The following is a 115,026-nucleotide window of genomic DNA, read 5'->3' as shown; positions in this document are numbered from 1 at the left end:
ATCATCTGCAACAGTAACACATTGAATATAGGCTTAACAGTGATACAGGCTATTCACACAGTAAGCATAATCTAACTGAAACAGAAAAACAATATAGAGACACAATTTATTTGTGCACTTTCTGAAAAAAATCTGAAAAAATATTAGCAGCATATAGGCTACACATTCAAGTTCATGTTTAGATTTATTTAAAACAATCTGAAATCAAGTTTAAACATTTTTTAAATCAGTTTTTAAAATCTATTTTATTATCTTTGTTTATAAAATTCCAGTCAAAGCTGAAACAATCCACACGCAGCCACCCGGCAGTCCTGTTTGGGCCTTTCGTTATAAGTGGACACTTCCTCAAGTCTTGTAAGGACCTCTGTGCCTTCAACAACTTGCCTAAATAAGACAAAAAACTCTGGTAAGTTTAAAAGAGATTCATTCTATTCCAGAGCTTACTGCATATAAAAAATCTAGCTGTTCTAGCCAATGTTTCAATTCATTTATCCTCACTAACTGGTCTGCAACATTATAGTAGGTCCAGAGCCTATCTAGGAAAAACTAGATTTCAGTCCATTACAGGCCACTAAAATGTATGCATTTTTATGGATGGACCAATTATCAGTAGGCTACTGAAAGAAAAGGAAGGGAGGTGTTAATGCTTCTGGATGCTTTCACTTCACAACAGTGTTTTCATACATATTTACATTTACATATTTACAGTGCCTTGCAAAAGTATTCAGCCCCCTTGAACTTTTCAACCTTTTGCCACATTTCAGGCTTCAAACATAACGATATGAAATTGTAATTTTTTGTGAAGAATCAACAACAAGTGGGACACAATCGTGAAGTGGAACGAAATTTATTGGATATTTTAAACTTTTTTTAGAAATAAAAAACTGAAAAGTGGGGCGTGCAATATTATTCAGCCCCCTTGCGTTAATACTTTGTAGCGCCACCTTTTGCTGCGATTACAGCTGCAAGTCGCTTGGGGTATGTCTCTATCAGTTTTGCACATCGAGAGACAGACATTTTTGCCCATTCTTCCTTGCAAAACAGCTCGAGCTCAGTGAGGTTGGATGGAGAGCGTTTGTGAACAGCAGTTTTCAGCTCTTTCCACAGATTCTCGATGGAATTCAGGTCTGGACTTTGACTTGGCCATTCTAACACCTGGATACGTTTATTTGTGAACCATTCCATTGTAGATTTTGCTTTATGTTTTGGATCATTGTCTTGTTGGAAGATAAATCTCCGTCCCAGTCTCAGGTCTTTTGCAGACTGCAACAGGTTTTCTTCCAGAATGGTCCTGTATTTGGCTCCATCCATCTTCCCATCAATTTTAACCATCTTCCCTGTCCCTGCTGAAGAAAAGCAGGCCCAAACCATGATGCTGCCACCACCATGTTTGACAGTGGGGATGGTGTGTTCAGGGTGATGAGCTGTGTTGCTTTTACGCCAAACATAACGTTTTGCATTGTGGCCAAAAAGTTCGATTTTGGTTTCATCTGACCAGAGCACCTTATTCCACATGTTTGGTGTGTCTCCCAGGTGACTTTTTATAGATATCTTTGAGAAATGGCTTTCTTCTTGCCACTCTTCCATAAAGGCCAGATTTGTGCAGTGTACGACTGATTGTGTCCTATGGACAGAGTCTCCCACCTCAGCTGTAGATCTCTGCAGTTCATTCAGAGTGATCATGGGCCTCTTGGCTGCATCTCTGATCAGTCTTCTCCTTGTTTGAGCTGAAAGTTTAGAGGGACGGCCGGGTCTTGGTAGATTTGCAGTGGTCTGATACTCCTTCCATTTCAATATGATCGCTTGCACAGTGCTCCTTGAGATGTTTAAAGCTTGGGAAATCTTTTTGTATCCAAATCCGGCTTTAAACTTCTCCACAACAGTATCTCGGACCTGCCTGGTGTGTTCCTTGGTCTTCATGATGCTCTCTGCGCTTTAAACAGAACTCTGAGACTGTCACAGAGCAGGTGCATTTATACGGAGACTTGATTACACACAGGTGGATTCTATTTATCACCATCAGTCATTTAGGTCAACATTGGATCATTCAGAGATCCTCACTGAACTTCTGGAGTGAGTTTGCTGCACTGAAAGTAAAGGGGCTGAATAATATTGCACGCCCCACTTTTTAGTTTTTTATTTCTAAAAAAAGTTTAAAATATCCAATAAATTTCGTTCTACTTCACGATTGTGTCCCACTTGTTGTTGATTCTTCACAAAAAATTACAATTTCATATCGTTATGTTTGAAGCCTGAAATGTGGCAAAAGGTTGAAAAGTTCAAGGGGGCTGAATACTTTTGCAAGGCACTGTATATGCAACACTACATATTCAACTCTTTTTATTAATTATAAAATGCAATCAAGCTGCTCAGTGAAAACATTAAAAGTAATTTCTTTATTCCTTAGTCTGTAAAACAAAAGTTCAAGAAATCTAACAAGGCAAAATTCTTGTTTCTATTGCATTTTACTATACTGTATATATGTGATGTCCTAAAAGTGAGGAAACACCCATATAAAATCATAAAATGAAATCTATTTGGCAGATGGTAATCACATTTTAAACACAAGCTATGGGGAGAGGTGAGAAACATGTTAGGCTATGTCACCAAAGTGGCTGCCACGTTGAATGTCGTCATCTTGGCTCCAACTTCAGTCATTCAAATATGAAGGTAAGAGTGTGCTTCACGTTAATGTATCTTTGTTCGTTTTCATGTTAAAACAGTCATTTTTTTCTTCTTCAGTTCCACTTCTTCATTTTCTTTTTAGTGAATGAAGAACATTTTGCAGAACATTTTAACCAATAGAATGAATGACAATTCTTATGAATTAAAAATAAATTGCTCTAGTTGTTGTTCTAGTTGGGCAGCACAGTGGCTCGGTGGGTAGCACTGTCGCCTCACAGCAAGAAGGTCCTGGGTTCGATCCCCAGGCGGGGCGGTCTGGGTCCTTTCTGTGTGGAGTTTGCATGTTCTCCCATGTCTGCGTGGGTTTCCTCCGGGTGCTCTGGTTTCCTCCCACAGTCCAAAAACATGCAGTCAAGTTAATTGGAGACACTGAATCGCCCTATAGGTAAATGGGTGTGTGTATGTGTGTCTGCCCTTCGGTGGACTGGTGCCCCGTCCAGGGTGTTACTGTGTGCCTTGCGCCCATTGAAAAGCTGAGATAGGCTCTCCCCCCCCCCCGCAACCCTGATTGGATAAGCAGTTAAGAAAGTGAGTGAGTGAGTAAGTGTTGTTCTAGTTTTCAGATAGTTATTGTTGTAGTTTTAAATTATCATTATTTTTTATTATCCACTGCTCTATCCTGGTCAGTTTCGTGGTGTGTCCGGCAGTCCCTTGAATCACTGGGCACAATGCAGTAATACTCCTAGCATCGCAGGATTTTGACCACCCTCTTTCAGACAGAGGCAATCATGTATGTATGTAGACACCCAGTTGGATAATAGCACCACTGGGGATTCAAACCCTGGATCCCAAAGGTAGATCTAATTCTATTTAACTTAACTAAAATTTATTAGTTATTAATTTTGTTGTATTTGACACATGTAACGGCTGACAGTGTTACCAAAAAGTAGTTTCTCAAGATGTTTCTCAAGATATTCATACTAAAGTCTTTAATCAACTGTGTAAACTGTAGAAGGTAAAAAGAGTTGTTATTTTGCTATAGTGGTAATGTATGTAAGATGGTGTAAAGTTAAGTTAGGTCATTTTTAAACACCTACCCAAAAGCCACATATTTTCTGTCCATCCATGGGGCCGGCTGTAGTGTGATGTAGAACTGAGAGCCGTTACTGTGAGGACCTTGATTAGCCATTCCCAGAATACCTCGTTTGTTGTGAGACACAGAAAAACTCTCATCTAGAAAAAGAACATTGTTTCAAATGTTTAGGGCTTTAATGTTATATTCCACATATTTTAAAGTGCCTTAACACCCTACACAGTACTCCAGTCCATCGGGGGGTCCCACAGCCTATCATGTCTGTATGTAGATGCCCAACTGACCAATAGCACAGCTGGGGATTTGAATGCTGGATCCCAGCGGTAGTGGGCTAGTCTAATTTAGCACAGCGCCACCCGAGTGTATGAGACAATTTATTGGCAGTACAATTCATCATCTTACATAGATAGTTTTAATATTTAAAAATGACCTGAACAGGTCACCTCAGGTATTATTGTAGTTTAATGAGGTACTTTGATTATTTAATGAGCTACTTTGAATATACAGTAGTTGCCAAGCAAGTACATTCTGTCCAGCTGTATGTTAAACACTAAAACTTGGGCTTTGGGATTGCTTGTAACTATACATATTTTCATCTTGTTTTTTAAAGACAAATTCTATGTTTAAAAACATGTCATGTTTATTTTTAATGCTTAAAATATCTGAGTTTTTAAATTCAGCATAGATATTAGTCCTGTACCTTCAAATGTTGGACCATAGATGGATTCTCCACCATCGCCTTTGCTTAAAGAACTAATATCTGTAATATGAAAGAAAAATTAACCTGATTACAAATAGATTAATATGATTTTAATATCTCTGTATGTGTTACAGTATAGTACCTCCTCCCTGCACCCAGCCGTTAGGCACCACTCTGTGGAACAAAGACCCCTTGTAGCTAAGCGGTAGTTCATTCTGAGAGGTGTCTGCCTCTCCAGTGCACAGTGCTTTAAAGTTTTGGCATGTTTTTGGACACAGGTCTGTAAAGAGCTAGGTAAACACATGTGAAATCACACTTTTGTAAGAAGAGCTCATAATGCTGATTCTATGCAGACATTCAGGTAAGTAGACTTCACCTCAAATAGAATTCGGCCAGCTACATCTCCTCCTATCTCAACATCCATATACACAAACACATGCTGTGAAAAGAGAAATATTACATGAGAAATCACTCTAAAAAGTGTTTTATCTTATAATAGTGTTTTATTTTTATCTAATGTTTTACAATCTCTTAAGTATAGTAGTGTGTGGTTTTGAACAGGTGATGTTCTTCACTGCCCTGAACTTTACATTACTGAACCTTAATGACAAAAATTAAAAAAACATTTTAAACACTGCACAAGTACTATATTTGCTATGTTTTTCTACAACCCCAAATCAGAAAAAGTTGGGACAGTATGGAAAATGCAAATAATAAAAAAACACAGTTTCTTACATTTACTTTGACTTTTATTTGTTGCAGACAGAATGAACCTGAAATATTTCATGTTTTATCTTCTTAACTTCAATTCATTTATTAATAAACATCTATTCCTGCATTCCAAAAAAATTTGGGACGGTAAAACATTTACTACTTTGTAATGTTGCCATTCCTTTTCACCACACTTAAAATACGTTTTGGCACCGAGGATACCAAGTGATTTAGTGTTTCAGCTTTTATTTTGTCTCATTCTTCCTGCAAACATGTCTTAAGATGTGCAACAGTACGGGGTCATCGTTGTCGCATTTTTGTTTAAAAATTCTTCACACATTCTTTATTGGGGACAGGTCAGGACTGCAGGCAGGCCAGTCCAGTCCAGTACCCTCTTCTTCCGCAGCCATGCCTTTGTAATGTGTGCAGCATGTGGTTTTACATTGTCTTGTTGAAAAATGCATGGACGTCCCTGGAAAACATGACATCTTGAAGGCAGCATATGTTGCTCTAAGATCTCAATGTACTTTTCTGCATTAATGCTGCCATCACAGAAGTGTAAATGACCTTTACCACGGGCACTGACACAGTCCCATACCATGACACCCCCTGGCTTTTGGACTTGTTGCTGATAATAGTCTGGATGGTCCTTTTCGTCTTTGGTCCGGAGCACATGGCGTCCTTTTTTTTTTTTCCAAAAAAAGACCTGGAATGCTGATTCATCTGAACACAATACACATTTCCACTGTGTGATGGTTCATCCTAGACTCCCCTGAGCCCAGAGAAGTCGACGCCACTGGACATGGTTAACATAAGGCTTCTTTTTTGCACAATAAAGTTTTAAGTGACATTTGTGCATGTAACTCTGTATTGTAGTGCTTGACAAAGGTTTGCCAAAGTAATCCCTCACCCATGTGGTTATATCAGCTATTGTTGCGTGACGGTTCTTGATGCAGTGCCGTCTGAGGGATCGAAGATCACAGGCGTTCAGCTTAAGCTTGCGCACTAAAATTTTTCCCAATTCCTTGAATCCTTTAATAATATTATGCACTGTAGAGGGAGAAATATGCAAATCATTTCCAATCTTTCTTTGAGGTACATTGTTTTTTAACATTTTAATAATTTTCTTATGCATTTGTTGACAAACTGGAGATCTTCTGATCATCTTTGCTCATCAAAGACTCAGCCTTTCCTGGATGCTGCTTTTGTACCAAACCATAATTACAATCACCTGTTGACATCACCAGTTTGGAATCACATCATTATTTAGTTTTTTCACCTCATTACTAGCCCTAAATTGCCCCCATTCCAACTTTTTGTGGAATGTGTTGCAGGCCTGTAATGCAGTAATGGAGGTAAATTAACAAATGAAATGAACATATATTGGGTTCAAACCATCTGCAATCAAATAAAAGTAAATGTAAGGAACACTGCATTTTTATTTTATTTGCATTTTCCATACTGTCCCAACTTTTTTCTGATTTGGGGTTGTATTTTGAACATGGATCACTTTTCCAACTGCTGGTCCAAAAAGAACAGAGGGGAGGAAAAAACAGGAACAATGCTGTCCCATAAATGGTTAATATACTGTATATGTTATGTAGAACGGCCAGCTCCTTATTTGAAATCTAGCTAATAATATGTTTGGTAAATTGCTTTGGATTGTGTTCATACCAAGGTTTACATAGATCAATAGATACATTCATTATTGAGAAACAATCATCCTTTATAATACTCATCTACAAATACAAACTAAACTGAAAGTGGAGGTGACAATTTACAGGCACAAAGTATAGATTTTTCTTTTATAAGTGTAACAAGTAAATAAATCACAGTTAAAATGAAGTATTTTTTTAATTTGTTACTTCATACCTTGAATATGAATGTGTTAAACGTGTGTATTGGTGCACTTGCCCCTGTGCTGTGCAGGTGATTGATGTAATACTCCTCAGCCAGAGCTGCATACAGCGCCCGTGGCCTGTGGAATTTGAAGTGCCACTGCTTCTCTGCATATCTGCACAGATCCTTCTCATCTCCAAGTAAACAGCCCTCCATAAAGCACATCACATTACCAGAGTACTGCCACGTCTCCCCTCCAAGTTCCTATTAATGCAGACGCAGGTTTAATTCAGATACTTTACAGCTATTCTGTGATCTTAAATAATGGTAATGCACTGGTAAATAATCCCCATACCTTTCTTTTATTAGACACAAAGACTTTCCAGTCACACTCCAGTAAAGGCTGAATGGTTGGGTCAGCAAATGAAGATGGAAATTTAAGTTTCAGTCCCTGCATTAAATCCAGCAGTGAAGAGATATGTTAAATTGTAAGTATGATAACAGTTAAAAAAACAGACAGGCACACATCATTTAAGCTATTATTACTCATCTAGCAGTTAGTAGTACAGTACAGGTCACATTGGTATTTCCATTGGTGTTCCATACAGCTGGCGTCTATTATCCACTTCTATATTCATTACAGTGGAATGCTTCTTTTACACAGAGCCATTTGGTACAATATGTTTTTAAATCTTTGATTTCACATTTAGTGGTTGTTTCCATTGCCAAGTGAACCATACTGTACCCAAGTACCTGTGCTAAGCTTGGCTCCCCTTCTTCTTTTTTTTTCTTTATGTATTTTCTTTCTTTTTTCCTCCCTTTTTTAGCGCGTCCGATTGCCCGATTGCGCCATGCTTCCTCTCCACCAATGCCAATCCCTGCTCTGATTGAGGAGAACGAAGCTAACCCACGCCCCCTCCGACACGTGGGCAGCATGCCGTATGCATCTTATTACCTGCACTTTGACGAGTGCAGTGCAGCTCAGCGTTGTGTACGGAGAGACACACCCTGAGAGCACTCTTTTCTCATCTCTGTGCAGGCGTCATCAATCAGCCAGCAGAGGTCGTAAATGCACCAGTCATGAGTGAGAGACCCCATCCGGCTTAGCCCCGCCCATCTGAACAACAGGCCAATCGTTGTTCATGTGACCGCTCAGCCTTAGCCGGCAAGCAGAGCTGAGATTCGATACGATGTATTCGAGATCCCAGCTCTGGTTCCAGCATGTGTTCTTACCGCTGCGCCACCTGAGCGGCTCGGCTCCCCTTCTTGACAATAAACCAGGTGTACAGAAGCAGGCTGATTTTGTGGAATGAGAAACTATGCACAAGGTTGACTGGTCAAAGGTTGACTGGCCACTAGAGTGAGACAAAGTGCCATATAATAGATTTTATTATTGCAGTGCGATGACAAAAAACCTAAACAGAACTACTACAGAAGATTAAACACAACAAACACCAAATAATCTTAATTATTTATAATAATGTTATTTTTTACTAGAACATACTAGTAAAACATACCCTACCTTACCAGTAACAATGGTAAAGAGGGTATTACCAGTAAATAAGGACAACGACTATTTGCTTTACTGTCCCCACTTTTTTGAAATGTGTTGCAAGCCTGAAATGCAGGTATGGATGTATATTAACAAATAAAGTTGTACAATAAAGATGTCTGTCTGCAATTAAATAAAAGTCAAAGTAAATGTAAGAAAAACTATAGGTTTTTTATTAGCATTTTCCATGACTCATTTTTTTCTGATTTGGAGTTGTGGTTTGTGGTTTTTTAACCACAGCATTACTCTACCTTGGACTGGAGATCTGAAGACAGTGTGTTCTGTTTTATCTCAGTTGTGCGTGGATAGTGCCTCGCTTTCACTCGATCCACATTCACTCGATCCTCCCTCCTCATTACAATTTATACATTCATTTATGTGGTTTGATTTGCAGTAGGCCATCACACTATTGTTATCTGAAAGTCTTATTACTGTTATTATTCCACATGTTTATTTGTCCAACTTTACACTTTTCGAGGTATCTCTAACTCTAAAACGTCCGTCCTGTTAATGACACCATGGTTAATATACACTGATCAGCCATAACATTAAAGCCACCTCCTTGTTTCTACACTCACTGTGTCCATTTTATCAGCTCCACTTATCATATAGAAGCACTTTGTAGTTTTACAATTACTGACTGTAGTCCATCAGTTTCTCTACATACTTTTTAGCCCCCTTTCATGCTGTTTTTCAATGGTCAGGACCCCCCAAGGACCCCCACAGAGCCATGACATGACAATGACATGGTGCTGGTGTGTTAGTGTGTGTTGTGCTGGTATGAGTAGATCAGACACAGCAGCACTGCTGGAGTTTTTAAATACCGTGTCCACTCACTGTCCACTCTTTTAGACACTCCTACCTAGCTGGTCCACCCTGTAGATGTAAAGTCAGAGACAGACGCTAATCTATTGCTGCTGTTTGAGTTGGTCATCTTCTAGACCTTCATTCAGTCCAGCAGTGACAGTGAGGTGTTTAAAAACTCCAGCAGCGCTGCTGTGTCTTATCCACTCATACCAGCACAACACACACTAACACACCACCACCATGTCAGTGTCACTGCAGTGCTGAGAAGTAGGATCCACCATCCAAGTAATACCTATTTTGTGGTGGTCCTGGGAGAGTCCTGACCACTGAAGAATAAAATGAAAGGGGGCTAACAAAGCATGTAGAGAAATAGATGGACTACAGTCAGTATTTGTAGAACTACAAAGTGCTTCTATATGGTAAGTGGAGCAGATTGAATGGACAGTGAGTGTAGAAACAAGGAGGTGGTTTTAATGTTATGGCTGATCAATGTATGTAACACAATGCATGACAGTGGTGCATTAAATACTGTGAATGCTTTACAGCCTCAGAAAATGGGAAACCTGGACCCAACAGTGATAACTCAGTGGGTAGAGTTCTTGGTCCATCAATCAAAGGTTTTGAATCCCAACTCTGCCAAGCAGCCACTGTTGGGTCCTTGAGCAAGGCTTGCAAAACTCTCATCTCCAGGACTGTTGTACAATAACTGACAAATAAATACATCAATTCTACAAAAAGGTTTAGGATGTAGGTCTTAGATGTAGGCATACTGCTACTTTTAATTTCCTTTAGGAGTGAGAGTGTGTAAGTGAGTGAGAAAGTGGCACCCTGTCCAGGGTGTATGTGTACATTGTTCACATGTTCACCTACCCCGACCCTGATCAGGATAAACAGCTAACAGCACTGTAACTCTGAAAACATCTCAAAAGTATGAACTATGTAAAAGGCTATTGCAGTATATATTGAACAGTGTGTATTAAACACACTATTTGTAAGCACATTGCCAAATTAGTTTTCCAGTTAATTAAATATGCGGCAAGAACACATCTGTTGTTAAAGTTATTACCTCCGCAATGCTTTTAGCCATTTGAAAATGCTGTGTTTTCATTAAGCCGACGATTTCTAAATGTACTTGGAACGCCATGATTTCTCCTGTGTCGTCCATGTGAACTGTCTGTAAACAAGCGCGAGGTTTCTATGGTAACTGCCACCTCGCGCGCTATAATGACGTCGCGAATGAAGACGCTATTTGTGTTTTAAAGCTCTTTTAGTTTTAAACAGCATATTAAAACTTGTTCAACTGAAATTATATATAATGTATATATTCACAATTTATAAGTGAAATGATATATAATTTCAATATCGTCATTAACTATAACGAGCTATGTTCTACATAGCATAAGCTATGCTATGTAGAATAAAGTATCACAAACAAGCTGGTTTCAACCTGACCGTTCAACTTGCTATATAGACAAAAGTATTGGGACTAGGGTTGCCAACTTTCAGACCTGGAAATGGCGGGTTGGCGGAGGGCATAGGGTGGGGGGTGGCATGGCGGGTGTTTACCTGAGTGGGAGTGGGGGTAGGCGGTTAGGGTTGCACCTGTAAAAAATATAACGGGTCTTACACCATCATAGGAACATTATCAAAATGTTTTATTTAGGCTGTTTAACATATTTATTTTTATATTGTTTACATTCTTTATAATAATAAATCAGAATTTTAGGAAAAACAACATGCATAAAAAAGGGCAGTGATAGCTCAGTGGTTAAGGTACTGGACTAGTAAACAGAAGGTTGCCGGTTCAAGCCCCGCCACCACTGTTGGGTCCCTGAGCAAGGCCCTTAACCCTCAATTGCTCATTGTGTAAGTCGCTTTGGATAAAAGCGTCTGGAAAATGTAAATAAAGAACATCATGTAACATTTTCTCTCAGTAGTGCAAACAACATAATACATAATCTATCTTCATACTGACATGCAGCCCTGGTTCTGTACTGCGTTGCTTAGAGAAGCAGTGAGAAAATCTGCGCCCCCATAGCACCGGCCCTGTCTGTGTTACTTTAGTTTCGCCCTAAGCCGGATTCGAACCTAAGGCAGAAAAATATACGCGATGCGCTCTGCCCACTGTGCTATTTAAACAGCGGAGTAATTAATAGGTTGTTATGCTGATATGCCTGCTCACACACGGCGTTACTAAGACTAAAAGTAAAGACTACTTAAAATAATAACCAAACGCTTTCTAATTACCCCGGTAGCAGCAGTTTCCTTCTGTTTCATACATATCCCCCTGTCTCAGTCTAATCTGCTGCATTTCTCTCCCATTGATAAAAATACAGAACAAAGAGCGTCCCGTATCAGTTCAATACGGAACACAACGTTTAGTTTCCAAAAAAGTAACGATTCCGTATTTTACGGGATGGTTGGCAACCCTAATAGGGACACCTACACATTTCACCCACATGAGTTTTTATGACATCCAATTCTAAATCCATAGTCATTTACGTGTAGTTGGCCAGTTTCACTCCTCTGGGAGGGTGGCACGGTGGCTAAGTGGGTAGCACTGTCGCCTTACAGCAAGAAGGTCCTGGGTTCGATCCCCAGGTAGGGCAATCCGGGTCCTTTCTGTGTGGAGTTTGCATGTTCTCCCTCCCCGTGTCCACGTTGGTTTCCTCCTGGGTGATCTGGTTTCCTCCCACAGTCCAAAGACATGCAAGTGAGGTGAACTGGAGACACTAAATTGTCCATGAGTGTGTTCGATATAACCTTAAGAAGTGATGAACCTTGTGTAATGAGTAACTACCGTTCCTGTCATGAATGAAAGTGTAAAACATGACGTTAAAATCCCAATGAACAAACAAACACTCCTCTGAGAAGGCTTTCTACAAGATTTTGGAGTGTGACTGTGGGCATTTTTGCCCATCCATTCAGAAGCGGATTTGTAAGGTCAGACACTGATGTTGGATAAGAGGGCGGGTTCACAATCTCTGTTCTAGTTCATGCCAAAATGTTCAAAAGGGTTGAGGTTAGTTAGGGCTCTGTATGGGCCAAGTCAAAGTCTTACACTAAACATATCAAACCATGTTTTTGTGGACCTTGCTTTGTGCATTGGGGCACAGACATGCTGGAGCAAAAAAAGGGCCTTCCCCAGACCGTTCCCACAAAATTGAAAGCATACAATTGTCCGAAATGGTATGCTAAAGCATTAACATTTCCTTCCTTCACCACCCATCACAGGGATAAAGTATTAAAAGCAGGCAAGCTGTGTGCCACCATACGAACAGCATCATCACTGTGCACAGAATAAAAAAAACACGTTTCAAAGCTGTTATCTGACAGTTCTAAATGCACAAAAATAAGCAGAAAGAATGACTTTAATAATTTAAATTACACAGAGGAATCAAGACTGACTTACCCATTCCAGTTCAGCAAAAAAATGTTAGCAGCTCGGCTACATGCAGGAGACATCTGTACACATACAGTATTTAATATTTATAAATACACATGTACATTACTTATGCAGAATGTACATTTTTTAAATTTTGTTATTTTTCAGATAAGATTCTATACTGCTGCTACTACCTCTGTTGAAGAGATGCCATACAAAATTTCATTATACCTGTGTATAGTGACAATAAAGATTCTATTCTATTCAAATCTAACAGACCTAACAGTTACTTAGATGGTGGTCACATGGTGATGGTGACATTTCCAACTTCTGAAATTTTATAACTCGCTATCTGAGATTTGTACAGAGCTTCTCAGACTCATCATAATGCTTCACTTAATTACTGTGAGTCATAAACAGTCAACCACACACATTCTTTCTATTTTTATTTATGCATTTTTTCCCATTTTCTCCCAATTTAGCGTAGTCAATTTGTCTTTTGCTGCTGGGGGATCCCTGATTGGAGTTAAGGTGGGTATATTGCTGCTCACACCACCTCCAACCCGCGCACAGCTCTTAGCGGAACCCTTATTCACCCATGCATTCTGCACAGGCGCCTCTTTATCTGCCAATCAAGGTCCTTACACAGCGTTTAAAGACCTCATCCACATAGTCCAGTCGTCCCACCCTAGCAAAACCGTGTCTACTGCAGGCACTTCCAATTATGTCCACTAGATGGTGCCCAGCCGACCAGTGGCAACATTGAACTGAGTTTCAAACCGAGGAATTCAGAATCTCGCCGCTGCTGTGCTAGCGGAATATCCCGCTGCGCCACCCAACCACACTGCTGTGTTGTCAGTGAAACTTTTAACAAGTTTTAGGATGTCATCTGAACCTCTGTCAGTCAGGGCTGTAGATATAACACTGTTAAAAACGCTGTTGGCTTATATTTAATTTATAAACATTCATATTTTACTAGCTTGTATTTAAAATATTAACATCCTTGATTGGCAAGTCTTGGCTACACTTCTATTTATTAACCAAATAAATTTGGTTAAAATCTCCACTTCTTTTTTTCGTATACACCTCAGACTTTCGATATAACACACAAGACTATTTCCTACAAAAGTTCTCGGATGACACAGCCATTGTTGGATGTTGATCTGATGGGAACAAACTGGAATATAGGAGTATCATCAAGGACTTTGTTACCTGGTGTGAACTAAATGTGCTTCACATTAACACCAGTAAGAATAAAGAGTTGGTGATAGACTTCAGGAAAAAGTTGCATCACACCACACCTGTGAGCATCCAGGGTTTAAACAATGAGATGGTGAAGGAGTACAAATACCTGGGTGTTCACCTCAAAAATAAACTGGACTGGTCTAGCAACTCGGATGCCCTATATAGAAAGGGCCAAAGTCGCCTCCACCTACTGAGGAGACTGAGGTCTTTTGGAGTGTGCCGACCACTGCTAAGATCCTTTTATGACACTGTGGTAGCATCAGCCATCTTCTATGGAGTGGTGTGCTGGGGTGGTGCAAACAAAAAAAGACTGAACAAGCTGATCAAGAAAGCGAGCTCTGTCTTGAACTGTCCTCTCCAACCTGTAGAGGAGGTGGGAGAAGCCAATCTGTCATCCATCCTGGACAACACCGCACATCCACTACATGAGTCTGTAGGGGACCTAACAAGCTCCTTCAGTACCAGACTCCTCCACCCCATGTGTAAGAAGGAACGCTACCGCAGGGCCTTCATTCCAGCAGCCATCAGGGCTTACAACAGTAATAATATGTAATATCCCACTTATACCTATTCTTACATGTTCATGTTCATTGCGAAAAAAGGGGTGCAATATGTAATTTATTTACAATAAGTGCAATACGTAATATATATTTTGCATATCTGAATGTATATATTATTTTTTAGAGTAAATAACTACACATTATGTGTGCAATATTTTCACTTTGTTTTTCCTGTCTTCATACTGCTGTAACAGGTTAATTTCCGTAAGGGGATCAATAAAGTCTTATCTTATATTATCTTATCTTATCTTATCTTATCTTATCTTAAATTGTCATTAATAAAAAATACAAAATACAACAAGTATTAATACAAATAAAACAAATAAGAGATGTTTAGGGCATGTAGGGGGCAGAATATAGTGACTGTTTAATTAAGGACTGTTTAGTGCTAAAAATACCCAAACATAAAATATACTGAAATATTTAAAAACTCGCTGTTTGCATGCAACAAATGACACTACTTTAGCCGGTGGAAGCCTGTGTCTCAATTCACAAACAATGTCCTATATGGTGTGCTTTCAAAAATAGCCTCGCCATTAGTCTAAACCTAAATTAGCACACTATTTAGTATACAAGATGATATTTGGAACACAACCGCTCTTCTCTGCTCTACTGTACCTTATACTGCACATTTCTTTGCTATACAGGTTTGTGAATGTGATGCTCGTTTTCGGATAGCAAACAGCAGAGGGAAGCAAAGTCCACGTTTTTTTTTTTTATAACTGATTCTTTTAATTGTTAATTTTAATGTTTTACGTTATATTAAGGCCATATTAAAATGAGACACATACAAAGTATAAAAAAGCCATTGACCTAAATTATGTGGACACCCTTTTTAATCAGTGAATTTATTGATTGATTAATTTATTTTTAGTCACTGTTTCATTCAGCTCAGGGTTTAGCGGGTCAGAATCACTGGCTGCAAGTCATCAAGTAATCACACACACACACACACACACACACACACACACACACACACACACACACAAGCTGATAGTCAAACTTTTTTATGTGTAGGGATGGAGTGAGAAATCAGACTATTCATAGAAAACCCACAAACCCACATGCAGCCATGCATGGTCAAACTCCTCACAGTGACTTGAGGCAGGGATGAAACCCCTGTAGCTGTGCTGAAAACAAAGTACACCCATCATGCCACCACAGCTAGTGTACTACCCTAACTGTGTGGTTGCCTTTTTATAAAGTTTGGAATCGTTTGTATCAGTTGTAACAACATTTTTTGTTAAGAGTTTCTAAACATTGTGTCCAGCAATGTCCCATTTCTAGCTGGACTGCCCACAGCTCCTGTCGATTTCAAGTGTAAAGCTCTAGGGGTAAAGACAGCTCATGGTCAGCTCATGGCTTGCATTTTAAAGGTATGGTCCTTAAAGCAACACCATGTAATGGTGACAGAGTCTTATCATCCACCATCAGTGCCCAACCTCACAATAGCTGTTGTAGCTGTATAAAAGCAAATTTTAATAATCTGTGAAAAGCCTCTAGAGTAAAAGCAGTTATAGCATCTATAGGGGACTAAATCTATATTAATGACTCTGGTATTGAAATAAGATATTCAAAATGCTTTTGTGAATGTAATGTTTTGGCCATGTACTGTGTTTCTGTAAGATTACACTTCAGTGGAATGGAAGGGAGGGTGAAGGGAAATGTTTGCATTGCATTATAGAGGTACTTCCCATTTAAGGTGAATTTGACTTCTTACTCCTTGATAAGAAGGCTTTTTTCCTTAATGATATATTACAATGACCCTGCCAGTGGAACCATGACTAACACATCCAATGCTCCAAAAATATAATCAAACATCACTTAAACACATTATGGGTTTATTTTTACTCCCTTTTTGCTCTGCAATTCTGTAATCCCCTTATCTGAGTCAGTTAAGAATACACAAGTTGAAGTTTATGGTTTCCACATACAAAGATTAGATAAGCATTTAACTATGATGCTACTTTAAAAAGTGGTTTACATAGATAGCTAACACTGGGTAGCTGGCAGACACAAACATAGACACACACATACACACACAGCTGTCTTATGAAAACAGGAAGTGCTAAGTCTGGGTTCTCCAGATGTTTCACATTAAGGGTTAGACCGAATACTTTTAGGAGTTATGATAGAATTGTGAATACACTGTCCTTAATGTCTTTAGTAGCACATTTTCCAACATAAGCACAGCTGGTAAAGTTTGTGTCACACACCATCATGGGCATTGGTAGTTCAGTGGTAGCTCAGGGTTCAGGGCTATGAATCGTACGGTTGAAGGTTTGAATCCTGGCTCTGCTGAGCAGCTATAAGTTGGGGAAAATCCTTTTCTTGAGTTTTACATGTACAAGATTCTTCATCCCACCTTCCAAGTCATACAGAGAGTAACCTGGTGTGAGTGAAATGTCCAGGGATGGATTGGTACCCTGTCCAGGTTTTATTTTTGACTCAGATAAAGTGGATTGTAAAAATACATTATAAAAATGTGACATATTTCAGTAGGTTATATAAAGTAAATAATGGAACATTTTCAGCATTTAGCAGACACCTTTATCCAAAGCGACTTACAGTACTGGGACAGTACACAGTCTGAGCAATTGATAGTTAAGGGCCTGCAGCAACCTGGCAGTGGTGGGGCTTGAACCAGCAACCTTCTGTTTACTAGTCAAGTACCTTAACCGCTAGGCTACAACTGTTGGTAAACACTGAGACACACAAACAGGAAACAGTGACTTTGTATTCAAAACCCTGGCCACTAAATAAAAAGTTACATAATTAAACCAACTGTTGCAACTATTCACGTGATGAGCAGAGGCAACATGTGCAGGCGCCCAGGTGGTGCAGATATTCCGCTAGCACACCAGCGCCGAGATTCTAAACTCCTCGGTTCTAAACTCGGCATTGCCACTGGTCGGCTGGGTGCCATTTAGCGGGTGTAATTGGCAGTGCCTGCAGCAGACACTAATTGGCCACCGTGTCTGCTAGGGCGGGATGACCGGACTATGTGGGTGGGGTCTTCAAACGCTGTGCAAGGACCCTGATTGGCAGATAGAGGCGTCTGTGCAGAATGCATGGGCGAAAAGAAGGGGTCCGCTAGGACTGCGAACGTGTCGGAGGAGGTGTGAGCAGCAACATACCCACCTCGAATGGAATCATGGATCCCCAGCAGCATAGATAGATAGATAGATAGATAGATAGATAGATAGATAGATAGATAGATAGATAGATAGATAGATAGATAGATAGATAGATAGATAGATAGATAGATAGATAGATAGATAGATAGATAGATAGATAGATAGATAGATAGATAGATAGATAGATAGATAGATAGATAGATAGATAGATAGATAGATAGATAGATAGATAGATAGATAGATTGATCCCATAGGGAAAGTCAGTTATTACAGCAGGTCCAGGTACATTAAAGCAAAAAGTATTAAAGTACAAAGAATTAAAGTCACAAGTAATGTTTGTACACACTATGTAATTGAATAAATAGAATAAAATAAAATAAAAAAAATTTAAATAGCATAAATAAATAGAAAAAAAGTAATTAATAACATCAATAAAATTAGTCCTGGTGTCACAATTCAAACCTCGCCCCCCACTCCAGGAGCACATGTTGTTTTGTGTTCAGCCTCAAGCCAATGCCCCTCATGATGATTGGTCCCATGTTGCTGGCCGCTGCACCTCGTCTGGGAGGAGAAGCTCGGGGCATTTAAGGAGGCAGTTTTCAAACAGTTTTTATAGACTATTTTGATTGCCTCTGTTATGTTGCCTTTGCCTTTGCCTAGTTTTGTTTGCTCTTGTTTGCTTCTTGTTTAGTTCATGTCTTGTCTTAGTCCGATTCATGTTTAGCTTAGCTTAGGGTTCATGTTTAGTATTAGGGTTTAGTATAGTTTAGCCTTAGCTTTGTTCATGTGTGTTTAGTTTAGGTTAGCATTAGCATTTAGCTTAGCTTAGGTTTTGTGTTAGTTAGTCTTGTTTTGTGTGATTTGTTTTGGTAATTTTGTTAAATCATCTCTGTGTGTGTCCGCCCCTCTCTTGTCTCGTCCTAGCACATAGTGGGCTGCTCAAACTTTTTCAAACATAAAACTTAATGAGTATGCATGTCATCATGTAAATATTCTTGACGCTGTCTTTACAGAATGACCTAAATGTATCTTGTATTCTGAATGTATTATGAACACTAGACTTACTGCTCAGCCCTTTATTTGTTCTATTTTTTATATAAGCATTTTTAGAGCACAGAGGAAGTGAAACATGTAGTAATTCAGGAACACGAAACACACACTGAGAAATGTGTGTATACACACAAACAAACACAACGCTTTCATAGGATAAAACTGAACCCCACAGAGGAAAAACAAGACTCAAGCTTTGTGTGTGTACAAACAGTGAGTCAGCTATGTGAGCATGATACACATACACTTAAGTTCTTAAAAATAGTACACAATTAAGTGTCATGATAAATGCTATGGCAAACTTTACACCACTTGTTTTTATCTGTGGGTTTTGAGTCACAATTTCTGTGTCTTTGCTTCCGTGTCTGGGTGATAAAGTATGAAAATATTTGTGGGGGATGTAACATTGTGGATTCCATGAATATCATTCATGATACTAACACCATAAGGTTATTTGGCATGATGGCACGCAACGGTTTCTTTGGTGGCGTAATGGCTGTTCAGCAGTTTAACAGTTTAGAGTTCTGTCCATTGTGAGTGGTGTATTAATTTGTCATCATACTTCTATGTTGTCTAAGTATTGCTTCCTGGTAAAGTATACATTAAGAAAACATTTTGGAATATCTTAGCATGAGGCTACTTCAAATGATTACCTAGAGAACAAAAATGTTTGTGAGGGTTTCCTTTCACCACTGTAAACCATTCAAAAGATAAACTGCCTGCTCTAAATTACACCTAGATGTGAGTTCATAAATGTGATAGATTGCACCGTGTTTATAGATAGCTTTGGATCCATCATAAATTTAACCTGTGTGTAGTGCAAATATTTAATTTTATTTACATCCACTGCTTTATCCTGATCAGGGTCAAGTTCCACAGGGAAACACTGGGTCCAAGGTAGGACTACCCTGAACAGGGCGCCAATCCATTGCATGGCTTCGCTCAATCCCCATTCGCATTCCTTCCCCATGACGTAGTAAAACATGTCTGTGTGGATGCCCGGCCAGTTGACAGGCTGAACATGCATCTCAGCAGTGGTGAGCTAGCATAGTAGACCTCTGTGCCACTCGAGTGCAACAGTGAGTGAATATTTTTAAAGTCATTTAACTCTCTGGCACAGCTTCCTAATTTCTTGTTAGTAATTACGTTTGATTATAGTGGGTGGGTTATTTGTGATCATATAAATAAGAATCGTTTAACTTTACCAATTAAAATGTACATAAACAGTGGTCTTGTGTTAAAGTCAGGACCCAAACTTTGTCAAACTGCCACCCTGTGCTGAGAAAACTCTGATGGTCACAATTAAAAACAGGTTTGCCATGACTAAGAGCCTGCTGAAACATGGATGACACTGTCTGCAGTCAAACACGTTTTATATTGCTATGGGCCACTATTAACCCCATTTTCTTCTTTCTTTTCCTAAAATAAGCTTATGCGTTTCAACTCCTGTTTTTCTTTTAAACTTGTGTTATAGCTCGGGGTGCTAAGAAACATTAAGATTCAGCTTTTCCGAGAGAGTCCAAAACACTTATCGTAAAAAAAAGCTTAATGTGACTTAATGTATTAAAAGAACAACATAGGAACACTAAACCTCTTATATTTTACTGCTCATAAGATCTCTCAACTAATAACATTCCTCACTTGTTGTTTTAATACAATGTCACGTTAAATAACGGTAAATAAGGAAATAACGGTACAGCCAGCACAAACACGGTTTTGCCTCTTCTCGTGTAAATGAACTTGCTAAATAATATGGAATTTCAAGATCAAGCATCTCCACGATTTAGAAGCATAAGGAAACAATAAAGAAGTAAAAGTAAAGTGCAGGTTTATTGTATTTTTATATTGATTTTAAATTGTATTTCAGTGTTTTTTATACTATATTTATGTTATTTTTTTAGTGTATAAGTGTCTAAAACAACCCCATTATTTTACATTAGCCTAAAATATATGTTCCACGGCACCACAGAACGCATTAACAGGTTTCCAATACATCCTTATGGGAAAAAATACCTTGAAACTCAGCACCTTTTAAACTCGATGCCACTCCCAGAACCAACTTTCAAGGTTTCAAGGTACCACTGTATCTCAGAGGTTTATCTAAATATATCTAAGTATGAGTTTTCAGACATTATTCAGACCCCAGATTTTTTTTTCTATTTTATTTAATGCATTTTCTCCCATTTTCTCCCCAATTTAGCGTAGTCAATTTGTCTTTCACTGCTGGGGGATCCCTGATTGCAGTCGAGGTGGGTATATTGCTGCTCACGCCTCCTCTGACCCGCGTGCAGTCCTTAGTGAAACCCTTTTTCACCTATGCACTCTGCACAGGCACCTCTCTATCTGCTAATCAGGGTCCTTACACAGCGTTTGAAGACCCCACCCACATAGTCCGGTCATCCCGCCCTAGCAGATACATGTCTGCTGCAGGCACTGCCAGTAATGCCCGCTAGATGCCACCAGATGAGTTTCAAACGGAGAAGTTCAGAATCTTGGCGCTGGTGTTGTTAAGGTTAGTTAATAACCCACCAAAGACTAGGGGGGAACCCAAAGGCGAGTGCACAAACAACAAAACCCAGAAGTGATAATACGATATTTTATTTAAACAAATAATAAATAAACGACCAAAACAAACAACCAAAAAGATAACAGAAAACGAGAGGGGAGCGGCAGGAGCGGTACTGGAAGCGCCGGGGAACTGCAGGGCGGACTGATGACCAGGAGTGATGAACCGGAATGCAGGATGACCAGGAATGGCAGGAGAACCAGGAATGGCAGGAACGCAGGAGAACCAAGAACGGCAGGAATGCAGGATGACCAGGAACGGCGGAACGGCAGGAAAACCAGGAACGGCAGGAACACAGGAGAACCAGGAACGGCAGGAACATAGGAGAACCAGGAACGGCAGGAACACAGGAAAACCAGGAACGGCAGGAACACAGGAGAACCAGGAACGGCAGGAACGCAGGAACGGGGGGAAGGTCGTATGGCAAGCAGACAATCTGGCGACGAGTGAGAGAAAAGCCGGCGTTTAAATGCAGGAGTTGATGAGATGAGGAATGAGGCGCAGGTGTGTGTGGGGTCCGCCCTCCAGCGATCTATTGGCTGGAACCGCAGCAACCTCCGAAAACAGTACCGCTCCAGGCCGCTAGGGGGAGAAGGGAGCAAAACGGGAAAACAAACGCAAACCACCACCAAGAACAAAAGCGATCGGGGAAACTAAAGAAAACGGAGAAAAACAAAATACAAACCGGAATGAAAACAAAACGCTGGGAAACCCTGAAAATGAAAGGTAAGTGCTGGCGGATCCTAACAGTACCCCCCCCTCAACGGCCACCTCTAGGTGGCCTACCGGGTCTATCGGGATGTAGACGGTGGAACTCACGGACCAGGTTGGAGTCAAGGATGGCAACCCGGGGAACCCACGACCGCTCCTCAGGCCCATAACCCTCCCAATCTACCAGGTATTGGAGGCCCCGACCACGTCTACGGACATCCAGCAACCGGTGAACCGTGTATGCCGGATGCCCATCGATGAGCCGGGGGGGTGGTGGGGGTTCGGTCGGAGGGTTCAAGGGTGAGGAAACCACGGGCTTGAGCTGGGAGACGTGGAATGTGGGGTGGATCCGCATGTGGCGGGGAAGTTTCAGTCGTACCGACGTGGGGTTGATGATCTTCTCGACGGTGTAGGGGCCGATGAAGCGGGGGGAGAGTTTCCGAGACTCGACACGCAAGGGGATGTGAAGGGTGGACAACCAGACAGCTTGACCAGGAGCATAGGGGGGGGCCGGTCTTCTACGACGATCGGCCGACTGCTGGTTGGCGTCCCGAGTGCGCAGGAGGGTGGTCCTGGTGGAGCGCCAGAGTCTTCGGCACCTGCGAAGGTGGTGCCCAACAGAGGGGACTGCCACATCGGCTTCTTGTTCGGGGAACAGTGGTGGCTGGTAGCCTAAGGAGGCCTCGAAGGGGGACAATCCTGTGGCAGATGACACCAGAGAGTTGTGGGCATACTCGACCCAGGCCAGGTGGGAGCTCCAGGCCTTGGGGTTGCGAGCAGCCATGCACCGTAAGGCCGACTCCAGGCCCTGGTTGGTCCTCTCCGCCTGACCGTTGGACTGTGGGTGGAAGCCGGAGGACAAGCTGACTGTGGCGCCCAGTGCCCTGCAGAAGGCCTTCCAAACCTGGGAGGTGAATTGGGGTCCTCGGTCTGACACAATGTCCAATGGTATTCCATGAACGCGAAAAACTAGATTAACTAAAAGTTCTGCTGTTTGGAAGGCTGTGGGGAGCTTCGGCAGAGCAGCAAAATGTACGGCCTTGGAAAACCGGTCAACGATGGTGAGGATGACTGTGTTCCCGTTGGAATCCGGAAGGCCCGTGACGAAGTCCAAGGCAATATGGGACCATGGGCGACTCGGGATAGGGAGAGGCTGAAGTAGCCCCGCAGGAGATTGATGGGATGCTTTGCTGCGTGCACAGGTGGTACAGGCCGCCACAAATTCCCCAACATCCTTCTCCAAGGATGGCCACCAGAAATGCCTCTTTAGGAAGGATAAGGTACGACTAGTTCCGGGATGGCAGGCGACGCGGGACTCATGGGCCCATTGAAGGACCGGCGAGCGAGCTGTGGCCGGGACGAAGAGACGGGTTTGGGTTCCTGTCCTGGGGTCTGGTTCCTGGGCCTGGGCTTCGGTGACTAGACGACGAACGTCCCAAGTGAGGAGCCCAACAAGTCGACTCGGCGGGAGGATAGTCTCGGAAGAGGTGAGGGCTTCCTTCGGGGCAAACTGGCGAGAGAGGGCGTCCGGTTTGATGTTCCGGGATCCAGGCCGGTAGGTCAAAGTAAAATCAAAACGGGCGAAGAACAGTGCCCATCTGGCTTGCCTGGCGTTCAGCCTCTTTGCCGTCTGGACGTAAGACAAATTCTTGTGGTCCGTCCAGACGACAAAGGGCTGAGCGGCCCCCTCCAGCCAGTGCCTCCACTCCTCCAAGGCCAGTTTCACCGCCAGTAGCTCACGGTCCCCGACATCGTAATTGGCCTCAGCTGAAGAAAGGCGACGTGAAAAAAAAGCACAAGGGTGCAGAGGGTTCTCGGGACTCACCCGCTGGGAGAGCACAGCCCCTACCCCAGTATCGGATGCATCCACCTCCACCACGAACTGCTTGTCGGGGTCGGGCTGGATGAGGATGGGGGCGGAAGTGAACAAAGTCTTGAGCCGGAGGAAAGCTTCCTCTGCCTCCCGGGGCCAGGTGAAGGAAATCTTAGTCGAGGTGAGGCGAGTGAGGGGTGCTGCCACGTGGCTGTAGTTTCGGATGAATCGTCGGTAGAAGTTAGCGAAACCCAGGAAGCGTTGGAGCTCCTTCCGAGTGGTAGGGGTAGGCCACTCTGTGACCGCTCGGATCTTGTGGGGGTCGCCTCTAACCTGGCCGCTCTCCAGAACGACCCCGAGGAATTCCACAGAGTCGACGTGGAACTCACACTTCTCGACCTTGACGAACAATCTGTTCTCTAATAACCGAGAGAGGACCCTCCGGACATGCGCTCCGTGTTCTTCCCGGGACTTGGAAAAAATCAAAATGTCGTCAAGGTAGACGAACACGAACCGGTTGAGGAAGTCTCTGAGCACATCGTTGACCAAGGCTTGGAAGACTGCTGGGGCGTTACAAAGCCCGAAGGGCATTACGAGGTACTCGAAGTGGCCGAGCGGGGTGTTGAACGCCGTCTTCCACTCGTCGCCTTCTCGGATCCGCACCAGGTGATACGCGTTACGCAGGTCCAACTTTGTGAAGATGGTAGCACTGTGCAGGGGTTCAAAGGCCGACGACATCAACGGCAGGGGATACCGGTTCTTGACCGTGATCTGGTTGAGGCCCCGGTAGTCGATGCATGGCCGCAGGGTCTTATCCTTCTTTTCGACAAAAAAGAAACCAGCTCCTAAGGGAGATGATGAGGGGCGGATGATTCCGGCGGCCAGAGACTCCGAGATGTAGCTCTCCATCGTGCTCCTCTCAGCACGAGAGAGGTTATAGAGCCGACTGGTAGGCAGTGGGGCACCAGGCAGCAAGTCGATGGCACAATCGTAGGGTCGGTGAGGGGGTAGAGACTGGGCCCGGTACTTGCTGAACACCTCGCGGAGGAAGTGGTACTCCCGGGGCACCTTGGACAGGTCAGGGGATGCTGCAGAGGGGGTGGTGCTTGTCCCGTTCCCCGGCTGAGGGATGGCGGAGACCAGACAATTGGCGTGGCAAAAGTCGCTCCAAGCCACAACTCGTCCACGAGCCCAGTCGATGTGGGGGTTGTGACGTGCCAACCAGGGGTAGCCTAGGACCAGGGGGGTCTGAGGAGCTTTGATAACTACGAAGGAGAGGGTCTCCCGGTGGTTTCCTGAGAGGATCAGGGACAAAGGCGCGGTACGGTGGGTCACCCGGGCAATGATCCGTCCATCCAGGGCTCGCGCAGTGATAGGAGGGTCCAGGGGCTCCAGGGTCCCCCCCAGCTGACTTGCCAGCCCTTCGTCTAACAGGTTGTCCTCCGCACCCGAGTCCACCAAGGCCTGGAGAGGGACCGAGCAGCCATGGCAACAAAGGGTTGCCTGCATGCGGAGGTGGCGTTGCTGGGAGGATTGGGATAGTTGTGGGAGGGGGGATAGCTGAGAGTCGCCCGCCAGTACCCCCACGGCTACTGACGGGCGCCCTCTTTTGGCCGGACAGGGCATGCCCGGAGAATATGGCCTGCCTGACCACAATAAAGGCATTGCCCGGCCCTGAAGCGGTTAGCCCGCTCCTGGGGGGTTAACCGGGCACGCCCCAACTGCATGGGTTCAGGCATTGGTACTAAGGGTATAGGGGCAACACTGGAGGCACCTGAGGGCTCTGAGGGGCTCGAACAGGTCAAAGGGGAAGGTAGCCTGGAACCGGTTCTGGCCGCCCTTTCATGGCGGCGGCTGCGGAGGCGGTTATCCAAGCGGATGGCCAGAGCTACCAGGGAGTGGAGGTCGGGGCTCTCGTCCCTTGCCGCCAACTCATCCCTCAGGGAGTCGATGAGACCTTGCCGGAAAGCCTCCCGGAGGGCCTCGTCGTTCCACCCCGAGTCGGCGGCCAAGGTCCAGAACTCAATAGAATAATCAGCCACGGACCGGGAACCTTGGCGCAGGGAAAATAGTCGGGAAGAGGCACTCCCCGAATAATCCGGGTGGTCAAACACTGTCCTGAACCGGGCGAGGAAGTCAACAAACGAGCCCTCTCGAGGGTCCGTCTGTGACTGTACCGCTTCGGCCCAGGTCAGGGCCCTGCCTCTCAGGTGACCAATAATAAAGGCCACCTTACTGGCCTCGGTGGCAAAGGTAGTGGGACGCTGACGGAAAATGGATTCGCATTGGAACAAAAACCCTCTGCACCTCTCCAGGTCTCCACAGAAGGGCTCGGGGTTGGGGACAGGTGTTTCCACGGAGGACCCTGGAACCACGGGACCCGTCGGAGGTACGACCGGAACCTGGGAAGGAGCAAGAGGTACAGGATTAGGAGGTATTAGACGTACTACCTGCTGGGTCAAGTCAGCGAGCTGCTGGCTGAGTGTCCCCAGCATCTGGTTATGGCGGATAAGGATCCCCTCAACCGTTTGTGCACCCGTGGGTTCCATGGTGGCCAGATTGTACTGTTAAGGTTAGTTAATAACCCACCAAAGACTAGGGGGGAACCCAAAGGCGAGTGCACAAACAACAAAACCCAGAAGTGATAATACGATATTTTATTTAAACAAATAATAAATAAACGACCAAAACAAACAACCAAAAAGATAACAGAAAACGAGAGGGGAGCGGCAGGAGCGGTACTGGAAGCGCCGGGGAACTGCAGGGCGGACTGATGACCAGGAGTGATGAACCGGAATGCAGGATGACCAGGAATGGCAGGAGAACCAGGAATGGCAGGAACGCAGGAGAACCAAGAACGGCAGGAATGCAGGATGACCAGGAACGGCGGAACGGCAAGAAAACCAGGAACGGCAGGAACACAGGAGAACCAGGAACGGCAGGAACATAGCAGAAACAGGAACGGCAGGAACACAGGAAAACCAGGAACGGCAGGAACACAGGAGAACCAGGAACGGCAGGAACGCAGGAACGGGGGGAAGGTCGTATGGCAAGCAGACAATCTGGCGACGAGTGAGAGAAAAGCCGGCGTTTAAATGCAGGAGTTGATGAGATGAGGAATGAGGCGCAGGTGTGTGTGGGGTCCGCCCTCCAGCGATCTATTGGCTGGAACCGCAGCAACCTCCGAAAACAGTACCGCTCCAGGCCGCTAGGGGGAGAAGGGAGCAAAACGGGAAAACAAACGCAAACCACCACCAAGAACAAAAGCGATCGGGGAAACTAAAGAAAACGGAGAAAAACAAAATACAAACCGGAATGAAAACAAAACGCTGGGAAACCCTGAAAATGAAAGGTAAGTGCTGGCGGATCCTAACAGGTGTGCGAGCGGAAAATCCCGCTGCTTCACCTGGGCGCCAGACCTTGCATATCACTTGGCAAATACCAACCTTATGGTAAAACACGGTGGTGGCAATAAACAATTCATGCAAGATCAGTCAAAAGAATATTTGTAAGCTCAGACACAGATGAGAAGGCTTGGTTTGCAATTTACATTCTGTTTTATCCTAAGGGTGAGGGCTTCTATTGATCACTAGAGTTTTTCCACACCAAATTTGACAAACCAGGGCAGAGTCATGCTGAAACAAGAGAAGGGCGTTCCCCAAACGTTTGCCAAAAAGTTCAAAGCATAGCATTTCTTTATATTATTAATTTTTATACACCTTTTAAAAATGGGTGTGGCTAAAAAAAACCTGAACTCACCAATTAGAAGTGTTGTCCACATACTTTTGGTCAGATAGCATATTATGCATAGTAGTAGGACAGTATATTTTTAAATAACCTGTTCTGTAAATAATTACACCTGAATAATTATTTAGACTGTAACAAAAGCTTTTAGGTAATCAACAACCCACGTCAGTTTAAAATTAGATACACTGATGAAAAAGTAATACTCCTTGGTTTGAATTTCATCTGCTCTCTGTGGGAGAGAAATGAACTTTAGTAGAAACCCTATTATTTTACATATCATCAGGAAACGCTACAAAGATATAGAATTACCAAACACCTAAGCTATTTTGCTTATCAGATTACTGCTACATACCTGAGGATAATATTTCAGATGAGTCGTTAATCATTACATTTAAACATCCAAAGTGTTAAACAGTTATTCATTCATTATTATTTATTATGGTGTTTTTGATGTGTACTGTGGTCTTGATTTAAACTCAAATGATGCATCAAGCAACATCTACATTCTCTCTTGTGCTTATGAACTGACTTCTCAATCAGGGAAGTATTGTTATTATTTTAGGGTTATAAAAATGTTGTTATATTTCCTTAAAGTTCTGTGACTGTTGTCTTTAAAGTACATCCCCATTTCTGGTAAAGTTGGTACATTTTGTAAAATGCAATAAATCCAAGAATCACTAAATTGTTAATTCTCTTGAACTGACAAAGGTACCAAAAAGTTCCAATGTTTTACCGACCAACTTGATTATATTTTGTAAATACAGTGGTACCTTGAAACTCAACATCAATTGGTTCTGAGACTGGCGTTGAGTTTAAAAGGTGTTGAGTTTCAAGGTATTTTTCCCATAAGGATGTATGGGAAACCTGTTAATGTGTTCCATGGTGCCGTGGAACTGCATATATTTTAGGCTTATGTAAAATAATGGGGTTATTTTTAAAACTTATACACTGAAAATAACACAAATATAATATATAAACACTGAAATAAAAAGCTGATTTTTACAATTTCTTAGCACTGTGAGCTATAACACAAGTTTAAAAGTGAAACAATGAGGAAAATCCAGATAAACACAAATACACAAAATTATTAGCCCCCCTATGAAGAATTAATTGTTTTAAATGTATTTCCCAAGTGCTGTTAAATAGAGCAAATTACTTTTAACACAGCTTTTTCAAACATCCCAGTTTTATTTTGAATGATCACATCATTTTACTTTGCCCACAGAAATGAAATTATTTCACAAAAAACAAAAACAACCACGGTCAAAATTATTAGCCTCCCTAATGCTAATAGTCAATTGTGTATCCTTTTTGTTGTATAACAGCCTGCAGTCGTTTGCTGTAGTTTTCAACAAGTCTCTGACATCTCATGAGGAATCCCAGCCCATTCTTCTTTGGCAAATCTCTCAAGCTCCTCCATGCCTTCTGGCATGAACCTTCTTCTTCAGTTCACCCCACAGATTTTCAATGGGATTCAAGTCAGGGCTTTGTGCAGGCCAGTCAGTAATGTTCACTTTGGTCTTCTGGAGGTAGTTCTTTACCAGGAGCGATCTATGTTTTGCTGCTGACTGCTTAAGGTTTTTTTCGTTCAAAATCTTCACATATCCTTCTTTCTTCATGATTCCTTTCACCTTGACAAGATTCCCAGGTCCAGATGCACTGAAGCATCCCCACAGCATAATACTCCCACCACCGTGTTTCACTGTGGGGATGGTGTTCCTTGGGTTATAAGCCTCTCCCTTTTTCCTCCAAACATAAGCAATGTCTCTATGGCCAAAGAGCTCTAGTTTTGTCTCATCTGACCTAAGGACATGCTTCCAGTATGCATAATCTTTCTCCAGGTTGTCCTTAGCGTACTTCAGTCTGGCTTGAAGGTGTCTTTGCAGAAGTGGAGTTTTTCTTGGTCTGCAACCTCGCAGTTCATTCCTGTGCAGGGCTCTAGTGATTGTCTTTTTTGAGACAACAATTCCTGACTTGGCTAAGTCATTCACTAGTGTCTTGGCAGTTGTTCTGGGGTCTTTAGACACATCTCTCACTAGTTTTCTTTCCAGGGTCTTTGAAATCTTGCGCTTCCTACCTCTGCCAGGCTTGTTCTGTATTGTGTGGCTCTCTTTGAATTTCTTGATAATACTTCTCACTCCAGTTCTTGACACTTGGAAACGCTGTGATAACTTTGTATATCCTTCTCCTGCTTTCTAAGCATCAATGATTCTTTGTCTCAAGTCTAAACTGATTTCTTTTGTTTTTGGCATGATGCTAAAATCAGCCACATAACGAACACCAGTGTGTTTAACCGCTTGTTTATTGGAATATTTAAATTATTACTTAGATTCACGGACTTGAGTGAAGCCGGTTCAGCCAAATCATCTGAGTCCGCTGTGTTTTTAGTGACTCTGCTCACTCGCCTTGTGTACTTAACAGCAGCCATGAGGACTCATAGGATCCGGGTTAATTGAGATTTCAAACTTGTGATTACTGATTCAACCCGGGTGATTCAGGAACTGCCCAGCTCTAGTTGAAAGTAATTAACAAAATTTACACATTCAGGAATTGTTCGCATCAACATTCAATGCGTAACTGTCTTCATTGTTAGAAGAAAGATAAGTTGTTAATTAATTACTTGGTCACTGATAAAGCCCATTTGTTAGTTCCTACATCATTACACTGCTTAAATATGAACTGGAAAATGGGAGTTTCAAAACTTTTGATTGGTAATGTATTTGTCATGGATATGGGTCTCAGCAAAATGCCTAAATTTAAACTGTCAATTGGTAAAAAGAAGATTTACTGAATCTTAGTTACAACCACTTAGTAAACTTTGATATTTTAAAAGTAAAACTGTGCCGACATCTGGCCCAGCCGCTTTTAGGGCTTTTAGGGCTAGACTGGAAAAGAGGGGGTGGACACACAGAGATGATCAACAAAAAGATATTTAATAGTAACAAAAAACACAAGATAGGACAAAGGTACACAAAACCAAACACAAGACCTACTCTAACTGCTAAGCTAACTACTGAACTACAGTAGGGCCAAAAAGTATTTAGTCAGCCACTGATTGTGCAAGTTCTCCTACTTAGAAAGATGAGAGAGGTCTGTAATTTTCATCATAGGTACACTTCAAGAGAGACAAAATGAGAAAAAAAAAATCCAGGAAATCACATTGTAGGATTTTTAAATAATTTATTTGTAAATTATGGTGGAAAATAAGTATTTGGTCAATAACAAAAGTTCAACTCAATACTTTGTAACATAACCTTTGTTGGCAATGACAGAGGTCAAACGTTTCATGTAAGTCTTCACCAGGTTTGCACACACTGTAGCTGGTATTTTGGCCCATTCCTCCATGCAGATCTCCTCTAGAGCAGTGATGTTTTGGGGCTGTCGCTGGGCAACACGGACTTTCAACTCCCTCTACAAATTTTCTATGGGGTTGAGGTCTGGAGACTGGCTAGGCCAAACCAGGACCTTGAAATGCTTTTTACGGAGCCACTCCTTCGTTGCCCGAGCGGTGTGTTTGGGATCATTGTCATGCTGGAAGACCCAGCCACGTTCCATCTTCAATGCTCTCACTGATGGAAGGAGGTTTTGGCTTAAAATCTCACGATACATGGCCCCGTTCATTCTTCCCTTAACACGGATCAGTCGTCCTGTTCCCTTTGCAAAAAAACAGCCCCAAAGCATGATGTTTCCACCCCCATGCTTCACAGTAGGTATGGTGTTCTTGGGATGCAACTCAGCATTCTTCTTCCTCCAAACACGACGAGTTGAGTTTTTACCAAAAAGTTCCATTTTGGTTTCATCTGACCACATGATATTCTCCCAATCCTCTTCTGGATCATCCATATGCTCTCTAGCAAACTTCTGATGGGCCTGGACATGTACTGGCTTAAGCAGGGGGATACGCCTGGCACTGCAGGATTTGAGTCCCTCCCGGCGTAGTGTGTTACTGATGGTAGCCTTTGTTACTTTGGTCCTAGCTCTCTGCAGGTCATTCATCAGGTCCCTCCGTGTAGTTCTGGGATTTTTGCTCACCGTTCTCATGATCATTTTGACCCCACGGGATGAGATCTTGCGTGGGGCCCCAGATCGATGGAGATTATCAATGGTCTTGTATGTCTTCCATTTTCTTACAATTGCTCCCACAGTTGATTTATTCACACCAACCTGCTTGCCTATTGTAGATTCACTCTTCCCAGCCTGGTGCAGGTCTACAATTTTCTTCCTGGTGTCCTTCGACAGCTCTTTGGTCTTGGCCATGGTTGAGTTTGGAGTCTGACTGTTTGAGGCTGTGGACAGGTGTCTTTTATACAGATAACGAGGTCAAACAGGTGCCATTAATACAGGTAACGAGTGGAGGACAGAAGAGCTTCTTAAAGAAGAAGTTACAGGTCTGTGAGAGCCAGAAATCTTGCTTGTTTGTGGGTGACCAAATACTTATTTTCCACCATAATTTACAAATAAATTCTTTAAAAATCCTACAATGTGATTTCCTGGATGTTTTTTTCTTTTGTCTCTCATAGTTGAAGTGTACCTATGATGAAAATTACAGACCTCTCTCATCTTTCTAAGTAGGAGAACTTGCACAATCAGTGGCTGAACTAACTACTTTTTGGCCCCACTGTAAACACACATGAACTAAGCTTAATGCTAAACTAAATGCTAATCTAAACATGAACAAAGCTAAACATGAACAAGACTGAACTAGACTTTTAGGAATGAACAAACAAGAACATGACCTAACTGGACCAGAAACCACAAACCAAATCAAAATAGTCTCCAACGAATGGTCCCCAGCTTCTACCTTATATGCACAGAGCATCAGCCCTCAACAAGGTTCAGCTGTGGGTCCTTAACAGGAGACCAATCATACCAAGGGGGCGTTGACCCGTCACTGAAAACAAACACTCCTCCACCACGTGCTCCTGATAAGGTGGGCGTGGCAGGAGCACAGGAGGTCCAGCAGGAGCACACGGAGGCCGGATCTGTGACACAAATGTTTTCATTTGCTCTGTCAATCAGCTCAATTCATACCAGATATTTATCTTGTTAGTAAAGGCAAGGAAAATCCCAAATTTAATTGTTACAGTATTAAAAGTATTTACACCTCTTGGTTAAACCATTTTGAGAAGCTTTGTAAACACATTATTATAATATGTTTAATAAATCCAAAAACTAATCACAGAGCCCCTACAGAAGATCTTTATTATCAAATTATGAATCATTCTACTGTCAAGTGTAATGTGATTCACTCATACACATTCAGCTATGCATATACAGGTAAAATCAGAAGTTTACAAACATTTGTAAGGGTCATGTATGTCAATGGCAGACTTAAAATTAAAATGATTTTTGCAACTATTTTTTTCCTGTGACTGACAGACTGGAAATTTCTCTCTAACTCTCACTCACTCACTTTCTTAACCGCTTATCCAATTAGGGTTGCGGGTGTGTGTGTGTGTGTGTGTGCTGGAGCCTATCCCAGCTTTATAAATGGGCGCAAGGCACATAGTAACACCCTGGAGGGGGCGCCAGTCCATCGCAGGTCAGACACACATACACACAGCTATTGACCTATAGGGCAATTCAGCGTCTCCAATTAACCTAACTGCATGTTTTTAGACTGTGGGACCTTCTTGCTGTGAGGCGACAGTGCTACCCACCGAGCCACTTGGCCACCCCCCCTCTTCAAATCTGCTGGGTCAAAAAGATACAGAATATACAAAAATCTAGATTATCAATTTGGTGGTGGAGATAGTACTATAATGACAAATAATTTTGAGGCATTGCTTCTTAATTCATTTTTTGTACCTTTGACTGACGATAGCTAATGAGTTATGCAAGCAAATATAAATAGAGCTAGTTTGACTGCAGTACATGGCATAGTAGCTTCTTAAAGTCCAAGGTCAGGAAGAAAACCCACACTGTTATCTGTATGGCTGGAGAAAATTTGGACAAATACTCATAACTGAATTATGAATCCAGAAATGTTTGTACACACAGACAAATAAAAACAGAAGCTGTGACATCATTGCATTGCCATCACTATGCTCATGGTAATATAATGTTGATATGTGGCCAGTGTTGCAGATGTGTGGCATATGTCGCAGACCTGTTTTTGTTAGTACTCAAATTGCATCTGACCTCCTGGACCAATTCTTCAGCACTGTTCCATATACTCTTTATTAGTTGCAGGCAAACTACAGGTTTCTACACCACTAAATTAACAATGTAAGTTGCTTTGTTTATTTTTGCCCCATTGTGGGTTTTTTTGGAAAACCCCAATTTTTTAAACCCTTTGTTCTGATCATTCAGTCAAAGAAAAGAATAAATGCAGAAATCAGTAAAATCCCCAACCTGTAGTGTGAAAAATATCACAGCTTGCTGCTGGTATCTACACCGATCAGCCATAACATCAAAACCACCTCCTTGTTTCTACACTCATTGTCCATTTTATCAGCTCCACTTACCATATAGAAGCACTTTGTAGTTCTACAATTACTGACTGTAGTCCATCTGTTTCTCTGCATTCTTTGTTAGCCCCCTTTCATGCTATTCTTCAATGTTCAGGACTCTCCCAGGACCACTACAGAGCAGGTATTATTTGGGTTGTGGATCATTCTCAGCACACAGTGACAATGACATGGTGGTGGTGTGTTAGTGTGTGTTGTGCTGGTATGAGTGGATCAGACACACAGCGCTGATGGAGTTTTTAAATACATCGCTGTCACTGCTGGACTGAGAATAGTCCACCAACCAAAAATATCCAGCCAACAGCGCCCCATGGGCAGCGTCCTGTGACTACTGATGAAGGTCTAGAAGATGACCAACTCAAACAGCATCAATAGGTAAGCAACTGTCTTTGACTTTACATCTACAAGGTGGACCAACTAGGTAGGAGTGTCTAATAGAGTGGACAGTGAGTGGACATGGCATTTAAAAACTCCAGCAGTGCTGCTGTGTCTGATCCACTCATACCAGCACAACACACACTAACACACCACCACCATGTCAGTGTCACTGCAGTGCTGAGAATGATCCACCACCTAAATAATACCTACTCTGTGGTGGTCCTGACCAGTGAAGAACAGGGTGAAAGCAGGCTAAAAAGGTATGTAGAGAAACAGATAGACTACAGTCAGTAATTGTAGAACTACAAAGTGCTTCTATATGGTAATTTGAGCTGATAAAATGGACAGTGAGTGTAGAAACAAGGTGGTTTTAATGTTATGGCTGATCGGTGTATGTGCATCAAAAGGAAAGAATGCCATAAGCATTTTACTCCTTACACTAACAAATGAACTTAGTGAAGCATTACCAGGTAATTCCTGGGACGTCATGAAGTCAGACGATAAATAAATTGACAAGATGACATTATATTAAGGTGAATAAGCTACGTTAGTAGAGTCAAACAACAAAAGTTAAAAAAAACATTAGAAAATTGACTGAAAAATAAAGAAGCCTTCTGTCAATCAAGAAGAAGACAGTAAATTATGATGTTAATAGCACATTTGCTAACATAGTTATAGTTGTTTTACCAAATCTATTATACACTATATGGCCAAAATACAGTATGTAGACACATAGTTATAAAGTAGTTAATATGAAGTCTGGCTAAGATCACATCAAGAGCAAAATATGCAAAGCTGGGTGGCACATGTAAACATGGGTACGTTGTTGTTGAAAATTCCAGGCACTTTGAAGGGATGTTAATCCAGTCTTATGAACGTTTTTTTTAAAATATTATACTCAATGTTCAAGCACAAGTTGTAATTCTCCTGTTTTTTAAAGATGGTGTTTCTCTGAAAACAACTTGTCCTGTTAAACCAAACAAGCCAGCATCTTACATCCATTCATTTAAGTGATTGTCCTCTGGTATCCCTCTTTAAGAACTTCTTGTTCTGGATCTCACTCAGTGAGAGAGACACAGAACAGCGAGATGGATTCTCCTTCCTGTAAACAACACTGTCCTTAATGGCCTCTTTGATCACCTATGAGGGAACAAAAAAAGGTTAAATTAAAAAGATAAATATAATAACATGTTTTTGAAGAACTGGAGATGGTTGTCTGTTCAACAGATTTTCAGTTTTCTGCAATAGAACTCTGACCCTGACCAAGACATTTTAGTCAGATGCCCAATTTGACCAGACAGGCGACTTTCTTTAGGTATAATGTCATGCCAAGCTCTTTTTTCAACATTATTGAGGCCACTGTGGCCCTGGGTAAACTCAAAACAGTCTTAGCTCAGTCTTAGCTATTGTTTAATAGCCCTGCCCATATACTGTATATGCATTGGATTCATTGGACTTCATGACTTGTTTTGTGTATTGAAAATGCAGTACATAAAGTGTAAATGTTGGGTCCCAACAAAACCAGGTCTGTGCCTTGATGAAACTGATGAATTGATGAAACTTGATGAATTGATGTCTAATCAATTCAAATTGCAACAAGTGGACTTTAATTGAGTTCAAAAATTTATAGCAAACAAGGTACAATGGACCACAATTTGAAGTGCCACAGCAAAAGGTCTGAATACTTTTGTAAATAAAAGATTTTAGTTGTTGATTTTATAAGTTCTCTTCACTAATGAAATTCCTCGCTCGTTGTTTTAGTACAATACGTTTGTTTGTTTATTAGGATTTTAACGTCATGTTTTACACTTTGGTTACACTCATGACAGAAACGGTAGTCACTCATTACACAAGGTTCATCAGTTCGCAAGGTTATATCAAACAAAATCATGGGCAATTTAGTGTCTCCAATTCACCTCACTTGTATGTCTTTGGACTGTGGGAGGAAACCCATGCAGACACGGGGAGAACATGCAAACTCCACACAGAAAGGACCCGGACCGCCCCACCTGGGGATCGAACCCAGGACCTTCTTGCTGTGAAATGACAGTGCTACCCACTTTGCCACCCCTGTGCCTTTTTAAACTTGAATTGATGTATAACCAATTCAGATTGCAACAAGCAGACTTCACTTGAGTTCTAGGTTCAATTATAGCAAACAAGATACAACTGACCACAATTTGAAGTTCAACAGCAAAAGGTTTGAATACTTTTGTAAATAAAAAATGTTGATTTTATAAGATCTATCCACTATAATTCCTCGCTCGTTGTTTTAGTACAATAAGTTACATTAAGTTTTGTGCACCGGCACACTCCATAGGAAATAACGGCACAGCAGCGCAAAAATCGGTTTTGCCGCTTCTCATATGAATGTGCCTTTACTGTGCCTTTATTGTACTGCTACGGTTTCATCCCACAGTCCAAAGACATGCAAGTGAGGTGAACTGGAGATACAAAAATTGTCCAAGACGACGTGTTTGATATAACCTTGTGAACTAATAAATCTTGTGTAATGAGTAACTACTGTGCCTGTCATGAATGTAACCAAAACGTAAATCATGACGTTAAAATCCTAATAAACAAACAAACAAACAATTATTTTTTGTATTTTATTAGTGTTATTTTTAGTGTCTAAGTGTCAAAAGCAACCCCATTATTATACATTAGCCTAAAATCTATGCAGTTCCGGGACCATGGAACACATTACCAGGTTTCCCATACATCCTTACGAGAAAAAATACCTTGAAACTCAACGCCTTTTAAACTCAAAGCCACTCTCAGAACCAACTGATGTTGAGTTTTAAGGTACCACTGTATCCCATCTACATACAGCATACATGCCTTCAATGCCAGCTCTCTGTCAGTTGTGGAAAGCAGAATCTATAAGGGATGGGGGAAACAATGGGTTTCATTTAACTGGCATAGATGCAGAGGGGGACTCCAGGCCGACGCCAAATATGTAGTGTACCTCTGACATTTACATTTAAGGCATTCAGCAGTGACTTATCCAGAGTGACGTACAGAAGTGCTTTCACAGTAAACACTTCCCTACTCTAGTTCAAGCATACAACAATCCAAAGATACAAACCTGATTAAACCCTGTTATATTTATGTTTTTGGCCCATAATATAGAAAATTAATCAGTGCATGTTAGTTCTCAACTTAAATGCTTAGTAAAAAAAGTGGGTCTTTATTAATCTTTTACGGTTCGTTGCACCACTTGGGTGCTGACAACCGTCTTATCTATGGGAAAACTAAATGACAGAGGTTGGGGGTAAAAAGTAGGGCTTCAGAGAGACAGGTCTACAGAAATCCATCTCCATTGCCACACATGCAGGAACCCAGTCACTAAGGCCATAATGGCCCTCATGCCAGAACATGCGATGTACATTAGACGCCCAATAGTAGAACTGGAAATTTAGTAATGCAAGACCCCCAATGGGTTTGGGATACTGCAAAACCAATCTATGGATCCTCACTGTTTTTTTGTTCCGAATAAAGCTGGAGATCCATTGATAAAAATAAAATAAAATGTTTTGGAATAGATAGATAGATGGATGGATGGAAGGATGGATAGATAGGTAGATATACCGTATACTAATTCCAAACGAAATCAAGGCCTCAGCAGCAAGTTACATAGATCAAAAGTAATAGTACACACTATAAAGATTCACATTATACAGACAAGTACCTGCTTAATGAAATACAAATTAGGAATACATTAGTATAACATATAAAATAAGTATAACAATTTTAGTAAAACATACATTTTTACAGCATTTACTCGGCCTATTAGTGATAGTAGGAGTAAGTCCCACCTAGAGAGAGTCGCCTTGTTGTGGACCAATATATGAGTAAAATGAAATCTATTGGAAATACTATTTTGGGAGCATTGTTGTTTTAAATGAAAAGCAAGGATTTCTGTGGGTTTGTCCCAATGTTCAAAAAACATTGACCAGGACATGAGTAACATGTGTGCAGCTTGCCCAGTGTACAGCAACTTACATTCAGACTGAAGTTCAACCTTTTTTTTTTATAAATCACTGAGTCAGCTACCGTGGCGTGCCTCTGATTACAAAAGCTCACTTTGTATTTCAGAGAGTCTAGACCTCTGGAGGCGATTCAGAAAAGACATGTATTACCGGACCTCAAACATAAGCCTTCAGGGATTCCCAGATCATGGAAGGAGATATGTCAGGGTTGATAGTGATACCCAGAAAACTACTATCTTACCCAAAAGTGCCTGACTGAAATCTATTTGAAAGAAGAGGGGCGTTGAAATCGCCAAACGTTTAAACAGCAGGATTCTCAGGAAATAAAAGAGAGAAAAGGACAATAGCATGGTCTGAAATAACAATACTGCCATAAGAGAAGTCACGCACCTTAGAAAGCAGGCTATATTGAGGAAAAATTGTGTAAGAGTAGGTGTGTTATACAGGTGAAAAAAAAGAAATGGTGCCTAGTATTAGGATGTAAAAAAGCCAAACATCCACCTGACCATATGTCTCTAGAAATGATCCAAGAGCCTGGCTAAAAGATGAATGGGAAGAAGACTAGCATTAAGAAAAGCATCTTTGCATCTTGCAAAGTTTGGGTCAGAATCTCCTTAAACAGAACAGGGGTTAACTCTGCATTAACTGAATCCATGGGTACGATGATTGTAGTGTTGCTTTTGCTAGCTTGACTAGTATTGCCAGTTTCGCCAGAGTATGCTGTAATACATTTGAAGTTCAGCATTAGTTTTTCTATTTATTTATGCATTTTCTTCCTCTTTCTCTACGGATTTAGCATAGCCAATTAGTTTTCTGCTGCTAGTGATCCTGTTGCATGCAAGGAGGGTATATTTGCCTGCTCCACATCCCCTCCAACCCGTGCGCAGTCCCTCAGCCCCTTCTGCTAACCAGGGTCCTTACACTTAGTCCGGTCTTTTTCCACCCAGCAGATTCCGTGGCCAATTTTGTCTGCTGCAGGCACTGCCAATCGTGCTCGCTAGATGGCGCCCAGCTGATGGCGCCCAACATTTAAATTTAATTTAAATTTAATTTGAAATTAAAGGCTCGGGTGACTTAACAAGCGAAGTGTGAAAATTATAAGCAAGTAAACTTGAATTAAATAAGAAAATACCAGAAAGGTTTACAGAGCCGCTTCTAATGCACACCCTTCTTCAACCAAACTTAATATTATAGCTGTAACACATTTTTAAAAAGTTGTTAGAGGAATATGCTCACCACTGTTTTTTTTATATTTTTATTTATGCTTTTCTCACAATTTAGCAAATTCGATTCTCCGCTGCTGGAGACCTCGGGTGTATACAAATAAGGTGCCTCACGATCTTTTCAACGTGTGCGCAGTCCACAATCCCATCCTATTTGCCCACATTTTTCGGTGAATTTCTGCATTAGGCCAGAGCCACGCCCTGATCTTTGGGTTCCTGTAAAAGTGCCTTGAACTACTAACCAGGGTCCTTGCACAGTGTCAAAGACCCCACCCACTTTTTGGTCAGCTTTTTTCCCACCCTGCAGATTTTAATGGCCAATTTTGTCTGCTGCAGGCATTGTCAATTATGCCTGCTAGGGGGGGTGAGTTTTAAACTCGGGGAGTTCAGAATCCCAGCATTAGTGTGCCACCAGGGTGTCTTCACCACTGTTACTTTACCTTTTTTTTTTAATGTTCAGTAATTGCTGGGAACTGGGGACACTTAACTGTTGTAGTTATTAACTTTATGAATTTTTTTCTTGTTCTTGTTGATAGAACTGTTAGCTGCTGTCAATCACAAAGAAATGGGCAGCATTTCAGGATGATGTTGATATATGGCTTTTGCTTTGTGTAGTAGAGCCTTGCATTTGTAGACGCAGAGATGAACTTAATTTACTCAAGTATTCGTAAGCCTGGTTACAGTCATGATAAGTGGATTTTTAATGTAGTGTTATCTAGGAAATCACAGGCCATGGACAAATACAATAGACTGTAGATCTTCAAATTAATAATTATTTGTTCTCAGTCAAATGAAATGTTCTTAAACTCTATAATTGTGGCAGAACTTTACAGGATATGGCCAGAGTGCTGTAGAACATTTGTTGAATGTGCTCTCACCTCTATGTTGTTAAGAGTGTTAAACTCCATGAGATCATGTAGTCGAGTAAAGGCCTTGTTAGTATATTGGAAGTTAAAGGTGGAATATGGTGATTCAGGATCATCAAAGATGTCAAAGTCAGCAAACTCCTTTTCTTCTTCAGTCTCTCGAGGAACTCCTGCAGAGCAAATACAAACTAATTGGTGTCTTATGTTTTTAATTTGATCTACTATAATTTACTGGTGGAACAGCAGGTAGTGTTGGTGCTGCAAAACTCCAACACACCCGGTTTTCAATTTGGACATGCCCAAAAGTGGATTGGTTAATTTTAAGATGTGCAATTGCCTGTCCAGTGTAACTTTTTGTCTAAATAAACGTATGGGGTATGACTTTTAAACAACTTTTAAACAAGCACAAGCAGTTGTCGGCCACATCTTTTTACCAGCCAGTGGTAGATTCTCACAGAGACCCATGCTTGCCACACTATAAACTCCACAAATAACCCACAACTAGTGCAGGCACCTCAACCATACAGCAGAGGTTGCATGGAAGAGGTTGGCCCAGCTTGTAACTTCTACAGTATGTGGCCATAAAAACAGGGCTAGTAAAATAGAATTAAAGAGCCAAAAGAACCACAAATCATCTCATGAATTAGAAGCTCCTGGAACATGAGTGTCACTGCACACAGTCAAGAGAGATTTACTTTGTTATGGGCCTACAGGCGGCCACTCAAGAAAATCTGTGTATTTGTACAACCCACAATTAACTTTTTTTTATAATGTTTTGTTTAGACTAAGCAGTGCAATTGTGGTCAATATTATTGGCATCCTTCATTGTTTAGTATAAAAAACCAATATCTTCAGAAATAAGTGGATAAACGCCAACTATACGTTATTAGAATATTTTTGAGTCATTATCCTGCTGCAGGACCCATTTTGTACAACTCAACCATAATTGTGTTATACTTGGGAGCACACTATGCCCTAAAATGCTCTGATAATCTGCTGATTTAATTCTGTAACACACTTACGGCCTTCGGTTTCAGAGTCAACAAAGCAGCACCACAACATTATGAAGCCTCCGTTATGTTTCACTGTAGGTAGGAGGCACTTCTCTTTATAGGCTTCATTTTATTGTATAAAAATAACATAGGTATACATTGCCAAAAAGCTCTAGTTTGGTTTTATCTGGCCATACAGCATTTTCCCAAGAGATTTGTAGTTTGTCTATGTCAGTTTTGACAAAGTTCAGTCACTCTTTTATGTCTTTCTTTTGAGAAGTGGGTTTCTCTTTGGCCTTTACCTTTACATTCCTGTTTTGTTCAGTGTGTGGTGTATAGTACAGGTTGAAACAATCACTTCAGATATCTGTATCACGGCCTGAAGGTCTTCAGATGTTGTACATGGTTTCTTTGGCAACCTTTGGTAGAGTTTTCTCATCAATTTTCCTCCATCTATTAATTTTGAAAGGCTTTTGACTGTTCTGTAAGTAGAAACTTCTTGATAACATTTTAAACTACTGAAGCCAGGTCTTTGGAGATAGTTTTGTACCCTTTAGACTGCTTGAGCTTGGTGATAATAGAATTACGGGTCTCTCTTGTTTTTGCCATTGTGAATGTATTGTACATGTATTAAACATAAAAGCAATTTTTGGGGTGTATGGTCATTTTCATTGACAGTAGTTGCTAAAAAAGAAGCTTTTTAAAAATGTGTTTAAACCATTTGAATGGGTTAAGATGGAAACACAGCTAGAATATATGCAAATGAAATCTACAGCCTCTGACTGGAATACATGACTTTACAGCCTACAGCTGTACATGTTTGGGTGGTCTCTGGGTAATAGTGTCTCTTTTTGCTCTGGATTTTCCCACTCATAGGTTCATGTTTGCTTGCTTGGGCCTCTCAGTACACACTGTCAAAGTACTACCTTTTACATACATTTTACTACCCTATAACTCAACCCAGTACATGTCTCCTAACTGGGCCTCTATATTCTCTCTTTACAGAGATGTGTGATGTTTATATTGACCAGCAACTCTGACTGCACCTCTGAAAATGAAACGTTGCTGGTAAACGGTCATAAATAACCTTATACAATGGTTATTAATTTGCATGCACTCACACATACTTACCTGGAGCTTTAAACTTCCTGAAGTCTATATTAACCAGAACAAAATGGATAACAGTGGGGCAATTCCTGTCACCCTTTCTGGGCTTAAAGATGTAGCACTCTTTCATCCCTTCACGGTCGAACACTTTCGGATCAATTTTGGGAAATGGAAGCTTGTGCATGTGTGCCCATTTCTCAGCCAACAAAAGTTCCTGGAAAAAATTGAAAAAATGAAACCACGCTGAATAATTTTAGAATTTTTTTCACATTTAATATGACCTATAATCTGTACAATGTAATTGAAAACCAAACTCTTTTAGAGAAAGAGGGTAAAAAAAGAATAATGGGTCTATAAGCATGTCCCTTTCTGACCTGCCAATCGTTGCCCACTCAGATTGTGAGGGCATCTCCTGTGCACAGACCTCTTAAGGTTACACCACAGAAGTTCAACTGGACTCAGGTACAGGGTCTGGCTGGGCAATTCCAAAACTGTGATCTTCTTTTGTTTAAGTCTATTTTGTTAATGTGGATGTATGCTTGGGTCATTGTTGTGCTGAAAGATATAATTTCTCTTTATCTTTAGCTTTATAGCAAAGGCCTGAAGGTTTCGTGCCAAAACTGATATTTGGAAATCATAATTCCCTCCACCTAGACCAGGGGTCTGCCACCTGTCGGGCGTACAGTCCCTGAGTACATGTCCGTGAGGGCGCGAGTCCCTGTCCAGGGGCGTGGCATTACGAGATTTTTTTACTCCTAAAACTAGGGCAATTTATTTTTTACACACTCACAGGAGACATATTTGATTAGTCTTGCTGACCACACACAAACGCACGTTTAATGTTATCCAGGTCAGTCTGGAAAAAAAAAACTAGGGCAAACAGTGAAAATAAGTGACAAAAACAATGACTGCTGTTACAGGACATGTGTGTCTTTAAAAGAGGTGCATAGTGTTAGGGTGCCTGCGACGTCTGGTGACAGTACCATCAGGTCACAGCGTCGCAGGCGTTACAGAGCAACAAAGAGCTTGGCTTTATATACCAGGCCAGCTCGTGACAACGCGCGGCACCTGTGATTCCCCTATTTAAGGGGGCGTCACCAGGTTGCCGGCGTCGCACCTTTTGTCTTTTGTTTCTCATCCATGACTGCCGAAGTCGCTTCTTTTGCAGGGTCAGTACGGTACCCCGGGCGCTTTTTAGAGTGGTCGGGTGTGTAAATCGTAAGATTGAGGTAACGGTAGGGTTTTATTTCTTTTGTAGGGAAAGTCGGTGCGACTTCGTGCAGCCCTCGCGCTGTATTTGTTTGTTCAGCGTCTTTATCTGCCTGCTACAGAGTGGTTAGCCTCTTGGCTAAAGCTAGCCAAACAACCGCACCCACTGTAGTTGGTCTGAGCCTCCCGCTACGGGTCCGTAGCAACCGTTTGGCTGAGTGGGTTAAGTCACGTTTTTTTCCGCCCGCTCAGCGCCGGTTCGAATCCGCGCTTCACTAATGCGGTATTTTTCTCTCTCGCAAAACCGGTTTCTTCCCAGCGGCATAACACCGCTGGTGTCAACACCGGTCTCGATTGCCCCTCTGGTGTGGGAAAACCTTTTAGCGAGCTCGTATTGCTCCGAGTACTCGCTACCCTTCGCGCACGCTTTTAGTGCGCTTATTCTCTTATTACCAGAGCTCGCAGTTAGCGCCGCGAGTAGCGCGAACGCCCTGCGTCTGAGCGACCCGAGTTCGCGCCTCGCATTTTGTGTTTTGTTTAACCTTGTTTCTTTTCTCCTCTTTTTCAGTTTGCCAGCGGCTTCACTCTGCATTTTGCCTGAGTTGTCTTTTTGTTCTCGTTTTTGCTTTTGTTTTTAAACTAATATATATATTTATATTATTTAATAAAACTTAATATCTATACTCTGCATCCTTGGGTCCGTCTGTCTCCTTATAACAGTAAGGTGCGACCAATAATGGACCCAGCAGAGTCTCCCTCCATGTCCGACATCTTGCGTCACCAGGGGGTAACCCTGGGTAGGCACGAGCTGGCGCTCAATGAGCTCGTCAAGCGAGTGATGGAGATCGCCCAACTGCTGCCTACATTGGGCGCCAGCTCGGATCACCAGCCTCCGCCCCCTGCTCTCCCAGCCCTTACCACCGGATCGGAGACCCCTATGCCGCCTCCCGAACGCTTTTCGGGGGAGGCCAAAAAGTGTAGGGGGTTTCTCCTCCAGTGCTCCCTCATCTTCGAGCTACAGCCCGCCCGCTTCCCCTCAGAGCGCTCGAAGGTCGCTTATATTATTTCACTGCTGGCTTTGGAGTGGGCCACTGCCCTCTTGGAGCAGGACGCCCCTGAGTGTTCCTCAGAGTCTTCTTTTAGGGAGGCACTGAGGGACACGTTCTTCCACCCTGTGGGAGGAAAGGAGGCTGGCCCACGTTTACTGGAGCTGTCTCAAGGGGGGCGGTCAGTCGCGGAGTACGTGATTGAATTCCGTACCCTTGCGGCAGAGTGCGGCTGGGATGAGGGGGCGCTGCGTGCCATCTTCCACCGCGGGCTGGGGGAGAGAATAAAAGATGAGTTGGCCACTCGTGAGCTCCCCACCACACTCAAGGCCTTTTACACCTTGGCCACCACAATCGACACCAGGCTCCGACAGCGGGCCCGGGAAACAGGGTCTCACCCACCTTGCGCTCGTCTATCTAGCTCGCCCCGTCCAGTGCCCCGCGACCCGTACCCCGAGCCCATGCAACTAGGGACAACCCGAGGGTCCACCTTGCCACCTTCCGAACCCCCATCGAGAGGCCGGGCTAGGTTAAACGAGTAGGCCGCTCTCGAGGCGGGGAGTCGAGGGCGGGCCGACCCACCATCCCTGAGCACGGTTTGTTCCTGGACGCAGTGTTGCTCTGGGGCTCGGGCTCTACGGACCTCCGGGTCTGTGTCGATTCGGGGGCGGTGGAGAGCTTCATCGATCACCGCCTGGTACACAGGATGGGGATTGCGCTCCAGCCGCTACGGTTGCCCATAACGGTTCACGTTGTGGACGACCGAGCGGTAGCTGGGAGTCCAATAACTCACCAGACGCGTCCTCTCACGATGCGTCTGGGGAACCACGAGGAGCGGATCACCTTTTTGGTGACCCAAGTCCCACAGCTCCAAGTGGTCTTGGGACACTCATGGCTCAGAAAGCACAATCCCCAAATTGATTGGGTAACTGGGTCAATCTTTGCCTGGGGAACCAGGTGTCAAGACGCATGCTTGCTGCCAGCCAGTATGTCGTCGGCACCGCCATCGCCTGAGGCGATGGTCCCTGATTTGGCCCAGGTACCTCCTGTGTACCATGACCTACGTGAGGTCTTTAGCAAGTTCCGGGCGTGGGACTTGCCCCCCCACAGACCCTTCGATTGTGCCATCAACCTGCTGCCTGGCACGACTACTCCTAGGGGGCGCCTTTTTTCCCTGTCGGCTCCCGAAAGGCGAGCCATGGAGGAGTATGTCAAGGAGGCACTCGATCAGGGGTTCATTCGTCCGTCGTCCTCCCCAGCTGGGGCAGGCTTCTTCTTCGTTGGGAAGAAGGACGGATCGTTGCGCCCCTGTATCGATTATCGGGGTCTGAACGCTATCACGATCAAGGATCGGTATCCGCTGCCGCTGATGGCCACGGCTTTTGAAGCCCTTCAGCGAGCTTCTATTTTTACTAAGCTCGATTTACGCAGTGTGTATAACCTGATCCGGATCAGGCGGGGGGACGAATGGAAGACTGCGTTCATTACACCCACGGGACACTACGAGTACCGGGTGATGCCCTTTGGATTAATGAATGCCCCCGCGGTCTTCCAACGCTTCATCAATGAGGCTTTGCGGGAAGCCCTTGATAGATACGTCTATGTATACTTAGACGATATCTTGATCTTTAGCCGGTCCATTGAGGAACACGTCAGGCACGTCCGTCGGGTTCTCCAGCTTTTGCTCGAGCATCGTTTGTTTGTCAAGCTGGAGAAATCCGTTTTTCATGCCCCATCTATTTCGTTTTTGGGGTTTATTATTTTCCAAGGTGCCATACGTATGGATCCGGCCAAAGTGAAATCTGTGGAGGATTGGCCAACTCCTAGTTCCGTACGCCAAGTGCAGAGATTTTTAGGCTTTGCAAATTTTTTCAGGCGATTCATTCGGAACTTTAGTACAGTCGCCGCTCCTTTGACGGTCCTGACGGGTAAGGGACCGTTCAAATGGACGATGCAGGCCCAGCAAGCCTTCACCAGGCTAAAAACTCTCCTAACCACTGCTCCGGTTTTGCAGTTGCCCGACCCAGAGGAACCTTTCGTGGTAAAAGTGGATGCCTCTGACGTCGGAGTTGGGGCAGTGTTGTCCCAGAGAGTGGGTCCCGAAAGGAAGCTCCACCCTTGCGCTTTCTTTTCGCATCGTCTAACTCAGCGTAACTACCCGGTAGGAGATAAGGAGCTTTTGGTTATCAAGCTAGCGCTTGATGAGTGGCGACATTGGCTCGAGGGGGCGAAGCATCCCTTCCTGATCTGGACAGACCACAAAAATCTGTCGTTTATCCAGCAGGCCAAGAGGATGAACTCCCGGCAGGCTCGGTGGTCTTTATTTTTCAGTCGCTTCCACTTCACCCTGTCTTACAGACCAGGGTCAAAGAACGGTAAGCCTGATGCTTTATCCAGGCAGTGGGAGACGACCGGACCCAAGACCGAGCCTGAGCCTATCATCCCCCCGAGCCAGATTGCTGCCCCTATTACCTGGGGCATTTCAAAGGTAATCAGGGACGCCCAAGCTGTGGAGCCCGACCCCGGTGGAGGTCCACCTGTTTGTTCCGACTACAGTCCGTCGTCAGGTGTTGGAATGGGTCCACGCGTCCCCATTTGCGGCTCATCCAGGAGTTTCAAAGACTCTGGAGTTACTGCGCCGAAGGTTTTGGTGGCCGGGAATGGAGAGTCAGGTCAAGGATTTCTGCACTGTCTGTGCGACTAATAAAAGCACTAGAGAGCGTCCTAGGGGACTTCTCCACCCATTGCCAGTACCGTCAAGACCGTGGTCCCATCTGGCACTGGATTTTGTTACGGGCTTGCCCAAATCCAGGGGATTCACGGTGGTACTGGTGATTGTAGACCAGTTCACTCAATCTTGCCTGTTCGTTCCGCTGCCTAAGCTACCGTCAGCCATGGCGACCGCCCAGGCTATACTGCAACATGTGGTGAGAGCACATGGGGTCCCATCCGACATTGTGTCGGATCGGGGCCCGCAGTTTATCAGTCAGACCTGGCGGTCCTTCTGCCAACTCCTTGGGGCAACGGCAAGCTTATCCTCGGGGTATCACCCCGAGTCCAACGGGCAGTCGGAACGAGTAATTCAAGATCTGGGCAAGATGCTTCGGTGCCTCACTGCAGGTAATCCAGCCACCTGGGCGGATAAACTTTTGTGGGCTGAATTCGCCCACAATACCCTGCACCACGCCGCACTCGGAATGTCACCGTTTGAGGCACAGTTTGGGTACCCTCCTCCGCTGTTTCCGGAGCAGGAACAAGAGGTGGCGGTCCCAACTGTGCAGCATCACGTCCGTCGCTGCCGTGCCGCTTGGCGAAAAACAAGGCAGGCTCCTTTAGTCTCGCAATGCTCCATGAAGCGTGTTGCCGATCGCAAGCGACAGCCGGCTCTCACGTTCCGGCCGGGCCAACGAGTTCTCCTGTCGACGAGGGATCTCCCCGTCAAAGGTGCCCCTCACAAGCTGGCACCCAGGTACATTGGCCCGTTCAAGGTGGTTAAACGGATAAATCCGGTGACATACAGGTTGGAGTTGCCCCCCAGGATGAGGGCACACCCAACCTTCCATGTCTCCCAACTTCGCCCATTTGCGTGCGAGGGAGCTAGACCCCCCCCCCCCCCCCAACCTCCCGCCCCTCGTATCATCCAGGGTGCCCCTGCATTCACGGTCCGCCGCCTCCTGGATAGCAGGAAGGTGCAGGGTAGCACCCAATACTTGGTGGATTGGGAAGGTTACGGCCCCGAGGAGCGTTCATGGGTACCGGCTCGCCAGATCCTGGACCCTGAACTGATCCGTGAGTTCAGGAGGAACCGAACCGCGGGTTTTGGGACCTCGGGAGCTGTCCCTAGAAGGGGGGGTACTGTTAGGGTGCCTGCGACGTCTGGTGACAGTACCATCAGGTCACAGCGTCGCAGGCGTTACAGAGCAACAAAGAGCTCGGCTTTATATACCAGGCCAGCTCGTTAGGTGCAAACGCGCGGCACCTGTGATTCCCCTATTTAAGGGGGCGTCACCAGGTTGCCGGCGTCGCACCTTTTGTCTTTTGTTTCTCATCCATGACTGCCGAAGTCGCTTCTTTTGCAGGGTCAGTACGGTACCCCGGGCGCTTTTTAGAGTGGTCGGGTGTGTAAATCGTAAGATTGAGGTAACGGTAGGGTTTTATTTCTTTTGTAGGGAAAGTCGGTGCGACTTCGTGCAGCCCTCGCGCTGTATTTGTTTGTTCAGCGTCTTTATCTGCCTGCTACAGAGCGGTTAGCCTCTTGGCTAAAGCTAGCCAAACAACCGCACCCACTGTAGTTGGTCTGAGCCTCCCGCTACGGGTCCGTAGCAACCGTTTGGCACGTTTTTTTCCGCCCGCTCAGCGCCAGTTCGAATCCGCGCTTCACTAACGTGGTATTTTTCTCTCTCGCAAAACCGGTTTCTTCCCAGCGGCATAACACCGCTGGTGACAACACCGGTCTCGATTGCCCCTCTGGTGTGGGAAAACCTTTTAGCGAGCTCGTATTGCTCCGAGTACTCGCTACCCTTCGCGCACGCTTTTAGTGCGCTTATTCTCTTATTACCAGCGCTCGCAGTTAGCGCCGCGAGTAGCGCGAACGCCCTGCGTCTGAGCGACCAGGGTTCGCGCCTCGCATTTTGTGTTTTGTTTAACCTTGTTTCTTTTCTCCTCTTTTTCAGTTTGCCAGCGGCGCCAGCGGCTTCACTCGGCATTTTGCCTGAGTTGTCTTTTTGTTCTCGTTTTTGCTTTTGTTTTTAAACTAATATATATATTTATATTATTTAATAAAACTTAATATCTATACTCTGCATCCTTGGGTCCGTCTGTCTCCTTATAACACATAGTATCGCTATAAGTGAGTCATGAGTCGTTTTATTTGAACCGAATCGTAAGTTTCTTTTCTCAGTCATCCCTCCGTTTTTACTGTTATTAATGAATGCTCCGGTTTTAAATAAACACAAGCTACTGGAACATTTTGTGTGACTTGCTTACCTTAAAAAGCTCAGGCTTAATTAAACTGAGTATTACCACAGAGCGGTAACCGGGTCAGACTCGTTCTGCCTGTGGAGCTTAAAGTTTTCTGTCAGTCAGAGCAGATGATCCTGAACTAAACAACTTTTTGATGTACTTTTGCCTCTGCTTGACTCTGTGAAGTAAGGTTTTCTGTTCATATCTACCAAAATATCTATCAAAAGCAAGAACCGCTTACGAATTACAAAAGTGAACCACGAATTTATATAATGTTGAAAACCCCTGATATAAGAGGTGGAAAAAAATCAGAAATTATTTATTAGTCTAAATTCATCACAAAAACCTGGATTTCAAAAAGGGGTGTAAGCAAGGAACAGTCTTGTTGGAACAGGAATAGAACTTTCCCAATGTGTTGCCACATTGTTAAAAGTATCAGCTATATAAACTTAAACGACATTTTAAAGAATGTTGTACAGTTAGGCCATTTGCTTTCTTTTTTTTCAAGTTTTATGTAGCATACACAGAAAACTAAAAGAACACCATCTAATACTTCAGAGATTCATTAAAACATGACTGAGTCTTCTCAGGTGGCGCAGCGGTAAAAAGACACGCTGCAACCAGAGCTGGATTCTGAGTACATCGTATCGAATCCAGCTCTGCCTCCCCGGTTCGAGGCTGAGTGGCTGTATGAGCAACGATTGGCCAGTTGCTCAGTTGGGGGGCGGGACAAAGAACCAGATGTGGGTCTCTCTCTGTCAGAATGCGATTACGACCTCTGCTGGCTGATTAGAGGTGCCTGCACAGAGATGAGGAAGAGTGCCCTTAGGGTGTGTCTCTCCGCATGCAACGCTAGGTGGCGCCACACTCAAAAATGCATCTGGCTGCTGCCCATGTTTTGGAGGAGATATGGGTTAGCTTCGATCTCCTCGGCCAGGGCAGGGTTCGGCATAGACAGAGAGGAAGCACGATGCAAATTGAACATTTGAATGCGCTAAAAGGGGGAGAGAAAAAAAAAACATGACTGTGAGCCAGGACTAATTGCCCAATTTCAATACCAGCTAGTTAGCAATTAATAACAAGGTATGTCTTCCGTATCTGTCTCATTATCAAAAAGATGCCCAATGTGAATATGCCCTCAACTTTATCTTTTTTATCAATATTCATCGATGTCATAAAATATGACATATTTGATCTATATCATCCAGCCTTAGTGAAAAGCCTTTCCAGAAAAGTGAAGGCTGGTATTTTAGCAGGGGAATCATCTAAATAATAATACCCATGGTTCTGAATGTAATGCTTATTTGTCAAAGACTTCATTCTGCTCTGTTTGTGTTAGACAGGATGTAAGCTTGTATTGATTAAAGTACATCTGCCGGAGGTTATAAAGCATTTTCAGTGTGTGTCATGTTTATTGCTTTATTGCCAAGGCAGAAAGTCACTTTCACATCATAAACAATACCACATAAACATGGGCGGACAAAATACAATACACACTCCTTTAGAATAATTCACGTAGGATCTTGCATCAACTCCTTTTGATCTACAAACCGCATTACAAAAGCTATTGATTTAAATGCCCTGTAGCTGAGGTCAAAAGTTCACAAAAGTTTTGAATAAAGACAACACTTGAATCATTGGAACACAGCCTTTGTTAAAAACCTATTCCAATTATAAATGGTTAATAAATTATATACACTAATCAGCCATAACATTAAAACCACCTCCGTGTTTCTACACTCACTGTCTATTTTATCAGCTACACTTACCATATAGGAGCACTTTGTAGTTCTACAATTACTGACTGTAGTCCATCTGTTTCTCAGCATGCTTTGTTAGCCCCCTTTCATACTGTTCTTCAATGGTCAGGGCTCTCCCAGGACCACTACAGAGTAGGTATTATTTGGGTGTTGGATCATTCTCAGCACTGCAGTGACACTGACATGGTGGTGGTGTGTTAGTGTGTGTTGTGCTGCTTTGAGTGGATAAGACACAGCAATGCTGATGGAGTTTTTAAACACCTCACTGTCGGACTGAGAACAGCACCCCATGGGCAGCGTCTTGTGACCACTGATGAAGGTCTAGAAGATGACCAATAGATGAGTGATCGTCTCTGACTTTACATCTACAAGGTGGACCAACTAGGTAGGAGTGTCTAATAGAGTGGACAGTGAGTAAACACGGTATTTAAAAACTCCAGCAGCGCTGCTGTGTCTGATCCACTCATACCAGCACAAAACACACTAACACACCACCACCATGTCAGTGTCACCGCAGTGCTGAGAATGATCCACCACCTAAATAATACCTACTCTGTATTGGTCCTGTAGGGGTCTTGACCATTGAAGAACAGCATGACAGTAGGCTAAAAGTATGTAGAGAAACAGATGGACTACAGTCAGTAATTGTAGAACTACAAAGTGCTCCCATATGGTAAGTGGAGCTGATAAAAAGGACAGTGAGTGTAGAAACAAGGAGGTGGTTTTAATGTTATGGCTGTTCGGTGTATATTTACTTCCCCTAAATCTGAAAATGTACTGTTACACCTGTGTATAGTCTGATACACAATAATTGGAAAAGTAATATTGTGGCTTAATTTTGCCAATAATCATAAAACAACTTTAGGAAAATAGAAATTCTTTAAAAAGGATATATCAAAATTGCTGACACTACTCCATCTAATAGTTTGTTCAACCTAAGCATCATGTAAAATCATATAAAATTCAAAAAATCTACTGGCACATCAGTTAAAACGCTAACTTTAATTACTGAAAAACTATGAATGTTTGGTTTGATAATCAGTTGGCCTGAAAATCAGTCGGCCCTTAAAAGGTGAAGGTGTGTGGTATGAGTGAGATATAATATAATAATAACCTTGAATGGTGGACTGGAGTCACTGGGTCGAGCAGAGAAGTCAAAGGATATAATGAGGTCGATGCCCCTTTGAGGTCTCAAGATCAAAGGATAGGGCAGGTTAAAGGTCAGACCACTGTCCACAATATGGATCTTCTTGCTTTTCACGTCTAGTGGCTCGTAGATGCGGTCAAACTCGTCTGGGTCTGATCGTTTCACATGCGAAGACAAAAAGTGACAAATAAGAAATGTGAGAGATTGTAGCCAATGTAACCCACACTACCAAAGTCCAATTAGAAATTGAACTGTCCTATTAAATTACTAGTAAATTATAAATAAATTAGTATCCGAAATTCACATAGTACATGTTGTCAAGTGTCACGCAAAAATCAAAAGTCAATCCACACCAAACTCATCTATGCTGGGCTGCATACACCTCCTTGTTTCTACACTCACTGTCCATTTTATCAGCTCCACTTACCATATAGAAGCACTTTGTAGTTCTACAATTACTGACTGTAGTCCATCTGTTTCTCTGCATGCTTTATTAGCCCCCTTTCATGCTGTTCTTCAATGGTCAGGACCCCCACAGGACCACCACAGAGTAGGTATTATTTGGGTGGTGGATCATTTTCAGCACTACAGTGACACTGACATGGTGGTGGTGTGTTAGTGTGAGTTGTGCTGGTATGAGTGGATCAGACACAGCAGCGCTGCTGGAGTTTTTAAACACCTCACTGTCACTGCTGGACTGAGAATAGTCCACCAACCAAAAATATCCAGCCAACAGCGCCCCGTAGGCAGCGTCCTGTGACCACTGATGAAGGTCTAGAAGATGAACAACTCAAACAGCAGCAATAGATGAGCGATCGTCTCTGACTTTACATCTACAAGGTGGACCAACTAGGTAGGAGTGTCTAATAGAGTTTACAGTGAGTGGACACGGTATTTAAAACTCCAGCAGCGCTGCTGTGTCTGATCCACTCATACCAGCACAACACACACTAACACACCACCACCATGTCAGTGTCACCGCAGTGCAGAGAATGATCCACCACCTAAATAATACCTGCTCTGTGGTGGTCCTGACCATTGAAGAACAGCATGAAAGGGGGCTAACAAAGCATGCAGAGAAACAGATGGACTACAGTCAGTAATTGTAGAACTACAAAGTGCTTCTATATGGTAAGTGGAGCTGATAAAATGGAAAGTAAGTGTAGAAACAAGGAGGTGGTTTTAATGTTATGGCTGATCGGTTGACCACACCATACAAACACAGATTATAATTTTAAATAAAGGTTCACAGCATATAAAAATAAGAATGCTATGTTAATGTATTTTCATACAGCCACATTTCAGTCTGTGGCTCATTTTCAATGGTCACGTTACTTAAAGTGCACTAAAGCAATTGGATATTCTATTCTGTGTACTGTGGATCTAAATGGTAGTAAACACACCTGAAGAGATCACAGTGTTTAAGTTTTTTGGTCTTAACGAGTATACAAAAACACTCCTGACCGGGTTTCATTCCAGATGGGGCGGTCCAGGTTCTTTCTGTGTGGAGTTTGCATGTTCTCCCCATGTTTGTGCAGTTTTTCGCTGGGTGCTCTGGTTTCCTCCCACAGTCCAAAGAGGTTAATTGTAGCTACTAAATTGCCACACATGTGACATGTGTGTGTTCTCTGTGTGCCAGCAGAGGTCAAAATTGCAGCAGTTAAGAGTAATCCCTTTGGTCCCTGGACATGCCAATTATGTCCTTGTAAGCGACCAGTTGTTCGGGTACACAAGGAATTTAACTAAAGATTACTAAAGAAACTATTTATTTATATATTTATTAGGATTTTAACACTTCGGTTACATTCATTACACAACAGGTAATTAATGGTTACACAAGATTCATCAGTTCACACGTTTAATGTCAAACACAGTCAATTTTGTGTCTCCAATTCACCTCACTTGCATGTTTTTGGACTCTGGGAGGAAACCCAAGCAGACACAGGGAGAACATGCAAACTCCACACAGAAAGGACCCGGACCGCCCCACCTGGGGATCAAACCCAGGACCTTCTTGCTGAGAGGCGACAGTGCTAAAACAAGAGCAAGCTATAATAGTTGATGATAAAATGTCTTTTAAAATAAAATGTTTTATTTATTTATTTATTTTTACATTTAGTAGCATTACAGGTACTATTCACTGTATGGTTATATTTATTACTCAAATGCATTTAGATACTTAATCTACATTATACTAATCTATTATTACTTATTAATTATATTATTCAAATGGCAGCTAAAGGGAACTAAAACAGAAATGAGTAAAACAAGCATAGTGCAAGAATAGGGTTGTGTGTTACATGCAGCTGGTGTGCGTCAAGGCAGCTGGTGTAAATTGAAATTCTTGTTTAAATAAAAGGGACATCTGCATCCTATGCACAAGAAATACAGTATCTGGTGTAAATTGACCTTAACCTGTAAGCATTGCTTAGGTTAATGTAAATTGTCTGAACTGTAAAACAGTATAGAAATAGTATGGTTTTAGTTTATTTGGCAAGGATTATGTAAGGACAAGCTACTCATACTTTTATGTTGGTTACTTAAATACCTGACTTTAGTCTTTAAAACAGACAGCTTTTAAAACTAATATAATGTATTTTTGGTGTATTTGGTACTGTGGTAAATCTGTAGAAGGTTTTTAGGTTTGTGGTAGTAGGCTTTTGCGCTTCGTTTTCCCCAAAATGCAGACCACATACTAAATAGTCTGTCCAAACAGTAAGGACAAATATGTGATGTACTTATTCCACATGCTATACAACATAGCAGCAATAAATCTCTAATACTGTCCTAGTTGTTGGCTCCTGGTTCTTTTTTGGTGTAATTATCCTTTATTTGCAGATGCATGAAGAAAAAAAATGTGTTTTGCACATTGTTTAAACTTTAAGAGGCTTTAGGAGAACTCTAAAGATTTATACATAATAAGCGAGACAATGGTCAGCATAAGTAAACCCAATTAGATTTTAGCGTCAATAACTGCACTGAGGCCACCATGTAATTACCACAGTGAGCCTAGTTTCTACAGTTTATATCATGCTATATATATCTAATGCTTTATTCAATATTTCCAACATAAAACATAATTCAATATTTCCAACATAATACTTCCAAGTAATACTGGTTCTGGTTATTCTGATACATTGTATACCTGCAACAATGTGTTCCTCCTCCTCAGGATTACATGAGTTCAGGACCTCGCTAAAGGGCGAAAAAGGGATGTTAGCATTCAGGTTGAGGCCCAGCATGAAGTTGTGTACTTTTCCAGCTCTTCCTTCACGAGTGTTAAGCAGGACTGAGTCGCTAAAGAGGGAGGTGACCATGCGCTGCATCCAGCTTTCTTGGGCCTTTGTTTGTTGGTCATCCTGCGTTCCAGCTGAAATAAACACAATGGAATAAAGAGAGCGATTATGTATTGGGTTGGTTTGGGTGGGTTGATTGGTTGTTTTGGGTTGAGGGACCCTTTTTGCATTGTCTTAATCTGGATATATTTAATCCTGTTGTATTCTGGAGTAAGGGGGGGCTTCAGGCTACTACGCACCTCCTATGACAAAGATTGGAAATTCCAGTCGGATTGCCTAATCTAACGTTTCCTGGTATGAGTGTGAATAGTCTGTGCTCTGCTATGAACTGGCACCTTGCCCTGGCATCTCTGCTTTTTGTCCATGGCTGCACTATCCATGAGGGTTTCTTTCTTCTGCCAGCTCCTGCCTTTCTCTTGAAACTGTGAATGCCTGGATTAATATAAATAATTACAAATCTCTCCTCCATAACTATTGCCATTTCTGCACAAAGGCAAGTTAATGTTTTTATTTTAATGTTTTTACCACCACTTTATACTGGTCAGGGTTGTGGTTGATCAGGTAACTCTAAAATCTCTGTGTGCAATGCAGTAACACACCCCACACATGACACCAATCCATCTTTGGCCACCACCCCAGACATAGCCAATCAGGTCTGTACATAGACGTCTGACAGGCCAATAGGACTGCTGGGGATTCAAACCATGGACCCTAGTAGTAGTGGGCTTATGTAATTTACATACATTTGGCCATACAGTGTATAAAACTTGCCTTTGGGTACTCGGGTAGTGGAGTGGTATACACCTAACCACTAGCATGGATAGTTTAGTCTCTCACCTTTGCGTGGCTCTTCATCGTTGTCTAGGCTGTCCTCTCCCACAATGTGCTGTGGCTTGATGTGCTCTGTAAGGCAAATACATTTATGCAGTTAGTTTTTGTTATACACAGTGGTCTGGTAAGAGCTGTTTGATTTATGCAAATGCATTTATCCAGCTGTTGACAATATAATTCAAGTATTTTAATGCAGTTTTCCCTTATTTTTCTCCAAATCTGTTGTATCCAATTACCTGACCGAAGAAAGACAGAGAAGAGAGAAACAAACGCCCCCTACAACAGGTGTGAAATAGCCGACTGCTTAATTTCATCTGCATGAGGCGTTCACATAGGGATCAGTATACACTGATCAGGCATAACATTATGATCACCTTCCTAATATTGTGTTGATCCCCCTTTTGCTGCCAAAACAGCCTTGACCCGTCGAGGCATGGACTCCACTAGTCCCCTGAAGGTGTGCTGTGGTATCTGGCACCAAGATGTTAAAGCGTGTTAAAATGTTAAAAGATGTTCGCTCCCCACATGCATCAATAAGCCTTGGCCGCCCATGACCCCTAGATACTGACCACTGCAGACTGGGAACACCCCACAAGAGCTGCAGTTTTTGGAGATGCTCTGACCCAGTCATCTAGCCATCACAATTTGGCCCTTGTCAAACTCACTTTGAGGATAAAATGTTCACTTGCCGCCTAATATATCCCACCCACTAACAGGTGCATTGATATCAGTGAAGAGATAATCAGTGTTATTCACCTCACCTGTCAGTGGTCATAATGTTATGCCTAGTCGGTGTATATAGCAAACTGAGAGAGTCATGCACTGATCTCCATTATGCCCCATGTGCAGGCACCATCGACAACCAGCAGACGTCTTCATCGGAGCAGTTATGAGGCAATCTTACCTGCGGACAAGCCACTCATTGTTCATACAGGCGCCCAACCTTCTGGTAGCAGAGCCGAGATTTAAACTCACAGGTTCAAGATGTGAGCTCTGATGTTCTAACCCGTAATTGAAGTATATAAATGCAACTAACTCAGCAAAACTTGTTTTTTACTGTCTCATTACAGTAAGTTAAAAGTGTTCAGGATCTTATGAAACATCTGCACCAATTCTTTTTTTTTCGGTTAATAAGCTAATACGATGTTTAGCTGGTACAGGAAATGTGTGGTGACACTTTATTTGACTTCACAAACCCACAGCTACTTAGACATCGACACAGCAATCTGATAATTATCATACAGGAAGCAGAGCTCATATCTCCCTCAATGAAAACGCAATGCTCTCAGTGTTTGGTTAACAAAAAGTAATTACAGTTGTTAGAAAACATTAAGAGTATTACAGTGTCTCTGTATATGTGTTTCATGGTTATTCTGCTGTGGATTTTCTCTGCAGCTTCTAAATAATACTGGTTATAAAATACTTCAGTTTTTTATACCAACATTTTTGTTAACTCTGATGCTACAAATACTACACGAAAGATGTAGAGTGAAGATTCGGTAAAGATTAGATGTAGGATAATGGTTTTACTCTCATCAGTGACAGAATGAACAGATCTGCTTGCATCATACCCAGCTCTTCCTCCATGGTGCATCCCCCAGGTGAATCCTTTATTCCCAGGACTCTGTTAATGAGAATAGAGAAGGCACTACCCCAGACCCCTAAAAACACAGACACAGGACATCACATTAAAAACAACAAATGGCAATTAATAATGAACTTGATAAGCAATCAGATATTTGCTGATTTACTGTAAGATTTCATGTGTGAATTAAAAAAATACATTAATAACACTCCCCAAAATGTTTAATATTCAGATTTGTAATCAGGGTTTACTGACAAATCTTTCAAATGACTGAATACCACATAGTATGCTTTACATAAGAGAACGTCCAGTCTAAAACACTTCTGATTTTAATTAGACTGAAACTCAGGGACATCTGTGCCCATAATGTTGTGTGTGTACATGCACTATACGGCCATAACCATGAGATTGTTGGATATCCCAATCCAAAACCATTGGGCATAAATATAGTATTGGCTCCCACTTTGCTGATGTCACAGCCTACTTTATTCTGGGAAGGCTTTCCACGACATTTCGAAATGTGTCTGTAGGAATTTGTGCCCGTGAGGTGAAAAAACATCTGTGAGGTCAGCTTTTGATGCTGGACAAAAAAAGGTTTGGTCCACAGTTGATGTTCTGATTTCTTTCTAAAGTTCACAGTAGTAATAAGATCAAGGCTTTATGCAATCCACCAGAGTTCCTTTACACCAAACTTAGTCAACTATTATTAAGTTTTATTACAACCACAAATCAGAAAAGGTTGGGACAGTATGGAAAATGCAAATAAAAATTTAAATGCAGAATTGCAAAAAAAGAATTGTAATCATGGTTTGGTACAAAAGCAGCATCCAGGAAGTCTTTGATGAGAAAAGATGATCAGAGGATCTCCAGTTTGTCAACAAATGCATGAAAAAATTATTGAAATGTTTAAAAACAATGAACCTCAAAGAAAGATCTGAAGGGATTTGCATATTTCTCCCTCTACAGTGCATAATATCATTAAACAATTCAAGAAATCGGGAGGAATTTCAGTGCGTAAAGGCCAAGGGCACAAGCTTAAGCTGAACTCCCGTGATCTTTGATCTCTCAGACTGCACTGCATCAAGAACCGCCACTCAACAATAGCTGATATAATCACATGGGTGAGGGATTACTTTGGCAAACCTTTGCCAAGCACTACAATACAGAGTTACATGCACAAATGTCGCTTAAAACTTTACTGTGAAGAAGAAGCCTTATGTTAACCATGTCCAGAAGCGACGTCGATTTCTCTGGGCTCGGAGGCATCTAGGATGGACCATCACATAGTGGAAATGTGTATTGTGGTCAGATGAAACAAAAAATGTGGCAACGACGACCCCGTACTGTTGCACATCTTAAGACGTGTTTGCAGGAAGAATGGGACAAAATAAAAGCTGAAACACTAAATCACTTGGTCTCCTCTGTGCCAAAACATCTCTTAAGTGTAAAAAGGAATGGCAACATTACAAAGTGGTAAATGCTTTACTGTCATAACTCTTTTTGGAATGTGTTGCAGGCCTGAAGTGCAGGAATGGATGTTTATTAATAAATGAAATGAAGTTGTTCAGACAAAACATGAAATATCTTGGGATCATCCTGTGTGCAATCAAATAAAAGTCAATGTAAGTTTAATTATTTGCATTTTCCATGCTGTCCCAACTTTTTCTGATTTGAGGTTGTAATTTATTAGTAAAACTGGAGCATCTTAAAGCGTAAAATACATTTTCTGCCGATAATTTCTATACATCTATTAGCAAGGGGTACTAACCTAAATAGTCTAAATAGAAATTAGACTCACCTGTCCTCACCTTGTCTGTGCTCTCATGACTTTAATTAGCCTATGAATTATGGCTTTAATGCTTAATAAGGGCTAGTTTTACTCGCAGTTCCTTGTACACAATAGAAAAGACAAGAGAACTCTCTGTGCACACCATAATTGCTATTATAACCAAGTACAAGCAAAAAGCACAAGTCTGTTAACAAAAACTTTGGCATCCAGGCTTCAACAGTTTGAAATGTTATCAAAAAGTTTGCTACTCAAGAAAAGTCAAGAACCCTCCAGAACATGGTGGAAGGAGGAAAATTGGTGGTTTAAAATGTAGCAAAGAAACCACAAGTAACAAAAAAACTTCAAGCTAAGCTGGAGATACCTGGAGTGATGCTTTTAACCTGTACCATATGCAGAACACTAAACAAAACAGAGATCAAACCTAATCCCAGCTAGACAGAGCTGATATATTTTCCTGGAGATAAATTTCCAACCCAGGACCTAGTCATCTCTCTTGATGACTTTCAGATCAAACCATCTGACAAGGCATGAAACCTTGGTGTCGTCCTGGATAACCAGCTTTCCTTCTCTCCTCATGTAGCCAACATGACAAGACCGTGCCGGTTCCTCCTCTACAACATCAAGAAGATTATGCCAGTTCTCTTTATGAAAGCCACTCAGAAAACTAGGTTCGAGTCAAACAACATGGGTCCTACAAAACAAAATGTCCCAAAGTACACCTCAAAAGTAGGTCAGCTTTTTTGTTAAATGCATATGGACATATTCTAATCATACTTTTCTACATACAAGTTGGTACACATATCCACCTATTTTGCTAAAGATATTGGCATTTTTATACCAAACAATCAAGGGTGCCAATGATGTTGACCACAACTGTAATATGTTTCAAAAAAGTTGGGACATGGCCACGTCTACCATTTTTTCCTTATTCCTGCAAGTTGCACAACAGTCCCGGGTCTCTGTTGTCATATATTGTGTAACAGTGCATTGTCAGTGATTGCTAAAAACTCCCTGCACCCCAGATTTTGGCACTACTGTAACATGTTCATGTCAGCCAGCAAGAAGGACTCACAGCAAACAAACTATCAACACTAATGCACTGTGTTACAAAAATAAACCAAATAAGCAAAGCAATGGCTTTGGCTCTTGGAGAGTTGGCTCTTTAGTCTGGTATGCACTACTGTGCACACAAAAAGAAGCATCCAAAGGGGGAACATAACAGGGGTTTTAACACTGAAATAAGTTTCCACAGGTGTAACCATTAGTTAACCCTTGAGTTCATTCCCCAGTCTCCTCCGTCCCATTGCAGCCCTGAGCTGAACCACACTCCACTTGTTTTTTTTCTCTAAAAATTCTACATTTTAATGATTGTGCATTAAAAAACTTTATCAAATTAGATTTTTTTAAACCAATAGAGGTCATAAAGTAAAACAATAATATAATCTCTTGGTGCGGTTTTAGTTACATTCCTGTAAAAGACAGTTTAGAAATAACGCTTTCAGTTTCTTTCTGGATTTTTCCTACCTTGTATATTTAGTTTTGTAAAAAAATATAGGTTAAAAAATGTTTCACGTAAAAAGAAGTTACGTAACTCTGTCCTTACTTGCTTCTAGTTCAACTATCAGCATCACTACTATTAAACACAGTCATATTGATTAAAACCAAACAGCACAAGCACCTGCACCTGCTTATCATTATTTTGGTTTTGTAAATACCCATATCATGTTGTTTTACCCTTTTGCTTTTATAATAATATAAACAATTAATGCTAAATATCTCTTTCTTACAAATATTTTAATATATTTGAATTTTCTTTTAATATATTGTGTATATCAGAGTCAGTGGTGTAGGTTGTGACATCTTACCCATCAAGAAGTGCAAAGGGTTTTCCTCATACTTCTTAATTACAGTTCCCATGAAGAACTTCGAGCCAAAGAGGTCAGGGGTCATAAATGTACCATATTTAGCCATGCCTATCTCATAGGGGCTGAACTCCACCCAGTCTGTCAATCAAAACACAACAAAACAAGTCAATGACCCCACTTATACATTTTCAGTTTTAGTAAAGGTCGTGGCCTTGTCTTTCAAACACTGACAAAAATAACTTCATTTTTGACAGTAAACACATGAGCATGGAACAAAGGCCTAGAGGATTTTTTTGAATTCATGCACTACATAGCATGGTAGATCAATGATTGACAAGGTTCGTCAGAAAAGAGCTTTAGGCCTATTGAAAAACTGAAAAGGGTGGATCATGTTACTCTTTCATGTTTCAGTGAGGTACTATTTTAGTATTAGAATGACATGGGAATATGATGCCTGTGAAAACAAACAACACTTTGATGAGTAATTCTTTCCCTTTTTGTATAATCTCTTAACAGTCACTAACAACTCATGCCTCATTAGCTTTTTTAACAGCCTTAATTGTGCTGTGCAGTACATTTAAGACATTAGATCTTAATTATCGGACACAAATTCAGAACTAAAGCATTCATTTAATGATAAGGTATAAAATATTATAATATTCTATTTTTAACATTATGACTGGAATAGTTAAGCAGCAATAAATTAAAGCTTACTTTAATAAACTTTTTGTTCTTAAGTTACAGGCAAATGTTTGGGCATCCCTGGCCATTATACAGTGAAAATATGACATTTTCCTGCAAATTTGTTCACACAATTTATTTATACTTGTGTCACAATTTCACAATGGTTGCTAAAGTCTAGCTGACAATACAGTGTATCACAAAAGTGAGTACACCCCTCACATTTCTGCAGATATTTAAGTATATCTTTTCATGGGACAACACTGACAAAATGACACTTTGACACAATGAAAAGTAGTCTGTGTGCAGCTTATATAACAGTGTAAATTTATTCTTCTTTCAAAATAACTCAATATACAGCCATTAATGTCTAAACCACCGGCAACAAAAGTGAGTACACCCCTTAGTGAAAGTTCCTGAAGTGTCAATATTTTGTGTGGCCACCATTATTTCCCAGAACTGCCTTAACTCTCCTGGGCATGGAGTTTACCAGAGCTTCACAGGTTGCCACTGGAATGCTTTTCCACTCCTCCATGACGACATCACGGAGCTGGCGGATATTCGAGACTTTGCGCTCCTCCACCTTTTGCTTGAGGATGCCCCAAAGATGTTTTACTGGGTTTAGGTCTGGAGACATGCTTGGCCAGTCCATCACCTTTACCCTCAGCCTCTTCAATAAAGCTGTGGTCGTCTTAGAGGTGTGTTTGGGGTCATTATCATGCTGGAACACTGCCCTGCGACCCAGTTTCCGGAGGGAGGGGATCATGCTCTGCTTCAGTATTTCACAGTACATATTGGAGTTCATGTGTCCCTCAATGAAATGTAACTCCCCAACACCTGCTGCACTCATGCAGCCCCAGACCATGGCATTCCCACCACCATGCTTGACTGTAGGCATGACACACTTATCTTTGTACTCCTCACCTGATTGCCGCCACACATGCTTGAGACCATCTGAACCAAACAAATTAATCTTGGTCTCATCAGACCATAGGACATGGTTCCAGTAATCCATGTCCTTTGTTGACATTTCTTCAGCAAACTGTTTGCGGGCTTTCTTGTGTAGAGACTTCAGAAGAGGCTTCCTTCTGGGGTGACAGCCATGCAGACCAATTTGATGTAGTGTGCGGCGTATGGTCTGAGCACTGACAGGCTGACCCCCCACCTTTTCAATCTCTGCAGCAATGCTGACAGCACTCCTGCGCCTATCTTTCAAAGACAGCAGTTGGATGTGACGCTGAGCACGTGCACTCAGCTTCTTTGGACGACAAACACGAGGTCTGTTCTGAGTGGACTCTGCTCTTTTAAAACGCTGGATGATCTTGGCCACTGTGCTGCAGCTCAGTTTCAGGGTGTTGGCAATCTTCTTGTAGCCTTGGCCATCTTCATGTAGCGCAACAATTCGTCTTTTAAGATCCTCAGAGAGTTCTTTGCCATGAGGTGCCATGTTGGAACTTTCAGTGACCAGTATGAGAGAGTGTGAGAGCTGTACTACTAAATTGAACACACCTGCTCCCTATGCACACCTGAGACCTAATAACACTAACAAATCACATGACATTTTGGAGGGAAAATGACAAGCAGTGCTCAATTTGGACATTTAGGGGTGTAGTCTCTTAGGGGTGTACTCACTTTTGTTGCCGGTGGTTTAGACATTAATGGCTGTATATTGAGTTATTTTGAGGGAAGAATAAATTTACACTGTTATATAAGCTGCACACAGACTACTTTTCATTGTGTCAAAGTGTCATTTTGTCAGTGTTGTCCCATGAAAAGATATACAGGGTGGGTTATTTATATGGATACACCTAAATAAAATGGGAATGGTTGGTGATATTAACTTCCTGTTTGTGGCACATTAGTATATGGGAGGGGGAAAACTTTTCAAGATGGGTGGTGACCATGGCGGCCATTTTGAAGTCGGCCATTTTGGATCAAACTTTAGTTTTTTCAATGGGAAGAGGGTCATGTGACACATCAAACTTATTGAGAATTTCTCAAGAAAAACAATGGTGTGCTTGGTTTTAACGTAACTTTATTCTTTCATGAGTTATTTACAAGCTTCTCTATGTTTACAGCCATTGACATGTCGCAGAGGTTAACACGTGAGGAGCGGATAGAAATTGTGTTGATGTCTGGTAAACGCAGTACCCGGGTCATTGCAGCAGATTTCAATGCAAGACACCCTACGAGACCACCCATCTCCCATGCTACAGTTAGCAAACTGCTTGCCAAGTTTCGTGAAACTGGTTCAGTGTTGGATTTGCCAAAATGTGGACGCATGAAAACTGTCACTAATGAAGAAACATCAGTGGCTGTCCTAGCTTCATTCAGCAAGAGCCCACAGCGTAGCACTCGCCGCATGTCACTGGAGAGTGGCATCAGTCCAACATCCCTTCGGCGGATATTAGCTACTCACAAATGGCACCCTTACAAACTCCAGCTGCTGCAGCATCTCAACGAGGATGACCCAGATCGGCGCACTGAATTTGCAGAATGGGCAAAACAAAAATTGGAACAGGACCCTCAGTTTACACAGAACATTTTGTTCAGTGATGAGGCAAACTTTTATGTGAATGGTGAAGTTAACAAACAAAACCCCCGCTATTGGTCTGACACTAACCCACATTGGATAGATCCCTCCAAGACTGTTGGAACACAAAAAGTGATGGTATGGTGTGGTATATGGGGTACAAAGATAGTGGGGCCATTCTTCATCAATGGAAACCTCAAGGCCACTGGATATTTGAAATTGCTACATGATGATGTGTTTCCCTCTTTATGCACTGAAGCTGGCACGTTCCCTGAGTTTTTCCAGCAAGATGGTGCACCACCACATTATGGGTGTCAGGTCCGAGCATTCCTAGATGAACAGTTTCCTGGAAAGTGGATTGGTCGTCGTGGGCCAGTTGAATGGCCCCCAAGGTCTCCCGATCTGACCCCCTTAGACTTTTATCTTTGCGGTCATCTGAAGGCAATTGTCTATGCTGTGAAGATACGAGATGTGCAGCACCTGAAACTACGGATACTGGAAGCCTGTGCTAGCATTTCTTCTGCGGTGTTGCTATCAGTGTGTGAAGAGTGGGAGAAGAGGGTTGCATTGACAATCCAACACAATGGGCAGCACTTTGAACACATTTTATAAGTGGTCAGAAACTTGTAAATAACTCATGAAAGAATAAAGTTACATTAAAACCAAGCACACCATTGTTTTTCTTGTGAAATTCTCAATAAGTTTGATGTGTCACATGACCCTCTTCCCATTGGAAAAACTAAAGTTGGATCCAAAATGGCCGACTTCAAAATGGTCGCCATGGTCACCACCCATCTTGAAAAGTTTTCCCCCTCCTATATACTAATGTGCCACAAACAGGAAGTTAATATCACCAACCATTCCCATTTTATTTAGGTGTATCCATATACAGTGTATCACAAAAGTGAGTACACCCCTCACATTTCTGCAAATTTTTCATTATATCTTTTCATGGGACAACACTATAGACATGAAACTTGGATATAACTTAGAGTAGTCAGTGTACAGCTTGTATAGCAGTGTAGATTTACTGTCTTCTGAAAATAACTCAACACACAGCCATTAATGTCTAAATAGCTGGCAACATAAGTGAGTACACCCCACAGTGAACATGTCCAAATTGTGCCAAAATGTGTCGTTGTCCCTCCCTGGTGTCATGTGTCAAGGTCCCAGGTGTAAATGGGGAGCAGGGCTGTTAAATTTGGTGTTTTGGGTACAATTCTCTCATACTGGCCACTGGATATTCAACATGGCACCTCATGGCAAAGAACTCTCTGAGGATGTGAGAAATAGAATTGTTGCTCTCCACAAAGATGGCCTGGGCTATAAGAAGATTGCTAACACCCTGAAACTGAGCTACAGCATGGTGGCCAAGGTCATACAGCGGTTTTCCAGGACAGGTTCCACTCGGAACAGGCTTCGCCAGGGTCGACCAAAGAAGTTGAGTCCACGTGTTCGGCGTCATATCTAGAGGTTGGCTTTAAAAAATAGACACATGAGTGCTGCCAGCATTGCTGCAGAGGTTGAAGACGTGGGAGGTCAGCCTGTCAGTGCTCAGACCATACGCCGCACACTGCATCAACTCGGTCTGCATGGTAGTCATGCCAGAAGGAAGCTGACACACAAGAAAGCCCGCAAACAGTTTGCTGAAGACAAGCAGTCCAAGAACATGGATTACTGGAATGCCCTGTGGTCTGACGAGACCAAGATAAACTCGTTTGGCTCAGATGGTGTCCAGCATGTGTGGCGGCGCCCTGGTGAGAAGTACCAAGACAACTGTATCTTGCCTACAGTCAAGCATGGTGGTGGTAGCATCATGGTCTTGGGCTGCATGAGTGTTGCTGGCACTGGGGAGCTGCAGTTCATTGAGGGAAACATAAATTCCAACATGTACTGTGACATTCTGAAACAGAGCATGATCCCCTCCCTTCGAAAAAATCCCCTCCCGACCCCAAACACAACCTCCAAGATGACAACTGCCTTGCTGAGGAAGCTGAAGGTAAAGGTGATGGACTAAACCCAATTGAGCACTGTAAGGCATCCTCAAGTGGAAGGTGGAGGAGTTCAAGGTGTCTAACATCCACCAGCTCCATGATGTCATCATGGAGGAGTGGAAGAGGATTCCAGTAGCAACCTGTGCAGCTCTGGTGAATTCCATGCCCAGCGGGGTTAAGGCAGTGCTGGATAATAATGGTGGTCACACAAAATATTGACACTTTGGGCACAATTTGGACATGTTCTCTGTGGGGTGTACTCACTTATGTTGCCAGCCATTTAGACATTAATGGCTGTGTGTTGAGTTATTTTCAGAAGACAGTAAATCTACACTGCTATACAAGTTGTACACTGACTACTCTAAGTTATATCCAAGTTTTATTTCTATAGTGTTGTCCCATGAAAAGATATAATAAAATATTTGCAGAGATGTGAGGGGTGTACTCACTTTTGTGATACACTGTAAATGGCCCACCCTGTACTTAAATATCTGCAGAAATGTGAGGGGTGTACTCACTTTTGTGATACACTGTATATTGTCATTTTAAAACTACACTATATGGGCCGCTCAGGTGGTTCCGCTCACGCTGGAACCAGAGCTGGGATCTCGAATACATCGAAGCTCTGCTCTGCCTTGCTGGCTGAGGCTGAGCGGCCACATGAACAGCGATTGGCCTGTTGTTCAGATGGGTGGGACTAAGCCGGATAGGGTCTCTCTCATGACTAATGCAATTATGACCTCTGCTGGCTGAGGCTGAGCGGCCACATGAACAACGATTGGCCTGTTGTTCAGATGGGTGGGACTAAGCTGGATAGGGTCTCTCTCATGACTAATGCAATTATGACCTCTGCTGGCTGATTGATGGCGCCAGCACAGAGATGAGAAAAGAGTGCTCTTAGGGTGTGTCCCTCCGTACACGCAGCTAAGCCAAGCTGCACTCGTCAAAGTCTAAGTGATAAGATGCATATGGCATGCTGCCCACGTGTCGGAGGGAGCGTGGGTTAGCTTTGTTCTCCTCAATCAGAGCAGGGATCGGCATTGGTGGAGAGGAAGCATGATGCAATGGGGCAATTGGGCGCACTAAAAGAGAGAAAAAGGGGAGAAAATGCAGAAAGAAAGAAAAAAAAAATAATAATAATAAAAAATATATATATACTGTATATATATATATACTGTATATATATATATACATATATATATATATACTACACTATATAGCAAATAGGGCGACACGGTGGCTCAGTGGGTAGCACTGTCGCCAAACAAAAGAAAGGTGAAACGTCTTCAAGAACCTACAAGAAGTCCAGTAGCCTTTAACTCAAGCACTCGAGACTATGACCTAGATAACAGTGAAACCTTCAGACTATTTTTTTTTAATTTCCTGCGAATGTCACTGCAAAGTTCATATATATTTAATTATAATTTTAAGTCTGAACATCCTCTTGTAAATGCCTTAATTGAATAATAATTCCAAGGCATAGTATGTTTTTTTAAAAACATTTATTAACACTTGGCAACCATGGATGTCATTAAGCAGCTGGCTTAATGATCTAAAAATAAAGCTTATTAAAATCTGAAAAGCAGGATATTAAATACCTTCTAGCTAGGACAATTCAGTGAGCAAAACTCACTCACTTATTTAACCGCTCATTCAATTGGTTGGCTGCTGGAGCCTATCCCAGCTTTTTAATGGGTGCAAGGCACACAGTAACACCCTGGACAGGGTGCCAGTCCATCGCAGGGCAGACACACATACACACACCCATTCACCTAGGGCAATTTAGTGTCTCCAATTGACCTGACTGCATGTTTTTGGACTGTGGGAGGAAACTAGAGCTCCTGAAGAAATCCCACGCAGACACAGGGAGAACATGCAAACTCCGCACAGAAAGGACCCGGGCCGCCCCGCCTGGGGCTTGAACCCAGGACCTTCTTGCTGTGAGGCGACAGTGCTACCCACCGAGCCACCCAGCCCAGTGAGCAAAAATGTAATTTGAAAATGGCAGTGAAGAGGAACTGTGTAGGTCAGGGCAAATGCAGGGAGACCAAGAAAACTTGCATATAGAACCCACTGTGTACTGGCAAGAAAGACAAATCAAAACCCAATATGACAGAATTGGTTCCACCAATTTATAATCACAAATATGGCTGGCTTTCACAACAGTACAAATACCCTAGTTAGGCATATACTACTACTAATAAATGCAAGCTAAAGCTTTTGAAAAGGCCCAAACAGTCCACTGACTTAGACTTTTAATAATAGTTTGCTTTTTACTTATGTAATTTGGTCAGGTGTGACTAGACTCCATGGATACACCTGTACTTAACTGCAACAAACAATTCATGACAGTTATTTATACAAATGTATTTAACATTATTTATACAAATGTATTTAACAAGGGTAAAAAATTATAAATTAAGCATTGCTTATTGTTGTTACACAAATAAATAAGTACAACAATCTTGGTTGCTGGGTTTGACAGTCCGTCTGACGCTTTGATACTTCTAATATGTCTCTGACGCACATGTTTGACAAAATAAGTACTAGAATTACAGAGACATCACAATACCTGGTCTAAAAATAAAATCACTAGGAGGTGTGCTTATTTGACACATCATGTGATCCATGTGGGTGTCCACCAATAATTGATCAGAGATAATGTGGCTCTGGAATGTAACTGGTTCAGTTTTTGTAGTTCAGCAAGACAAAATGCTATAAATAGAATCATTATTCATTGAAGAATAGCTGTAACGCCCCCAACTGCAGCATAATACACTCCAAAGTGGATCTAACATTGTTCTATTTATGATTTGATGTGTTTTTTTGGTTTGTTTTAATCATCCTTTTTTTAAAATAATACATTAATAATTAAAAATATGAGACCAACCCTTTTTATTATTGTTTTGGGCTATTAGGACCACACCTATTACTATAACAGGTGCATAAAATCAAGCATACAGCTGCCATTCATTTTCTAAGGGAAGAGGCAAAGATCCTGCAAAGGAACTAAAAGTGCAATTTTGTTTTGAGATTTATGCAAATTAACATAAATTATAAATGATCAAATAAGATGTAACATTGTAAAATGATGTAGCATAGCAAATGGGTCCTTGACTCATCATAGGGAGAGTTTGTTGTCTACGCATGGCCAAGGTTAGTTTAGTACAGGCAGCAGTGTGATGAAAGAATCTCCTCAAACTGGGCCACATTTTTACACACCAGAACACACCACAAGATTATTTAGTCACACTTACTGGTTGGGATGTAATTCCTAGAAACATTACCACCTAATAAAATGCTTAATTGCATATGATGTGTTTCAGGATTAACTAATCTGGGGACTGTTTTTATTGGTTTGGCCCATGAGTTTTAATAAAGAATTTTAAAGAACTGTGTATGTCCAGTCTGGGGAAGACCCTTTCCTATTTCAACATGAACATTAGTGTGTGACATTCATTTTTAAAAGTCAGGGGGAAATTGCTACTTAAATGCTCTTATGAGGGGAATTGTACATTAGGAGGGGGAATTGTACCCTTCTTCTCACTCACATTAGTGATATGTTCATGTAAATTGTAGTGTATGTGGTGCTGGTTATAGTTTATCAGGAAATTTTGAGTGGTGCTGCTTCTAATGTATTATCGTGAAACTGGTTTGTCAGTGTAGCTGGACATTTGCAGTATAAATGATTTTCCTTCCTTTTTCTTTCTTCTTGTTTCTATTTATTTATGCATTTTCTCCCAATTTAGTATAGTCAATCTGTCTTCTGCTGCTGGGGGATCCCTGATTGCAGTCGAGGTGGGTATATTGCTGCTCACGCCTCCTCCGACCCACACGCAACCCTTAACGGAACCCTTTTCACCTATGCACTCTGCACAGGCGCCTCTCTATCTGCCAATCAGGGTCCTTACACAGCGTTTGAAGACCCCACACACATAGTTCGGTCATCCCGCCCCAGCAGAGACGTGTCTGCTGCAGGCACTGCCAATTATGCCCGCTAGATGGCGCCCAGCTGACTGATGGCAACGCTGAGTTTCGAACCGAGGAGTTCAGAATCTCGACGCTGGTGTGCTCGCGAAATATCCCGCTGTGCCATCTGGGTACCCCCAAATTGAAATTTTTAAATGCATTTTGTAGGTCTGACTTGTATGACTCAGTGGGGGAAGGGGGCGTGGTGGTTTGAGTGTATGTGTGTAACTACAGACGTCAGCTTTACCAGAATGACTGATCTCAATTCTGGCTGATATGAATAGTCCTATGGCAAAGTATTTAAAATATTTCATCATCCATTTGGCTTTGAAGCCCCTTATGGCCCATGGTTAAAAAATTAAACTGAACTATATAAGGATTTTGATTAGAAGTGTTGCTTGAACTCACTTTCAAACACTCACAGCTTTACATGGTGCACATTTGTGGCTAAGTTGTTATGTATGTTTACACTTAACAAATGCAGAACACAACAACACAAGAGTACAAGCTTAAAGCAATCATGTTTAGAACAAATATAATATTACTTTGCCAAGTTCAGTCTGTTTTCATTTGTATTTTTACAGTGCTCCTTTGTTGACAAAGAACTTTTATTTGCTATTTTTTTAGTTATGTTTTATTAGTTAGTATACAACCCCAATCAGCTGGGACAGCATGGAAAATGCAGATTAAATAAGAAGTGTTTCTTACATTTACTTTAACTTCTATTTCATTGCACAGTATGAACCCAAGATATTTCAATTTTTGTCTGGTCAACTTCATTCCATTTATTAATAAACATCCATTCCTGCATTTCAGGCCTGCAACACATGCCTAAAAAAAGTTGGGACAGTAAAGCACTTAAATGACATTTTGGCACTGAGGATACCTAGCGATTTAGTGTTTCAGGTGTTATTTGCTTTCCTTCCTCCTGCAAACATGTCTTAAAGTTTGCAACAGTATCGTGTTGTCATTGTCACATTTTTTTATTTCAAAATTCTCCACACATTGTCTTTTGGGGACAGGTCAGGACTGCAGGGAGGCCAGTCCAGTACCCGTACCCTCTTCTTCCGCAGCCATGCCTTTGTAATGTGTACAACATGTAGTTCTGTTGAAAAATGCATGGACATCCTTGGAAAAAATAAAAGCAACATTAATGCTCTAAAAAGTTTTCTGCATTAATGCTGCCATCGCAGAAGTGTAAATTATCTTGGCCAAGGGCACTGACACAGCCCCATACCATGACAGACTCTGGCTTTTGGACTTGTTGCTGATAACAGTCTGGATGGTCCTTTGCGTTCCTTCAAAAAAAATAAAAATAAAAAATGATATAAAATGCTGATTTGTTTGACCACAATGCATGTTTCCACTGTGTGATGGTCCATTCCAGATGCCTCTGAGCCCAAAGAACTTGATGCCGCATTTGAACATGGTTAACATAAGGCTTCTTTATAGCACAGTATGTTTTACATGGCATTTGTGCATGTAACTCCGTATTGTAGTTCTTGACAGGGGTTTGGCAAAGTAATCCCTCACCCATGTGGATATATCAGCTATTGTTGAGTGGTGGTTCTTGATGCAGTGCCGTCTGAGGTATCGAAGATCACATGTGTTCAGCTTAGACTTGCGACCTAGCCCTTATGCTCTGAAATTCCTACAGATCCCTTGAACTGTTTAATGATATTATGCACTGTAGAGGGAGAAATATGCAAATCCCTTTCAATCTTTCTTTGAAGAACATTGCTCTTAACTGTGACAACTGAAGATCCTCCACCCATCTTTACTTCTCAAACACAAAGCTGTTTGTGGATACTGATTTTATTCCAAATAATGATTACAATCACCTGTTGACATCACATGTTTGAAATAACATTATTATTTAGTTTTTTACCTCTTTACTAGCCCTAAACTGCCCCGCTGACCAGAAACAGAGAAGCTGAAGCTGACCAGACTAAACATGAAGTATCTTGGGTGCATACTGTCAAGTAAATGTAAAAAACACTGCATTTTGTTTGCACTTTCCATACCGTCCAAACTTTTTCTGATTCAGAGATGTACAATAATTGTGTCCATTGTGATGCTTTATATACTTTGTTAACCCATTTAAATACCACTTATTAACCAAAAGGAATCCCCATTTGTTAGCACAACTTGGCTGCCACACTAGACCAATGCATATAAGATCCACCAAACATGCCTAAAAGTTGTTAAGGTGTTATTTTCATTAAACGCTGAACTTTTGTACCAAATCTACAGTTAGTGATTGTGGACACAAATATCAGTTTTAACTTGATCATTCCACATTGCTTGTTTTATGACTTTGTGATAAGATTGTTTTGTGGTAAAGTTGTAGGTAATGTGTTTAATAAGCTAATTGGTAATGTGGTTTATGTTTAGCAAGCAACGCTGCACAGTAAAATGTGTCAGCAAAACTTCTGTGTTAGCGAAACTATTTTGCACTTGCTTTTGCACATGCTTTTGTCATCACATCATGCTTTGGATATCTAATCAGCATACAGCCAGTTTTATTTTCTTGGTTTTCTGCATCTTGCACTGGACTGCTATGTATCTATGTAAAACAGAATGCAAACACATTTGCATTCATCTACGCCTCTGATGCTCATGCACCAGCATTATCAGTACCTGCAATCTGCATGCAAACAATCCCCCTCATACAAAGACACATAAAAGCACAAAGAGAGGCTACTGCTTACCAGCAAACATCAGCTCAGAAACATCTGGTTTAACATGCAGGCAGGTGAACAAAGGAAAAGGAGACTGAGCCTCATTAATTTTCTCCTGCATATCACTCAGTTTAGTGTCCATTCTCTGTATAAACACATCAACACAGACATCAGTACAACAAGGCAAACACAGAAGCAAATAAATGTATGTTTTTTAAATAGAGGTGGCAAAAGTACACTTAACTTAGGTTAGTCTTAAGGGATCACACTATAATAAACAGGATTTAAAGTTTAGGGAAACTTGTTGGTGAGTGGGAACAAAGACTTATTAGAATGGGACCACAACCCATTGGATGGTGCCCAAACTATGCCATATTCAGGCCAAGATTTATTATTATTTATTATGAGGATTTTACTGTCATGCTTTACACACTTTAATTACATTCATGACAGAACAGGTAGTTACTCATAACACAAGATTCATCAGTTCACAAGTTTAATGTAAAACACAGTCACGGACAATTTTGTATCTCCAATTCATCTCACTTGCATGTCTTTGGAATGTGGGAGGAAACCGGAGCTCCCGGAGGAACTCACGCAGACACAGGGAGGACATGCAAACTCCACACAGAAAGGACCTGGACCGCTCCACCTGGGAATCGAAGCCAGGACCTTCTTGCTATGAGGTGCCACCATGCTGCCCCAAGCTTAAAGAAAGAGCACTGAGTTATAGTGGCTGTACTTCAATCCACAATCGTCTGTTCTAAATACTATATCTAATTAGTATTTAATTAGCACCATCAATGGTAGAGTTATACACTTTGAAGCACTAAATATACAGTGCAAATTTATACTCTCATTTATGAAAATGGCCTCTTATTTCTCTAGCAGCTTGTGGTGCTTTATTGCCAGTGTTTTTCTACATTTTAGTACATGCTTCATAAAGTAATTGTAAATAAAGTGGTATCTTGTAACTCGACGTTCCCTAAACTTAAAATCTTTGAAACTCGACACCCTTCATGGAGAAATTTGTACCCTTAAACTCAATGTTTACCTTAAACTTAACATGTCTAGCTTTTAAAAATAAAAAATAAAAATAATAATTATTTATTTAATTGCAAATTCACAATGAACTGCCACTTTGTTCAGCATTAAGGCTAAGCGGTGCAGTAAGACGTCATCAAAGTGCGAATATGAGACGAATGTGCATTTGTGTGGAATAACAATCAAATTCACTCTGAAAGCGTTCACATGTATCTGTGTTTAGCTGTTTTTTTCTCCTGTTTCACTTTTAAACTTGTTATAGCTCGGGGTGCTGAGAAATTGTGAGAATCAGCTTTTCCGAGAGAGTCTAAACGTTTTTACAAAACAAAAACAAAAAGCTTAATGTGACTTAATGTATTAAAAGAACAACAAAGGAAGACTAAACCTCTCTTAATTATTACTTATAAGTTCTCTCCACTAATGAAATTCCTCACCCGTTGTCTTAGTACAATAAGTCACGTTAAGCTTTAAGCACTGCCACACTTTATAGGTAATAACAGCACAGCCAGTGCAAAAGCTATTTTGCCGCTTCTCATGTGAATGCGCCTTTACTGAATGGAATGCGGTATTCCAAGATCAAGCATCTTTACAATTAAGAAGCATAAGCAAACAATAAAGGAAGTAAAGGTAAAGTGCAGGTTTTATTGTGTTTTTTTATTGATTCTTAACTGTTTTTTAAATTGTATTTCAGTGTTTTTATATTTTATTAGTGTTATTTTTGTGTATAAGTGTCAAAAACAACCCCATTTTACACAAGCCTAAAATATATGCAGTTCCACGGCACCATGGAACACTTTAACAGGTTTCCCATACATCCTTATGGAAAAAAATACCTTGAAACTCAACGCCACTCCCAAAACTTAAATGAACCCTTTAACAATGTTTTAAAAAACAGTTGAAATGATAAAATGATTATAGTGTTATTATAAAAGACTTAGCTTCATACTCACAGCAGGAATGAGCGTCTCTCCGATGAGCATCCCGAAAATATCAGTAAAGGTGACAGGCTGCCCACTAGCCTTTTTGGTCCAAAGAGCCTGAACGTAGTTGGTGATATGTTGGGGCAGAAGCAGACGGAGAGGGTTGCTGCTCACACTCTTCATCAGCTCCTGATTAATCTGTTCTGGACCTACCTTGGGAAACTCTGAGTGAGAGTACAAAGTGGACATGTACCTGCATAACAGAGAGAAAGTATGTCTAAGAACATATGTTTACAAATACAAATGAAAAAAGACTAATAAAAGCTAATAAAACAATTCAATAATTCAAGTTATGCTGTTTTATTCTTATGAGAAGGGTCTCAGGTCAAGCCTTTTAATGGCAATAAGTTGGGCAACTAATAGAGTGGATAGCTTGCTTATACACTGTCTTTATAATTCATTTAGTATTTTTATAGTCCAGGTACTTTTGATCATACAGCGTCTGTGTAAAAGTAAAAAGATGAGGCGTTTGAACCCAACAACATTGTCACGCATGTTGGTGGTAGTATTATGCTTTGGGATTGTTTACTGCCAGTGAAACTGGTGCATTGCAGAAAGAGTATAACGAGGACATTTAATCAAGATGACCTAAAAATTCTTAACTCATGGAGGCTCATGCTAAAATTAAGCTTCTGGAATGGCCATGACACAGCCCTGACCACAAACCTATTATAAATAAGTGGCCTGTACTTAAAAATCTAGTATATGCTAAAAAAAATGTTATCAAAAAAATGAACAAATTAACCCCTTGAACACTTCATTGCTTGGTATCCCCAGTGCCAAAATGTCTTTCAATTGTTGTGAAAAGGAATGGCAACATTACATAGTGGGAAACGCTTTACCGGCCCAACAAACACTGCAACTATTTTTTTTGTTTGTATTTTCCATACTGTCCCTACTTTTTCTGATTTGGGTTGAAACTTCAAAATTAAGGTCAAATAGACCTGTGTAGCATTTTATTCCTGTTAGAGAACATGGTGGGATGTGAAGAGCTATAAAGTGATTTTATACACTAGTCTGGAAGCATCTGCAAGCAAAATTGCACTTGAGAGTGAATATGTATGTTTTTTAGAATGTAAACAGTGGAATTAGTTTGAATTTATAAATGAATAAATAAATGAATTTATAAAAGCATGGATACGAAATGCACAGACCTACTTTTAATAACAAATAATTTCAAATATTTTTTCTAATGAGTAAAACATTGTGGAAAAAGTACCAGGTTGATCCAGAAAGGCCAGTGACGTATGTGGTGCAGTCTAGAACTCCTGACTCATACAGAGCCTTCATGACCCCTGAGAAGCCAATCATTGCCCTGAACCCACCACCTGATCCTAAAACAGCTATGACAGGAACCTGCAGAGAAACACGTTCTCATTACATCACATTAATCAACACTTACCATATACAACAATTGCATTAATGTTTTGACAGACCAACTTGATCTTATTTTGTAAACATGATTCTTTGTAAAAGAAGAATCCACCAAAGGCTAGGTCTTTGCAAGCAAGATCGGTCATGACTAGGGCCCTACTAATTCACAGAAAAATGTGCTTAATTTCACAGACCTACAATACAATACACAGCACAGCCTACCTTAATAGCTGAATGTAAACCTAGAACATTCAGCAACGAATCAAGGCTCCGTCTTAAATACAAATGTACTTGTCTGTGTTTTGACCCCAAAACCCATCCTCCTTCCCCGCGTCCACAGAATTGGTTGGAAGTTTTTTAAAGTAAGTTACCCAAGTACTGTTAGCTGCTTTAGACTTCAGCATATTTGATAATTTGACTAACCGATTGCTAACTGAATTGCTGTAGGATTGCTAGTGTAACAGACTTTTCTGTGGTGTAGTGTGCTGACAATGTTTGATGTATGTGTTTATGTATTGAGTGCATTTCCAGTCACTTTGGGGATTCCATAATCAATGTAAAAGTGTGCTTCTCTACACATGTGTTCATCTCTCTGTAGTCTGTGCATAAAAGAACAAGCCAGTAAAGTATTATGCTTCCGAGTTTGTCTGTGATTTTTGTGAATCAACATTATGATTCTATGATTTTGTACAATGATTATAGTTTTTCCCATGTATAATTTGATAGCTGTTGTATTTAGAGATTTAGTCATTGTACCCACATTTTTCTACAACACAAAACATGACACTTCTGTGTCTTTAGCAGATATATTTTGCCTGTAAGTATCTAAAAACAAATAAATGCAAATGTTCATACAATCTTACCATTCCTGTCCTCAGTGGACAGGATGTGGCTACTGTAGGTAAGGTTAAACTAACAGAATATGCCATTACTAGATGATGAAAGTAGGGTTAAACTAAGGTCAACTGTGCCAAGCCAAAGCTCACTGGCCAAAAAAGGAAAAAAAAAAAAAAAACCCTAACCAGGCTAAAAACAAAACACAGTAGTGAAATAAGGGAGGCTTTACAATCTTATCAAGATCATGTGTAAATCAGGTGCTAAGCCTAGTAACATACTTTGCATAGCCAAATATCCAGCTTGTATAATGTATTGCAATATTTTGGCCACACTTGCAAAAGTCAGAGCAGCTTCGTAACAGCTCAAAACTGAGCCAAGAATCAGCACTGATTGTGAAATCTTCCTCTTCCAGAAACAGAACTGTTTTTCACTGCCTGTGCTTTATATGTCTTTCCACCACTAGGAAATATTGATATATACAGTGCCTACATAAAATCATCATACCCTATTAAAATCCTTGCCTTTTTTACATTACACTGTCACACTCTATACAGTAGTATGCACTGTGGAGGACAGTTCCCAGAAGTCAGTGGGCGATCATGTGGCACATTCGGCCAATCAGACAGCGCAGGGGAAAGTCTGCCTCACAAGTTAACTGATTACAACACCTGTAACTAATCAAGGGATGTCTATTTAGGGGATGATGCAAACCATGATACTTTGCAAGGTATTGCCAGTTTTTTGTTCTGCGTACTGTGTGGTTTTCATGTGCCAAGGTATTACTGTGTATGACCCTTTTGCCCGGTATTTCGACTTTGTCTTGTGTTAGCCCTCATATGTTGTTTTCTTTAGTTTCTTTATGTGCTGACCTTCTGCTTGTGACCAACTACTCATTGGATTACCATGTGTACCTCGAACTAGTTTATTAAACATCTTGTTATTATCTGCAAGCGTCTGACTTTTCTGATCACGTGCGTGACATATACCATGAAGATACCAAATATTTACATTATAACCCTCATCAAGTAAAATTACACTTAAAAATCATTATAATTTAGGAAAATAATTGGATAAGTAACCAGCCCCTTAAAGTAACCATTACAAACTTGCTCAGGTACAACAAATCACCTTCCAGCTCACACACCAGGCTAATTGGCATACAACTGACATCAACTGTAGTGGTTTTGATTACATCCGGAATCCATTGTTCATATTTACAAAATACAATTAGTTTGGTCAGTGAAAACATTAGAACTATTCTTTTTTTTACTCCTGTCAGTTAAATAAAGCTTCAAGGAAATTAACAAATGACACATTTTTATTTTAATGCATGTAGCAAAATCTCCCAACTTTTCTGAAAATTGAGCTTCTTCCACTTCTGTGGGTAACAGAAGCTCAAATTGACTGTAATCCTAAAAAAACTAAATTTTCCATGGACTACAATGTTCATTAACATTCACTACACCTGGGCTCAGCACTGTATTAACGTGATAATGTTTGTTTGTTTATTAGGATTTTAACGTCATGTTTTACACTTTGGTTACATTCATGACAGGAATGGTAGTCACTCACCACACAAGGTTCATCAGTTCACAAGGTTATACTAAACACAGTCCTGGACAATTTTGTATCTCCAATTCACCTCACTTGCACGTCTTTGGACTGTGGGAGGAAACCGGAGCTCCCGGAGGAAACCCATGCGGACACGGGGAGAACATGCAAACTCCACACAGAAAGGACCCGTACCGCCCCACCTGGGGATCGAACCCAGAACCTTCTTGCTGTGAGGCGACAGTGCTACCCACCAAGCCACTGTGCCGCCCCAACGTGATAATGCAATAATGCAGTGCTGAGTCTTTGCCTCATTACAGACTAGCCAGTAAGGTAATGGTTGCCTGAATGATTATAATTTAGTAAGCAAATATCTCTTTCCTTAAAGAGAAAAGCTTAAAATTAGTACATTGTGTTTAAAAGTTTTACGATTTAAATTTACAATTTGAAGGAGCATTTTCAAAGGCATGTTTACCTATGACACAATGATATCAATGTGTTTGCATCTATAGCTGACCATATTTTACTGTTTTACATTGGCTTACTATTAACAGACCTTGACTGACCCCATTCCTACAATAAGTAACACGGGGCAAGAGGGCTTAGTGGAAAGGCACAAATTAGCAGAAAGATGCTAAAAAATTCAGTGACTTTTTTTGCATTTTCCCCCAATTTTCCTTCCAATGTAGTCGTGTCCAATTACCCAAATGCATTACGCATCCTCTCTACTGATGCTGACCTCCACTCTCACTGAGGTGAGTCGTGACTAACATACATTTACCTGCATGGGGCGAAGTCATATGTGGATCAGCTTTGTGTATGGAATTACACACATTATCCCTCGACTCTGTGCAGGCGCCATCAATCAGCCAGCAGAGGTCGTAATTGCATCAGCTATGAGAAATCCCCTCCGGCACTCCACTAAAACAACAGCCAATCGTTGTTCATGTAGGCGGCCAGCCTGCGGAATGGCAGAGCTGAGATTCGAACCGACGAGTTAAGAGTGCCTAGATTTCAGTGACTTTAACTATCTCTTTTAGTACTTTTTAGAGCATTATAAAGATAAATTTTTGGAACCACCAACACCTTACCAATATCAGACCATCTTTTCAAACTGGATGACCAAGCCAGAAGGATATTGATCAGTGAAGCTACCAGGAGGCCAAAAGCAACTATAAAGGACATACAAACTGTACGCCTGGAATTGGTTGGTCTGTGCATGTAAAAAGCTTTATCCATTGAAGGTAAATTAGATGCTGCCAAGTCCATCCAAATGAAAGTAAAATTGTGGCACTTTGCTAGAGAGCTCAAGATAGGCAGGAATTCCCCTTGTAGCACAATGATGACCCTTAAACACACTGCCAAAAAAATAGTTGGCTTAAGAATAAGAAGATAAATGTCTTTCAGTAGCCAAGTCAGAGGTTGGAGGCTAAATTTAATATAAAAACTGTGGATGTGCAAGAGCAGTGCATTGCTGATCACCACAAATTTTGACTGAACTTCTGCAAGGTACAAATATCCAAACAGAGTGATTGCTATAATTAAAGCAAAAGGTAGCTCTCCAAAAGACTAAGTCAGATAACTTTTCCAGTCCTCTCATTCTAGTTGTTCATATTTTTATTATTTTTTTTAGTTAACAAAGGTTCCTTTTATGTCCTTAATAGAATGTTGTATAATAGTGGTGTAAGTTTGAGGCACAATATGAGGCGGTCCTAACAATCATACGATAATTATGTTAGTGTAACAGACTTTGAGGATTCTACAGGTCCTTCTCAAAAAATTAGCATATTGTGATAAAGTTCATTATTTTCCATAATGTAATGATAAAAATTAAACTTTCATATATTTTAGATTCATTGCACACCAACTGAAATATTTCAGGTCTTTTATTGTTTTAATACTGATGATTTTGGCATACAGCTCAATCTAAAAAAATTAGCATATCATGAAAAGGTTCTCTAAACGAGCTATTAACCTAATCATCTGAATCAACGAATTAACTCTAAACACCTGCAAAAGATTCCTGAGGCTTTTAAAAACTCCCAGCCTGGTTCATTACTCAAAACTGCAATCATGGGTAAGACTGCCGACCTGACTGCTGTCCAGAAGGCCATCATTGACACCCTCAAGCAAGAGGGTAAGACACAGAAAGAAATTTCTGAACGAATAGGCTGTTCCCAGAGTGCTGTATCAAGGCACCTCAGTGGGAAGTCTGTGGGAAGGAAAAAGTGTGGCAGAAAACGCTGCACAACGAGAAGAGGTGACCGGACCCTGAGGAAGATTGTGGAGAAGGGCCGATTCCAGACCTTGGGGGACCTGCGGAAGCAGTGGACTGAGTCTGGAGTAGAAACATCCAGAGCCACCGTGCACAGGCGTGTGCAGGAAATGGGCTACAGGTGCCACATTCCCCAGGTCAAGCCACTTTTGAACCAGAAACAGCGGCAGAAGCGCCTGACCTGGGCTACAGAGAAGCAGCACTGGACTGTTGCTCAGTGGTCCAAAGTACTGTTTTCGGATGAAAGCAAATTTTGCATGTCATTCGGAAATCAAGGTGCCAGAGTCTGGAGGAAGACTGGGGAGAAGGAAATGCCAAAATGCCTGAAGTCCAGTGTCAAGTACCCACAGTCAGTGATGGTCTGGGGTGCCATGTCAGCTGCTGGTGTTGGTCCACTGTGTTTTATCAAGGGCAGGGTCAATGCAGCTAGCTATCAGGAGATTTTGGAGCACTTCATGCTTCCATCTGCTGAAAAGCTTTATGGAGATGAAGATTTCATTTTTCAGCACGACCTGGCACCTGCTCACAGTGCCAAAACCACTGGTGAATGGTTTACTGACCATGGTATTACTGTGCTCAATTGGCCTGCCAACTCTCCTGACCTGAACCCCATAGAGAATCTGTGGGATATTGTGAAGAGAAAGTTGAGAGACACAAGACCCAACACTCTGGATGAGCTTAAGGCCGCTATCGAAGCATCCTGGGCCTCCATAACACCTCAGCAGTGCCACAGGCTGATTGCCTCCATGCCACGCCGCATTGAAGCAGTCATTTCTGCAAAAGGATTCCCGACCAAGTATTGAGTGCATAACTGAACATAATTATTTGAAGGTTGACTTTTTTGGTATTAAAAACACTTTTCTTTTATTGGTCGGATGAAATATGCTAATTTTTTGAGATTTTGGGTTTTCATGAGCTGTATGCCAAAATCATCAGTATTAAAACAATAAAAGACCTGAAATATTTCAGTTGGTGTGCAATGAATCTAAAATATATGAAAGTTTAATTTTTATCATTACATTATGGAAAATAATGAACTTTATCACAATATGCTAATTTTTTGAGAAGGACCTGTATAGGACAAGTGTGCTTCTCTACACACCTGATCATCTCTGTGCTAGGATAGTTTGTGTACAGTTTATTTCTTTCTTTTTAAATGCAGCAAACTCTAAAGACGCTCGGTTACACTAGCAATCGGTTAGACAAAATGTTCAAGATGTCTAACCTTTAAAGTGAGCTTTTAAGGTAGGCAATGCTATACAGTAATGCAAAGAACTTTACAATTGTACACTTGTTGTGGAAAAATAAAACATTTGCATACTAGCCCTACTCTGCAGGTTATTGCAACAAAGCCTGTGTGCTGCTGGTAAAAATGGACAAAGTGGACACAGTGCTACTTACCTCCTGTGGCGCAGAGGGCAGGAAGCGAGGCTTTTCCATGTGCAGCAGCTTTTTAATGCCCAGCATAACCCTATCTCGCCGCTGCTGCCTGTAGAGCTTCTCCTTATCACATAGAGTAATGCTAAAGCGCAGGTCCGTTGTAGAACTGAAAACAGTTGCAGTGACACAGTACACATGTAAAAAAAAAGGGTTATTTTAGTTAGCATACATTATATGGTCAGCGGAATGTTGACATTCTGGACAAAATGTCTTAATTACAATGTACAACTTACTTTTTGTCCAACAATGGTGCCCAACCTTACAGATCCTTTTTTAACTAATAGGGCACAAATTTCCACAGACACACTTTTATGGTAAACATTCTTAAAAGAATAAAGGCTACACCAGTGCAAGGACATAATTTTGGAATGAAATGGCAACAGGCTAGTGGTTAGGTGTCCACATTCAGTGGATTCAGTAACTAGTCATGTTCTTTAAACTCTAAATAGGTTACTATAAGCATTTTACTTAACAGTGGCTTCTGCCTTACCATTCTTCCAAAAAGGGATGATTTATAGAGTGCTGCAGAGATCACGCTCTGTCAAAAATGTTCTCCCATCTCTGTACAGGACTTCTGGAACTCTTTTAGAGTGACCAATGGATTTATTCTTATCTCCCTGACCAAAGATTTCCAATTTTGCTGGATGGCCAACTCTAGAAAGGTTCATGGTTGTGATAGTGGTCATGGGAACACTCAAAGCCTGAGATATTGTTATACATGCTTCCTTTGATTCAAGACCACAGTTTGGTTATAGAAATGCACAGACAGTTCCTTAGACTTCATGGCTTGTTTTTATTGTCCCAATGCAGTGTAAATTGTAGGTCCCTATAGAACCTGCTGTGTGGTTTTCTAATCTAACTGAGCTCAAGATGCAGTAAACTAGATGAACCTGGCGACAATTTGGAGTACCTGAATGGTTTTTATTTGTAATTATTGTTTTAAAAACGTTACAAGGCAAGCCGTAGCCTAGTGGTTAAGGCACAGGACTAGTAAAGGTTGCTGGTTCAAGCCCCACCACTGCTAGGTTGCTGCTGTTGGGCCCTTGAGCAAGGCCCTTAACCCTCAGTTGCTCAGACTGTATACTGTAACTGTAATGTAAGTCGCTTTGGATAAAGGCGTCTGCTAAATGCTGAAAATGTAAATGTAAATGTTACAAACATGATTTTCACTTCCTCATTATGAGAAATTAAGTGTAGATTAATGTGTAAAAATTACAATTATAAATATAAATAAATAAAATAAAATCCACAAAAAGAGGAGAAACATGAGCAATAAAAAACGATTACAAACCCAAATCGTCCTCTGTAATTAGTAACCTGCTGTTTATCAGTCACACGTAGGATGTGGGTATATTACATCATTTGTGTTATTCACAATGTTATGTCATTTGCGCCACTGAGTATCAGATGGTTACATTCTTGCAGTACTATTTTTAATACTATTGCTATTAATAATAATACATGACATTTTAAACAGCAGGTTACTAAACCAGTTTATTCTATTTACTTAGTGAACCAATTTAGGTAACTAAAAACAGCCAGACTTGATTTCAGTTACATTAAATCTGACAAAAAAAACTGCTTCACCTTTTTGGTGCTGTCACTACACTAAATTGGAATCTGCTTTATCTCTCAGTGTTTTCTGGGCCTAAAATCAAAGGCTTAGTTTAGGGGCTACATGTAGCAACTTAGCAGACTCTGATGTAAAACCTGATAACCTCGGAGGCATGGTATACACACAGGTCATTACAGTTTTATAAATAGGCCACCCAGAAAAGTTTGGATTGAAATAACTTTTCATGTTTATCTAATGTTTACACATGTCTGTTTAAGACACTAGTTATGAATACAAGTCCAACATTTAAAGTAAACAGTAAGTCTGTTGAGCATACTGATTAGATTAAAGTGCTTTGACAGAAGGGAATCCCGTCAGAAGGGGAGTGTACATGCCCCATCTACGTAATCTGTCAGAGGTCATAGTGATGTCAGTTACTACTAGCCCAACGTTCGAACATTCCAAACATATTACTACAACACAGTAATGTCTGGTGGAGGTGTAAGGTGTTCCCTCCTGCCTAATTACTGACTATGAAAGAATAACATAACACCCTCTTTGTACTACATTGATCAGCCATAACATTAAAACCACCTCCTTGTTTCTACACTCACTGTCCATTTTATCAGCTCCACTTACCAGCACTTTGTAGTTCTACAATTACTGACTGCAGTCCATCTGTTTCTCTGCATGCTTTGTTAGCCCCCTTTCATGCTGTTCTTTAATGGTCAAGACCACTACAGAGCAGGTATTATTTAGGTGGTGGATGATTCTCAAAACTGTAGTGACAATGACATGGTGGTGGTGTGTTAGTGTGTGTTGTGCTGGTATGAGTGGATAAAACACAGCAGCGCTGATGGAGTTTTTTTTTTAACACCTCACTGTCACTGCTGGACTGAGAATAGCCCACCAACCAAAAATATCCAGCCAGCAGCGCCCCGTGGGCAGCGTCCTGTCACCAATGATGAAGGTCTAGAAGATGACCAACTCAAACAGCAGCAATAGATGAGTGATCGTCTCTGACTTTACATATGCAAGGTGGACCAACTAGGTAGGAGTGTCTAATAGAAGGGACAGTGAGTGGACATGGTATTTAAAACTCCAGCAGCATTGCTGTCTGATCTACTCATACCAGCACACCACAAAATAACACACCACCACCATGTCATTGTCACTGCAGTGCTGAGAATCATCCACCACCTAAATAATACCTGCTCTGTAGTGGCCCTGTGGGGGTCCTGACCATTGAAGAACAGGGTGAAAGCAGATGGACAACAGTCAGTAATTGTAGAACTACAAAGTGCTCCTATATGGTAAGTGGAGCTGATAAAATGGACAGTGAGTGTAGAAACAAGGAGGTGGTTTTAATGTTATGGCTGATCAGTGTATGTAAGCTGCAGAGTGAAAAAAAAACAGACACAGACACATTTGATTGAATACGTACCAAACTTCCAGACTCATCTCTAAGAACACTTTGGTTGTCTGTTAAGATAAAACAAAGGTAAACAATAAGATGAGTGAAGAAAATAATGAAAGAAGAAAGAAAGAAAGAAAAAAAGAAGCATATAGTAAAAAAACTTACTTTTCCAATGAGAAATGGAACCAGATTGGTTTGTCCCATTTTGAGGTTTGAAATATGATATGATGCTGTACCCAGAGTCTCATCCATCACATAATTAGCATCCATTAACGTTATCTACACAACACATTTTAGTCTGTATTATTGTAACTGCTTTTTTAATGTGCTACTACAATAAATGGTTAGTTAGGAAGACATGTAATGCCTTCATTAAATCAGTAAAATGTTACCTCCAGAATGTTGTCCTGATTTGGGTCCAATATGAACTCAAAGCTCTCATTCCACACAGGGTTGATATCATTATCAAAATGTTTGGTTCTTTTCCTGCTCTCAGGAGCAGTGGGAATGAAAAGCTCTACGTAGGGATCTGGGGTGTCCACTGTAATCCCGAAGAAGTGTAAATACAGTGTGACAAAAAAAACAAGAAAGACTTGACATATTCTGTCATTTTGGTAATACAGTATTAGCACTGCAGTGCAATTAAATGTATGCATCACATGTAGACATTTGCCAAGGTTGTGAGTTATTGTAATCATGAAAACCACAGACAGTATCAAATTGTTTTATTTATATACACCTATGCTCATTGTATCTGTTTTTACACTTGCTTTTAAACAGAATACATCTACTGGTTATTTATTTTATATTTACACATAGTATTATTTTATATTAGTAGTATTATTTTATATTAGTTGTCAGATTTTGAACAAAGTATCATACACCGACTAGACATAACATTATGACCACTGACAGGTGAAGTGAATAACACTGATTATCTCTTCATCACGGCACCTGTTAGTGGGTGGGCTATATTAGGCAGCAAGTAAACATTTTATCCTCAAAGTTGATGTGTTAGAAGCAGGAAAAATGGGCAAGCATAAGGATTTGGGTGAGTTTGACAAGGGCCAAATTGTGATGGCTGGGACAACTGGGTCGGAGCATTTCCAAAACTCCAGCTCATGTGGGGTGTTCCCTGTCTGCAGTGGTCAGTATCTATCAAAAGTGGTCCAAGGAAAAAACAGTGGTAAACAGGCGACAGGATCATGGGCCAAGGCTCACTGATGCACGAGGGGAGCGCAGGCTGGTCCGTGTGGTCCGATCCAACAGACGAGCTACTGTAGCTCAAATTGCTAAAGAAGTTCTGATAGAAAGGTGTCAGAATACATAGTGCATCGCAGTTGCAGAGCTGTTTTGGCAGCAAAAGGGGGACCAACACAATATTAGGAAGGTGGTCATAATGTTATGCCTCTTCGGTGTATATAATATACACTGCTCAAAATTAAGGAAACACTTATAGCACTTTTCCACCAGCATGGTGCCTGTGCTGGTGGCAAAATCCCAAACGGTTCGGCGGTTCAGTGCTGTTTTGGCTGTTTTAACCTCACTGGTCGGCCTCTTTCCGATATAGTCCTCATGAAAAATAATAATACAAGGCAGCCACGTAACCTGATATATGTGACCACATATAATATGCATAATATGCTTATGAAAAAATAGAAATCACAAAAATGTCCCATTGGGGTCACATAAATTGACGGTCACAGATGTTGGTGCAACACACTGCGTAATAACTGTACACAGTCATAACAAAATTTCCGGAGGATGGAACGCCCACATCTGCACATGTAATCTTTGCCCCTTATTATTAAAAGGTTTGCTAGTTAGCAGCAACCTGCAGCAGCTCCAGTAGCAGCACTTTCTTGGTAAAAAGGAAATATTAATCATCACAGTAATCCACCAATTTACATACACTTCAGGAATACCTGTCTATTTAAGAAGCATAAATGATTGTGTTTTAATTTCACCTGATTTGGTGCAAATGAAAGTGACAAATGATGCACTGGAGAGGCAACAGCAAGACAATTAACAGAAAAGGAATGTTTTTGCAGGTGATGGCCACAGACAATTAATCTCTCCTTATCCATTCTAATCAGAGTTGAGAGCAGGTTCACACTGAGCATATGTGACAGATGTGGAAGATGTTATGCTGCCTGCAACATCATCCAGCATGACCTGTGTGATAGTGGGTCAGTGAGGGTTTCTGAAGGCTTATCCTGGGAGGGTCACACAAACCTCCAAGTGATAGCCACCGGTACCCTGACTGCTGTAAGGTACTGGGGTGAAATCTACTGAGCCATTGTCAGACCTCACGCTGGTGCAGTGGGCCCTGGGTTCCTCCTGCTACAGGATAAGCCAGAGTGTGTAGGCAATTCCCATATGACGAAGGCACTGATGCCATTTGTGTGGCCATAATGTTCCCCAGACCTCAATCCAGCTGAGAACCACTGGGGCATTATGTATCAGTGCATCAGATGCCACCAAGTAGAACCACAGACTGTCCAGGAGCTCACTGATGCCCTGATCCAGGTCTGGGAGGAGTGCATACAGGCACATGGAGGACATACACACTACTGAGTCACATTATGAGTTGCAGTAAAAAATGTCACACAAATTGGATCAGCCTGTGATTTCAGTCATTTATTTTGGTGTGAATTTGAATCCAGGCCTTAATAGGTTAATGATTTTGATTTCTTTTGTCATTTTGTTCTCAAGGAATTTCTTTCAGTAAAGCTTTAATCTTTTGTTTATCGAGATCCGATGTGTGACGTAAGCAATTTTTTTTAGCAGTACATATACAATTAGTCTTAGAGATGTAGGATTACTGTGACATCTCTACATAAGTATACTGTATACATATTTGTTAGATCTTAAGCATGTAATAAAAAAGAATTTAAACCACAAAAGTGCTTTTTCACTCACATAAGTCACCCAGAGCACCTTTAGTAACATTTTCGGCTTGTATAACTTTCACTTTTAATTTGTTGGAGTACTGTTGCTCTACCTTAAAAGCAGAAATACACACACACATAGAGAAAGAGAGAGAAACACAAGGAATGACAAATAGAACATACTGTGGGGGGCACTTTTCAAAATTTATGTTTTACAAATCATGTAACAATAAGAGTAAACACAGACATAAGTGATATCTTTAAAAAAATATTCAATTCTAAATGTCTTGCTATTTGACAATGTCTTGCTCTATGAAATCAATGTTAAATCCAATGATCCATGTTATCCTAGTATGATTTTTCAAAACTTCAATAAGCGATTGGCTTTTTCTGTCTACAAGTGTCCCCAAAAATGCTCAATAAGTTTTAGGTCAGGTGACTGTTAAAGAAAAGTCCATATCACTCAGCACTCCTTAACCTTCTATGGTCTAGGTGTTAGAAAGCTTTGAGGAGTGAAATTTGTAATAAAAAATGTATGCAGAATGCCGTTAGATTAGAAATGCATTAATGTAATTTGCTGGTGTGTATCCAAGTTAATACACCCCTGGTTAAATTTTATTTTTTGTGGGACTTTTAAGTATGAATAAATAAATACACTGCGAACAGTGAACAAGCATCTCTGTATAGAACCTTAATTAATATTTACATCAAAACAGCTTTAAGAATGCTTTAAAAATGCTTTAAGGGGCTTTGGGCATGGATGTTATGGCCAGACTGGGTATGCTGATTTATAGGAATGTACAGTATATGTACAAGAATTACTAAAGTTTATAAAAACGTATTAGGGTCAATGTAAAAAAATTTTTTTTAGGTATCGGTTTCAAGAATGCAGTCGTATAAGTTTTGAATTTGAAAAGAAATTCAAAATGATTTTGAGAATAATATTAAAACTTTAGGTCCATCGCAACCTTTTCATCTTAAAATACGGATGCTGAGGATTAGGTATAATTCTGTATATGTTTTACAATTAAAGACATACTTAATCTCCTGGCACATTAGCAGTTTGTTATTAGAATTAGAACAAGAAACTGCATTTATTAGATGAATGAACCACACGAACGTTGAGAAAATTGTCTCTTTTGTTGTAGCATAACCTGCAGGTAGTGGCCGTCTTAGCTACGCTGCTTCCATTTATCCATGCTTCTCTAAACTGGCAAGCCTACAGCAACCATCGTAGCACACCATTTGGCTATCACATTTTGAATTTATTCTCGAAATAATTTCAACCTAATTCTTTTTTTTTCTCTGTCCACCCCCCCAATTTTCTTCCCTAATCTAATCGCATCCAATTACCCTGGTCACGTTATGCTTCACCTTTACCGATACAACCTTCCACTGCTGACTGAAGAGCTTCGCAAATGACACACGCCTCCTTCGACACATGAGCAGTACTGACTGCCTCTTTTCACTTGCATAAGGCGAGTTCATATGCGAATCAGCTTTGTGCATGAAGAGCCAAACCCTGATCAGCATTACTCCCCAACTCTGCACAGGCGCCATCAATCAGCCAGCAGAGGTCGTAATTGCACCAGTAATGAGGAACCCTGGTCCGGCTTTCCCATCCCTTAACAACAGCCAATCGTTATGTGGCCGCCCAGCCCAGCTGGATGGCAGAGCTGATATTCAATACGATGTATTCAAAATCCCAGCTCTGGTGTGCTAGCGTATTTTACTGCTGCGCCACCTGAGCGACCCTAATTCTTTCATTTTAAGTGTGTGATTTTCTCTGTGAATTAGTTTTTTTTAAAGAAGAAAAAAGAAAAAGTTTTATTAAACTTACAATTACGTAATTATATGGATCAAGGGCAGACATAGTGGTGTTTTAGGGTGATCAGTACTGCTGATGATCCCCTGTCCACTTGAAAGACTGTGTCAGTAATGTAGGAATCCTGTGGAAGAAGCTCCACTCATCTATTAATAGGAAAAGTGGACACAAAAATAAGTTATTCCTTAACATGTAACAGAAGAAAAGACAATAATAACCAAAGAATATATTATAAATTGTGATAGAAAACACAAAAAACCAAAAAGAATATATGAGAGGAAACAAAAAAGAGTTAAGGGCAACTCAACCAGGGAGATTTAGAGATTATTACACTTTATTAACCTGTGTCCCACAAATGGCCACCCACAACCCAACTGTTGGCCAATACAGTGGTACCTCGAAACTCGACATCAGTTGGTTCTGGGAGTGACGTTGAGTTTAAAAGGCATTAAGTATTTTTTCCCATAAGGATGTATGGGAAAACTGTTAATGCATTCCATGGCCCCGTGGAACAGCATACATTTTAGGCTAATGTAAAATAATGGGGTTTTGACACTTATACACTGAAAATAATACAAATATAATATAAAAAAAACAGTTAAAAACAAATAAAAAATACAATTAAACCTGCACTTACACTTCCTTCTGCTTCTTAATCGTGGAGAGGCTTGATTGTTGAATACCGTATTCCATAGCTCAAGTTCAGTAAAGGCGCATTTACATGAGAAGCGACAAAATAGCTTTTGCGCTGCTGTGCCGTTATTTTCTGTGTGACGGTGCACAAAACTTAACGTGATTGTACTAAAACAACGAGCGAGGAATTTCATGGCAGCTCTAAAAGACTGGATGGAAGTGTACAGTGGATATAAAAAGTCTACACATCCCTGTTAAAGTGTCAAGTTTTTGTGTGTAAAAAAATCTGACCAGAACATATTCCCACCTTAAATGTGAAACTGAAACTTAAACTGCAATCATATAAAGTTCAGCTCTTCTTGTAGGGTTTTCCTTACATTTACTTAGTTGCATCGTACAGCAAAATCCATGGTCCACAAAGAGCTTTAAAGTATTAAAGTGATCTAGTTGTTAAAGTCATTATATATACCATGAATACAGTGAAGGTGGTTATCAATAAGTGAATAAAATATGGGCCAACAGTGGAATTTCCAAAAACTGGACATGCCTTTTTTCAAGAAACAGTAGGAAAGATTGCCAAGAAAGAAGTCAAGATGTGCCTATATTTGTTTAAGTGTGTCCATTTTATTTTTATTTATTTTTATTAATTAAATTGCACAGATTATATGTCACATTAAAGATGAAATAGGTTCAGGCACCCAGGTGGCGCAGCAGGATATTCTGCTAGCACACCAGCACCGAGATTCTGAACTCCTCGGTTTGAAACTTGGCGTTGCCACCGGTCGGCTGGGCGCTATCTGGCGGGCATAACTGGTAGTGCCTGCAGCAGACACGGTTCTGCTAGGGTGGGATGACCGGACTATGCAGGTGGGGTCTTTAAACACTGTGTAAGGACCCAGACCGGCAGATAGAGAGGCTCCTGTGCAAAGTGCGTGGGTGAAAAAGGGTTCCACTAAGGGCTGCACGCGGGTTGGAGGACGTGAGCAGCAGTATATCCACCTCGACTGCAATCAGGGATCCCCCAGCAGCAGAAGACAAATTGACTACGCTAAATTGGGAGAAGAATGGGAGAAAATGCATAAATAAAAAGAAATAGGTTCTGAAATTAACAGGTGTATGTAGACTTTTTATATTCACTGTATGTGAACTGCCATCTTCAGGTCTCTCCTCGAATGTTTGATGAATTTTAAGTCTGGGCCCATCAAGGACACTTAGTAACTTGCCCAGATGCCACACCAGTGTTGTTTTAGCTGCAGTGTTTCCGCTACATGTACTTTGTGGTGGAGGCCCGCCGCTGCTTAATTATTGCCGCCGCTCCATCAGAATTTATATAATTACATGAAACCACAATTACCCCCGTCCCAAAGCACTCACAGGCGGTCAGTCTTACAACCCGCATTTCCACCAGTTTTTTGGGAACCAAGCACGCGTCATCAACGGTGGGCGTTACTTAAAGAAAGTAAAGAGTAGTGATGTGGAATAATGCGGAGTGTGTAGATTATGTGTGAGCATTTGTGCTGTTGTTACAGATGTTCATTTTTATGCAAAAGCATCGAATAACTATTGGTGATAAGAAGACGTAGACGTGTTTGTCGTAGTTGTTGTTTTCTGTAGTGCATCACGTGAGCAGCGTTTTGCGCTTCGCTCTCACCACGACCCTCGGCTCAAATAGCCGATTTGCTCAGCTCTCCGCTTGAGCAATAAAACATCACAAAGGTCCACGACACGAACATCCATTTGTGTGAAATAACCATTAAATCCAGTCCAAAAGCTCCACATACATCAGTGTTTAGCTGTATTAACTTCATGTGTGGTGGTTCTGCAGCTCTGGGTTTTGAAAATCGGCTTCTCGGAAGAATCGAAAAAGCTTTACGTAAAAAAAGCGTAACGTGGAGTACTAAAAGTACCACACAGGGACACTAAATTTCTCTCCGTTATTACTGGTTATAAGTGCTCTGGACGGGTTATAAGTGCTCTGTACTGACCAAATTAATCAGTCATTGTTTTAGTACAATAAGTCACGTTAAGCTTTATTTTTCACGTTAAGCGTTGTTCGTACTGTCTAGAGCACTTTTATCGCCTCATATCACACAGTTCATTGCTTTGAAAAAAATCTAAATTTAATCAGATGAACTTAAAATATGAAAGAACAGCGCAATAGCTGTTTCACAGCCTCTACACTGTGACACGCCCACAGATGATGTCACGGTCCGCGCTGATTGCTTATGCAAAGCTGATTGCTTATGCACATACTGCCTAATGAATGGAGCCTGCTTAGATTCTAAGCTTTAAAACAGTGCTGTCAAGGCTAATGTGTTAATTTTTAACACAAACTTTTATTTAATTAATTTTGCACTGTACCGGATGGGGGCTGTGGGTGTCCCTGCAGTCTGAGTTCATGCATGCTTTGGCAGAGGTTTTCTTCAAGGATAGGTCTGTATTTGGCTACATTCCCTCAATAAGTTCTTACCAAGTCCTCCTGTCTCTGCTGCTGAGAAGCACCTAATAGCAGGATGCTGCCACATGTTAGCTGCTAGATACCAACTTTTTTTTAAATTTCTGAACTAGCCATGATTGTTTTTATTTCATTTCATATTTATGAACAGCTTTATTCTGTTTAGGGTCACGGCAAGTCAAATTCCTCCGGAAATACCCAAAACGGGGCACCAAACCATCACAGTGCTTCGTCAGTCATGTCTGTGTAGCATGGTCGGCCAACAACACTGCTGAGATTCAAACCCAGCAGTGGTGGGCTAGCGTAATAGACCTGATGGTAGTGGTATTTATGTTCATTTTACTACATTACAGTTATTTTTGCTATCAAGCAGTTTTTTTTTTTATTAAAGCCTAAAGTCTTGTTGACAAAAACCTCAACTGACTTGTTTGATACACTATACACTTGTAGACCCACTCTGCACCCACTGGGACCCATTTCTGGATTTGATTTCTGCATCAGTAAATACAACATGTTTAAGGAATTAGGGATGCAGTTTTGCCAGTTTCCTTTAACTTATATCCAACCATCATTAGTTGCTGGTTACCCGATAATCGACATGCTTATAGTGTCCCATTTACATACATAACATGAAAGCTTCAAATCATCAAGTCTTTAAACAATTTTTTTCTTTAAGCTGCTCCCATATATTTTAGGGGTTGCAACAGTGGATATGGTGCACATACCAGACCAGGTACAGTTTTTACACGAAATGTCCTTTTTACCCGTGCTTTTGACCGGCACTGAGTGTGCACTAACACGTGCATTTCCCAATGGCTAGGCTGTTTTCTACACATTTAGTCAAATCAAGTCAAAAAAGTCCAATTTATTTGTAACTTTTTTATTTGGACTTTTACAATGGACACTGTCTCTAAGCAACTTTACAGAATCCAAGACCGACGGACTAAAAACCCCCGTTGAGTAAGTCGAGGGCGACAGAGGCAAGGAAAAACTCCCTTAAAATTACAGGAAGAAACCTTGAGAGGAACCACACATTTACAATACATGACAATACAACATGCTGCCTGGTTATTTATTACTATTTATTTATTTTGACAGGCAAACATTGTTTACACAGCACATGCCAGTGATTTCCTAGTTATGTCATTTGTGATACAAAGTATGTAGCAATATCATTGGTCTACTATATACTACAACCTAAAATCAGAAAAAGTTGGGACAGCATGGAAAATGCAAATAATAAAAGAACAGAGTTTTTTACATTTACTTTGACTTTTATTTGATTGCAGACAGGATGAACCTGAGATATTTCATGTTTTATCTGCTCAACTTCATTTAATTTCATTTGAAAAATTGAACATTCCAAAAAAAGTTGGGACAGTAAAGCATTTAAGTGGCATTTGTGCATGTAACTCTGTATTGTAGTGCTTGACAAAGGTTTGCCAAAGTAATCCCTCACCCATGTGGTTATATCAGCTATTGTTGAGTGGCGGTTCTTGATGCAGTGCCGCCTGAGGGAGCAAAGGATCACGAGTGTTCAGCTTAAGTTTGCACCCTTGGCCTTTACACACTGACATTCCTCCTGATTCCTTGAATCGTTAAATGATATTATGCACTGTAGAGGGATAAATATGCAAATCCCTTCCAATCTTTCTTTAAGGTACATTGTTTTTAAACAGTTCAATGGAGATTCATCTGGAGATCCTCTGATCATCTTTGCTCATCAAAGACTCAGCCTTTCCTGGATGCTGCTGTTGTACTAAACCATGATTACAATCACCTGTTGACATCACCTGTTTGAAATCATCACACATCACATAATTATTTAGTTTTTTAACCTCATTACTAGCCCTAAATTGCCCCCATCCCAACTTTTTTTGGAATGTGTTGCAGGCCTGAAGTGCAGAAATAGAGGTATATGAAGTTGAGCTGACAAAACATGAAATAGATTGGGTTCAAACTGTCTGCATTTAAAATGTAATGCAAATAAAATGTAAGGAACACTGCATTTTTATTTTATTTGCATTTTCATTTTTCTGATTTGGGGCTGTAAATATTTGGGACTTAAGTATTTAATTCCTAGTGAGTCTAAATGAGACACATGAATTGTACTTTTCTCAGGGTAGAACAATGAAACCCAACAAAAAAAAAAAACACTTTTAATGATTCCTTGTTTCCCTTTTTGATAAAACATGTTGTGTAATTAATGAATATTGAGTATACCTTAAGTGAATCTCCTGTTATTTGATTTCATTTACATTTGTCCTTTATTTTCAATATTTTTGAATGCTTCTTTTATAATCTAGCCTGTTAATTTAAGCTAATGAAAGAGGAAAATCAAAACATAAGCTGACTGTTCAGGTCTTTGTACTAAATAGATTTTACAAAATACTTAAAAAGCTTTTGTAAAGTTGAAATCAGACAGACTTGTGGCTTCTACATGACCCATAATTAAGTCTTATCAGGTTAACATAAGTTAAGGAATGAATGCCATTTCAAAACTGTATCATCACTCTGTAAAGCAGAACTAACTGAAATGAAAACAGAGTGAGATCAAATGGGGAAGTCGGAAAGTGTGCAAGAAAGAAAACCAAGATAACACTCTTGGTGAACAAGTACACACATTCTCTATTTCAGACTAAATTTAGCAGACTATGACTCAGCAGACTGCATAAAATTCTTATTAACAATAATTCAGTGGTTCTGAATAGTGAATACTGATAATTTAATAGTTTTATGGTGACTCTGCCTTTTAGTGTTTCATTTCATTATTTTTTTTTTGCTCTTAACACACCCACCCAGATTAGAACTGGCCTTATGTTTGGCTTGGATGGGTTAAAGCAGGAAAACAAATATTCTGAGCAGGGTTGGGAATGTTTTGATTTAAATGAGTTAGGCCAGCCTCATTAAATCCCTTAGTTCTGAAAAACCCAAAATTGTTCAGGTTGAGGTCAGAACTCAGTGAGGTTCCTTTTCAAACCATGTCTTTATGTACATCACTTTGAGGCACAGCTATGTTGAAACAGAAAATGTTTGTTCCAACAGCAATCTAATGCAGTCTAATGCACTAGCACTAGTCCCCAACCTTTTTTGCACTACAGACCGGTTTCATATAAGATATAATTTCACGAACCGGCAGGGACGGGGACACGGGGGGTTGGGGACCACTGCACTAGCACACCACCACTGAGATCTCAAACTCTTGAAATGCTATCGACCCTGCTGGGCATCCAACACACAACTGGGTGTGTCTGTGGGAAAAATCACTGCTGCAAATGTAATCTCTGCCTGCTGGTGGATGTGCCTGAATGAGGGATATAAAAGTGTCTCTTATAGAATCTCTCTGTATGCAATACTACTGTCTGTGAGACTCTAGTGAGATAGTCTTTAACTCTGCACAGTCAGGGCTGGGGTGGCGCAAACAGTAGAGGTATTCTACCAATCGGGTAATTGGAAACTGCTATACTGGGGAGAAAAGGGTACATTTTATAATTATTGCAAAAAAGCATCTTCTTTTAAGCATCTAATCTCATAAAAAAGCATCATGTTGCTTTATATTTAAAACTGCACACTACACTAAATATTAGACAGGACATCGTAAATCAAAGGCATCCTTAGGCTTTCTTCCTTTCTTTTTTTTAATCTTTTTTTTTATCTCGGTCCAAACCTTAAGAAAGAACATTGCAGACCAGGTTATTCTAAATAATGTTGTTAGCAATTGCTTTAAGACACCACTTATACTTGATACTCGATTACCTTGTATTTTTGGTTTAAAGTTGATAGTAAAAAAGGGGAAGCGTTTAAGAACGGAACTCATGGCATACGTCTGTCTATCCCTAAGCTACCACTGTTCTTCTTTACTATTGTCACTTGTCCATGTTTGACATGCAGTGCCATAACTTTTGAGACTGTTCCTTAGTAAATCATTCTCCATACTGTCACATAGGCTACATTCTTGCTAATCTACATGAAGTTTAAAAGCCAGCATCTGTCATGGTATGGAGTGTGTAAAAGCCAGTGATATAGGTAACTTGCACATCTGTAAAGGCACCATTAATGCAGAGGGGTCAATGTATCAGAATGCAGGTGCTAGACTGGCCGATCTGCAGTCCAGAACAGTCTGTAATTGAAAATGCTTGATTCTTTGTTAAACGCAATATACAACAACGAAGACCTCAACAGCTGAAGTTTTCTATCAAGCTAGAATGGCTAGAAAAAAAAACAAATTAACATCTATAGCAATTTGTGTTCCTAGTTCACATACAATTACAGAATGTAATTGAACTAAAGTAACACAGTGGTATACCCAGTTTAACAAATTTAGATAATAATTAATGAAAACAATACATATTTGTATTGTTTTAAATTTAATAAAGGCCAAAAAGAACTTGCAAATCATATATATAATAATAATAATATAATAAATAATATTTGAATAATAAACAAATTATACATTTATTAACATAATTATGATTAATAGTTACAAGTATAGATGTGACAATGTACTGAGTCATTCAGTTCTGTTCAGGGAATAATAATACTCATTACAGAAGATTAAGTACTATGATAGTGAAGGTACTAAAATCTAGCATAAACAAGCTACAGCAGTGCACTGCATGAAATATATAATCTCAGACCATCATTACACAGTAATTTATTACTTAATGAAACTGGTATATGACTAAAATTAAAACCAGTTGGCCTGAGTAATGCATATAGTGTATTTTTTACTCTTGCTCTACAAAATGTGTGAGCATAGCACTGTACCTCATAGAAACTCCTCACTTCAAAAATAATAACTACATCCTGAAGCTCAGTAATGCAGACACAAAAAATATGGGGAAAAAATGGTAAGTCTGATCCAAAGCATGTCCATCTGTAAAAACACTTACAAAGCACTAGAGAAACTGGGCCATATCATAAAATGTTCAGGGACACACAATCCTGACTTTTTATTCTTTTATTTTTAAGGCTCAAAACTAAACAAATTCCATTCTTACTCCTAATTATGTATATACAAATATTTTATTATTTTACTTTACATAGCCACTAGCTGACAAGAAAATTCTTGTTTGAATCAGGATGTACTGGCACCTTTATGAATTAGTTTGGAGTTACAGACTATATTTGATCTGGTAAATACTGAGTCTGGTTCCTCTCAAGGTTTCTTCCTGTAATTTTAAGAGAGTTTTTCCTTGCCACTGTCGCCCTCGGCTTGCTCAATAGGGGTTTTTGGTTTGTTGGTCCTGGATTCTGTAAAGCTGATTTGTGACAATGTTCATGGTAAAAAAGTGCTATATAAATAAATTTGATTTGACTTGACCTGATACACATAACTCAGTACAATACCTGCACATCTGGACATTATGAAATTATTATAATTCTAAATTGAAATGTTATATGCCAGAATAGTACCTGAAACATTCACATTAACGGACTCACAGTAGATTATACTTTAATGCTGTATATCTGTACATTCATAACTTTACATGTATGTAATGAACGGATGGTGCTAGTTTTATGTAAGACTTACATAAGCAAATGTGTGTTTTGTATTTAATGTGTGTTACAACTGTGAGGGACTATGCACCCAGGATTTTCACTCACCTTTCAAACCTGTGTTAATGTGACATGACAATAAAAGTGAAATGAAATGAATGAAATACTGCACATGTGAATATTAGGTGTAACTTTATTTATTAACAAAGACAATATTTTGTCTTCTGTCCAAGGAAGAACATTGCAGACCAGGTTATTCTAAATAATGTTGTTAGCATTAGCCTTAAGACACCACTTATACTTGTTACTCGATTACCTTGTATTTTTGGTTTTAAAGTTGATAGTAAAAATGTCGAACTGGCTCTGGTTATGATGTTTATGTTGTGTTACTATACTGCATAACTGGCACATCTGATGTTGAGATTTTTTTTTAAAATAAGCCTTGTTTACTGGTTACAAATATTGTAAAATTACTATCCCTAGTAATATGTTCAGCTATAATTATGTCCTGAGAGGTCCCTTATTGCTTTAATTACTGTTCAATTGGGTATATAAATTATTCCAGTTTTAAAAAATGCAAAAAAAATAACCAAACGGAAATATTTTTAAAACAGATGAGTTGTGTTTGGTTTTTCAAGCAACAACTGCAAGTCTAAATTTCAATCTCTTCAGTCTTGCATCCCTCTAATATAGGCTCTTCTAATTATTAGGGGGATGCCATTTGGGCCACCTGAAAATGTTTAATGTTTACTGTAGTTTATACACTAATTGGGTTATAAAAATAATTAGCAGTACTGAAGGCATGTTCCCAAAACATTATGACCTATTAGTAGTTTACTGTGACTATGATTATGTACTGTCATAAAATAAAATGCTTTTATAATTAACTAAACAGAAGGCATTTCGTGAAATACTGTGACCTTCCTGTAGTTTACTGTGAGTTTTGTTTTAAATAAAACATTCAAATCCTAAATTCCTGCTAAAACAGCTGAACTTTAATGTAGTAGTAGGTGTGTACTGCTATTTTACATGACTTTGAATTTGATGGGTTCATTCTGAACACAGCCACTTTCTCAATTATAATAGGATGTGCACACCTACACAACCACATTATTTTAGCTTTTTAATTTTTTCCTCAGTTTTCAATTTCATTGCACAGATTATAGGTTACATTAAAGGTGAAAAAAAAAAAAAAAAGTGGCATTTTAACAGGGGTGTGTTGTTATATTCACTGTATGTCATCATGTGTTGCCCTGCATGTGTAGAAATAAGATACAGCTGTAGTCAACATTATTGGCACTATTGATGGTTTAGTATAAAAAGCCAGTATCTTCAGAAATAAGTGGAAATGTGCCAACTTTGTAGCATTAGAATATTTTGATAGCATGTCCAAATACATTCAACAAAAATATGACCTGAAAATACAGTCCTTTAAAAACACATTGTTAAAACTCTGTGATAAAACAACTTTACAGAACACTGATATTACTGTACATGAGAAGGAGTGGTCTATCCATGTCTCACGCAGCGGTTATACTCGGACTAAACTCATAATCGTAATTAAATAGACACAAACAGAAGGTATAACGTGAGTAAGCTGAGTATATCTGAGTATGAGCGTAATTACACCACAGGATGGATTCCGTCAAAACCCACGGTAAACTTAAAAACGCAGCATGCCAAAGTCCTTCGCATCATAGTGTTAAACCTCTTAATAATAATTTTGAACCGAGATATTATATAAATATAAATAGTGTACTCACCCGAAGATAATAAGACAAGTGCGCAATCCTAAAAAAACTGGCATATCTCCCGGGCATAACAGGTCCAACATTATTACAGGAACAAGAGGAGGTTCAGCACAGGGGGGAAACTAGCTCTTCCTAGTGCTAACAAACCCAACCCCTGATCACACCATCTTCACTGCACATACTCTACACTACAGTATATTACACTACACTTCACATACTCTACATCACAATATATTATACTAAACTGCACTATATTACACTTCACATACTCTACACCACAATATATTATACTAAACTGCACTATATTACACTTCACATACTCTACACCACAATATATTATACTAAACTGCACTATATTACACTGCACATACTCTACACCACAATATATTATACTACACTGCACTATATTACACTTCACATACTCTACACCACAATATATTATACTAAACTGCACTATATTACACTGCACATACTCTACACCACAATATATTATACTAAACTGCACTATATTACACTGCACATACTCTACACCACAATATATTATACTACACTGCACATACTCCACATCACAATATATTATACTAAACTGCACTATATTACACTGCACATACTCTACACCACAATATATTATACTACACTGCACATACTCTACATCACAATATATTATACTAAACTGCACTATATTACACTGCACATACTCTACACCACAATATATTATACTACACTGCACATACTCTACATCACAATATATTATACTAAACTGCACTATATTACACTTCACATACTCTACATCACAATATATTATACTAAACTGCACTATATTACACTGCACATACTCTACACCACAATATATTATACTAAACTGCACTATATTACACTGCACATACTCTACACCACAATATATTATACTACACTGCACATACTCCACATCACAATATATTATACTAAACTGCACTATATTACACTTCACATACTCTACAACACAATATATTATACTAAACTGCACTGTATTACACTGCACATACTCTACACCACAATATATTATACTACACTGCACATACTCCACATCACAATATATTATACTAAACTGCACTATATTACACTTCACATACTCTACAACACAATATATTATACTAAACTGCACTGTATTACACTGCACATACTCTACACCACAATATATTATACTACACTGCACATACTCTACATCACAATATATTACACTACACTGCACTATATTACACTTCACATACTCTACATCACAATATATTATACTAAACTGCACTATATTACACTGCACATACTCTACACCACAATATATTATACTAAACTGCACTATATTACACTGCACATACTCTACACCACAATATATTATACTACACTGCACATACTCTACATCACAATATATTACACTACACTGCACTATATTACACTGCACATACTCTACATCACAATATATTATACTACACTGCACATACTCTACATCACAATATATTATACTACACTGCACATACTCTACACCACAATATATTATACTACACTGCACATACTCTACAGTACATCACAATATATTATACTACACTGCACTATATTACACTGCACATACTCTACATCACAATATATTATACTACACTGCACTATATTACACTGCACATACTCTACACCACAATATATTATACTACACTGCACTATATTACACTGCACATACTCTACACCACAATATATTATACTAAACTGCACTATATTACAATGCACACACTCTACACGACAATATATTATACTACACTGCACATACTCTACATCACAATATATTATACTAAACTGCACTATATTACACGGCACATACTCTACACCACAATATATTATACTACACTGCACATACTCTACATCACAATATATTATACTACACTGCACTATATTACACTGCACATATTTACACTACAGTATATTACACTACACTGCATTATATTACACTGCACATACTCTACACCACAATATAATATACTACACTGCACTATATTACAATGCACATACTCTACATCACAATATACTATACTAAACTGCACTGTATTACAATGCACATACTCTACACCACAATATATTATACTACACTGCACTATATTACAATGCACATACTCTACACCACAATATATTACACTACACTGCACAAACTCTACACCACAATATATTATACTACACTGCACTAAATTACACTGCACATACTCTACATCACATAATATTATACTACACTGCACTATATTAAAATGCACATACTCTACACCACAATGTATTACACTACACTGCACATACTTTACACCACAATATATTATACTACACTGCACTATATTACAATGCACATACTCTACACCACAATATATGACACTACACTGCACTATATTACAATGCACATACTCTACATCATAATATATTGTACTACACTGCACTATATTACACTGCACATACTCTACACCACAATATATTACACTACACTGCATTATATTACACTGCACATACTCTACACCACAATATATTATACTACACTGCACTATATTACAACACACATACTCTACAGTACACTACAGTATATTACACTACACTGCATTATATTACACTGCACATACTCTACACCACAATGTATTATACTACACTGCACTATATTACAATGCACATACTCTACACCACAATATATTATACTACACCTCACAAACTCTACACCACAATATAATATACTACACTGCACATACTGTACACCACAGTATATTATACTACACTGCACTATATTACACTGTACATACTCTACATCACAATATATCATACTACACTGCACTATATTACAATGCACATACTCTACACCACAATATATTATACTACACTGCACATACTCTACACCACAATATATTATACTACACTGCACTATATTACACTGCACATACTCTACACTACAGTACATTATACTACACTGCACACACTCTACACCACAATATATTATACTACACTGCATTATATTACACTGCACATACTTTACACTACAGTACTACACTGCACATACTATATTCTAAAGTACATTATACTACACTGTACATACGCTACACAATATATTATACTACACTGCACCATATTACACTGCACATACTCTACACCACAATATATTACACTACACTGCACTATATTACAGTGTATTCTGCAAATATTTTATTATATCTTTTCATGGGACAACACTATAGAAATAAAACTTGGATATAACTTAGAGTAGTCAGTGTACAACTTGTATAGCAGTGTAGATTTACTGTCTTCTGAAAATAACTCAACACAGCCATTAATGTCTAAATGGCTGGCAACATAAGTGAGTACACCCCACAGTGAACATGTCCAAATTGTGCCCAGAGTTGTTACGAGGGAGAGAAAGGACTCAAATGCGGAGGTTTTAAATAAATAAAAGTTTATTTATAAACAGAAAAACACAGAACATCACACACAAGACAAAACTCAAAAACAAACATAAGGAACCCCGATGGACTTTAGCTGGGGAGTGCAGGCAGCAACAAAAAAGAAAAGAAGAAAACTAAAAAAACGCTGGGCGCGAACCCCGGCCGCTCGGGTGAGAGCCGGGCGCGTAACCAGCGCGCTGCTGCAGCGGGGGACAGCAGATGAGTAAATGCACTTAAGGTGCTACAATTATTCTACGCTACAAAGCCTCGAAATCGCCTCAGGCGCAGTTCGAGGTAACAGACGGCTCCGTTATCAGCCGCAGCTAGAGCCAATCTGTTAAAGCATACGAAAGGAGTGCAGATTCGAACCGGGTGAGCTGGCAGTACGGCCACGCGCTTGGCGCTGTCGCCACCCAGCGGTTGCAGAATCCCAGACTAAATGTTTTCAGCTACAAAGCCCCGAAATCGCCTCTGGCGCAGTTCGGGGTAACAGACGACTCCTTCATCAGCCGCAGCTAGAGCCAATCTGTTAAAGCACACAAAGAGGGTGCGGATTCGAACCGGGGAAGCTGGCAGTACAGCCACGCACTTAGCGGTGTCGCCACCCAGCGGTTGCAGAATCCCAGAATAATTATTTTAATCTACAAAAGCCCCGAAATCGCCTCAGGCGAAGTTCGGGGGAAACAGAGGGCTCCGTTATCAGCCGCAGCTAGAGCCACTCTGCTATGAAAACTAAGTAAAGAGAACCGGTTAACAAAGCAGTTCACCAAGCTCCTAGTGCGGATTCGAACCGGGGGGTACTGGCAGACCAACCGAGTGTCTTACGGAGTCGCCACCCACCGGTTGCCGAATACCACCGCTAGATTGGCTAGGGGTGACATTAGCGGTGAGAGGACCAGCGCCGTGTCACGGGGCTGGCTTCACCCGCTAATGCTAAATGCTAACGGGTAAAAATAAAAACAGTACGAGGACTGCACGACATCGCACCACACTACTTCTAAGAAGGTAAAAGAAAGGCTAATTACCTCAACCTTGCGGTCTACACACCCTGATGGCCTTATGCCACCGGGGGTACCTCTAAGGCTAAAAAGAAGCGTGGGGGAGCCGTCAGCAGTCCCCACAGACACCACAGTGCCCAAAACAAAAAGAGAAATGAAAGCAGAAGGTGCGACACCTGCAGCCAGGCGGCGTGCCCTTATATAAGGGAACCGCAGCTGCAGGTCGTTCACCCTAACGAGCTGGCCTAATTCTTAAGGCCTAGCTCAGAACTGCTCTGTAAGGCTTGTGACGTCGGGGAAGAGTGGTAAGTCCCACAGACGCCACACACCTTACAGTACCCCCTCCTTAAAGGGACCTCTCCTGAGGTCCCTAGCCAGTGGTCCAGTTCCCCCAGGTTGCTACCGGCAACCGGGGGATTCCCCCAGGTTGCTATAAGCAACCAGGGAGTGCCCCCCCAAAAAAATTATTGGGAGAGAATGGGGTCCTCCACTGAGTCCAGAAATGGTCGCACCTTTCTGTTACGAGGGAGAGAAAGGACTCAAATGCGGAGGTTTTAAATAAATAAAAGTTTATTTATAAACAGAAAAACACAGAACATCACACACAAGACAAAACTCAAAAACAAACATAAGGAACCCCGATGGACTTTAGCTGGGGAGTGCAGGCAGCAACAAAAAAGAAAAGAAGAAAACTAAAAAAACGCTGGGCGCGAACCCCGGCCGCTCGGGTGAGAGCCGGGCGCGTAACCAGCGCGCTGCTGCAGCGGGGGACAGCAGATGAGTAAATGCACTTAAGGTGCTACAATTATTCTACGCTACAAAGCCTCGAAATCGCCTCAGGCGCAGTTCGAGGTAACAGACGGCTCCGTTATCAGCCGCAGCTAGAGCCAATCTGTTAAAGCATACGAAAGGAGTGCAGATTCGAACCGGGTGAGCTGGCAGTACGGCCACGCGCTTGGCGCTGTCGCCACCCAGCGGTTGCAGAATCCCAGACTAAATGTTTTCAGCTACAAAGCCCCGAAATCGCCTCTGGCGCAGTTCGGGGTAACAGACGACTCCTTCATCAGCCGCAGCTAGAGCCAATCTGTTAAAGCACACAAAAAGGGTGCGGATTCGAACCGGGGAAGCTGGCAGTACAGCCACGCACTTAGCGGTGTCGCCACCCAGCGGTTGCAGAATCCCAGAATAATTATTTTAATCTACAAAAGCCCCGAAATCGCCTCAGGCGAAGTTCGGGGGAAACAGAGGGCTCCGTTATCAGCCGCAGCTAGAGCCACTCTGCTATGAAAACTAAGTAAAGAGAACCGGTTAACAAAGCAGTTCACCAAGCTCCTAGTGCGGATTCGAACCGGGGGGTACTGGCAGACCAACCGAGTGTCTTACAGAGTCGCCACCCACCGGTTACCGAATACCACCGCTAGATTGGCTAGGGGTGACATTAGCGGTGAGAGGACCAGCGCCGTGTCACGGGGCTGGCTTCACCCGCTAATGCTAAATGCTAACGGGTAAAAATAAAAACAGTACGAGGACTGCACGACATCGCACCACACTACTTCTAAGAAGGTAAAAGAAAGGCTAATTACCTCAACCTTGCGGTCTACACACCCTGATGGCCTTATGCCACCGGGGGTACCTCTAAGGCTAAAAAGAAGCGTGGGGGAGCCGTCAGCAGTCCCCACAGACACCACAGTGCCCAAAACAAAAAGAGAAATGAAAGCAGAAGGTGCGACACCTGCAGCCAGGCGGCGTGCCCTTATATAAGGGAACCGCAGCTGCAGGTCGTTCACCCTAACGAGCTGGCCTAATTCTTAAGGCCTAGCTCAGAACTGCTCTGTAAGGCTTGTGACGTCGGGGAAGAGTGGTAAGTCCCACAGACGCCACACACCTTACAAAAGTGTCAATATTTTGTGTGACCACCATTATTATCCAGCACTGCCTTAACCCTCCTGGGCATGGAATTCACCAGAGCTGCACAGGTTGCTACTGGAATCCTCTTCCACTCCTCCATGATGACATCACGGAGCTGGTGGATGTTAGACACCTTGAACTCCTCCACCTTCCACTTGAGGATGCGCCACAGGTGCTCAATTGGGTTTAGTCCATCACCTTTACCTTCAGCTTCCTCAGCAAGGCAGTTGTCATCTTGGAGGTTGTGTTTGCGGTCGTTATCCTGTTGGAAAACTGCCATGAGGCCCAGTTTTCGAAGGGAGGGGATCATGCTCTGTTTCAGAATGTCACAGTACATGTTGGAATTCATGTTTCCCTCAATGAACTGCAGCTCCCCAGTGCCAGCAACACTCATGCAGCCCAAGACCATGATGCTACCACCACCATGCTTGACTGTAGGCAAGATACAGTTGTCTTGGTACTTCCCACCAGGGCGCCGCCACACATGCTGGACACCATCTGAGCCAAACAAGTTTATCTTGGTCTCGTCAGACCACAGGGCATTCCAATAATCCATGTTCTTAAACTGCTTGTCTTCAGCAAACTGTTTGCGGGCTTTCTTGTGCGTCAGCTTCCTTCTGGGATGACGACCATGCAGATCGAGTTGATGCAGTGTGCGGCGTATGGTCTGAGCACTGACAGGCTGACCTCCCACGTCTTCAACCTCTGCAGCAATGCTGGCAGCACTCATGTGTCTATTTTTTAAAGCCAACCTCTGGATATGACGCCGAACACGTGGACTCAACTTCTTTGGTCGACCCTGGCGAAGCCTGTTCCGAGTGGAACCTGTCCTGGAAAACCGCTGTATGACCTTGGCCACCATGCTGTAGCTCAGTTTCAGGGTGTTAGCAATCTTCTTATAGCCCAGGCCATCTTTGTGGAGAGCAACAATTCTATTTCTCACATCCTCAGAGAGTTCTTTGCCATGAGGTGCCATGTTGAATATCCAGTGGCCAGTATGAGAGAATTGTACCCAAAACACCAAATTTAACAGCCCTGCTCCCCATTTACACCTGGGACCTTGACACATGACACCAGGGAGGGACAACGACACATTTGGGCACAATTTGGACATGTTCACTGTGGGGTGTACTCACTTATGTTGCCAGCTATTTAGACATTAATGGCTGTGTGTTGAGTTATTTTCAGAAGACAGTAAATCTACACTGCTATACAAGCTGTACACTGACTACTCTAAGTTATATCCAAGTTTCATGTCTATAGTGTTGTCCCATGAAAAGATATTTGCAGAAATGTGAGGGGTGTACTCACTTTTGTGATACACTGTACAATGCACATACTCTACACCACAATATATTACACTACACTGCACATACTTTACACCACAATATATTATACTACACTGCACTATATTACACTGCACATACTCTACACCACAATATATTATACTACACTGCATTATATTACACTGCACATACTCTACACCACAATATATTATACTAAACTGCACATACTCCACATCACAATATATTATACTACACTGCACTATATTACACTACTTATATTTACACTACAGTATATTACACTGCACATACTCTACACCACAATATAATATACTACACTGCACTATATTACACTGCACATACTCTACACTACAGTATATTACACTACACTGCATTATATTACACTGCACATACTCTACACTACAGTACATTATACTACACTGCATTATACTACACTGCACACACTCTACACCACAATATATTATACTACACTGCATTATATTACACTGCACATACTCTACACTACAGTACATTATACTACACTGCATTATACTACACTGCACACACTCTACACCACAATATATTATACTACACTGCATTATATTACACTGCACATACTTTACACTACAGTACTACACTGCACATACTATATTCTATAGTACATTATACTACACTGTACATACGCTACACAATATATTACACTACACTGCACTATATTACACTGCACATACTCTACACCACAATATATTCTACTACACTGCACTATATTACACTGCACATACTCTACACCACAATATATTATACTACACTGCACATACTCTACACCACAATATATTATACTACACTGCACATACTCTACACCACAATATATTATACTACACTGCATTATATTACACTGCACATACTCTACACCCCAATATATTATACTACACTGCACATACTCTACACTACAGTATATTACACTACACTGCATTATATTACACTGCACATACTCTACACCACAATATATTACACTACACTGCACTATATTACACTGCACATACTCTACATTACAGTATATTATACTACACTGCACATACTCTACACTACAGTATATTACACTACACTGCATTATATTACACTGCACATACTTTACACCACAATATATTATACTACACTGCATTATATTGCACTGCACATACTCTACACTACAGTATATTACACTACACTGCATTCTATTACACTGCACATACTCTACACCACAATATATTACACTACAGTGCATTATATTACACTGCACATACTTTACACTACAGTACTACACTGCACATACTCTACACTACAGTACAATATACTACACTGCACATACTCTACACACTATATTATAGTACACTGCACATACTCTACACTACAGTATATTATACTACACTGCATTATATTACACGGCACATACTCTACATTACAGTATATTATACAGTACTACACTGCACTATATTACACTGCACATACTCTACACTACAGTATATTACACTACACTGCATTATATTACACTGCACATACTTTACGCTACAGTACTATACTGCACATACTATACACTACAATACATTATACTACACTGTACATACTCTACACAATATATTGTACTACACTGCACTATATTACACTGCACATACTCTACACTACGGTATATTTTACTACACTGCACATACTCTACACTACATTATACTACACTGCACATACTCTAAACTACAGTCCATTGTTCTACACTGCACATACTCTACACTACAATGTAGTCTAATTTTGTTCAAGGTAGTGTAGTTTGGTGTAGTGTAATGTAGCGTAGTGTGAATGAGAGTAATAGTGTAGCTTGATGTGAAGTAAAGAGCAGTGTAATATAGTGTAGTGAACTGTGGTGTTATGAAGTGTAATACTGTGTGGTGTTGTATAATGTAGAGCAGTTTAGTTTAATATACTGTAGTGCTGCTTATGTGCAGTGTAGTATAATATACTGTAGTGTAGAGTATGTGCAGTGTAGCATAATATACTGCAATACTCTATATTATGCTACACTGCACATACTCTACACTACAGTACATTGTACTACACTGCACATACTCTAAACTACAGTATATTATACTACACTGCACATACTCTAAACTACAGTATATTATACTACACTGCACATACTCTACACTACAGTACATTGTACTACACTGAACATTCTCTACACTACAGTATAATAAACTAAACTGCACATACTTTACACTACAGTACACTAGACTGCACAATCCACACTACAGTATATTAAACTAAACTGCACATACTTTACACTACAGTACATTACACTCGACTGCACAATCCACACTACAGTATATTAAACTAAACTGCACTACATTATACAACACTACACTGTATTACACTACATAACACCACAGTTCACTACAATACACAGTACACTACACCACACTGGACTACATTACCCTGTTCTTTGCTGCACAACAAGCTACACTTTACACTACACATTACACCATACTAGACTACATAACTCTATTACACTCATACTACACAATACATAACACTACACCAAACAACACACCACATTAAACCACATTACCTATGTTACACAACGCAGCACTACACATCAATCACATCAATCACATCAAATTACATAACACACCACATTATATTACCCTACATCACCACAAATTTTACTAAATTTTTTATTACTACATACTTTCATTACACTAGACTCCGGTAAACTACACCACACTATGGTACACTACTCTACACAAGACTACTCTACATACACACTATGCTGGTGTTGTGTGAAACTGAATTAATAACCTAAAAATTGCAGATACTGCGGAAAATTAGAGAACTTGTGCATTTGACTGCAACAAGAATACAATCATTCCGCTGGAACAAGCGTATCACTGTGTAATTTCTTCCGCTAGGGGGCGACCTAACACCACAGCATATGATCACACACGAGAAGGGTCTAATTCACTGAAATCAGGATCTTTTCTCAACAGTTCTCCTAATCAAACTCCATGAAGTATTGTTATTATTTTTGCTACCTACTCTAAGCCTACATTTTAATTAAGGTGTTAATACATTACAGAGCATAAGCTATTTACCCCTTCACTTACTTATTTACACCACTGGGCAATTAACAGCAACCAATACATCTACTGTCATTTCTCTGGAGGTAAGATAAAAATTAGACGGTAGTGAAGTGATGACCCTGGAGCTGTACCTCAACCTGCTGCTACATAAAATAGTTGGGGTTAGGTGGTATTCTTTCCCCCACCTTACAGATCAGATAAACACCTTTACCCCAGAACCTTTTGAAATTATAATGACTTTTCTGTGCCCTTACTAAATTGTCTATTTTGACTGCACCAATTAAAATAAGACTACAAAACAGTAAAATCTTACCAAAAAATTATGTCTTGCTTATTTTATGTCTAATAAGATAGCACTTTTAAAGTAGAGCAATTTGGCATAACCAATCCAAGCATGAAATTCAAAGCTGTCAAATAAATGTATGCAACCCAACCACAAAACTCACCTTATCTGGATGGTTCGGAAAATGTACTCCTTCCACACAATTATACTTATACAATTATACCTGAAAAAAAGCAAGTACTGCATATACTTTGTATTTATAAAGATCTGTACTTTTTATTGACAGTTTCTTTCATATGATAAAATAAAAGTTGATTACATATCACAAATTATATAATTTATTCAGGTTGTTAAATGGAACACAGCCCTGCCTTTTTTTTTTTTAAAGTTCTGCATGCTGTGTACTCACATGCTAAGCATGTTATTACTTTTATTTAACTTTTAAAATGACTTTTAGTTGCTTTTGATAAAGCTAATACAGCCCTTTCAGAAAAGTTGGGGCATTTATAAAAATGCAGTACTAAGAAGAATATGTGCTTTTTTGATTCTCTTTAAAGTTTATTTAATTGACAAATGTAGAAAGAAAAGATTTTCAATGTTTAGAGGCATGTTGAGCACTGTATTCCATCATTTATGAGATTATTAATGAGACTTTTTTAATGGTTTGGAAACTGAGGACACCAATTCTTGCAAGTAAAATTGTACCCCATTTCTGCTTTATACGAGAGACTTCAGCTGCTTAACAGTCCATGATCACTGTTGAGTCAGTCCATGATCACCCATTTCCATAAAACTTGGAAAATTTTGTACAATGCAACAAAAAAAAGAATCCGGAAATGAACGGAAAAGAATTTCAATGTTTTACTAATCATTGTAGTCTGTAAATGTAAACACATTTAGAATTTGAAGTCCACAACACACTTTAAAAGTTTGGGACAGAGACCAAAAAGTGTAAAAAGTTAATAGAATATTTAAACGTACAGTGTTTTGAAACATTCCAATAAGCAGGAGAATTTGTAAAAGGTGAGGGAATCATGATTGGGTATTAAAAAAGATCCACCAAAGGCTCAGCCTGTACAAGCAATGATGGGTCCACTGTGTTAAAAACTTTGAGCGTACTTCAGAAAACTGTTGTCACTTAACACAGCCACCACTGCATCAAGAAATGCAACCTGAAACTATTACACAAAAAAAGCCAGATATCAATTTTATACAGAAACACCACCAAGTTTTCTGGGCCTGAGCTCAAAGAGTAAACATGTGCTGTGGTCAGATGAGCCCACGTTTCAGCTTGTTTCTGAAAGAAAGGACATTGAGTTCTCTGTGACAAAGATGATAAGGTCTATCCAGTGGCGGTTCTAGACCATGTGAGGTGAGGGGGCCAGGCAGGGACCAGAGGCTATGTTAGAGGGGCCAATTACTTTCTGCCCAAATGTGCATTGTGGGCATTAAGAGGAAACAGTCGTTATTCAATAGAATTATAGAATTATTTATGCAGTTTTCAGTCCAAAAACCCCTTAAAACGGTCAGACTGGAAAATGTGGGTTACTTTGGTGTGCAGCTTTGTCGCCGTGTGTTCGCAAGAGTGAAGTGACTCACTCATTAGGAGGGCCATAGGGCCAAAGCTGGTTGTCACAGGGGTTGCCACTGGGTCCATCCAGACTTTTATCAGAGAAAGCTCCAAAAGTCAACAACTGTCATTGAATAGGGGTGCATCAGTGCCCATGGCATGGGTGACTTGCATAAGTGTGAAGGTAACACTGAAGCGAAAGTGTATATTTAGATTTTAGAGAAATGTGCCGCTACTGAGTCAACATCTTTTTTTGAGAAGTCAGTGGTTATTTCAACAATACAATGCCACGCCACATCCGGTGTAAAAACTGCCATGTTTGGTTTGAGAACCAGATCTGGTGTGGTGACCCGTACATAGTGTGTTTCCAAATTAGAGTGCTTTAAAATTAGAGAATGTGGTAAAATGACCAGTGTGGTAAACGACTCCATTTTGGAAGAAAAAATATTACTTTTAATACTGGAATTAGAGGAATTGTATAAAATACTTCACTCGTTTAAAGTAAAAGAAACCAGACAGCTCACTTTCAGTTCTCTTTGCACTGCTTAGTTATTTCACCTCGGTTAACAGAGTTTCATGGTGACATTCTTTCAACATCACTAATGAGTAAACGCTTCCGTTTAGTAATGCTCTCATAACCAAAGTCTTTCATTACTCTCATCTAATGACACAATAATGGCAGTGAGGAGTAAGTCAATGTGCTTGCTCTGTTTGCTTTGAGTTCCCAGACAGTGCATCACCTTAAAAAAGAGGCGCATTCAGATGACTCCAGCAGTTTTCTGTAAGGTATACTACACAGGGAAATCTGACATTTTAAGGAAGATTCCAGACTACTGGGAGTAAAGTGAAGGAAGTAGTGAGGAACAGTTTTTACTGTGAAGTTTACCCATAATTTAACACTGTGGGTTAAGACAGCTGTTGAATTATCTAAGCGCAGCATATAGTACAGTCGAACTAATGTTTTATTAATCAGAAAATACATGTAGCTCGTTATTTTTTACAGAATTAATC

General features: G+C 40.8%; 2 protein-coding genes and 1 long non-coding RNA gene across 3 annotated transcripts; 1 reads left to right on the top strand and 2 right to left on the bottom strand.

Annotated features, from left to right (window-relative positions):
• Nucleotides 1-258: 258 nt before the first annotated feature.
• ppil6 (peptidylprolyl isomerase (cyclophilin)-like 6) lies at nucleotides 259-10,471 on the bottom strand. The gene is made up of 8 exons (XM_063002036.1): nucleotides 10,394-10,471; nucleotides 7,324-7,419; nucleotides 7,044-7,232; nucleotides 4,795-4,857; nucleotides 4,561-4,708; nucleotides 4,419-4,478; nucleotides 3,723-3,858; nucleotides 259-384 (listed from the first exon to the last, which is right to left on the bottom strand). The coding sequence occupies exons 1-8, from the start codon at nucleotides 10,469-10,471 to the stop codon at nucleotides 273-275; spliced, it is 882 nt and encodes a 293-aa protein (XP_062858106.1). The 3' UTR covers nucleotides 259-272.
• Nucleotides 10,472-26,755: 16,284 nt separating this feature from the next.
• On the top strand, nucleotides 26,756-57,883 carry LOC134320578 (uncharacterized). The gene is made up of 3 exons (XR_010013710.1): nucleotides 26,756-27,146; nucleotides 57,067-57,105; nucleotides 57,670-57,883. It is a non-coding gene; the product is annotated as an uncharacterized LOC134320578 (long non-coding RNA).
• Nucleotides 35,138-101,526, bottom strand: pla2g4ab (phospholipase A2, group IVAb (cytosolic, calcium-dependent)). The gene is made up of 18 exons (XM_063002035.1): nucleotides 101,457-101,526; nucleotides 91,122-91,252; nucleotides 89,313-89,394; nucleotides 86,783-86,931; nucleotides 86,556-86,669; nucleotides 86,418-86,455; nucleotides 83,380-83,524; nucleotides 77,161-77,297; nucleotides 75,912-76,134; nucleotides 73,948-74,062; nucleotides 62,060-62,197; nucleotides 58,392-58,481; nucleotides 56,827-56,892; nucleotides 55,839-56,063; nucleotides 52,661-52,845; nucleotides 42,594-42,783; nucleotides 40,483-40,640; nucleotides 35,138-35,529 (listed from the first exon to the last, which is right to left on the bottom strand). Exons 2-18 carry the CDS (start codon nucleotides 91,152-91,154, stop codon nucleotides 35,392-35,394), a joined length of 2,226 nt encoding a protein of 741 aa, XP_062858105.1. The 5' UTR covers nucleotides 91,155-91,252; nucleotides 101,457-101,526; the 3' UTR covers nucleotides 35,138-35,391.
• Between the last annotated feature and the right edge of the window lie 13,500 nt (nucleotides 101,527-115,026).

The sequence above is a fragment of the Trichomycterus rosablanca genome, chromosome 9 (assembly GCF_030014385.1).
Source record: "Trichomycterus rosablanca isolate fTriRos1 chromosome 9, fTriRos1.hap1, whole genome shotgun sequence".
Lineage (NCBI taxonomy): Eukaryota > Metazoa > Chordata > Actinopteri > Siluriformes > Trichomycteridae > Trichomycterus > Trichomycterus rosablanca.
The sequence above is the reverse complement of the archived record's forward strand: the minus strand, read 5'-3'. Positions and strand labels throughout refer to the sequence as shown.

Coding starts and splice junctions, on each gene's coding strand:
- ppil6 (XM_063002036.1), bottom strand. CDS start 10,471: ATGGCGTTCCAAGTACATTTAGAAATCGTCGGCTTAATGAAAACACAG. Junction 7,233..7,323: donor TTGTGTCTAATAAAAGAAAG/GTATGGGGATTA, acceptor CTGCATTAATAG/GAACTTGGAGGGGAGACGTG. Junction 4,709..4,794: donor CTGGCCGAATTCTATTTGAG/GTGAAGTCTACT, acceptor GTGTTTACCTAG/CTCTTTACAGACCTGTGTCC.
- pla2g4ab (XM_063002035.1), bottom strand. CDS start 91,154: ATGTCTGCCCTTGATCCATATAATTACGTAATT. Junction 89,395..91,121: donor ATCCATATAATTACGTAATT/GTAAGTTTAATA, acceptor TCTGCTTTTAAG/GTAGAGCAACAGTACTCCAA. Junction 62,198..73,947: donor TTCTGAGCTGATGTTTGCTG/GTAAGCAGTAGC, acceptor TTTGATTGACAG/ACTGGGTGGAGTTCAGCCCC.